Source organism: Lathyrus oleraceus, chromosome 6 (assembly GCF_024323335.1).
Source record: "Lathyrus oleraceus cultivar Zhongwan6 chromosome 6, CAAS_Psat_ZW6_1.0, whole genome shotgun sequence".
Classification (NCBI taxonomy): Eukaryota; Viridiplantae; Streptophyta; class Magnoliopsida; order Fabales; family Fabaceae; genus Lathyrus; species Lathyrus oleraceus.
The window spans coordinates 257,898,052-258,042,230 of record NC_066584.1 but is presented as its reverse complement, the minus strand read 5'-3'; the positions used below and the strand labels follow the sequence as shown (position 1 = coordinate 258,042,230).

The window sequence follows — 144,179 nt, the reverse complement described above, 5'->3', positions numbered from 1 at the left end:
TTAAGCATGTATGATGAACTTTAAGTTTTGATTTCATATATGTTTGCCTTCGATCTGGAGAATCTATGAAGAATTAGGATGAGATGATATGATATTTGGAATCCTTGTTGCATGGCGATTCGATTGATGTATGATTTGTGCAATTCTGGAAAAAAATTGCCTGAACTCGCCGGAATGTGGTCGGGGAAGACGACCGAAGACTGTAGCTCCGGCGTCTGGTTATTTTTAGGGTTTGCCTCGTTGTCTGCCATGTATGCTGCTTGCGTGTGCGTTTGATTGGTTGTTGTTTCTTTGACCATGCCATGCGTACCTTGACCAACTGACTGAGCATGGCACCGTGTTTAATGAAACAGTGAGTTTTGATATTTGAATGTGGACCGTTGATGTGGATTGCACGCCAGATCGTGCGTTTGTGGTTAATTCTGAGTTTATTCAAATATTTGAATTTCCCTCTTTATTTCCATGTATTTCCATTTATTTTAGTCACTTTGAAAAATTCATAAAAAATAGGAAAATGCTCCAAATGAACTCCAATTTTTTCCCCTAGTTTTATATGAATGTCTAGTTTTTTATGGTGCTGATTTTGTGAATTGTTGATGTCTGGTTTGTGATGTGTGAATTTTTGAATGAACATTGTGCTAAATTGATATGTTGTGTTCAATGCTTGTGAAATCTTCATCTTTGAGCCAATTGATCCAATTTTTTGCATGCTTGATATTCATATATGATGTGAATTTTTGATAATTGGTTTGGAATTTTTCTCATATGCTATCAATGTTTTTGACACATGAAGATGAATGTGACAATTTGTGTCACATTTTTGACATTGCAGTTGTGCATTTTTGTTCATCTAATTTGAACCTTTCTGGATTTGATCTTTTTCATAATGATTGTTCATGACATAAGAAGCTGGAATAAAAAAATTCAAGGTCATTGCATGCATTTCTGATTTGATTTGAATTTTCTAAGTTGGAAGTTCACTTTGTGCACATTTTGTGATCATTGCATTACATGAGCTATTTGAGATACTTGCTCTTTGAATTGATGCTGGTCCTTTTGAGGACATTTTGTGATATGTTTGAAGGTGCATTGTGTAAAAGATTGAGTTCTGTTTTGATTATTTGGTTTGGTTTTGAACTTAGTCTTTGTACTAGTGTTTTGTGTATAAACTAACTGTGCTTTGTGTTTCAGGTTTGGACATTTAGCATTGATGGTTGATTTGTTCTCACTTTGTGAGATGCAAATGATTTGAGGTCTAACTTGTGTTTGTTTTGTAGGTTCTAATTGATGTGCTTGAGCTCATGAGTTCATTTGAGTGCTTGAGCATTGTTCATTGAGTTGTATAACTGTGAATGGTTCCACTGTTTGTCTGTTGGTTTTCTGACTGAAGTATTAACTGTTTAGCTTTTGTACAGGTACCTTAGTTGCTTGCTTTTAGCTCTTGCTTGAGCTTTGGATTGTGGTTGATACACCACTTAGGTAGTTATCTTCTTACTTCATGTAGTTTGGAAGTCCTGTCACCTTTTTGGCAGGCATTTTGCTGGCAAGTCCTCCTTCAGAGGCTCTGTTTGTGTTTGTTTACAATTGTGCCAAAGACCTCCAAGATGAGGCATGTGCTATCTGATAAGTCCTCCAAGAGTTGAGGCAATTGACGGATAAAAGGGATTAGTAGCCAATCCCCCGTTATTTAGTGAGTCGTTCATTATGCTCGCACTACGTGCTGATGCTTCTGAACATGTACCCAAGATCTTTGTCCAGTGTCTGTCAAGTGGAATAGGATCTCACTTTCCGGATCCCCACACTTTCTTTGTCATGAGCTCACCCCGGCCAGGGTTAAGAGCATGAGGTCTCATCCTCATTTCCATTTTGATCAGCTTCACCCTAACTCTCAATGTTAGTGGTTAAGAGCTACATATTACCCTTGTACAGTTTGGCTTGTTTGTCGAGGTTGACATGACCCCTCTTGACTAAAGCCTACCCATTGTTTGAGCCTTTTGTATGTATATAGTGTGTGATGATTGCTTACTTGTGTTGATGTTTGATGTGTGCTCTTGAACCATGAGTTTCCATTTGAGCTTATTTGACAGATCATTATCATGTTCATCCATGTGGAAGTTACAAGATACATTGAGGATCTCTTACGAGACTTGTGTGATTGCTTATGCTTTGTGCTTGCTTATTCTAAAGGATAGGAACCACTTGGATCATCTATATGATCTCAAGAGAGGAACTCCTAGTGTGGTTTCATTTCATAACCATCATCTTTTATTCTCGTTAGGACTTACCCCTTCTTCTTCATCTCTCCACCCTAACCCCAAGCTAAAACTTTTTGTGCAAACATTTGACTTTGTTTTCAACATTAGAAATCTAAGCCTTATGCTTTTGATTTTCAAACTTTCTATTCATAATACTCATTTTGAATTGAATCTTTAAGTCAACTTTGACCATTTTGTATATACTTCTAATTGGTAAATATAACTCATTCAAATGTTTCTTTGTGGTTTCAATGTCCATTTCTTAATCAAATTTTTCATAACCTTTAGCTATTAGGTTTGAGTTATCTTTGTGGTAGATGTAATACTCACTTATGTCCTTAGTGATGGACAATGAGCCTTCCATGCTTATTATAGGTTTAACCCCTCACTAGCATGTTGAAGCTATCCTCACATGGTGGACTTGTGGTTTTTCAGGTTGAGTTTTCTCCCTTTGATAACAAAAGACCTTAAGGCTTTTGGACCAATCACAAGAGGGTACGTAGGCAATGGGTTTATCCATCCAAACACAAAATGTAAATAATTTGTATATTCTCTTCTCATCTCTTTAATCATGTTTGCACAAATAAAATTTCACAAAAACAATAACCTTTGCAACAAGCGTGAAAAGGGCTCCCTAGGAGTACCTAGGATGTTTTGGGTGCCTAACACCTTCCCATTGCATAACCAACCCCCTTACCCAGATCTCTGTTTCTTTTACTAGTTTTGTTTGTAAAACTTTTAGGTTTTTGTTTGCATTCTAACCATTCCTTTGGATAAATAGAAGTGCGGTGGCAACTCGACTTTGTATGATTTACCTTGGATTTAGTCGGTATCTCCAATGGTAACGAATACACCGCTACAACACCCAAAACATCCTAGGTACTCCTAGGGAGCCCTTTTCATACTTGTTGTAAGGTTGTTGTTTTTTGTGAAAAAAATTGTTTGTGCAAACATGATTGGAGAGATGAGGAGAGAATATACAAGTTTATTTACATTTGTGTTTGGATGGATAAACTCATTGCTTACGTACCATCTTAAAAAAGATTAGGATCAAAACCTCGTAGTTCGGGGTAAAAATATCAAAATGAATTGGTGAATTGATTGATCCAAAAGCCTTAAAGTCTTTTGTTATCCAAGGGAGAAAACTCAACCTAAAACCACAAATCCACCATGTGAGGATAGCTTCAACATGCTAGTGAGGGGTTAACCCTATAATAAGCATGCAAGACTCATTATCCATCACTAAGGATATAGGTGAGTATTACATCTACCTCAAGTATAACTCAAACCTAATAGCTAAAGGTTATGAAAAGGTTTTGATTAAGAGGGTGGCCATTGAAACCACAAAAATATTTGAATGAGTGGTATTTACCAATGAAAAGTATTTATAAAATATGGTCAAAGTTGACTTAGAGATTCAATTCAAAATAAGTGTTATGAAAAGAGAGTTTGAAAATCAAAAGCATAAGGCTTAGGTTTCTAATGTTGAAAACAAGTATTAAATGTTTGCACAAAAGCTTTGGCTTGGGTTAGAGTGGAGGGAAGAAAAAGAATGGCTAAGATCCTAAGCAATGCAAAAGGTGAGGGATAAGAAACGAAACCACAAAAAAAAGAGTTCCTCTCTTGAGATCATATGGATGATCCAAGTAGCTCCCATCCTTTGGAATAAGCAATCACATAAGCATAACCTCAAGCAATGAACAATCAAATGAACTCTTGGAAGGTTCTTCAATGTCTTGAATCTCTCTCTCTCTTAGGAGCTCATGGTAATGGTTCCTCAATTTGGCTCAAGTGGAAATCCCTAGCACAAAGAAACACACACATCAAAAGGTTCTATTAACAATCAAAGAATGGACAAAAGGGGGTTTAGAATATGGTCATTTCAATGTTCATCTTCAAGCTTTAAGCATTCTAAAGGCATGAGGCCTAGTTGCTCTTCAAACTCCATTAGCTTGGGTAAAGTCCTAAGATCTAAGTCCATTTTGTCCAATTCTTTGCATTTGGTTCACAACAAACAGACAAACACAAGCACAAAAGATATATATACACAATTATATGCTCAAGTGAGCAAAAGGAAAATGGTATTAGCATAGACATGTGCTCAAGTGAGAAAAAGAAAAAGTAAATGGATAATATGTACAAGAATAATAAATTGCATAAAAGTAAAGTGCAAAAAGTAAATGTTAATGGTTAATGATTAATGTTAATAGTTAGTGTGCCATAAGGCAAATTTAGCGCTATGTTAAGCAATCGTAATTGGACTTATGTAGAAGTCACAACTATCTGAGGCCGGTCAATAATAATGTAGGCAACAACACAAGTTAGAAGTCTTGATTAGTGAACCAAGTTCCAACAACTTGCCATGCCAAAAAGAAGAATAGAATTGATCTTGTATTGGTTTAAGTCTTTTGCATGATTTAGGAAACAACCTATCCTTAATGCAAAGCCATTCACTTGATCAATTGATCAAGATGAATTAGATTTGAATCAAGGAAGATTAAGTCTCCCTAATCAATGCTAACTTATCAACCTTTAACTCATTGATAAAAAAAAAGAAGAAGAAGAAGAAGGAGATGAATAATGGATAATGGAAAAGGAAAGAATAAAGTGCATTAAGATGAAATAAAATGTACCAATCCATGTGTGTTGACCAAATGACATTGAGAGTCAAAGTCAAATAATGAGAAACCAGAAATGAGATGAAGATTGGAGGTCAAACAATAAGCAAAATATTTTTGGCATTTTTAATATTAAAATAAACTTGAATTAAAAATAAAAGAAAGGTCAAACTTCAAAATCACTTCAAATCGACCTTGAAAGGTCCAAGTGATTTATCCCAAGTTCAACAAGGTCAAACAAGGTTTGACAAAAAATTTCAGCATTTTTAAAAGTCAGAAACTATTTTTAATCAATTAAATATGAATAAAAATAACCTAATTGAACTAAAATCTCAAATAAATCTCAAATCAGTTAAAAAATTAATGAGAATATTTTTCATAGATCCATCATCATTCAAATAGGTTAGGAAAATATTTTTGTATTTTTTGAATATCAAAAACTATTTAAAATGAATTAAAAATAACCAGAAAAGAGAAAATTCACAAAAAATATCAAATGACAAAATAAAAAATATTAAAAATCAATTTTAGAAACTAGAATTTATTTGGAGAAGAATGCAATTGGTCCCATATTTTTTGGATTTAAAATGAAGAAGTTATTAATTTTTGAAAATAAAGGAAATAAAAGAAATTAAAATAGAAATTAAGAAAATCAAAAAAACAAGGAGCATCTGATCAAGCCTCATTAATTGACGTGGCTGATCAGACGCTCCAGAAGCGCGCGCTCATGGTAGGTTTCAGTCCACGCGTAACACAAACATTAAAACAAAGTCATAACATTAGTTAATGGAGATTAAATCTGGAGATCAGATCCAAGGGCTCACAATGCATCTGGCAAAGGGACGGTGACCGGAGCCACCGTCTTCTCCTGTGAGCATGAAGATTCCGGCCAAAATTGCAGGTAATGAAAACTTAACCAAATGAAGCGATCCTCATATCATTGGAAAGCTGGGATGATGTACATCATCCCTGTACCATTGGTTTCTTCTCTAGATCCTCATAGAGAGAGAAATCAGAGAGAGAAAATCATGGTGTTCATGCTGAACTTCATGGATTTCAACAATTGAGCATTCAAAACAATTGCCTCTATGAAGAGGACTTCAGCCAACACAATATCCAAGCAAATAGATCAAGAAATAGTGAGTTTCGAAGAAAAAACCAGTTGAAGAGAACCTTTGGATTGTGGTGATCTGAGCTTGCTTCCTTGCTTCCTTTGGCCAAACAGAGCTTCAATGGATTATGAGAGAGAGGTCTAGGAACTTTAGATCTAGAAATTCAACCAGATTTAGTTGAATTTCAGATCTGAGAAATTTGAATGAAAATGAAATAGTTCCTTTGGTGAGAGGTTTGGTTTTCAGTTCAGCAGCATTTCAGGTTGATTCATGGATGATTTCAAGTGAAGCAAGCAAGTGTATTTATAGTGGAAGTTGATGCAAGAAGGTGGAAAATCCGTGTGCATGGCAAGAGGATATGCATTGCATGGGCTTGCATGATCATGTAGAAGGCCTAAATCCAATGCCAAATGCAATCTGAAGTATAATTGAGCTGAAATGGACGTGTAGTTGGCAATGCATAGGCTTGTGTAATGAGTTTCAACATGTTATGCACAATTATGCCTAAAACTTCTCCTCTTCGAAAATGTCATTTGCCAAATCCAAACATGAGCATGTGAGTAATGGTTGGAAAGGTCTTGATGTAAGGAACAAATGTTATGCTGGGCAAAAATCTATTTGAAGTGTGGAAATTAGTGAATTTTGAGTTTAAAGTGTAAGGTGCAAAACATGCAAAGGTGAGGTTTCCAAATCTGGCCAATGTTCAAGCCCCTCTGTTTTGATGATGCAAGCCTCAAATGAAAAAACCTCCAACAGCAAAGTTGTAGATATTTTCAAGGCAATCAAAATGGACTTAAACTTTTCATCATTTGGAGTTTTGATGAAAGCGTTATGGGCACTTGAAGTTGGACTTTTTTGCCTTTCAATGCATTTGGTCCAAAATGACCTATAATGTTTTGCATTATCACATGTATTTCCTTTGGGATTTGGAAATTTTGTTCAACATAACATTTAAAGTAGACATCTTAAGCTTTCCAATTCATTTGATCCCACCTAAAAATCATAAAAAATGGATGAGTTATGTTCTTGGGAAGTTGCCCTAAAATTAGGGTTTCAGTCAAAATGACCTATAATGTATTGGAATGGGAGATGACCTTCTAAGCTTCAAATCAATTTTTTATGAACATGAAAGTTGTTAATTTTGTCCTTAAGAACATATTTTCTTTTGGGATCATCTCCATTTGACCAACACATAAAAAGTTAGGTCTCAGTGTATTTCAAAATAATTAGATGAATTGACTGATCCACTTCTCAAGTCCATGACTCATATCTTGATGAATTGATGATTGAGGACACTCAAATAAGTTTAAATATGCATGAAATGATGAATTAAATAACTTCCCTTGATTGTATTTGATCATGGGCTGAGGTTGCTTCAAGAGCAAGGCATTATGGATGATCAGATGAACTAGGGTTTCCTTGGGAAACAAACCTCAAACCCTTTGACTTGCTTTGATCAAAATGAAGAATTGAGATGCTAGGGAGGCATATTTGATGTATGAGAGCTTTGGGAACCATTTCCATGTTTGCTATCATCTTCACTTGGCCATATCTCTACACAAAGGATTTCCTTGAAGCTCTTGACTTTGTGACTGCTCAAGATACAAACAAGAAATGTTAGTGACATACTTTTGTGCTTTTGGTTAATATAAAAAATGAGAAAAGCAATGATATACAATTCAAACATGCTTGGTGATCTCAAACCACTCACAAGAGGTCCCACCCAAAGGTAAGGGGAACCAAGATGCTTATGATCCTTGAGGCAATATAAATGCAATGTTATGATGCCATGAGGGATCTTAGGGACAAAATTGGGGTCTTACAAAAGGTAAAGGACCAGGGGTCATAATGGTCATAGTGGATTGATGCGGTCGCACTGGTGGTACCGGTTGCGCTACTTGCGCACTGATCTGAGCGGTCGGGTAGAAAATTGTGATAGTGGCAACGTCACAGTCATACTCAGAAATCTTATTTGTTGAAGTACAAACATCCTAAACATTGGAATCAAGTTCAACAATTACATCGAATCAACCATAATGTTTGGAATATCAACAACAACATCAGAAAAATTAATTACATCATTGGGAATTACAAAATCAGCAGGAACAACATTTGCAAATTCTTCAGCATCAATGACATCTTTAGACAAGAGAGGATCAACATCTGAATTCTCAACAACCCCTTTAACAACCCCTTCAACAGACCTTTGGGCAGATAAGTCTTCAGCTTGGAGGATACCATCGTCAAGCAAGGCCTGGATACCCTGCTGCAGCTTCACACAACCCCCACTCTGTGCAACACAACCCAAACAACCGCTCCAACAGCTGGGGAAAACATCTGCCTTTAGCAAGTATTCTTTGATTTCTAACAGCGGAGTCTTCAGCTTCAACACCTCCTTGACTAGTTTGGCTTCTCCTTCAACCATGTTAACATTTTCTCCATCATGCTGCGGCATGGGATTGTTGACAACATTAGGAGCCGGCGTAAAGTTAATGGCCTTTGAATCAATAAGGTCCTGAACTACGTGCTTAAAAGCTTTGTAGTTCTCAATAGTGTGGCCAGGTGCCCCAGAGTGGAAATTACACCTAGCATTGGCGTCATAACCCACTAGAAGCCTGCCAACGGGAGGAGCCAAAGTGCATGACTGCACAAGTTGCAAATGTTAAAGGTTGGGAAGCAACTGGGCATACGACATCGGAAGAGTGTCAAAACGCCTATCCATCATCCTCTGTCTCTGTTGATAAGCAGGTATGTTACCCTGTTGTTGTTGGTATTGATTTTGTTGACGTTGTGGTTGTTGTTGTTGCACTGGTGCTGCAGTCGGAATGGTCACAGCTGCAACATAAGGTTGTTGATGGTAATTCTGAAAGTTATTCCTCTGGTTACCCCTGTTCTGATAAGAAGATATGGCATTTGCATCCCCTTCTCTCCTCTTCTGTCCTCCTAAGAACGGCTTCTTTGACCCCGAAGATGATCCAACCCCATTTTGGATCTTACATGTCTTCAAGTAGTTCTCCACCCTCTCACCGGTAGAGACTACATCAGCAAAATTCGAGGCGTTGCAACCCACCAGACGCTCCAAATAAGATCCAGGCAGTGTGTTCATAAACATGTTGGCCATCTCTTTTTCCAACATCGGAGGCTGAACACGGGAAGCCAACTCTCTCCAGCGTTGAGCATACTCTTTGAAGCACTCGTTGCTCTTGAGAGACAGATTCTAGAGTTGATTCCTGTCAGGTTCCATATCCGCATTGTACTGATGTTGCTTCACAAAGGCCTCAGCCAAGTCTCTACAACAGCGAATATGGGCTCTGTCCAGCCTCATATACCACTCCAAGGATGCCCCAGCTAGGCTGTCCTGGCAGAAGTACATGAGCAGCTTCTTATCATCAGAATACGTGATCATCTTGTGGAAGTAAGATTGTACATGAGTCCTCGGGCAAGAGTTGCCATTGTACTTATCAAATACGAGGACTTTGAATTTTGGCGGAACTCTCACGCCTGGGACCAGCCCCAAGTCAGCAACATCCACACCAAGAGCATTCTGCCCTTCCACAACTTTCAACCTCTCTTCCAGTCTCCGAAACATAGAGTCCATACAATGGCCCATGCCAAAGTCCTCCTGAAGCAGGGGGAATTGATCCTCCTGATCATCATGGATGGGTTGTTGACCAAGGTTGCCATGTGGGATTCGGATAGGCCCCGGTCCATTGGGTCCATTAGCCTCTCCAGCGGGAGGATCAGCCACAACCTCCGGTTGAGTAGCAGGGGGATTCCCCTATACCAACAATCTAATCTCTTGTTGTCCCTGAGCCACTCCTTAGACCATTTGTAGGTGTTTAAATTGGCTGCATTATATGGTAAAACACTAATGTCTTGACTGATGTCATGACATGTATATGTGACTACATTGTAGTTACTGCAGGACTAGCTAACACAGGATTATTGAATGCTGTGACATTCATACCTGTCAACAGATACTAAGGAACAGAAGTTCTGTTAGAACTTAGTATTCATTTGCAGTCTGGTTATCAAGGAAGAACCAGACCTGGCATAAGGCCTACTGACTGAATGTCAAACTGGATGTTGTGACATTCATCATTAACAGCAGCTGGTGAAGATTAGGCAGAGTGGTGTTCTGCTATACTTCAGCATATAACTTAGTTTGTTCTTCAAAAGAATAACAGAACTAACTTAAGGCCAAATGTGTAAATGTTAAGTTGGACACTTTGACATTTACTAATGTAAGCTATTACTGTAGTATGGTCATTTTGATCATGTACAGGTCAGTAGATTATACAGTCTGTTTTCTGGAAAAACAGACTCAGCATATGGACCTTGATGTCAAGCTGAATGTCGTGACATTCGTGCCTGACAGCATATGCTAAATTGTAGGTTGTTCAGTTTTCTGTTTCAGCTTTTTCTCAGGCTATTCTTTAGGGATTCAACAGCTGAGAGAAAATCCAGGAAATCAACAACCAAGCTACATTCAATGAACCTAACAAATAGCCTATTTGTTAGCAACCTAAATGTTGAATTTGAGGGAACTTGTGTGACCTAAAATTCAGGAAAATACAGGTGCAAAAGCCCAGGTGCTGCAATATAAAAAGGAAGGCATTCCTTCATTCAGTTTCGGGGATTTTGAAGCGTGAAGAGTCAGTGTGTCCATCATACTTCACTGCTGTATTTTGTGTGTCTTGTATTAGACGTATCTTGTAAGCCAAGCCATTATCAAGTAGATGATTGCTTTGGCATAGGGTGTTCATTGAGTTGTAAGTGTTGTGTCACTCAAAGCTTTTAAGCGTGAGTGCTGTGTATCTTGATTTAAGCTGTGAAGCATAATCAAGAGTTGTTTTTGAAGTGTGACTTCAAAGTGTCTTTAATATCACTGAGGTGATTGAGGGGGAGTGAGTAGGAACTCTGATCTTAGGTTAAGATTGAAATTGCATTGGGTAGGGATTAAGTGATAAGTTGTAAACGGGTGAGTTTAGCTTTGAATTGATACTACTAATAGTGGATTTCCTCCCTGGCTTGGTAGCCCCCAGATGTAGGTCATGTTGGACTGAACTGGGTGAACAATTACTTGTGTTATTTACTGCACTTACTATTAAGTTCTGCATAATCCCTGTCTGTGCAAAATTGGATGTCATAACAACCAGTGTGACATCCAAAGTCTGATAACTAGAATTTCAATTGGCATCAGAGCAGGCACCCTGCCTGTGAAGTTCTGGGTGAGATCTAGGGAAGTTACTTTCTAGTACCATGGACAAGGATTTAGGACACTCAAACAGACCACCCATGTTGGATGGATCTAATTATGATGACTGGAAGCCTCGCATGATAGCCTTCTTAAGGTCTCTAGACAGCAAAGTCTGGAGAGCCGTCAACAAGGGATGGGAACATCCAACGAGGACTGGTGAAGATGGAGTCAGTGTGCAGATTCCCGAAGAAGATTGGGACAAGGAACAAGAGGCATTAGCTCTTGGAAACTCCAAAGCCTTGAATGCACTGTTCAATGGAATCACTAAGAACATCTTCAGGCTGGTGCACCATTGTGAACTAGCTAAGGAAGTTTGGGATACCCTCAAGGTAACTCATGAAGGTACTTCCAAGGTGAAGATGTCCAAACTTCAGATGTTGACAACCAAGTTTGAAAATCTGAGGATGAAAGAGGAGGAGACTATTCATGACTTTCACATGAATATTCTTGAAATTGCAAACACCTCTGGTGGACTAGGTGAGAAAATGACTGAAGAGAAACTTGTAAGAAAGATTCTCAGGTCCTTGCCTAAGAGGTTTGCTATGAAGGTCACTGCCATAGAGGAGGCTCAGGACATCAGCAATATGAAGGTAGATGAGCTCATTGGTTCTCTCCAAACCTTTGAAATGGGCTTAGGTGAGTATGCTGAGAAGAAGAAAAGCATAGCCTTTATAGGAGAAGGATATACTGGAGGTGATGAAAGTATATCAGAAGCCTTAGCCATGCTTGGGAGACAGTTCAACAAGCTCATAAAGAAAGTTGATCAACAGGGTAGATCTAATGTCAAGAACATCCCGTCGGACATAAAGAAAAGATCAACTCATGAAGAAAAGGCCAACCAAGGCAAGGGAATCCAGTGCCATGGATGTGAAGGATATGGTCATAGTAAGGCTGACTGCCCTATCCTTCTCATGAGGCAAAGGAAAGGGCTATCTGTCAACTGGTCAGAAGAAGACACTGAGAGTGAATCTGAAGGAGAATCGGCCAAACAAGTCACTGCTCTAACCAGTGTTTGTGCCTCAGAGGATAACTCAAGTGGAGATGAACTCACATTGGATGAGCTTGCTGCCTCATATAAAGAATTATGTGTTAAAAGTGCAGAAGTTTGCATCCAAGGAGAAAAGCATAAGAAACTCATCAAAGAACTAGAAGCTGAAAAACTAGAGCAGCTGAAAGTCATAGAGGGTCTGAAGGGTGAGATTTCGTTGCTGATCTCTAAGCTAGACCAAATGACCAAATCCATCAAGATGTTGAATAAGGGATCTGACACCTTGGAAGAAATCCTGAAGACAGGACAGAAGTCTGGAAACACATCTGGTTTAGGCTTTGGGAAAAGATCCTCAACTGAACGCAAACGCCCAAAGGCTAAAGTTCAGAAATCCAAAGGGAAGTCTCATCCAAAGTCACAACATCGAGGAACCAGAATGAACAATCATCAGAAGAAGAAATTCAAGAGATGGAAATGTCATTACTGTGGTAGATTCGGTCACATAAAACCATTCTGCTACCGGCTGCATGGTTACCCAAACCAGACCTCTCAAGGTAGGCCCAAGAAAAAGGTGTCTACTCATAATGCCCCCATTAAGAGACCAACATGGGCGGCTAAGCAGACACCTCAGGTCAATCCTAAGCAGCTGGCATCTAAGATGCACTTCTCACCTGAGAATCAAAAGTGTGTTGCTAACCTTGCTCACACCTCTTCAAGGGGACATATCAGACAAGATTGGTACCTTGATAGTGGCTGCTCAAGGCATATGACTGGGATTAACTACCTAGTGGTGAATCTACATCCCTCTAACACCAAGTCTGTGACATTAAGTGATGGAACTAAAAGAGAAGTCATGGGTGTTGGGAAGCTGGACTGTCCAGAAGCTCCAAAATTGAGTGATGTATTGTTAGTAAAAGGACTAACTGTTAACCTCATAAGCATAAGCCAGCTGTGTGACCAAGGATATAAGGTGGAATTTACCAAGGGAGGATGTGTGGTGTTGAATGGGAGCAATCAAGAAGTGATGAGAGGAGATAGATCCAAAGATAATTGCTATCTATGGAAATCTAGAGATTCTATCAACCCTCCCAAGTGTCTGTTGGCCAAGGGAGATCAGGAAGGGAAGGTGGGACAAGGAAAACTTGATGCCCCTCAGGTAAAAGGAGTGAAGAAGAGCATTTCCAAGGGAACTATGAGAAGAGTCTCATATCTGTCTTTAGATAAAAGGACAGACTATGGAAATTGTCTGCTCAAAAGTAATGAGCACTTGGTTCCCTTTGGCCATCATACAACTGATATGACAGCAAGGGATAGACAGAGGTGTGTGTTATTGACGTCTGCAGAAACTCAGTACCTTGCTTGTGGAGGCAGGTGGTCACCTCTAGTTTGGAGGAACCTGATGCAGACAGAGTACAATGTCACCCAGAATGTCATGACATTGTACAGTAAGGACAAAAAGGGAATGCGTGCGTCTGAAAAGTTATAGCAACTAATGAAGTTAGTTAGCTACTGTTTAATAAGTCAAATTATTAAACAAATGGTGAGCGCTGAGTGGTCAAAATCTAATAGACCTTACTCTTGCACAAAGTGGTTCACATTCAGTCGTTTCATTCTCCACTCGTGCAAACCCTCGTCCAAAGAAACGATTCATCTTCCCTCTCAAATATTCAGCATGGCTCGTCAATCCGACACCTCCTCGTACACCACCATGTCTGATTCTCACAGCACCGAGTCTCACCACCCTACCTGGGAGGATCCAGTTGTGGACGCAGCAACTTCGTCCCATGCAAGAAGACCTAAGGAAACGGTCACCGGGTTTTCATCAGAAATCGCTCTTGATGAACACACAAGGGAAGGGTCAAGGTATGTACATAACTCCATTGCAACTATCGTCACTCAGATACTATCTGGCAATCGAGATGTTCCTGGGGTTTCTGTTCCCTTGAACACAATCATTCCTGACATTGCTGCATGTCAAGATAAAGCTGTTGTGTTGAGGAAAAATGTCATTGACAATGTTGAGCAACCAGATGCTCATGAGGGATCAAAGGTTGAAAAACCCTCAGGCAAGGTGAGAAGTGAGAAGGCCAATGTTACTCAAAGTGTTGAGGACAATCCTAGGGCTGAGACGATTAACGTGGAAGAGCTCTCAGACAATGAACTTCTGGCTACAGTTGTCCCTAGGATAGCCAAGAGAGTCAGGACCAGAAGGGAGAAAAAGGTTGTGGAGCAGAAGTCCCCCTCCAAGGAGGTTGGTGTAACAAATCCTCAAAAGCAACCAGAGTCAGAGAGTACACACAAGAGGAAAAGCTATGGTCCTACAAAAGCTTGGAGCAAAGAGGTGCCTAAGAAGTTGAAGACCAAAGCTGTGGTGGTTGAGTCTGAATCTGATGCCCCATGTGATGTCACAGCATCCATGTCCAGGAAGAAACCCTCTTCCAGTAGGTTGGCAACCAGTGTCCCAGAAGTTCCCATTGACAATGTGTCCTTCCACTTTGCCTCCAGTGTTAACAGGTGGAAGTATGTATACCACAAGAGGCTGGCATTGGAAAGAGAACTGGCACAAAATGCATTGGACTGTAAAGAGATTGTGGATCTCATCAAGGAGGCAGGTTTGATAAGAACTGTGTCACAACTTCCTAAGTGCTATGAGACCTTAGTGAAGGAGTTTATTGTAAATCTGTCAGAGGAGTGTGCTGATGGGAGATCCAAGGAATTTCGAAAGGTCTATGTGCGTGGAAAATGTGTGACCTTTTCCCCCTCTGTGATAAATCAGTATCTGGGAAGAGCGGATGAAGAGCAACCTAAGCTTGAAGTGACTGACAATACAGTCTGTCAAGTCATCACAGTCAAGCAAGTCCGAATGTGGCCTCTCAAAGGGAAGCTGGTAGCCAGCCAACTAAGTGTCAAGTATGCAATGCTACACAAAGTTGGAGCAGCTAACTGGGTCCCCACTAACCACAAGTCAACTGTGTCTGTGGCATTAGGGAAGTTCATCTATGCAGTGGGAACCAAGGCAAGGGTGAACTATGGTGCCTACATATTTGATCAGACAATGAAGCATGCTGGGAGCTTTAGTGTGAAGGGACCCATTGCCTTTCCATCTCTCATATGTGGAATTGTGCTGAATCAATTTCCACACATCCTGACAGATAATGACTTCGTGAAAAGAAGAGAGAGTCCATTGGCCTTCAGCTACAAACTGTTCCTGGGCAAGCATGTCCCTGACATTGTCTTGACATCGGGAGAGACTTCCAAAGCTGGCAACCAACCAGACAAAGCTGATGTTATTACAGTTCTCAAAGAGACCTGCAAAGAGCTGGGAGCTAGAAAGCATGCACTGGAACAGCTCATCTTGCAGCTGGAGTCTACTGCTGAGGACACGGATGGAGCTGAAGGGCAAATGGCTGAGGAGGAGGAAGAGGCCAGCTCTGAAGAACAGGATGATGAGGAGGCTGATGATGAGGCTGAGGATTAATCACTTCTTTTGTGTTTTTTTCTGTCATGTGTGTAATTCAAATTACTATTTGTGGATCTGTAAATTAAAGTGTTGCTTTGGCAACATTTTTGACAAAAAGGGGGAGTGACAAGTGATACCCCAGGACAACAGAAGTTTACATTGTTAAACTTTATTAAAACAGGTTCCCATTCATGACAGATTGAAGTTTTCCCCTACTACAGCTGCTGTGTGATGAAGTGTGTATTTAACTTCTGTGTGTATGCTGTTGTATGCCTCTGTGTGTATGCTGATATGTGTGTGAAGTTTTTATTTAACTTCCTCCCCCCCCCCCCTGCAGCTGATGTTGAAGTTTAGGTGCAACTTCTAATATGTGTGTGCTGCTATGCGAAGTTTTTATTTAACTTCCATGTGTGTGAGTGTGCTGCCACTCTGAGTGTATTAGCTAGTATTATTCCGCTGCTATGAACTCTGTTATGAGGATCAAAGTGTTTTAGCCAAAAATTTGCCAAAGGGGGAGTTTGTAGGTGTTTAAATTGGCTGCATTATATGGTAAAACACTAATGTCTTGACTGATGTCATGACATGTATATGTGACTACATTGTAGTTACTGCAGGACTAGCTAACACAGGATTATTGAATGCTGTGACATTCATACCTGTCAACAGATACTAAGGAACAGAAGTTCTGTTAGAACTTAGTATTCATTTGCAGTCTGGTTATCAAGGAAGAACCAGACCTGGCATAAGGCCTACTGACTGAATGTCAAACTGGATGTTGTGACATTCATCATTAACAGCAGCTGGTGAAGATTAGGCAGAGTGGTGTTCTGCTATACTTCAGCATATAACTTAGTTTGTTCTTCAAAAGAATAACAGAACTAACTTAAGGCCAAATGTGTAAATGTTAAGTTGGACACTTTGACATTTACTAATGTAAGCTATTACTGTAGTATGGTCATTTTGATCATGTACAGGTCAGTAAATTATACAGTCTGTTTTCTGGAAAAACAGACTCAGCATATGGACCTTGATGTCAAGCTGAATGTCGTGACATTCGTGCCTGACAGCATATGCTAAATTGTAGGTTGTTCAGTTTTCTGTTTCAGCTTTTTCTCAGGCTATTCTTTAGGGATTCAACAGCTGAGAGAAAATCCAGGAAATCAACAACCAAGCTACATTCAATGAACCTAACAAATAGCCTATTTGTTAGCAACCTAAATGTTGAATTTGAGGGAACTTGTGTGACCTAAAATTCAGGAAAATACAGGTGCAAAAGCCCAGGTGCTGCAATATAAAAAGGAAGGCATTCCTTCATTCAGTTTCGGGGATTTTGAAGCGTGAAGAGTCAGTGTGTCCATCATACTTCACTGCTGTATTTTGTGTGTCTTGTATTAGACGTATCTTGTAAGCCAAGCCATTATCAAGTAGATGATTGCTTTGGCATAGGGTGTTCATTGAGTTGTAAGTGTTGTGTCACTCAAAGCTTTTAAGCGTGAGTGCTGTGTATCTTGATTTAAGCTGTGAAGCATAATCAAGAGTTGTTTTTGAAGTGTGACTTCAAAGTGTCTTTAATATCACTGAGGTGATTGAGGGGGAGTGAGTAGGAACTCTGATCTTAGGTTAAGATTGAAATTGCATTGGGTAGGGATTAAGTGATAAGTTGTAAACGGGTGAGTTTAGCTTTGAATTGATACTACTAATAGTGGATTTCCTCCCTGGCTTGGTAGCCCCCAGATGTAGGTCATGTTGGACTGAACTGGGTGAACAATTACTTGTGTTATTTACTGCACTTACTATTAAGTTCTGCATAATCCCTGTCTGTGCAGAATTGGATGTCATAACAACCAGTGTGACATCCAAAGTCTGATAACTAGAATTTCACCATTTCCATGAACTGATTCATGTGAATCCTCATCTCAGCGAGCTCTGCTTGTAAACCTTCCATTGCTCTCTGTTGATTCCTTCGGGTACCGTATCGGTGAATGCCTGAGTCAGCTATCCTAATTATGGAATACCAAACAAGATGAGAACACTGCGACGGTACCTGTTATGCAAGACATGCTAATGAATATGCAAATGCAATGACATGTTTATCAATTTCAAAGGGTATTCTACCCCTTGATTCCAGTCTCACATTAGATAACCAGTGTAAGAAAACCCCGACTAGAATCAAGAAGAAGATATAAACCCCTAGGAATAGATAAACATGATGCATCCAATGCTTATGATTTAATTTTTATATCATAGGAACTTTAGAGTCTTATTTGCAAATTTTGGAAATATTAAACGTTTATCACATACGGATATATCACATAAATTAATATTTGGAAATGTTTTTACGCCAAAGAAGTACAGTCTTGGTAACCAAATACAATACAAGAGAGAAGGAAAATGAACATCCTATGGATCCCTAGAAGCAATCGTCCAAATCCCTCAAGACCGAAAGATAAGCTACACGAAGCCTCTTCACCTCCCTCTCATAGGCTGCCTCCATATCTGCCTTCTCTTTGGCGAGTCGATCATACTTCCTCTTCCAAAACTTGGAAGACTGAGGAAGTAGAGAAGTCAATGCATCGTCAGGATCATCAATAACCTGGTGCTCAAGGAACTCTATCAAAGCATCCTTCTCTCTGATCTACTGAAGCAACTCCTATCGTTCACGGATCCAAGCACGCAAACGATATTCGTCTCTCAACTCCTCTACTCCTTGGCTAGGGAGGGTTGAAGGCCCAGCCACAACCAAAGGTGTGGGTCTTGGATACTCATAAGGCATGAGGTACTCGGAAGCTCTCCTCTTAACCCAAGAGGTATAGGGTTCCAAAGCGATACAGTTCTTCGGACCTAGCTCCTTCCTTCCTTTCTTATGGATCTTGCGCCAAGCGCGGACCATCCTGCCCTTCAAGCCTTGGGGATCTTTACCCTCCTGAAAGAACACACCCTCTAACAGAATGTTATTGGGTTTATCCTTTAGGGGGAACCCAAGCTGACGACGTGCCGAAATAGGGTTGTAGTTAATTCCACCGCATGTACCAAGAAGAGGTACATTGGAGAATTCACCACAAGAGTCGATAATCTGCACACCATCATATACACGGTTGTACCAAAAGATATCATCATTAGTGAGAGACATAAGTCTCGTGGACCACCGTAGACATCTTTTGTTCTCCTTGAAGGCGGGCGTCTGAGGCAAGTGCGAAATAAACCACTTGTACAACAGAGGCAAATATCATACAATGGTACCACCGCCCTTTGCATTCCTCATATGCAAAGAGAAATAAGTGTCACACAACAGAGTAGGAACGAGATTAAGAGTAGAGAAAATCCTAATGGCGTTCACATCCACAAACTTGTCGATGTTGGGGAATAACACTAGCCCATAGATTATAAGTACAAATATGGCCTCAAAGGCGTCCTCACTCATGGCCTTCCCAAACATAGTAGCTTGATCAATGAGGAAATCAGACGGGAGACCTTGAATTCCACCTTTGGTAGTCATATGAGCACCAATAATAGATTCATCTATACGCAACAGATCAACAATCTCTTTAGAAGAAGGAACTCTCTCCAAGCCACTGAACGGTAACTAGTCTAGGATAGGTATGCTCACAAGATAGGCATACTCCTCAAGCGTGGGCAAAAGCTGGAAATCCGGAAAAGTGAAGCAACGGTATAAGGGATCATAGAACTGCACCAACACACTCATTAGACCTTTATCCACTTGAGTAGCCAGAATAGACAGAAGCTTCCCATGACGAGCCTTGAATTCCAAGGGATCTAATACATAGGATGTCAAACTCCTTAACTCTTTCAAGTCGGGTTGTCTGAAACTGTACTTCTTAATATTCCTTATTTGCTTATCCATGTCTAAAAATTTGCAAATAGACCTCTTAAGTTCCTTGAAAGTTTTCTCATTGTTGATGATATGGATGTGTATGAATGCATGAATGCATGGATGCAACAATCACACTCAAGGATCAAGCAAATCACACCATACAAAGGTCATGGGATGGATCAAGTCATCCTTAATATCAATCATCCATTTTGGTGGATTATGGTTTACACCTTATCAACACCCAAGTTCCATTGATATTAAGGATACACAGGAACAGATCAACCACGAATCAAGGGTTTGTTGCGAGTCGCGAGCATGGAGTCTTGGTTAAGAACCACCCAAAGGGAGTGTACTATGGTTAAACCTGACAATCATGTTCTACAAGAGGTTCCCATAGTCATCATCCCAACTTTCAGATATTATCGGATAAACGACTACTCGTATTCCAAAAATATTCTCAAGAGAGACTTTTATGATTGTAGTATTGCGTAACAATCATATCAAATCTTACACTTGAACGATCCTCGCACTACGTCCTAAAAATAGGCCAAGATGGGCGTGGTAAACTAAGGTCCTTGGCTTCTAAGGCATATACTGGAAAGAGTAATGCCTAACCACGACTACTCGTGTGACATTATTGATCCCAACATAACCTCCACCAAGTGAATGGGCTTGCAAGTCAACTTGCTAAGGAATAACTCCACACAAGTCAACAAGACTATGCCATTCTCCTATCCTAAGTGCACTCGAGTTCGGGTATAGAACTCATCTCACGAAGATCACCAAGCATACAAGGAAATAATATTCAAACAATTCAATCATTACATACAATACAGTAATCCCAAATTGCACAAAAATATGTCACAAAGCAATATACCATACAATACAACAAATATGAAAAGTAGGCAAAACCCACTAGGCAAATGATATTCCCCAGCAGAGTCGCCACTTTTCTGTAGCGCGGTATTCGTTACCATTAGAGATATTGACTAAATCCAAGGTAAACCATGCAAGTCGAGTCGCCACCGCACTTCTATTTATCCAAAGGAATGGTTAGAAAGCGAACAAAAACCTAAAAGTTTTATCGAATAAAAAACTAGTAAAAATGTCAGAGATCTGGGTAAGGGGGTTGGTTATGCAATGGGAAGGTTTTAAGCACCCAAAACATCCTAGGTACTCCTAGGGAGCCCTTTTCATAAGTGTTGTTCTAGTCTAAAGGGTGTAGGTATATCTAAAGTACTATTTACTAAAAGGAAGGTTAAAAAAAATGACTCGCAAGGATGTCGCATCCACTGCCTACGTATCTCATCTGAGTATGAGAATCAGAGTCTTCGTAGCTCGGCTACATATGGGTTAAAGAGAAGTGTGCTCGGTAAGACGTCGCGTCTTATGCCTACGTATCTCATCTGGAATGAGAATCAGAGCAAAACATAGTTCGGCTAACTAGGGGTTAAGGATTGCCATCTGAACATGGACTTACAAAAGAGGACACCAGCTGTGTCAAAGGAGGGTGGGCAGTGTGTTCAACGTCCTAGCAGTAGGTGTCGCAGCTCGCTGAATCGAGTCTTAGGCAATTACCTCTTTGTAATATAACGGACTGACATGCCACAAGATCGGAGACGCGCGGAAGGTCTAAAAGTGGGGAAGCTCTTCTCTAGAGTTGTCATGCAATATGGACCTATGTGTTAGGATTTACAAAGGGGAACATCTACCTAATGTTAGCATGCAAAGAATAAGGGACTTCTACCTATGTTATCATACAAAGGGTTCTACCTAATGGGTGCTACCTAAACGGAACAAGAGTCGACGGATGGAGCACGGAGAGGAGTTACGGATAAGGGTAGATGGTGATGCCGGAGGCAATCGACTTACAGGTAGATGGCGATGCCTGAGGCAATCGACTTACAAGAGGATGGATGAATGCGTGATGGTTCTGTTAAGTTTTGAAAATGATTACTCGACGTTGGATCGAGCTTTTGATCTTATTTTGAAATGGTTATCGGATGTTCGTTTTAATTCTTGTATTAACAGGTGGCTAAAGAAATAAATAAATAAATATTATACACTTTATGGGAGAGAGGTACATTTGTTATGAATGAGGATTGTTCATGGCAAACAAACAATAAGAATATATGCCTCATACATCATACAAGTAGGCAACAGTTATCAATCAGATCGGATAAATAAACAATATATAATCAAACCAAAGAATAAAATAATGGAGCATTTAAACAATGCATGAGAGTATGAACATTTTAAATAATCAAGCAATAGAAAGCATGAATGAGAGAAACAAATATAAAAGATAACAGATGAATCAAACAGATGAAAATATACACACGAAGGATCCACTGAATAATTTAATCAGGAAATGAGGTAAGGACCAAATAAAATCAAGGTAAAAGGCCTCTAATACATGGAATATGAGATGAACAAGGGAGGATCAAATGATCTCTTCAATTGCCATAAGCAATCCCTAAGTCAAACATCGATCATAAAGAAGTCAACCGCAAATTCAAGTCAATTTTAAAAAAAAACAAATAAATAGCAAATTAATCAATAAAATTATGAAAAATTAAACTAAATGAGGTGGGGTCAGGACATCATCATCCCCCAAAAAGATTTTGAAAATAACAAAAATTGGTACATAAATTAATTAAAATAAAACAGAGGTCAAACCAAAAGTCAATTAATGAGACTAGGTTAGAAATAAATCAAGAATAAATAGTAAATTAATCAAGAAAATTATGAAAAATTAAACTAAATAAGGTGGGGTCAGGACATCATCATCCTCCAAAACGATTTTAAAAATAATGAAAATTGGTACGTGAATTAATTAAAATAAAATAGAAGTCAAATTAAAAGTCAACCAACCTAACTAGGTCAAAAATAAATCCAAATTAAATTGAAAATGTGAAATAAAATTCCAAGAAAAGGTCAGGTTGACCATGAGACATTGGTCAACCTTCATCCCAAAAATCAAGTGCTAACAATAATTTTAAGTCATAAAAATAAAATCAATAAAAAAAATTGTATTAAAAGGGACCATTTAGAATAAATGATTAAAATAAAATGTTAATATTAAAAAAATACGAAAATAAAATTATATAAAATTAAATAAAACGTTAAGAAAAGTGAAAAATATTTTTGGGTAATTTTATGGACGAATAAAATATTTTAATTAAGAAAAAGAAATATGAAAATGGAAGGATTAATGGTGATGAACATGGTAAGCAAGCGTAGATATATCAAAACATGGCCATGGAAGAGATGATTACCTAACAGAAAATAGAAGTGGAATGGAATCTGATATGTGATGAAGCTTTTCCTCCTTGCCACGAAATTCGAATGCTCCTTTAGGGTTAGGGTTTCAGCCTCTTAAATAGGGTGGATTAGGTGTTCTCATGGGCTTTTTAATAAGTGATTTATCCATAAGAATAAAAGTGTGAAGTGAGGTGTAAAATATTGTTATTTTGGGCCAAACTTAAGTGAATGGATGTCCAATACATGGCCAAAAGAGGTAAAAAAACATGACTGGTTTGTGCAACATGCTTAGAAAATCTGATTGGGCCAGCCAGACCCAAAATCTGCCTAGAAAATCAAGTCATGGTACCCACTTTAAATGAATGTATCTCTCAAATCATGGATCCAAATGAGATGATTCCAAAAGGATGTGAAAGAGGAAATGGCAAGGTACAATTGTTGTGAAGAAAGTATTTTCAAATAATGCCTCGAAGTGCAAGAAAACTGGCCAAGAAGTCTTGACAAATTTTGAAGATTTTGGACTTAGAAATTTTTCTAAGTGTCCTAAAAAAATGTCTCACTTTGACTAAGCATAACTTTCTCAATTCTAATCCAAATGGAGAAAACTTTATATCTCTAGAAATCTTGGAACAAGAGGAATAACTTTCATGTTGGAGAAATGTTCAAATGGAGCTTTTATCTTGATGCAAAATGGGCTTAAAGTGAGTGCAACGATCATGAAAACTTGCCCTAAATGGAAAGTCAACCATTTCCAAATTAAGTAACTTTTCCAATTCCTGATTAAATGATGAATCCATGATCCAACCTTGATCAAATTTCACATGTAGGATCCCTAGGCATGGATTTTGAGATTCTACTCTCAAAATGTCAGGAGTTGACTTTTCTGGCCCCATAGTTGACTTTTCCCAAACTGTCTGATTCCCGATTCCATTGATCAATTGAAGCACTTCTAGCTCAAATAAAGAGCTAATTTTTTGTATGTAGACCCTTGTGGAAATATGGAGGGCCATGGAAAAGATTTTCACCCAAAGAATCAGAAATAAACTGATTTTATACCAAACCCTAGTTTTAGGGCAAAATGATCAGGAACTGATTGCACTGATTGCCAATGGATCTTTCTGAGATAATTGTGAATCTTCCTAGGCCAAGATGCCTCTATAATCATGACATGGATGAACTCCTCTACTTCCAACCAAACATTGCATGTTGCAGGTAGCCATGAAACCCTAATTTCTGATTAAATCCAGATGAACACTCTGATAGTTTGCAGCCTTCACTGATGAACTGAAGACCATAATAAGATACTTGGACCCCCCTGAGACCCTTGAGACTTGTATACTTAGAAAATGAAGTCCAATTCTAAATCTTTCTTTGTGTGGGCTCCTTCTGTTAAGGAGTGATCGATCAAAACCCTATCTCCATGTCACTAATGCAGTATGCAATGAGTATGACCTAATATGATGCTAATGAAGTGTAAAACATAATCCCATGCTTCCAGGAAAAATGAAGGGTAAATTTTGGGGTATTACACATATTTATTGATTTTATCCAAGTTTGAGACCTTCTCATAATGATGTATATGTAAATGTTTTCATGTTTGTGGGTGAATAATTGAGTATTCTCCAAAAATGACCAAACCATCTTTCATTTTTTATTACTAACATCATTTACTAACATTTTACTTCTATTAACTTTTACTTCAAAGTCATTTACTTTTATGCTCTTTAATTTTTATGTCATTTACTTTATACTTTATGTTTAGCATCTCATATCATATATTTGTGATTATATCATTTGTTCTTTGTCCATCTAGACTTTTCTTTTATATCCTTGTAAAAAAATTAATAAAGAAAAAACCTAAAAAGAAACTTGGTTTTCCTGATTCATGGACTTGTGGTTACTATCCTTAGCAATGTTATGGAGTTATGGACTTAAAATAAGGATCTTGACCTTTGCTTTGGGACTTGTGATTGGATACCTTGGGATTCATCTGATACCTTTGACTTTGGACTTCCTTTGGAGACTTGGTTGAGTTATTTTGGTTTCACCTGATGCATGGATTATTATTTGCTTATTTGTCTTGCTTGAGGCTTAATCCAAAGGAGGGAATTCTTGCGTGACTTATGTCATAAAGCTTGCTATTTCTTGGTTAGATCTTTCCTCTTTAGCTTTTACTTTATGCTCTAGGATAGTCTTTTCTTCTCCTCCCTTTCTTTAATTTTCAAAATATTCTCTCTCTTTTCAAAAATCTTCTTGATTTTAAACTTGAACCACTTTCTCAATAAACCTTGACTTTTGTCAAGTGATTTTCAAAACCCTTTTTTCTAATAAATGCTAATCTATCTTAAGCATATTTAGACAAATTTCAAAATACTTAAAAAATACGTAACTCATTCAAATTGTCTTTGTGCCTTTGGTGCACTTTTCCTTTTAAAATTTTTCTCAAAGTTTAGACATTAGTCATTCCAATAGTTGAGATATAATTCTCCTACCCTCATAGTATTGATGATAATTCTTTTCCATCTAAGAGAGCTAGTGGCATACTTGTTGATCCTTATCCAAGTTGGTGCCCTTCTCTTGATGATGCAAAAATCTCATATTTGTGGGTGACTAGTTGAGTATTCTCCTTAAAATTATAAAATTTATTTTCATAAAAAATGAATCAAAACAAACACCTTTGTTATTTTTACCACGAACTACAAAGTTTCGATCCTCCATTTCACTTTGTTGGTACGTAGACATGAGACTTCAAAAGGTCTTGGCAAACACCCAAAAAAAAACATTTATTTTCCCATCTCTCCAATCTTTTTCAAACAACACCCTTTTCAAACTAAAATGTACATATTTTCAAAGAGTTCTCGTGGAGTACCATGGATGTTTAAGGTGCTAATACATTCCATTTGTATAACTAACCTCCAAACCCTTATCTCTTCTTTATTAGTTTTGTTTTAATACTTCTTTGAGTTTTGTTTGTACTTTTTCCCTTTTCCTTTGGAAATAATAAAAGCTCCATGACGACTCTTGCTTTATGAGTTAAGTTAATCAATAGCTTAATCTCAAAAAATTTACCACTACAGTTAAGAAATCGATTCAACTGGTTTGTCTGTAAAACCAAAATTTTATTCTAAGAAAAAAAAAATGAAGTTTGATGCATGAAAATTTGAAATTCCCATAAAAAATTATGGTATGACACACGGAAAAACACACAAAACCCTAATTTACTACTCATGGATTTTCCCTCACCAAAGCTATGTCTAACTAGGAATCCACCTTGAATCAAGAAGATGATGAAGGTTGGGGATGATTTTTTATTAAACAAGATGATTTTTTGTCTTTCTAAGCCTTTGTAATTTTTATTATCTTATTATCTCCTTTCTCTCTTTCTCTTCTCTTACTTTCTCTCCATACAAACTATCTCTTCTTTTATTTTGTTACTTCTAACAAGGAAGTTGGTTGGTAAGAGGAAAAGAGAGGAAAATATGTAAAAAGAGATATTTCTACTAGAGAGCAATTGAAAATTCATTAATTTTACCAAAATGTACCTTCTTTTACTTATTAATAAAGATCAACTTAATTGAGTAAGAATTAAGCTCATATGAGTTCACTAATTACTCTATTTGTGTCAACTGACAAAAATAGAGCATATAAGAGCTCAATTTGTTCTAATTGACAATGAATAAAATATTTAAGAGGATATGGGATATTATATTCTCCGTCATTAGATAAAATATGTCCTCGTATTTCCAAAAGAAAATACCTTGAAAAGATAAGAGTAAGCTTCTCGCATCTCGGACTTTATCCCCCCAAGTAGCTTCGCTCGAGTGCGATCCTTCCCAAAGAACCTTGACAAGAGGAATCTCCTTGTTCTTTAATATCTTAGTTGTACGATCCATAATTTGACTGGGTCGAGATTTTAATGAAAGGTCCATTTCTACCTCAATGGTATCTGGAAGAACATGCTGAAGAAAGTTGGGAATGAATCTCCAAAGCTGAGATACATTGAACACGTAATGCAATCTGAAGAGTGAGGGTGGTAAGGCTGAACAGTATGCCACTTTACCAATACTTATAATGATCTGATATGGTCTAACATACCTTGGGCTCAACTTCTTTGACTTAAAAGGTCCTTCAAATATCAACCTCAAGGTGACTTTCAAGAAAAAATGATCACCTTCTTCAAACTCCAACAGTCATCACCTATTATCTGTGTAACTTTATGATGATCTTGAGCTATATTCAATTTCTATTGGATCATCTTTATCTTTTAAGTAGTTTCTTGAATAAATTTTGTTCCTAAATTTTCTTTCTCGTCGAATTTTGTCTAACAAAGAGGTGTCCTACACCTTATTCCTTAGAGAGCTTCATACAAATCTATACCAATGCTCGCATGATAACTATTATTGTAAGCGAATTCAATCAAGGGTAATTTTTTTTCCAATTTCCTTTACTTTCAAGCACACATGCTCTTAGCATATCTTATAAAGTCTAAAACATCCTCTCGGTCTGACCGTCTGTCTAAGTATGATTTGACATACTCATACATAACTTCCTACCCATAGAATGTTAAAATTCTCCCCAAAATCTGGAGGTAATCTTCGGGTCTCTATCAAATATGACACTAGAGGGAATACCATGCAACCTCATAATTTTTGCAATAAATAATCTTGAAAGATGAATAGCTTTGTATGTGGCCTTCACAGCCAAAAAATGAGTTTACTTTGTTAATCTATCCACAATTACCCAAATTGAGTCACAACCACCCTGAGTACATGGTAACCCTACTACAAAGTCCATAGAAATACTATCTCATTTCCACACCAGAATTTCTAATGGTTGCAACATTCCACCTGGTATTTGATGCTCAATCTTTACTTGTTGGAATACTACACATTAAAATACATACTCGACAATACTTCTCTTCATATTAGACCACCAATAATCCTTCTTTAGGTCTTGGTACATCTTTGACGAACCTGGATGAATGGTAAACATACTTTTGTGTGATGCTTCTAGGTCCGTCCTTCTCAATTCCGAGTCGTTTGGAACATATAATCTTAAACACAAGAACTTCATCCTTAGCCTGAGAAAAACTCGGTTGGTTTGTCCTTGCTTGAACCTCATCACCCAATATATGATTTTGTTGAATCTTTGCCTCAAATATGAAGTAACATTCAAATTTCACATCATCACACCATTTTGAGTCGGCGCAAATTGAAGATCAAGATTCCTGAATTTTTGCAATAAATCATATTCTAATACCATCAACTTAGCCTTATGTATTTATTTTCGACATAATGCATCCGCCACCTTATTTGCTTTACTCGAATGGTACTTTAGTTTTAGGTTAAAATCTTTCAAGTACTCTATCCATCTTCTTTGTCGCGTGTTTAATTATTTCTGATTAAAAAGGTATTTCAAACTCTTGTGGTCACTAAATATCTCGAAATTTACTCCATACAAATAATGGTGACACGCCTTCAAGGTCATGCGTCGAATAGTTCTCTTCATGAGTTTTCAGTTATCGAGATGCATATGCCACCACTTAGTTATCTTTCATAAAAACTCCTCCCAGCCCTTTCTTTAAGGCATTACAAAACACTTCATATGGTTGTTGGTGTAAGCCCTAGAGGCCAATACTTTTGGTACTTGTATCGAATTATTTATTAATAATAAAAGGCATTTTCTTTATTATGGTTGATTAATAAAGTCCCTGGAATAGAAAGTCCGTTTAATGTATTAAGTGTGACTTAATCATGAGAACACATTAAACATAAGGACACTATTCTTAAAGTATCCGTAGTCGAGCTTTAGTGTGAAGCGGGATAACATTAAAGCATTAAGACTATTATGTTTGTAGACTGATGATCACATCTCATGGATCATGGATAAAGAGTTATCAAGTCTTAAACATAGGTATGAATATTAGGAGTAATATTTATACCGGATTGACCCGCTATGAGAATACAATATAGAAAGTTATGCAAAGTGTCATAAGTTATTCTCATGGTGATAATAGTGTATACCACTCTTCGACCTGAAACCACTATGGATCCTAGATGTAGAGTCGAGTGCTTTGTTGCTGATCCAACGTTGTCCGTAACTGGATAACCATAAAGACAGTTGATGGGTACTCCACAAAGCATGCTGAGGGACATGAGTGTCCTAGATGGAATTTTCCCATCCTGCATAACAGGATAAATGTCTATGGGCCCAATATTGAACTGGACAAGGATGACACGGTCTATACCTTGTGTTCAATACAGACATAAGGGCAAAGGGGTAATTATACACATAATTATTATCACAGGAGGTTTTGTCAGATCACATGACATTTTCGTGACTTGGGTAGCAGTGATGTGTTGCTAGATACCGCTCACTGTTTATTATGTTAAATGCGTGATTTAATATAATTGCCAACGTCGCGAAAACCTATAGGGTCACACACAAAGGACAGATTGATGAGAGATAGAGTAACTAAGGAACACCGTAAGGTACGGTGCACTTAAGTGGGAGACGAAATATGGTAAGGTACCAAATACTTAAGTGATTTTGGGCATATTATAAGATATGGGCCAAAATACACTTAAGTGGGCTTTTTAGCTTGAAGCCCACACAAGTGGTTCTATAAATAGAACCCCTTGGGTAGAAACATTGTCACTCCAATCCACTCAGACAGAAATTCAAGTAGAGACTTGGAATTTTGTTTCCCTCTTTCTCTCACTCAAAGCCTTCATTCATAACAGCTAGCACTGCGATTGAAGGAATCCGTTCGTGTGGACTGAGTAGAGACGTTGTCATTGTTCAACGTTCGTGATCGCCCCGTGGATCTGTATCAAAGGTTTTGATCATTATCAGAGATCTGCACCAAAGGTTTGAATCGCCACAAGAGGTAACGATTCTATCACTGATCATGCCCATTCGTAAGAATCACTAAATGGAGAAATTTTTAAATTCTGCTGCGCCTTGGATGGAAATTCTCCAACAATGGTTTGGTAGGATATAGAATTATTAACACACGTGTGGTAGTCAACTTTTCCTTTAACTTGGAAAAACTTTGTTCACACTTTGAATCCCATTTCAACATGGTTGCAAAGAATGCTATTGAGTTAGGTAAATATGGTATATGCCACCATCATGGTTGTCGCCTACTTATTGAAAAATTGAGGAACTGATCACCCTTAATCTCTTGTTGATAGTATACGGGATCGTGTTGAATAGAATGAATGAGTATTTCCAGTTTTGGTAGTTTGTAAAATTGATTAGTATTCTAGAAGGAGAGTAGTCAGTTACCAATTCATGCAAAGCTAATGGAATAGATTGTGATGTTGTAACACCCTATACAATACATGTCTAGAATAGTATTATATGTAGAATTACATTTTGGTACTAAAATCATACATAAGAGTAAAGATGATATCATAAGTCATATACGATAAAAAAAGATAATAATTGAGTTAGACGATTTTGACTACTCTATTCCTCAATCGCCTGTAACTAATGATTTTATCAAAGTCATAATTAGAAAGATAAATGTGATTAATGAAAAATTTGACTTCATAACCCAAAACTTCATCCCACACCAAACACAACTACCTAAAGACTTATTCTTCTATGATGATCCTGACATAGAATAGTCTCGCCTATATGTTTTAACTCATGTTGTTTCTTGATTTCGTCAATTTTAATTTAAGTAATTTTCGTTCTTGTACTTTGAATTTCAAGTAATTTCTTTGAATTAATAAAACAATGTTTTCCCTTTTCCTAAATGTTTATTTGCCTATGTTTGCATATTTATTTTTTACATTGCACACTTAACCACATTTTTTATTTTGATAAAAAGGGAGAAGTATACTCTCATGAGGAGTAGAGCATACCATCTACTTAATTGAAGGGGAGTTTGATTACTCCAAATACTTTTATTTATTTCTTTTACCACATCTCTGAGAGATGTGTTGTCATTATCAAAAAGAGGGAGAATATGAAACCTTGTTTTGCATATTACTTCTAGGTGACATGCCTTTAATAAGGATAACAAGTTTTGATAATGACAACTAATAATGACAACTAGTCCTTAATGATAAATAAAGCATAAGCGATTAAGCAGTTAAAAATGTAAACTAGGATATTAAGGTTTCATGGACTTCACTATCTGATAATGGCAACCAAATGGAATATAACTCAAGCCTCATCTCAAGTAAACTCAAGCAAGTGTCTATAAGTAAGAAAGCATCTGAAAAGTCTTGAAGAACAAGAAAGCCCAACCTCGATTAGTCTGAGTTAATACTTTGTAAAGTATATAAGCATTCTCGTAAAAGTGCATGGCTAATCACACACACACACAAAATTTTAAACTGATTTTTCTCAAGAAAAAAATTTCAAAAATTTCTTAAGTCGTGCTAGATGAGTTGAAAGCTATCTGAAAAGCTCTAGGAAATAAATTGTATTTTCCAATTGATTGACACATGGAATAAATCGATTGGTTCAATTAAAAAATGTGTCCCATGTGATTAGGACAACATCTTAATGAGGTGTAACGACTAATTATCTTTTATTTCCATTTTAACTTGGTAACGGTTAAATTGGAGGCAACCAATCAATTGATATATGTTTACAATCGACTGGCAAGTCATAAATTGGCCTTAAAATATTTTTTTGAGCCAACCTATAGGCTATAAATAGAGGTATATTCCCTCATTTCAAAACATCCAGAATCGTGTTTTCACTTTTCACTCTCTCTCTTAAAATCTCTTTTGTTTACTTTCCCTCACTAAGAATTTAGCCGAGGTGCTTTACGAGAAAGTCTTTTTGCGAGTGAGGAAGTTGTAATTCTGGAAGTAGAGATTATTTGTTTGGGTTCAAAGTTAAACCCGAAAAAAGCTTTGGTTTGTGGTTTGTGTGATCATGTGTCTTGTCTAAGTTCGAGATTAACTTGTGATAAAATATTTTAGGTTCTTCGTTAGCCCTTGATAAAACCAAGACTAGGTTAAAGCTAAGCCTGACACTTAAAAGCTTGTTTAGGTTCGAGATTAGCCCGTGGTAAAATCTCATAGATTATTGGCTAGCCCAGTATAAAAACAAAGTTTATGTTCGAAAGCTCATTCCAGTGTTGAAAGTTCTAAGGTTTATTTAGAAGCTTGAAGAATAATGGCTCCAAGATTCTTATGGAAAGGAAACTAACCACTTAGATCCGCCGTTTGGAAGGAAGACTCGCCGCTTCACTCCATAGGTTACTATTTAGTTGAAAGTTAGCGATAAGTTTGACTTTTCCCTATATAAGGGGGTTCGAGAGTTTAACTTACTAAAAGCTCTTAAGTTTACTGGATTCTCTCAAGATCAATTATTTGGGAGTGGGGTAGGTCTTTTTCTTTATTTGAACGAACCTCTATAACTTTCGGTATCTTCTCTTTTAATTCCAAAAGTTTTTTAAAACTAAGTTTTTCTGAAACACATAATTCACCCCTCTTATGTGTGAATTCACAACAACCTTGACTAAGATGGTTTGTATTGCTTCTTAAAATATCTAGTGGAGCCTTCAAGGACATCTTCCATGAGTCATATTGGTTCTTATCCATTGCACACAACTACCAATTTATTTTCGTGTTCTGTTGTTTCTTATGCAAATAAACCTAGAACTAGCTTCTTATGGCACTAACAGCTAGGTCATGCTCATTTCCCCGCTATTAAGCTTGCTTTAAAATATTGTAATATCAATGTATCGAATAAAGAAACTACTGTGTTTTTTAAATCTTGTTGTTTTGGAAAGTCTCATAGAATATGTGCTCCCTTATCATCCACTATGTATACTACTCCCTTTAAAGTAGTGAGCATTGATCTTTGGGGCTTTGCACCTCATCCATCTAGTTCTGGTTTTTATTATTATATTTCCTTTGTGGACGCTGACACCAAGTACACTTAGATTTATTTCTTACAATATAAGTCATTGACTCTACATGCCTTCAAACTTTACCTTAACTTTATCAAAACTCAGTTTAACACCACTATCAAGGCATTATAGTCAAATTATGGGGGAGAATTTAGAACATTCACTAGGTATCTCCCTGAGCTAGGCATCTCACTTAGATTGACTTTCCCTCTCACCTCTCATCAAAATGACACCGTTGAAAGAAAACATTGACATATTATGGAAATAAAGCTTACGTTGTTATTTCACTCATCCATTCCCTTCAAATATAGAGACCATAAGCTACCTTTGTTCACATAATTAATAGACTCCCAATTGTTGTCTTGACCAAGTTCCACTATCCTTATCATGCATTGTATCAAAATCTACCTATCTATAAATCTATCAAGGTATTTGGTTGTGCCTACTTTCCCTTCGCAAGACCCTATAACAAGCACAAGCTAGAATTTAGAAGTCAAGAGTGTGTGTATCTAGGAGTCTCATCTCAACATAAATGTTTCAAGTGTCTTAACAAATCTAGGAAGGTGTTCATCTCTAAAGATGTTATATTTCATGAGCATCACTTTCCTTTTTTCTGACATGTTTCGGTCCAATCATGCCTCTTAATTTTAGCCTAACTGTTAGTCTAAGTCCCTTACCTATCATTAATTGTCATCCAATCAAACACTCAATACAATTGTCACAATACCAATAAATAATGTTTCATCTCATACATTTGTGCAGAATAGCTTGTCCATTATTCACTCTTCAATTGACTAGTCAAATCCTAGTAAAAACTTTGTACATGAACATAGCTTACCTAAGAATACCTCTAACATTCCTACTCAAGTATCTCCATTTAATAATATGGTCACTCCTTCCCATATTGTTCATGACATTCAAACTTTTGACAGGACTATCTCTACACTCTCAACCATTAATCTTGGACCACAAGTTCCTGCTAATACCAACTGGTTTGAGGAGTCTCTCTCACTACCTATACATACTTCCACATGTTCAAAAGTCATGCATATCAATGACAATCCTATATTAACATGAGCTAAAACTAGTCATTCCAAGCCAAAAGCTTTCTTCGCACATGTCAAACCTCATTCTGTCAAGCATAATCTTCCTTAACCTAATTGATCAAGCTATGCAGCTAGAATATGATGCTCTTTTGGCCAATTATACATGGACTTTGACAACTCTTCCACATCATAGAAAGACTGTTAGATGCAAATAGGTATTCAAGGTCAAGGAGAATCCTGAAGGTACAATGAATAAGTACAAAGCCATACTTGTAGCTAGCCAAAGTCTATCACCAACATTTTGACTTTAGTTTGAATGGAAAATTTTCTCCAGGTGTGAAGCCTACCACAATTAGAGTGATTCTTACTCTTACTTTGACCAACAAATGGGGTCTTCAACAAATTAACACCAATAACTTTTTTCTTAATGGATATCTTCAAGAAGAGGTATATATGTCTCAACCATCTGACTTTGAAAATCAAGACTCCACCCTGATTTGCAAGTTGAATAAAGCTCTCTGTGGATTTAAGCAAGCCTTAAGGGCTTGGTATGAGAAGTCGACTCAAGCATTAGTTCAGTTTGGTTTCTTTCATTGCAGATGTGATCATTCTCTATTAATTTACTCACATAAGGCCTCACTATGTATGTTTTTGTCTATGTTAATGACATCCTTATCACATGGTCATCTTTTACCCAAATTCACAGGTTAATTGATTCTTTCCATGCTACATTTTCTCTCAAACGCTTGGTAAGCCTGAATACTTCTTCGACATTAAAGTGAAGCACATGTCCACTGGTTGTTTGTTACGTACTAAAACTAAATATATTCTAGATCTCCTAACTCGAGCCAAGATGTGCAATGTAAATGGTGTCACTAATCCTGTGTTGAGCAATTGCAAATTAGCAAGCATGGTTCTTCTATACTCTCAGATCCTCATTAGTATATATCCATGGTTGAGGCCCTACAATACGTGACTCTCACAAGACCTAACATTGCTTTTAGTGTGAATAAAGCCTACCAGTTCATGACCTCTTCCTTAGAGTCTCATTGGTCTGCTGTAAAAAGAATCTTGCACTATCTCAGTGGCATTATTACACGTGGCTTAATCCTTTCTCCATATCCATTGCCACACAAATTCTCTCTTAAGGCCTAGAGTGACTCGTACTAAGATAGTGATCCAAATGATCGCCTATCTACCTCTGGTTCCTGCATCTTCTTCGGACCTAATGTAGTGTCATTGGGCTCCAAGAAGTAACCTCTTGCTCCTCAATCTAGCACTGAGGTAGAGTATTGTGCCTTGGCTCACACCACTTCAAAACTACTCTGGTTGGAATCTCTTCTCACTAAGCTTGTTGTGTCATTCCTTCCTCCCACTCTCCTTTAAGATAATCTTAGTACAATGCTCTTTTCATACAACCCCATCCTTCATGCTAGGACAGAACATATTAAGTTAGACATCCATTTTGTTCATGAGAGAGTCATAGCCAATAAGACGAAGATCCATCAATTTTCCTAGCAGTGTGCAAGTTGCAGACACTTGCAATAAACCTCTGGCACAACCACTTTCACTGAACTTCGCAGCAAACTCAAAGTCATGACTTACATCCCACCTTAAATTTGTGAGGGAGTATTAGAAGAGTAATACAAGATAAACATGTTATGTTAAGCATGAAGTGTATTGCACCATGCATGTGTGAATAGAGAAAGCAAATGCATATCACCATGCATATGTGTATAGTAGAGATGCATGCTGACATGAACACTCCATGCATGAGAATAGCATGATAGCACTAAAACTTCTATAAATATGAGTACCATGACTTTGTAAAAGATCTAACTCACTAAGCATAATACAATGAAGTTCACATTTTATTTATTTAATATAGAGAAAAAATATATAAAATAAACTCACTTTTTATAAAACTCCTTTAGATATCCTTATTGTGCTCAAACAATAGTTAGATATATGGTATCCCATGCAACGTTTCTTTGCATTTATGCAAGAATAAGACATTTTAAGAACAGCAACAACATAAGCCGTTTTCAGCATATACATAATGAATATGAAAACTATAGTTTTGAAAGCAAAATGATTACAATATTATGTAACCTCATACAATATGAGACAGAGACAGTACATGAATCAATTAACATGATGATACCATAATAATAAACCTTGTTGTGATTGGTATAGAGTATTCAAAGATACAAATGAACTTTAACATCGGTTAAAAAAAATTGTAATATCCGCTTATAAATATTATTCAATTCAATGTTACATACCTTATGAGCGACATAGCCTAAGAAAAGTTTACAATGAATATTAAAAACTAATACATATACAGCTAGTCGTGAGAATCAAAACATTGTCTTCCAAATATATATATATCAACTCTCACCACATCACATACTTCATCTCTTAGTTTTCAGTTAATCACTGAGTTTTGTTTTTCAAAGGAAACTAAAATGTCTGGAGTTCCGTTTCCGTCGAACCTTTTACCGTCCGACGGGAGTCCCGAATGGCTAAACAAATCCGACAACGCCTGGCAACTGATGGCCGCGACGTTAGTCGGGCTACAAAGTGTTCCGGGGCTAATAATTTTATACGGCGGCGCAGTGAAAAAGAAATGGGCAGTGAATTCAGCATTCATGTCACTCTATGCATTTGCATGTGTGTTTTTCTGTTGGGTTATTTGGGGTTATAGAATGTCATTTGGTGATAGGCTTTTACCATTTTGGGGTAAACCAGGAGTTGCACTTGATGAAAAGTATCTTTTCAAACAAGCTTTTTTGGGAGCTTTTCCTGTTGCTACTATGGTTTACTTTCAGTGTGTTTTTGCTGCTATTACTTTGATTTTAATAGCTGGTGCTTTGCTTGGAAGAATGAACTTCTATGCTTGGATGTTGTTTGTTCCTTTATGGCTCACTTTTTCATATACTATTACTGCTTTTAGTATTTGGAGCCCTAATGGATTTCTTTCCAAAATGGGGATTATTGATTACTCTGGTGGTTATGTTATTCATTTGTCTTCCGGCGTCGCTGGTTTCACCGCCGCTTATTGGGTAAGCAATAATGATTTTTATAAGCTTACAAAACTAGTCAGACCAGTCTCATGTTTTTGAAGGTCCTGTGTATTAGTACGTTTTCAAAGAGCATGGCTCTAAAACTAGTATTAGTAGAGATTTTTAAAAGTCCTTGTGTTGCACGTCTTTATCTGACGATGAATGTGTATGTATTTGATGATTTGGTTAGGTTGGACCGCGACTAAACAAAGATAGGGAAAGGTTTCCACCAAACAATCTACTTCTTATGTTAGCAGGAGCTGGACTGTTATGGTTGGGATGGACAGGCTTCAATGGAGGAGATCCTTACTCAGTTGGATTAGATGCTTCCTTGGCTGTCTTGAACACACATGCTTGCACTGCTACTAGCTTGCTTACTTGGGTTTTCCTTGATGTCATTTTCTTCAGAAAGCCTTCTGTTATTGGTGCTGTTCAAGGCATGATTACTGGTTTGGTTTGCATCACTCCAGCTGCGGGTTCGTAAATATTTAATAGCGTTAAAACTCTCGAAGTAGAATTTTACTGTCCATTGTGGTTCAACTCAGTTCGAAAGATTAGTCTCTGCCGTTGTCTGCGTTGTTGTAACAGACTCTTTTTTTTTATCTATCTTACTCAGGTGTTGTACAAGGTTGGGCTGCACTTATAATGGGACTATTCTCCGGCTCGATTCCATGGTTTACCATGATGGTAATCCACAAGAGATCAAAGCTACTTCAAAAGGTCGACGACACAATGGCAGTGTTACACACTCATGCAATTGCAGGAAGTCTTGGAGGAATTCTCACTGGTCTATTTGCTGAACCAAAACTGAACTACTTGTTCTACAATGCTTATAACAAATACGTTGGTTTATTCTATGGAATACAAATGAACATAGCAAGCACTGGATTCAGACAAATAGGAATCCAATTCCTTGGAATTTTGTTTGTTATCTTTGTTAATGTTGTTAGCACGAGTTTGATATGTCTCGTCATTCGAATCTTCGTTCCGTTGAGAATGTCCGAAGAGGATATGGAGATTGGTGATGAGGCTGCTCATGGTGAAGAAGCTTATGCGATTTGGGGTCAAGGAGATAAGCTTGAGAATTCGAGTTCGAAATATGGAAGTTCTTTGTATGAAGATGTTGAAGTTGCTGCGACGAAGAAGAATAAGCGCGGTAGCGGTAGCCAGATTGAGATGATGTGAAAATGTATGTTATTTGTGTTGTTGTTGTGATGAATTTGGTGTTGTTTTGAGAAAAATAAAAGGTTTAAGTTTTATTGTTGATTGGATTCTATATTTTCTGTGTTGATTTTTAAGAACAAATGAATAAGATAAGTTATTGATATGTGATTTTGATGCATTGTGTTTTTGTTTTGGAACTATGTAGTTTTTTTGTTTTTTTTGTTTGACAGTTGTTTATGCGACATATATGTTGTTTTGTTAGTCAGGTTTTGCATAGTACGATGATTGAGTTGGAAAACACATTTGAGCATAAATACTTATACTTTGATATCAAATAACTTTAAAGAAGGAAGTATATGTACAAAAGTTAAAGTTACATCTATTGATCTACAAGTCAATTAACCCACCAATATTACCAAACGATGGAACATAGGCCAAACTACAATCAACACTATTCAATAAACCATGATAGAGACTCCAAAATAACTTTCATCTTTGTGTTTTTGAATGAGTAAATATATGGAAAAAAACACTTGATCTAATTTATAAGAAAGGAGAGTATATAAAATTGTGCAATTTATAAGAGAATTAAATTTATGAGTCACCATAAAGTCATGGGAAAAATGTGATTGAACGAAGATTATGAAAAAATATTGAGAATCGATTTAATTTTATGTTTGGGAGGTCAACTATGGAAGGATTTATCTACTACGACGTGTGGTGAAGCAATATTGGATGAACCAATAAGATTTATATTTAACTTTTATTGATTTGAAAAAGTCGTAGTGCCTAAAGAGATTTTATGAAAAATTATAAAGAAGAAATGAGTTAAGATTGCCTATATTCGAGCCATCAAATTCAAGCTGAGTGATTGAAATGTAGGAGGGTCTTATAGATTTTATGTGACATAAAAGTACCATTCAAATTGGAGGAAAATTTTATCAAACATCAATAAGACCTGCAATATTGTACGAAACAAAATGTTGAACGGTTAAGAATCAACACAAGAATAAAATAAACGTAATTGAGATGAAGATGTTGCATATGTGTGGTAAGACTAGATAAGATAAGATTATAAATGATAATATTAAAAAGAGTGTTGATAACACCTATAGTAAAAAGGATGGTGAAAAATAGATTTAGGTAGTTTGGGCATGTAGAGAGAAGAGATGTAGATTCTATTATAATGAGAGTAGATCAGATGAAAAAAGTCAAACAATTAGAGGTAGAGGAAAGCTTAGAAAAATTATAAGAGAAACTATTAAAAAATCTCAATTTACGAATTGGATATGACTTCTCTTAATGTGATAAAAATTGGTTTGTTGTTGTTCTTTATTTTTTTTATGATCAAAAATCAAGTTTTTCCCCAACCTAATAAGCTCTCAAACTCTATAGTGTTTCATCCTACTCTCCAAATCCTTAATATTAAAGTAGCATATAATCATTGATAACCAAATCCATGCTCCTAGTCACGTTTCTATGCGTAAATTCCTTTCTTCAAAACCCACACCCCTATCGACCTTGTCTTGCTCGACATTATTAAAGGTCGCCCGTAAGGTTTTTCAAATGTTTAAAATTTTCAAGAATCAATTATTTTGTTCACTGAGACCCATACTATAAATAAGAGAATCGAAACCACTGAGTACCGAGGACCAAGAGAAAGGCCTAGACATAATTGATGAGAGTTAATAAGAAAGTATCCTCCTAGACTCGAACCATGATATGTTTCCACCCACGTAAGGTTTTCCAAATGTTAAAAAATTTCGAGAATCAATTATTTTATTCACTGAGACCCCCCACTAGAAATAAGAGAATCAAAACCACTGAGTACTGAGGACCAAGAGAAAGACCTAAACATAATTGATGAGAGTTAATAAGAAAGTATCTTCCTAGACTTCAACCATGATATGTTTCCACCCCCGTAAGGTTTTCCAAATGTTTAAAATTTTCGAGAATCAATTATTTTATACACTGAGACCCCCCGCTAGAAATAAGAGAACCGAAACCACTGAGTACCGAGTACTAAGAGAAAGACCTAGACACGATTGATGAGAGTTAATAAGAAAGTACCCTCCTAGACTCGAACCATGATATGTTTCCACCCTGAGAAGTACCTGTTTAATCTGGAATTGCAGATGCTAATTGCATTAATTTTAGAATGCCAAAGGGGACTCTTCAAGACGAAGACTCACATTCTTATGTTTAATTTATTTTTTTACTGCTTCCTAGTCTTTAGCCTTTCCTCAAAACACGAGTCAAGATCAAAGTAATATGAGATATTTTCGACTTAGAGGAACTTTCTTCTCACATCAACACCATATCCACAAGCCCCACCATCCTACGAGACTAGTGAGACACTTCTGACTTGCTCCTCAATCTTGCATTAAGAAAGTTGACTAGAGGGAATATGTTCATGAAAATATGGGTCCAAAAGGTATGTCCTCAAAATGGAATTTCAGACCACCCTCCTAGGTCGAAAGTCGTGAGGCCAAGGTAAGATCCCCAAGTACCCTTCTTAACAAATAGAAGTGGGATATTGTGGCATTTATTTTGAAAACAATGGCGGTTTCAAAGCACGATTTTTAATTTAATAAATATTTTCAATAAAATTCATACAAACAACCATAACATTTACTTAAACAAGCGGTTATGTGTTCATAAATAATGACAATTTCAACAGAATAATATTTAATATTTTTGTTATAGAAAATCACGAACATTCTAATATTTTTTTTAATAGACCATAGAGAAAACTCTCCAAGTGCTCTTGGATGAACATTCTAACATTTGAAACCTCCTTAATCTACATCATAATATAAGAAAATTAAATATTATAGAAAACTCTAATTTGCACCTCTTTGGTTTTGTGCCACATCACCGTTTTGATGGAAAAATTGGTCTATTTTTTTCAAAACTCAACTATGCCATATGTTTAGTTTTGTTCCAATTACTGCTTACATTTTTCTGCATCATTCTCCAACCATGATTTTCTTCCTTCCTATTCTCTTTTAACCCTAACCAAATTGAATGTCATATAAATCACTTCTTTCCTTTCGTACTCATCATATATTTCCTCTCACCATACTCATCCAACATATGTTTCCTCTCATCATACCCATCCAACATATCTCTCCTTTTATCATACTCATCCCTATCTTCTTCAACCGCCCACAGTGCCTGAAACTTCACCAATGTTCAAATTTCTTCTTCCAAATATCTTCTTTCAATATTTCATAATATCAACTCAACATTGGATCTACTATTTAAGATAAATATGGGTTTCAAATTATTTTTTGAATTCTTCCTTCCAAGTATCTTCTTTCAACTTTATCTCTTTTCACATAAACCTTTCAATAGAGTTAAATCTTCAAACTTCCTCTCTGAGAAAATGTTCTTCTGGTTTTAGGGAACATGCTCCACAATGTTGTCTGACAAGTCAACATCACACATGAGAGCTTTATTAAGATTATCATTGCTTTTCACAATGACTTCCTCTAGCAGTCGTACAAAAGTTAAAGTTACATCTATTGATTGACAAGTCAGTTAACCCACAAACTTTACCAATCGATGGAACATATGTCAAACTATAATCAACACTATTTGATAAACCATGATAGAGACTCCAAAATAACTTTCATATTTGTGTTTTTGGATGAGTAAATATATGAAAAATGGAAAAGAAACATTTTAGTTCTAATTTATCAGAGCAAGAGGAATATATAAAATTGTGCAAATTATAAGGGGACTAAACTTATGAGTCATACTATACAGTTGTGGAAAAAATGTGATTAAACGAAGACTATGAAAAGATACTGAGAATCAATTTGATTTTATGTTTGGGAGGTCAACTATGGAAGGATATATCTACTACGACGTGTGATGAAAACATATCAGATGAACCAACAAGACTTGTACTTAACTTTTATTGACTTGAAAAAGACGTATAATAGAGTACCTATAGAGATTTTATTGAAATTCATAGAGAAGAAATGTGTTAGGATTTCCTATATTTGAGATATCCAAGATATGTATGAAAAGGTATTGACTAATGTTCGGACACATGGTGGAGTGACAAACGATTTTACCATTACAATAACATTGCACCAAGATTCGACACTAAGTCTATACCTTTGTATTTTAACTTTGAATGTACTCACAGAACACGTCCAAGTACTAGCACTGAGATATATTTCTTTTTTGCAAATGATATAATCTTACTTGAAGAGTTAAAAAGAGATTTAGTCGAGGGGTTTGAGATTTGGAGACGAAACTTAGAATTTGCATTTCGCATAAGCAGAAGTAAGACAAAGTATTTAGAATGTAAGTTCAACATAAGGAGAAGGGTTTTAACCTAGAGGTGAAAGTTGGAGCATATATTATCCCATAAGTCATTCAATTTAAATGCATTTGGTTTATACTACAAAACAATGGAGGAATAGAAGGAGATGTAAGCCATCAAATTTAAGTTGGGTGATTGAAATGGAGGAGGGCCTTAAGGATTTTATGTGACACAAAAGTACCGCTCAAGCTGAAGAAAATATTTATCAAACATCAATAACAGTTGCAATGTTGTATGAGACAAGATGTTAAGTAGTTAAAAATCAACACAAGAATAAAGTAAGAGTAGTAGAGATGAGGATGTTGTGTTGAATGTGTGATAAGACTTGATAAGATAAGATTATAAATGATAATATTAAAAAGAGTGTTGATAACACCTATAGTATAAAAGATGTTGAGAAATAGGTTTGGGTAGTTTTGGCATCTAGATATAAGAGATGTAGATTCTGTTGTAATGAGAGTAGATTAGACGAAAAAGAGTCAAACAATTAGATGTAGTTCAATTAATGTAAAGCATAATTTTTTTACTTTAATAAATCTTTTCAATAAAATTCATACAAACAAATATAACATTTATTTTAAAAAAAGAGTTATGTATTCATAAATAATGACTATTTTAACGGAATAACATTTAACATTTCTGTTATATAAAATTATGGACATTCTAATATATTTTTTTCTAATAGACCAAAGACAAAACTCTCCAAGTGCTCTTGGATGTACATCCTAACATTTACAACATATTTAATCTAAATCTATAATATAAGAAAATTAAATGTCATGGAAAACTCTAATTTACCCCTCTTTGGTTTTCTTCCACATCACCATTTTGAATTTTAAAAAATTTGGTCCAATTTTTTCAAAACTCAACTATGTCATATGTTTAGTTTTGTTCCAATTATTACTTACATTTGTCTACATCATTCTCCAGTCATGGTTTTTCTTCCTTCCTATTCTCTTCAAACCCAAACAAAATTGAATGTCCTATCAATCACTTATTTCCTTTCATGATCATCATATATATCCTCTCACCATACTCTCTAACATATGTTTTATCTCATCATACTCATCCAACATATATCTCTTTTCACCATAGTCATCCCTATCATCTTCAACCGCTTGCAGGGCCCAAAACTTCCCCATTATTAAAATTTCTTCTTCCAAATCTCTTGCCTTAACATTTCATAATATCAACTCAATATTGGATCTACTATTTAAGATAAACAAGGTAAATATGGATTTCAAACTACTTTTTGAAGTCTTCCTTCCAAGTAATTTCGTTCTATTTTATCTCTTTTCATCTAAACCTTTTAATGTAGTTAAAGCTTCAAACTTCCCCTCTGAGCGAATGTTTTTCTAGTTATAGTGTATTTGGCTTGTTTTTCTATAAATAAATTGTTCGCTTAAATTGTTGAAGTAGGTTTCTGCTTGTTTTTTTTAATGAAGTTCAATCTTTCTAATTTATCTCGTCCCTCTAATTTCATTATATTCATTTTAGAAAGTTGAAGATTATAACAAATATGATATTGCTGGCAAATTTTTGGAACCATCGGATGATGATATCTTAAACCTTGTCCCTCACATAGGATTTGACGAGGAATGATACCAGAAAATCGATAGACTGGATTTGAAGGTCTTAATAATTGGAAATAAACTCATACCGTACTTCCAAGGGCATCGTGTAATGGTCAAAACTAACTATCTCATTCACCAAATTTTGAAGAAGTTGTACCTTGCAAGAAGAATCATATCATGATCACTTGAGCTATTTGAGTATAATATCTAATACATATCTAGATGAAGTATTAAATCGAGAGTGTTATAAGACTTCTTGGTAGAATTTAGTTCGTGATTGGGTGAGGAGGCCCCCTACATATGGATACTATTAGTGGATGATGATTCCAACATGAAAAGAAGTAGCCCTGAAATAATGCCAAAGGGTCCTGTCATACCCCGATTTTGATCCTGAAATTTTTCCATTTTTTTCTTTTATTTTTGCATTTGCATACATTCATCAGTATAAAACGGATTTTAATATCTTGACTCTTTTTTATTTTTAATTTGATTTTAATTTCAAATTAAGTTTAATTCCAATTGTCAATTTAATCTTAATTGTTTATTTTTACTAATGATTAAAACTCTAATCGATTTTTATTTCCAAATGAATGTTAGAGTTGATATCCAAGTAATTTTAAATGAATTATAGATTAATTTGTTTTTAATTTGGTTTTTTTGCTGATTTGTTATTAGTAATTAAATTGATTATTCAAACTAATGTTGGATTATTCCTAAAAATCCACATCCATTTTTATAATTAAAATTCAAAATCCAAAATCCATTTTGTATCCATAATGCATCCCAAATCAAAATAATAATACATACATTTCATAACATTCAGTAATATTTAACATTCAAACATCTCCAAACTCATTTTCATACATACATTTTCACGTAACATTCAAGCATAACAATGCATCACATCCAACTCTATTTTTAAATCCATTTTTTTTCCTCAAGTTATATTCAAATCCAATATTAATTAATAGCAATTAGGAAAAGCAAACAAAACGCTACAACCACACTACTACACCAAGCCTAGCTGCCAAGGAAACAGCTACAAGATGCCAAACCAACTTCACATTCCAACGACAGCTGTAAGCTGCGGCACACCCCACTGCAGCACAATGAGACAAAAGCCACCTGCATAAGCCACACTTCCAAAAGCTATTACACGAGAAACTCTAGCGCGTATGAGCCAAGCTGCAAAGTGGCAAACGACGGTAACGCAGCTCAAGGCAAGACTGCAACCGCCAAAAATAACAAGGGGTACTGGCTGATGGTCATATGCCGTGGGCTTGTGAGGCATTTTCGAAGCATCATGCAGAAGAGTTGATCTCATCCCGAGCTCTACATTGGTGTTGGACATTATTCATGATCAAACTTTGGAATCATGGTCTTCTTAATGCCTGCACAATGAACAACTGCAGTTCAATATTAGAGCGCTCCAAAAAAAAACAAGGGATCGGATACCGTCACAAATTGAAGATAAATTGACTCAACCAAACAATACAACAGTCAGTCTATAGAAAGTGAAAGCCATTTCTTACCTTCGCGTGTACAGAATCATGTTGAACAACAAATGTATGTGAACCAGACATTTGATGAGTGGAAACGTGTGGTGAAGAAGCCGAGTACCTACACTTGCGCCTCAGGTAGACTGCAGAAGAGAAGTACAGATGGTTGCAATTTATGATGCCAATCTTGAAAAGAGAGGAATTTGATGAAGAGAAAGAACCTGATGGAATGGTTCTCTCAGGATGGACAACAACCGCAGAAATGACGACCTTCACTGATTGTGCTGGATGCCTTTTGACAGTTACAAATGACCGGTTCAATAGTGATGTGAGCCTTAATGCAATCGCACTCCTTCGTTTCTGTGCAGTCAGGCTTACGGATGGAGGACTTGTATGCAATAAGAAGAGTAGTACTGATGGCTCGTCACCATAATTTGACAAATGATGAGTATGATGATGACAATCTGCAAACGGACACATATGTTATCTCAAGAACAGAGAATCATATTGCTATGCATTTCACAGGTTACTACTGATCTATACAAAAAAACACACCAATAGCAGGTCTTACGGTGGCGGGATCTGGTGCCGGTGTTAGGCGCAGGTATCGCTTCTCAATTTCCTGGCAGGTACCCTTTACAGTAAGAGCATCCCAGTCAATATCCTCAACAGGTTTGCTGACACCATCATCAAAGCTTTTGCTAAGCAACCATAGTCCGCAACAAGATATAAGTGAATGGCCTGTAGAGGATTTCGTACCAATCCATTATTTGGCTGCAACTTGAATCCATCCTCAAAACCTGCAAATGCGGCAACAAAACCGGTAAGTCCAACAATTTACTACGGTACAAAATAAAACCAAGTTCAACGTTACCATTGCGTGTGCATGCTGCTATGACGAAATTCCGAGAAATAACATCCTTGTCCATAACATCAATTGAAGCCCCTCGGCAATCAGATTTGTTGATAGAACTAATAAAGAAATTAAAGCCTCAAGTGGTTGTGGCTGGAATTGCTATTTTTTGAGGTTGTTACTAGTTCAGATTTTGTACAGCACGAGATGTTGAATCTCATCTTTTCTTGGACATATCAGATCACTTTGAGCTATTCAGCCTTCCAGGATCAAATGGGAACTATGTTTCTTCTGCTACATTTTGAAAACTGACACAGTGACAGTTCCGACTGATGCCAGTGCAGGTTTTAAGTTCACAGAAAAGACACTAACTGAAGTTCTTCGCACTGTGAAAAAACCATGGGTGTGTCTTTCTGGACCTACAATCAATACCACTGGTTTAGTTTATAGCAACAAGGAAATATGGATAAGAAACAACATATGGACCATCTTACTCAACGGATGGAACCTCTTGCATCAGACCCATCATTGTGTATGTAATAATCTATATTTGTTTTTTTGCAACTGAAGAGGTCGACGTCCTTTGCTTCTGGACCAATAAATCCATGCTCACAACTCAAAAGCCTGATATCCTATGCAAGCGATCATAACAGGAATCTCCCTGTATTCAATACTTGAAGGCAATGCTTATATCTTCTGGGCATGTTGGAGAACCAGTTTCAGGTGACGTTTACGAATGCGCCTTCTTGAAAAAAACTCATCCACTACCCCAAATTTTCACTGCAGTAAAATGAGAAAATTAATTAGTAAAAGGTGCAAAAATCCAGAAAAATCCCCAATTTGGAATCAAGACAAAGTTCAAGAAGAAAGGTTATGTTCAGATTACCTTTCCGAGTCCAATGATCAAACAGGGCAATCATCTCTGAGCATCAAAAAGCAATCCTGGAACTTTCTCCTTTCGACCTTCTGAGCATCATTTGTAACCCTAATCAGCCTGGCATAAATAGGAGGGCGATTCAGAACGAAGGGGGGATCAAAAAAAAGAGGGAGTTAGCGGCGAAAACACAAAAAACCCTAATTTTCAAAACGAAAAAATTGAGAGGAGTTAACGGCGGCCAATCAGAAAACCCTAAATCCAAAATCAATAAAAACAAACCTGGATTAGAGAGGCGAGGAAGGAGGATTAAAGCATCGTCGGAGCTATCTTCACCGCTGAAGGTGAGATTTTCACTCGACCCCCTTTTGAACCATAGTTTCGTTAGCATCGTGAGCGATTCTGAGGAAGACGTGAGGTTTGGGAGCTTTTGACATAGGGAGTTTCGATGAGAGATGAGGGATTGAGGGTAAGTTTGAGAGCGAGAGAGAGATGCGAGCTTGAGAGGCGCGAGTGAGAGTAAGTCTTTCGTGAAGAAGACAAACGACTTTGGTGCTGTTTCACGTATCTCTACCTTTGTTTTCTTTTATTTATTTTCAAGAATAATATTTAAAGCCTAATTAAAAATCACTTACCTTTTGGTTCCCCTAGGTATTTCTTTTAATTCTGTGGACTATTGGTATTGGTGTTGATTAACGCTTCCCCACCCAACAGCCAGGCGGCTAGGGTTGCGTTTGGGATTCCCCATATAGTTTAATTAATCATCCATTATTAGATCATCCCTTTTTATTTTTATTTTAATTCATACTTTTAATTTACATTAGTTTATATATTTAAGTTAGCAATAAATTATCAGTCAGTTAGCAAGTAGCCTAGTGGAGAGAGGGTAGTGCCATAGTCTCAAGAGGAGTGGGTTCGATACTCGTAGATAGTACTTCTAGTATTTCTTTTTTTAGTATTTCATTTCTTTTTAGCATTTCATTTTTTATTTCTTTTTAGTATTTTATTATCTTTTAGCATTTTGTTTCTTTTAATAGTTTTTTATGTCCATGTTTTTTTATTAAATCCATCATGCCTGCAAAACCATTTTCAAAAAAATCATACTTTTCTCGATTTAATATCGAGCCCTTTTTCACACCCTTGTAAGTCGATCGCTTTTTAAGCATCGCCGTCAACCTCACATAGCTTACTCTTGGGCTTTCTTACAATGAGCCGGTTCTCTTGCACTTACACTCATGCATTATTTATTTGGGTCCGATTTAATTATTTCATGATTGTTTTAATCCCCATTTGACAAATGTACCCCACTCCCCCAATATGTAATAATTTTGTACTTTTTATTCCTTTTATTGTTTGGTTGTTAAATTAGCTACTAACACAAGAATAAAATCAACAAATTTCAAAAAATACAAAAAATATGACTCGATCCAACGTCGAGTATTTTTCTCAATAAACAAATCAATTCATTTCTCTCTCCTATTCTATTCCATTTCTTTCAAACTTCATCAAATGCTTGATCCAACGTCAAGCCATTTTTCATAATCAAAAACTCAAAAAATAGTAATTCATATTCAGGACCTTTTTCAATAAAGATGGAAATGGAACGTGGTGTATACCACGCACTCCTGAGACTAGGATTCGAGATGTATATCTCGCCAATCCTAGCTCTCGCCATCATCCAAGTTTATCCACTTTGTTCTCTCGAACACTCATTCAAATTTCTCAAACGTCCATCAATACTTGATCTAGGTCAAGTCATTTTCACAACAAAACTCAAAACACCTAATTCTTACTTAAACACTTTTTCAATAAAGGTGGAAATGGAACATGGTGTATACCATGCACTCCTGAGGTTAAGATTCGAGACGTATGCCTCGCCAATCTTAACTCTCGCCATCGTCTAAAATTGCCAACGCGGTTTCGTCAAACCCTTTCTCAATCAAATTCCAAAATACTTAATTCTTATCTTAAACTCTTTCAATAAAGATGGAAATGGAACATGGTGTATACCATGCACTCCTGAGGCTAGGATTCGAGATGTATATCTCGCTCATCCAAGTTCTCGCCATCGTCTAAAATTGTCAATGCGGTTTCTTCAAACCCTTTCTCAATCAAATTCCAAAATGCTTAATTCCTATCTTAACCTCTTTCAATAAAGATGGAAATGGAACATGGTGTATACCGTGCACTCCTGAGGCTGGGATTCGAGATGTATATCTCGCTCATCCAAGTTCTCGCCATCACTCAAAATACATCCAACTAATCAGACTCTTTTCTCGCCGCCGTGCGACTAATCAAAAACCTTTTTCATAAATGAAAGATATATTGTCTTAAGAGATACAAAACAATGTTTCGGCCACGATTGTTGAGTAGAGATAAACGGCGCTTTTCCGAATGTAGATTTATAAATCCGTTCGATGTGTGGTACGCGTCCACTCCTCATCTGTTTTGGGTAAAACGATGTTTTTGTCGATTAATACAACATAGCTTTCGCTAAAATCGACCAACAAACAAACATTTTTCTACCCAGAACTACGTAAGCCTTGATTTCTCTTTTGAGATACGTAGGAGCAGGATTTGTAAATCTTGTCAGGCCCACTAATAAAAAACTTAGGTTTAGTCCTTCGTTAAAAAATCCAAAAACATTTCCTCTCTCTTATATTCTTTCTTTCCCATCTAATAACTTGAAAAGCCTAACATTTCAACTAACATTAACGCACACAACTAACCTAATGGTTCCCGTTGAGTACAACGGACGTGAGGGGTGCTAATATCTTCCCCTTGCGTAATCGACTCCCGAACCCTGATATTGGTTGCGATGACCATATCTTATCCTTTCTTTTGTCTTGGGTTTTATCGATATTTCCCCTTTCCTTTTTAGGAATAAATAAAGTTCGGTGGCGACTCTGTTCAGTCCATCATTGCGAGCGTGCGATCGCGCTTCGCTTTGAAGTCGTATCCCCATTTTTTTCGAGGTGCGACAGATGGCGACTCTGCTGGGGACAACAAATCCCTAAGTGAGTCAAGCCTAGTTAGGACGTCTGTGTGCCTTTGTTTGTTTAATTGTGTGGCTTTTCTTTATTGTTTTTACTATCTTTATTGTTATATCTGTTGAATATTGGTTCTATTGTGATTGTTGGTACTTGGATCTTGATTGCAAACCATGTGGGAAAGACTCTACACCCGAGTCTAGAGTGAAAAAAACATAAGATAGGACGATGGTTGAGTAGTACGGACTCCCGAGGTGTATACTTCGTAAGAGTCTGTACGAGAACCTCACTTAGAGTAGATCCTTTTGCAAATATTGTCGCCCGAGGTGTATACCTCGTAAGCGGCGATGTTTCAAAGGGGTCCATGACTCTAAGGACCTTTTAGAACATTAAACCTTTGGCCAACTAGAAATGATGGTTGCGTAGTATGGATTCCCGAGGTGTATACTTCGTAAGAATCGATACGAGAACCTCGCTCAGAATAGATTCCCTAGATGGAGTTGATGACCGGAAAGTATTTTCCGTAAGCGTCAAACAGTCTTTCGAATCCATGACTCTGAGTACCCTGTCTAGAACCCAGTCGATGGTTGCGTAGTACGGACTCGCGAGGTGTATACTTCGTAAGAGTCGGTACGAGAACCTCACCCAGAATAGATTCCCTTGATGGAGTTGACGACCGGGAAGTATTTCCCGTAAGCGTCAAACATTCTTGTGAATCAATGACTCTGGGGATCCTTTGTAACAAAGCCTTAGATCTTACCCGGTGAGAACCTATTCTTGGAAAACAATCAGATTTATCAGTACCTCGGACTTTTGAACCCGTGTATTGAAGAAAAAACACAAATATGCATGGCTTGCATTGCATTCATTCATTGCATTTGCATCGCATCATAATGCATGTCATTCTCCAGACAAAATACCAAAAAAAAACTCATCCATCTTTTGTCCGTGAAGCAAAGTGATTCTCAACACGCGTTAGAACAAAGAACCATGTCTCAGGAGATGATGGAAGAGCTAAGAAATGGCCAAGAAGCACTGAAGGGGGAACTTAATCTTTTGAAGAGCCAAATGAGATGGGTCTTGGAAACCCTGCAAGTCTTGTTGAGAAAAGAGGGTCACCCAATATACACTGCTGCAACAAAGAGAGCTACTACGCCACATCCATCTGGTGTTACCCCAAGTCAAGGGAAATGTTATGTGGCAACTCCTCATTTACCAGTATATGGACCTCCCTCAAGGCGTCATCATCAACATCCTCTGGCTATTGCTCCTCAAAGTCACCAAAACCAGGTTCAGAACAAAAATCAGAATCAGAACAAGAGGAACAAGGATCATAATGACTCGATTCCGGTGCCATATAGCAAGCTCTACCCGCTACTGATCCAGAATGCTTTGGTGACCCCTCGAGCTCTCACGCCTGTGTCACCATACCTACCATGGTACAATCCAAATGCAACGTGTGAGTTCCATAAAGGGGCATTGGGACATAACCTAGATTCTTGCTGTGCGCTAAAAGCCTTGGTACGAGGACTGATTAACAAGAAGAGTTTAGTCTTTGAAGAAGATCACCCGAAGATCAAGTGCGAATACCATACTGGAACAATGGGGCACTCCATCGAGGAATGCATGAGTTTTAAGCTCAAGTTGCAAGGATTAATTGACATAAGGTCACCAACACTCAAGGAGGAAGGCTCAGGTACATATACCTTGATTTCTGGGCCAGATAATGAGAAAGGGAAAGGACCCTTGAGACCCCTCAAGGTTTTGTACCACAAGGAAGATGTCAGGGATGTGGCTAGTGAGCTATCATTGTTTCCTGGTAAGAGCATTGAGATACCGCCTTGGATTTCCAATGTCACGACCTATACCAATGAAAGAAAAGGAGAAGTGAGTAGTGGATCCAAGAGGGTTGCGTTCAACGATGAGATTGAAAGAAAAGAATTTGAAGATCATCATGTCAAAAAGCTGGTTGATCCCAATCTTCAAGTTTGAAGAAATCAATTCCCTAAAGCTGGCAATCATTTGGTTGTTTCAACACTTCTTTTGTAGTTTCTTTGCATGTTGGTTGTTATTTGCTTTTAAACATTGTTGTTTTATTTGAATTGGTAAGATTAATGAAATGTTTATGCATCTTTTGAATTGATCCATTCGTATTCACTCGTTTTTCATTTATGTTAAAAAACAAAAATACTCCTCTCATTCACTTTTGTTTGTCAAACCGTTGTGTTAACAAAGATTGGAGGGAGGATGATGAAAACAAAACACCTGAAATTGTTGTGGTATGCTTTTGAGTAAAACCTTGTCGATGATGTAAGGCATTGTTTCAAATCCCCAAACACTGGAGTGATAAGGATGTTAATCCCTAGACAACCACTTTGAGCCTAGAAGTTGGTGTTTATTTCGGATCTAAAACCCTTAATCTTAACCTGGGGCAGGGTAGTTGTGTTCAGATAGTTTGATCGTGCATTCGATCTTTCAAAAAGATCGTCCATATGTATACCCTCCAATTGGGTTCAACCACATGTTATCCTCCGTGCACATGTTGAAATGTCGAAGAAGTTAAGAAAAGCTAAAATTAGTGTTGGTTGATCCTCATCCACCAATAATGTGGCAGTCAACAACTTTAAAAATATAAAAAAGCTCGCTAAGTCAAATACCACAAGATGACTTAGGCAAAAGTTAGGGCATCCCGATGGACCAAAAGCTTCAGAGAAGCGGTCCAGGCAAAATTAGGGATAAAATAAATCAATCAAAAGAGGTCACCAAAATCCTCAACAAAAAAAAATAATAAGGTGACTGCCATTTCAAGAAAATTCGTCTTGAATCCTCATCACACCTTCGAACCCTCTTGGAAGTCGAATGCGTGTATTGAATTGACTGAATATAGGAACTGGAGATCATCAAGAAGAAGGGGTGGGTAAAAATAAATTTTGAGCCTTATATCCTTTTGTTTCAAGAAACCGCGAACCAGACCACGTTACAACCCTTAAAAGACCTAATTGAGGCAGGGTTTATTTTGAAAGCATACTATAACAAGGTTGTGTTAACTTGACTCCAAACGATTTTTGTTAATCATTTGATAGCACCAACTTGTATACTGTGAATGACTTGATCACCATTGTGTTCTTATCAACGACTCGTTCACTGTATTTCACCCGTTCATATCAATAAATTTTGATTTCAAATTTTTGCATAAACACTGCATTAAAATTACCATTTTTGAATGCACAATCTTATTTGCAAGTCAACGCTTAGCATCAAGGAAATTCCAACAATTTACAGTTGAAGAACTTGATGGAGTGAAAGAAGTCTAGTCAGGGGCAAATCACTTTGAGCATCAGTTAATTTGAGCTAATCACTCTAAGGGTCCTCAAGGCAAGAGTAATCTGCTTCAAGAGTCAGACCGGGGCAAGCCACCTCAGAGCTCAGTAAGTCCAATCACTCCATGGTTCAGTTAGCCAAGGGTAATTTGCTTCAAGACTTAGACTGGGGCAAACCACCTCAGAGCTCGGTAAGTCCAACTGTCCAAAGGACAATCAATCAAGAGTCTACCATTCCAACATTTGGTTAGTCAAGTTCGGACCACTGCAAGTTTCAAACACTTGGGGCAAGCCATCTCGAGGTAGTCTCATGGCAATTTGTTTCCAAACCCACTTTCAAGGTGAACATTTCCAAAGACCCAACAAATTGGGGCAAGATGAGCCACAGAGGGGCAAAACCTCTTTCTTCATGCTTCCAAATTGATCAAACAAATTCTGCCATACGTCAACAACTATTGAGTTTAAGACGAGTGCCCGAAAACTATGCTAGCACGATTCGTTGATCCTTAAAAAGGATCTCATTGGCTAAGTTGTGGCTATCAAGCTGGATAGAATTCTCCTTTGACAACATCTATCACAAATATTTGGTTGAGTTCTCGGTGTTGAGGAATCATGAGCTTCCATAAAAAGCCTTTACAAACTCCCAGTCTGCCCAGTGTCAGCATTCTCATAATCATGATCATTCATATATCATGCATTCAAATCATGCATAGCCGAAATGTACTTCATGCTCATTTTGCATTGACCTAGGTCTTGTTGTTGATCCTTTGTCCTTTGACCTCTAATTCCAGCTTGTCTTTGGTATCCCTAAACCAACATCCGGTTTTCCCGGTCATTTTCAAGTCCAATTGTTGTTGGCAAAATCCGTTAAAGGGTGGTTGTAGTCCATTGCTTACGGTCAAAGTCCAATTGTTGCTATTCCGGGGTCGGGTCATACTTGAACCTGCTCTGAAGATTCTTTGTTCAATCCTATTCAGGTCATGTATGAACCTGTTGTTGAACCTTTTTATTCCGGGGTCCGGTCATACTTGAACCTGCTCTGAAGATTCTTTGTTCAATCTTATTCAGGTCATGTATGAACCTGTTGTTGAGCTTTTATTCCGGTGTCAGGTCATACTTGAACCTGCTCTGAAGATTTTTTTTCTGTTTTGTTCAATACCATTCAGGTCATGTATGAACCTGTTGTTGAACCTTTTTATTCCGGGGTCCGGTCATACTTGAACCTGCTCTGAAGATTCTTTGTTCAATCCTATTCAGGTCATGTATGAACCTGTTGTTGAGCTTTTATTCCGGTGTCAGGTCATACTTGAACCTGCTCTGAAGATTTTTTTTCTGTTTTGTTCAATACCATTCAGGTCATGTATGAACCTGTTGTTGAACCTTTTTATTCCGGGATTAGGTCATACTTGAACCTGCTCTGAAGAGTTTTTCCAGTTTTGTTCAATACTATTCAGGTCATGTATGAACCTGTCGTTGAACCCTTATTCCGGTGTCAGGTCGTACTTCAACCTGCTCTGAAGATTCTTTGTTCAATCCTATTCAGGTCATGTATGAACCTGTTGTTGAGCTTTTATTCCGGTGTCAGGTCATACTTGAACCTGCTCTGAAGATTTTTTTTCTGTTTTGTTCAATACCATTCAGGTCATGTATGAACCTGTTGTTGAACCTTTTTATTCCGGGGTCCGGTCATACTTGAACCTGCTCTGAAGATTCTTTGTTCAATCCTATTCAGGTCATGTATGAACCTGTTGTTGAGCTTTTATTCCGGTGTCAGGTCATACTTGAACCTGCTCTGAAGATTTTTTTTCTGTTTTGTTCAATACCATTCAGGTCATGTATGAACCTGTTGTTGAACCTTTTTATTCCGGGGTCCGGTCATACTTGAACCTGCTCTGAAGATTCTTTGTTCAATCCTATTCAGGTCATGTATGAACCTGTTGTTGAGCTTTTATTCCGGTGTCAGGTCATACTTGAACCTGCTCTGAAGATTTTTTTTTCTGTTTTGTTCAATACCATTCAGGTCATGTATGAACCTGTTGTTGAACCCTTATTCCGGTGTCAGGTCATACATGAACCTGTTCTGAAGAGTTTTTCTCCATGATTATTCCCCAGCGTTGTCAGGTCATATATGAACCTGTTGTAGCATCTTTTCCTTTATTCGGTTTCGGTAAGTCATGTGTGAACTTACTATCGAAATCCCTTGTATTCTAAGTGTCGTTCATCAAACCTCACTTTGAATACTCCCCAGTGTGTGTCTGATTCTCCAGCAGGACTGTCTCCCCAGCAAGTTGTTTTCTTACCATTTGTCTGTCTCCCTGTGGATCATCAGTATTCCCCACATATTGGTCTGTCTAGTAGCATCTCCTGTCAAGGGTCCATCATATCCCTAGCAGATAAAATTACAAAAAAAAAGAATCATGCATCCATGCATGTCCATGCATATCATGGCATATCATGGCATATCATATCATATCGCATCATGTCATGAGGATTCAGGATCAAAATCCGGGTCTTCTTAGTATTTAACCATCTCCCACTATGATCATATGAAGAGTGTCCTGCTTCATATTCTCTAGTTGAAGACGCTTAAATAGGGGCAACTGTCATACCCCGATTTTGATCCTGAAATTTTTCCATTTTTTTCTTTTATTTTTGCATTTGCATACATTCATCAGTATAAAACGGATTTTAATATCTTGACTCTTTTTTATTTTTAATTTGATTTTAATTTCAAATTAAGTTTAATTCCAATTGTCAATTTAATCTTAATTGTTTATTTTTACTAATGATTAAAACTCTAATCGATTTTTATTTCCAAATGAATGTTAGAGTTGATATCCAAGTAATTTTAAATGAATTATAGATTAATTTGTTTTTAATTTGGTTTTTTTGCTGATTTGTTATTAGTAATTAAATTGATTATTCAAACTAATGTTGGATTATTCCTAAAAATCCACATCCATTTTTATAATTAAAATTCAAAATCCAAAATCCATTTTGTATCCATAATGCATCCCAAATCAAAATAATAATACATACATTTCATAACATTCAGTAATATTTAACATTCAAACATCTCCAAACTCATTTTCATACATACATTTTCACGTAACATTCAAGCATAACAATGCATCACATCCAACTCTATTTTTAAATCCATTTTTTTTCCTCAAGTTATATTCAAATCCAATATTAATTAATAGCAATTAGGAAAAGCAAACAAAACGCTACAACCACACTACTACACCAAGCCTAGCTGCCAAGGAAACAGCTACAAGATGCCAAACCAACTTCACATTCCAACGACAGCTGTAAGCTGCGGCACACCCCACTGCAGCACAATGAGACAAAAGCCACCTGCATAAGCCACACTTCCAAAAGCTATTACACGAGAAACTCTAGCGCATATGAGCCAAGCTGCAAAGTGGCAAACGACGGTAACGCAGCTCAAGGCAAGACTGCAACCGCCAAAAATAACAAGGGGTACTGGCTGATGGTCATATGCCGTGGGCTTGTGAGGCATTTTCGAAGCATCATGCAGAAGAGTTGATCTCATCCCGAGCTCTACATTGGTGTTGGACATTATTCATGATCAAACTTTGGAATCATGGTCTTCTTAATGCCTGCACAATGAACAACTGCAGTTCAATATTAGAGCGCTCCAAAAAAAAACAAGGGATCGGATACCGTCACAAATTGAAGATAAATTGACTCAACCAAACAATACAACAGTCAGTCTATAGAAAGTGAAAGCCATTTCTTACCTTCGCGTGTACAGAATCATGTTGAACAACAAATGTATGTGAACCAGACATTTGATGAGTGGAAACGTGTGGTGAAGAAGCCGAGTACCTACACTTGCGCCTCAGGTAGACTGCAGAAGAGAAGTACAGATGGTTGCAATTTATGATGCCAATCTTGAAAAGAGAGGAATTTGATGAAGAGAAAGAACCTGATGGAATGGTTCTCTCAGGATGGACAACAACCGCAGAAATGACGACCTTCACTGATTGTGCTGGATGCCTTTTGACAGTTACAAATGACCGGTTCAATAGTGATGTGAGCCTTAATGCAATCGCACTCCTTCGTTTCTGTGCAGTCAGGCTTACGGATGGAGGACTTGTATGCAATAAGAAGAGTAGTACTGATGGCTCGTCACCATAATTTGACAAATGATGAGTATGATGATGACAATCTGCAAACGGACACATATGTTATCTCAAGAACAGAGAATCATATTGCTATGCATTTCACAGGTTACTACTGATCTATACAAAAAAACACACCAATAGCAGGTCTTACGGTGGCGGGATCTGGTGCCGGTGTTAGGCGCAGGTATCGCTTCTCAATTTCCTGGCAGGTACCCTTTACAGTAAGAGCATCCCAGTCAATATCCTCAACAGGTTTGCTGACACCATCATCAAAGCTTTTGCTAAGCAACCATAGTCCGCAACAAGATATAAGTGAATGGCCTGTAGAGGATTTCGTACCAATCCATTATTTGGCTGCAACTTGAATCCATCCTCAAAACCTGCAAATGCGGCAACAAAACCGGTAAGTCCAACAATTTACTACGGTACAAAATAAAACCAAGTTCAACGTTACCATTGCGTGTGCATGCTGCTATGACGAAATTCCGAGAAATAACATCCTTGTCCATAACATCAATTGAAGCCCCTCGGCAATCAGATTTGTTGATAGAACTAATAAAGAAATTAAAGCCTCAAGTGGTTGTGGCTGGAATTGCTATTTTTTGAGGTTGTTACTAGTTCAGATTTTGTACAGCACGAGATGTTGAATCTCATCTTTTCTTGGACATATCAGATCACTTTGAGCTATTCAGCCTTCCAGGATCAAATGGGAACTATGTTTCTTCTGCTACATTTTGAAAACTGACACAGTGACAGTTCCGACTGATGCCAGTGCAGGTTTTAAGTTCACAGAAAAGACACTAACTGAAGTTCTTCGCACTGTGAAAAAACCATGGGTGTGTCTTTCTGGACCTACAATCAATACCACTGGTTTAGTTTATAGCAACAAGGAAATATGGATAAGAAACAACATATGGACCATCTTACTCAACGGATGGAACCTCTTGCATCAGACCCATCATTGTGTATGTAATAATCTATATTTGTTTTTTTGCAACTGAAGAGGTCGACGTCCTTTGCTTCTGGACCAATAAATCCATGCTCACAACTCAAAAGCCTGATATCCTATGCAAGCGATCATAACAGGAATCTCCCTGTATTCAATACTTGAAGGCAATGCTTATATCTTCTGGGCATGTTGGAGAACCAGTTTCAGGTGACGTTTACGAATGCGCCTTCTTGAAAAAAACTCATCCACTACCCCAAATTTTCACTGCAGTAAAATGAGAAAATTAATTAGTAAAAGGTGCAAAAATCCAGAAAAATCCCCAATTTGGAATCAAGACAAAGTTCAAGAAGAAAGGTTATGTTCAGATTACCTTTCCGAGTCCAATGATCAAACAGGGCAATCATCTCTGAGCATCAAAAAGCAATCCTGGAACTTTCTCCTTTCGACCTTCTGAGCATCATTTGTAACCCTAATCAGCCTGGCATAAATAGGAGGGCGATTCAGAACGAAGGGGGGATCAAAAAAAAGAGGGAGTTAGCGGCGAAAACACAAAAAACCCTAATTTTCAAAACGAAAAAATTGAGAGGAGTTAACGGCGGCCAATCAGAAAACCCTAAATCCAAAATCAATAAAAACAAACCTGGATTAGAGAGGCGAGGAAGGAGGATTAAAGCATCGTCGGAGCTATCTTCACCGCTGAAGGTGAGATTTTCACTCGACCCCCTTTTGAACCATAGTTTCGTTAGCATCGTGAGCGATTCTGAGGAAGACGTGAGGTTTGGGAGCTTTTGACATAGGGAGTTTCGATGAGAGATGAGGGATTGAGGGTAAGTTTGAGAGCGAGAGAGAGATGCGAGCTTGAGAGGCGCGAGTGAGAGTAAGTCTTTCGTGAAGAAGACAAACGACTTTGGTGCTGTTTCACGTATCTCTACCTTTGTTTTCTTTTATTTATTTTCAAGAATAATATTTAAAGCCTAATTAAAAATCACTTACCTTTTGGTTCCCCTAGGTATTTCTTTTAATTCTGTGGACTATTGGTATTGGTGTTGATTAACGCTTCCCCACCCAACAGCCAGGCGGCTAGGGTTGCGTTTGGGATTCCCCATTTAGTTTAATTAATCATCCATTATTAGATCATCCCTTTTTATTTTTATTTTAATTCATACTTTTAATTTACATTAGTTTATATATTTAAGTTAGCAATAAATTATCAGTCAGTTAGCAAGTAGCCTAGTGGAGAGAGGGTAGTGCCATAGTCTCAAGAGGAGTGGGTTCGATACTCGTAGATAGTACTTCTAGTATTTCTTTTTTAGTATTTCATTTCTTTTTAGCATTTCATTTTTTATTTCTTTTTAGTATTTTATTATCTTTTAGCATTTTGTTTCTTTTAATAGTTTTTTATGTCCATGTTTTTTTTATTAAATCCATCATGCCTGCAAAACCATTTTCAAAAAAATCATACTTTTCTCGATTTAATATCGAGCCCTTTTTCACACCCTTGTAAGTCGATCGCTTTTTAAGCATCGCCGTCAACCTCACATAGCTTACTCTTGGGCTTTCTTACAATGAGCCGGTTCTCTTGCACTTACACTCATGCATTATTTATTTGGGTCCGATTTAATTATTTCATGATTGTTTTAATCCCCATTTGACAAATGTACCCCACTCCCCCAATATGTAATAATTTTGTACTTTTTATTCCTTTTATTGTTTGGTTGTTAAATTAGCTACTAACACAAGAATAAAATCAACAAATTTCAAAAAATACAAAAAATATGACTCGATCCAACGTCGAGTATTTTTCTCAATAAACAAATCAATTCATTTCTCTCTCCTATTCTATTCCATTTCTTTCAAACTTCATCAAATGCTTGATCCAACGTCAAGCCATTTTTCATAATCAAAAACTCAAAAAATAGTAATTCATATTCAGGACCTTTTTCAATAAAGATGGAAATGGAACGTGGTGTATACCACGCACTCCTGAGACTAGGATTCGAGATGTATATCTCGCCAATCCTAGCTCTCGCCATCATCCAAGTTTATCCACTTTGTTCTCTCGAACACTCATTCAAATTTCTCAAACGTCCATCAATACTTGATCTAGGTCAAGTCATTTTCACAACAAAACTCAAAACACCTAATTCTTACTTAAACACTTTTTCAATAAAGGTGGAAATGGAACATGGTGTATACCATGCACTCCTGAGGTTAAGATTCGAGACGTATGCCTCGCCAATCTTAACTCTCGCCATCGTCTAAAATTGCCAACGCGGTTTCGTCAAACCCTTTCTCAATCAAATTCCAAAATACTTAATTCTTATCTTAAACTCTTTCAATAAAGATGGAAATGGAACATGGTGTATACCATGCACTCCTGAGGCTAGGATTCGAGATGTATATCTCGCTCATCCAAGTTCTCGCCATCGTCTAAAATTGTCAATGCGGTTTCTTCAAACCCTTTCTCAATCAAATTCCAAAATGCTTAATTCCTATCTTAACCTCTTTCAATAAAGATGGAAATGGAACATGGTGTATACCGTGCACTCCTGAGGCTGGGATTCGAGATGTATATCTCGCTCATCCAAGTTCTCGCCATCACTCAAAATACATCCAACTAATCAGACTCTTTTCTCGCCGCCGTGCGACTAATCAAAAACCTTTTTCATAAATGAAAGATATATTGTCTTAAGAGATACAAAACAATGTTTCGGCCACGATTGTTGAGTAGAGATAAACGGCGCTTTTCCGAATGTAGATTTATAAATCCGTTCGATGTGTGGTACGCGTCCACTCCTCATCTGTTTTGGGTAAAACGATGTTTTTGTCGATTAATACAACATAGCTTTCGCTAAAATCGACCAACAAACAAACATTTTTCTACCCAGAACTACGTAAGCCTTGATTTCTCTTTTGAGATACGTAGGAGCAGGATTTGTAAATCTTGTCAGGCCCACTAATAAAAAACTTAGGTTTAGTCCTTCGTTAAAAAATCCAAAAACATTTCCTCTCTCTTATATTCTTTCTTTCCCATCTAATAACTTGAAAAGCCTAACATTTCAACTAACATTAACGCACACAACTAACCTAATGGTTCCCGTTGAGTACAACGGACGTGAGGGGTGCTAATATCTTCCCCTTGCGTAATCGACTCCCGAACCCTGATATTGGTTGCGATGACCATATCTTATCCTTTCTTTTGTCTTGGGTTTTATCGATATTTCCCCTTTCCTTTTTAGGAATAAATAAAGTTCGGTGGCGACTCTGTTCAGTCCATCATTGCGAGCGTGCGATCGCGCTTCGCTTTGAAGTCGTATCCCCATTTTTTTCGAGGTGCGACAGATGGCGACTCTGCTGGGGACAACAAATCCCTAAGTGAGTCAAGCCTAGTTAGGACGTCTGTGTGCCTTTGTTTGTTTAATTGTGTGGCTTTTCTTTATTGTTTTTACTATCTTTATTGTTATATCTGTTGAATATTGGTTCTATTGTGATTGTTGGTACTTGGATCTTGATTGCAAACCATGTGGGAAAGACTCTACACCCGAGTCTAGAGTGAAAAAAACATAAGATAGGACGATGGTTGAGTAGTACGGACTCCCGAGGTGTATACTTCGTAAGAGTCTGTACGAGAACCTCACTTAGAGTAGATCCTTTTGCAAATATTGTCGCCCGAGGTGTATACCTCGTAAGCGGCGATGTTTCAAAGGGGTCCATGACTCTAAGGACCTTTTAGAACATTAAACCTTTGGCCAACTAGAAATGATGGTTGCGTAGTATGGATTCCCGAGGTGTATACTTCGTAAGAATCGATACGAGAACCTCGCTCAGAATAGATTCCCTAGATGGAGTTGATGACCGGAAAGTATTTTCCGTAAGCGTCAAACAGTCTTTCGAATCCATGACTCTGAGTACCCTGTCTAGAACCCAGTCGATGGTTGCGTAGTACGGACTCGCGAGGTGTATACTTCGTAAGAGTCGGTACGAGAACCTCACCCAGAATAGATTCCCTTGATGGAGTTGACGACCGGGAAGTATTTCCCGTAAGCGTCAAACATTCTTGTGAATCAATGACTCTGGGGATCCTTTGTAACAAAGCCTTAGATCTTACCCGGTGAGAACCTATTCTTGGAAAACAATCAGATTTATCAGTACCTCGGACTTTTGAACCCGTGTATTGAAGAAAAAACACAAATATGCATGGCTTGCATTGCATTCATTCATTGCATTTGCATCGCATCATAATGCATGTCATTCTCCAGACAAAATACCAAAAAAAAACTCATCCATCTTTTGTCTGTGAAGCAAAGTGATTCTCAACACGCGTTAGAACAAAGAACCATGTCTCAGGAGATGATGGAAGAGCTAAGAAATGGCCAAGAAGCACTGAAGGGGGAACTTAATCTTTTGAAGAGCCAAATGAGATGGGTCTTGGAAACCCTGCAAGTCTTGTTGAGAAAAGAGGGTCACCCAATATACACTGCTGCAACAAAGAGAGCTACTACGCCACATCCATCTGGTGTTACCCCAAGTCAAGGGAAATGTTATGTGGCAACTCCTCATTTACCAGTATATGGACCTCCCTCAAGGCGTCATCATCAACATCCTCTGGCTATTGCTCCTCAAAGTCACCAAAACCAGGTTCAGAACAAAAATCAGAATCAGAACAAGAGGAACAAGGATCATAATGACTCGATTACGGTGCCATATAGCAAGCTCTACCCGCTACTGATCCAGAATGCTTTGGTGACCCCTCGAGCTCTCACGCCTGTGTCACCATACCTACCATGGTACAATCCAAATGCAACGTGTGAGTTCCATAAAGGGGCATTGGGACATAACCTAGATTCTTGTTGTGCGCTAAAAGCCTTGGTACGAGGACTGATTAACAAGAAGAGTTTAGTCTTTGAAGAAGATCACCCGAAGATCAAGTGCGAATACCATACTGGAACAATGGGGCACTCCATCGAGGAATGCATGAGTTTTAAGCTCAAGTTGCAAGGATTAATTGACATAAGGTCACCAACACTCAAGGAGGAAGGCTCAGGTACATATACCTTGATTTCTGGGCCAGATAATGAGAAAGGGAAAGGACCCTTGAGACCCCTCAAGGTTTTGTACCACAAGGAAGATGTCAGGGATGTGGCTAGTGAGCTATCATTGTTTCCTGGTAAGAGCATTGAGATACCGCCTTGGATTTCCAATGTCACGACCTATACCAATGAAAGAAAAGGAGAAGTGAGTAGTGGATCCAAGAGGGTTGCGTTCAACGATGAGATTGAAAGAAAAGAATTTGAAGATCATCATGTCAAAAAGCTGGTTGATCCCAATCTTCAAGTTTGAAGAAATCAATTCCCTAAAGCTGGCAATCATTTGGTTGTTTCAACACTTCTTTTGTAGTTTCTTTGCATGTTGGTTGTTATTTGCTTTTAAACATTGTTGTTTTATTTGAATTGGTAAGATTAATGAAATGTTTATGCATCTTTTGAATTGATCCATTCGTATTCACTCGTTTTTCATTTATGTTAAAAAACAAAAATACTCCTCTCATTCACTTTTGTTTGTCAAACCGTTGTGTTAACAAAGATTGGAGGGAGGATGATGAAAACAAAACACCTGAAATTGTTGTGGTATGCTTTTGAGTAAAACCTTGTCGATGATGTAAGGCATTGTTTCAAATCCCCAAACACTGGAGTGATAAGGATGTTAATCCCTAGACAACCACTTTGAGCCTAGAAGTTGGTGTTTATTTCGGATCTAAAACCCTTAATCTTAACCTGGGGCAGGGTAGTTGTGTTCAGATAGTTTGATCGTGCATTCGATCTTTCAAAAAGATCGTCCATATGTATACCCTCCAATTGGGTTCAACCACATGTTATCCTCCGTGCACATGTTGAAATGTCGAAGAAGTTAAGAAAAGCTAAAATTAGTGTTGGTTGATCCTCATCCACCAATAATGTGGCAGTCAACAACTTTAAAAATATAAAAAAGCTCGCTAAGTCAAATACCACAAGATGACTTAGGCAAAAGTTAGGGCATCCCGATGGACCAAAAGCTTCAGAGAAGCGGTCCAGGCAAAATTAGGGATAAAATAAATCAATCAAAAGAGGTCACCAAAATCCTCAACAAAAAAAAATAATAAGGTGACTGCCATTTCAAGAAAATTCGTCTTGAATCCTCATCACACCTTCGAACCCTCTTGGAAGTCGAATGCGTGTATTGAATTGACTGAATATAGGAACTGGAGATCATCAAGAAGAAGGGGTGGGTAAAAATAAATTTTGAGCCTTATATCCTTTTGTTTCAAGAAACCGCGAACCAGACCACGTTACAACCCTTAAAAGACCTAATTGAGGCAGGGTTTATTTTGAAAGCATACTATAACAAGGTTGTGTTAACTTGACTCCAAACGATTTTTGTTAATCATTTGATAGCACCAACTTGTATACTGCGAATGACTTGATCACCATTGTGTTCTTATCAACGACTCGTTCACTGTATTTCACCCGTTCATATCAATAAATTTTGATTTCAAATTTTTGCATAAACACTGCATTAAAATTACCATTTTTGAATGCACAATCTTATTTGCAAGTCAACGCTTAGCATCAAGGAAATTCCAACAATTTACAGTTGAAGAACTTGATGGAGTGAAAGAAGTCTAGTCAGGGGCAAATCACTTTGAGCATCAGTTAATTTGAGCTAATCACTCTAAGGGTCCTCAAGGCAAGAGTAATCTGCTTCAAGAGTCAGACCGGGGCAAGCCACCTCAGAGCTCAGTAAGTCCAATCACTCCATGGTTCAGTTAGCCAAGGGTAATTTGCTTCAAGACTTAGACTGGGGCAAACCACCTCAGAGCTCGGTAAGTCCAACTGTCCAAAGGACAATCAATCAAGAGTCTACCATTCCAACATTTGGTTAGTCAAGTTCGGACCACTGCAAGTTTCAAACACTTGGGGCAAGCCATCTCGAGGTAGTCTCATGGCAATTTGTTTCCAAACCCACTTTCAAGGTGAACATTTCCAAAGACCCAACAAATTGGGGCAAGATGAGCCACAGAGGGGCAAAACCTCTTTCTTCATGCTTCCAAATTGATCAAACAAATTCTGCCATACGTCAACAACTATTGAGTTTAAGACGAGTGCCCGAAAACTATGCTAGCACGATTCGTTGATCCTTAAAAAGGATCTCATTGGCTAAGTTGTGGCTATCAAGCTGGATAGAATTCTCCTTTGACAACATCTATCACAAATATTTGGTTGAGTTCTCGGTGTTGAGGAATCATGAGCTTCCATAAAAAGCCTTTACAAACTCCCAGTCTGCCCAGTGTCAGCATTCTCATAATCATGATCATTCATATATCATGCATTCAAATCATGCATAGCCGAAATGTACTTCATGCTCATTTTGCATTGACCTAGGTCTTGTTGTTGATCCTTTGTCCTTTGACCTCTAATTCCAGCTTGTCTTTGGTATCCCTAAACCAACATCCGGTTTTCCCGGTCATTTTCAAGTCCAATTGTTGTTGGCAAAATCCGTTAAAGGGTGGTTGTAGTCCATTGCTTACGGTCAAAGTCCAATTGTTGCTATTCCGGGGTCGGGTCATACTTGAACCTGCTCTGAAGATTCTTTGTTCAATCCTATTCAGGTCATGTATGAACCTGTTGTTGAACCTTTTTATTCCGGGGTCCGGTCATACTTGAACCTGCTCTGAAGATTCTTTGTTCAATCTTATTCAGGTCATGTATGAACCTGTTGTTGAGCTTTTATTCCGGTGTCAGGTCATACTTGAACCTGCTCTGAAGATTTTTTTTCTGTTTTGTTCAATACCATTCAGGTCATGTATGAACCTGTTGTTGAACCTTTTTATTCCGGGGTCCGGTCATACTTGAACCTGCTCTGAAGATTCTTTGTTCAATCCTATTCAGGTCATGTATGAACCTGTTGTTGAGCTTTTATTCCGGTGTCAGGTCATACTTGAACCTGCTCTGAAGATTTTTTTTCTGTTTTGTTCAATACCATTCAGGTCATGTATGAACCTGTTGTTGAACCTTTTTATTCCGGGATTAGGTCATACTTGAACCTGCTCTGAAGAGTTTTTCCAGTTTTGTTCAATACTATTCAGGTCATGTATGAACCTGTCGTTGAACCCTTATTCCGGTGTCAGGTCGTACTTCAACCTGCTCTGAAGATTCTTTGTTCAATCCTATTCAGGTCATGTATGAACCTGTTGTTGAGCTTTTATTCCGGTGTCAGGTCATACTTGAACCTGCTCTGAAGATTTTTTTTCTGTTTTGTTCAATACCATTCAGGTCATGTATGAACCTGTTGTTGAACCTTTTTATTCCGGGGTCCGGTCATACTTGAACCTGCTCTGAAGATTCTTTGTTCAATCCTATTCAGGTCATGTATGAACCTGTTGTTGAGCTTTTATTCCGGTGTCAGGTCATACTTGAACCTGCTCTGAAGATTTTTTTTCTGTTTTGTTCAATACCATTCAGGTCATGTATGAACCTGTTGTTGAACCTTTTTATTCCGGGGTCCGGTCATACTTGAACCTGCTCTGAAGATTCTTTGTTCAATCCTATTCAGGTCATGTATGAACCTGTTGTTGAGCTTTTATTCCGGTGTCAGGTCATACTTGAACCTGCTCTGAAGATTTTTTTTTCTGTTTTGTTCAATACCATTCAGGTCATGTATGAACCTGTTGTTGAACCCTTATTCCGGTGTCAGGTCATACATGAACCTGTTCTGAAGAGTTTTTCTCCATGATTATTCCCCAGCGTTGTCAGGTCATATATGAACCTGTTGTAGCATCTTTTCCTTTATTCGGTTTCGGTAAGTCATGTGTGAACTTACTATCGAAATCCCTTGTATTCTAAGTGTCGTTCATCAAACCTCACTTTGAATACTCCCCAGTGTGTGTCTGATTCTCCAGCAGGACTGTCTCCCCAGCAAGTTGTTTTCTTACCATTTGTCTGTCTCCCTGTGGATCATCAGTATTCCCCACATATTGGTCTGTCTAGTAGCATCTCCTGTCAAGGGTCCATCATATCCCTAGCAGATAAAATTACAAAAAAAAAGAATCATGCATCCATGCATGTCCATGCATATCATGGCATATCATATCATATCGCATCATGTCATGAGGATTCAGGATCAAAATCCGGGTCTTCTTAGTATTTAACCATCTCCCACTATGATCATATGAAGAGTGTCCTGCTTCATATTCTCTAGTTGAAGACGCTTAAATAGGGGCAACTGTCATACCCCGATTTTGATCCTGAAATTTTTCCATTTTTTTCTTTTATTTTTGCATTTGCATACATTCATCAGTATAAAACGGATTTTAATATCTTGACTCTTTTTTATTTTTAATTTGATTTTAATTTCAAATTAAGTTTAATTCCAATTGTCAATTTAATCTTAATTGTTTATTTTTACTAATGATTAAAACTCTAATCGATTTTTATTTCCAAATGAATGTTAGAGTTGATATCCAAGTAATTTTAAATGAATTATAGATTAATTTGTTTTTAATTTGGTTTTTTTGCTGATTTGTTATTAGTAATTAAATTGATTATTCAAACTAATGTTGGATTATTCCTAAAAATCCACATCCATTTTTATAATTAAAATTCAAAATCCAAAATCCATTTTGTATCCATAATGCATCCCAAATCAAAATAATAATACATACATTTCATAACATTCAGTAATATTTAACATTCAAACATCTCCAAACTCATTTTCATACATACATTTTCACGTAACATTCAAGCATAACAATGCATCACATCCAACTCTATTTTTAAATCCATTTTTTTTCCTCAAGTTATATTCAAATCCAATATTAATTAATAGCAATTAGGAAAAGCAAACAAAACGCTACAACCACACTACTACACCAAGCCTAGCTGCCAAGGAAACAGCTACAAGATGCCAAACCAACTTCACATTCCAACGACAGCTGTAAGCTGCGGCACACCCCACTGCAGCACAATGAGACAAAAGCCACCTGCATAAGCCACACTTCCAAAAGCTATTACACGAGAAACTCTAGCGCATATGAGCCAAGCTGCAAAGTGGCAAACGACGGTAACGCAGCTCAAGGCAAGACTGCAACCGCCAAAAATAACAAGGGGTACTGGCTGATGGTCATATGCCGTGGGCTTGTGAGGCATTTTCGAAGCATCATGCAGAAGAGTTGATCTCATCCCGAGCTCTACATTGGTGTTGGACATTATTCATGATCAAACTTTGGAATCATGGTCTTCTTAATGCCTGCACAATGAACAACTGCAGTTCAATATTAGAGCGCTCCAAAAAAAAACAAGGGATCGGATACCGTCACAAATTGAAGATAAATTGACTCAACCAAACAATACAACAGTCAGTCTATAGAAAGTGAAAGCCATTTCTTACCTTCGCGTGTACAGAATCATGTTGAACAACAAATGTATGTGAACCAGACATTTGATGAGTGGAAACGTGTGGTGAAGAAGCCGAGTACCTACACTTGCGCCTCAGGTAGACTGCAGAAGAGAAGTACAGATGGTTGCAATTTATGATGCCAATCTTGAAAAGAGAGGAATTTGATGAAGAGAAAGAACCTGATGGAATGGTTCTCTCAGGATGGACAACAACCGCAGAAATGACGACCTTCACTGATTGTGCTGGATGCCTTTTGACAGTTACAAATGACCGGTTCAATAGTGATGTGAGCCTTAATGCAATCGCACTCCTTCGTTTCTGTGCAGTCAGGCTTACGGATGGAGGACTTGTATGCAATAAGAAGAGTAGTACTGATGGCTCGTCACCATAATTTGACAAATGATGAGTATGATGATGACAATCTGCAAACGGACACATATGTTATCTCAAGAACAGAGAATCATATTGCTATGCATTTCACAGGTTACTACTGATCTATACAAAAAAAACACACCAATAGCAAGTCTTACGGTGGCGGGATCTGGTGCCGGTGTTAGGCGCAGGTATCGCTTCTCAATTTCCTGGCAGGTACCCTTTACAGTAAGAGCATCCCAGTCAATATCCTCAACAGGTTTGCTGACACCATCATCAAAGCTTTTGCTAAGCAACCATAGTCCGCAACAAGATATAAGTGAATGGCCTGTAGAGGATTTCGTACCAATCCATTATTTGGCTGCAACTTGAATCCATCCTCAAAACCTGCAAATGCGGCAACAAAACCGGTAAGTCCAACAATTTACTACGGTACAAAATAAAACCAAGTTCAACGTTACCATTGCGTGTGCATGCTGCTATGACGAAATTCCGAGAAATAACATCCTTGTCCATAACATCAATTGAAGCCCCTCGGCAATCAGATTTGTTGATAGAACTAATAAAGAAATTAAAGCCTCAAGTGGTTGTGGCTGGAATTGCTATTTTTTGAGGTTGTTACTAGTTCAGATTTTGTACAGCACGAGATGTTGAATCTCATCTTTTCTTGGACATATCAGATCACTTTGAGCTATTCAGCCTTCCAGGATCAAATGGGAACTATGTTTCTTCTGCTACATTTTGAAAACTGACACAGTGACAGTTCCGACTGATGCCAGTGCAGGTTTTAAGTTCACAGAAAAGACACTAACTGAAGTTCTTCGCACTGTGAAAAAACCATGGGTGTGTCTTTCTGGACCTACAATCAATACCACTGGTTTAGTTTATAGCAACAAGGAAATATGGATAAGAAACAACATATGGACCATCTTACTCAACGGATGGAACCTCTTGCATCAGACCCATCATTGTGTATGTAATAATCTATATTTGTTTTTTTGCAACTGAAGAGGTCGACGTCCTTTGCTTCTGGACCAATAAATCCATGCTCACAACTCAAAAGCCTGATATCCTATGCAAGCGATCATAACAGGAATCTCCCTGTATTCAATACTTGAAGGCAATGCTTATATCTTCTGGGCATGTTGGAGAACCAGTTTCAGGTGACGTTTACGAATGCGCCTTCTTGAAAAAAACTCATCCACTACCCCAAATTTTCACTGCAGTAAAATGAGAAAATTAATTAGTAAAAGGTGCAAAAATCCAGAAAAATCCCCAATTTGGAATCAAGACAAAGTTCAAGAAGAAAGGTTATGTTCAGATTACCTTTCCGAGTCCAATGATCAAACAGGGCAATCATCTCTGAGCATCAAAAAGCAATCCTGGAACTTTCTCCTTTCGACCTTCTGAGCATCATTTGTAACCCTAATCAGCCTGGCATAAATAGGAGGGCGATTCAGAACGAAGGGGGGATCAAAAAAAAGAGGGAGTTAGCGGCGAAAACACAAAAAACCCTAATTTTCAAAACGAAAAAATTGAGAGGAGTTAACGGCGGCCAATCAGAAAACCCTAAATCCAAAATCAATAAAAACAAACCTGGATTAGAGAGGCGAGGAAGGAGGATTAAAGCATCGTCGGAGCTATCTTCACCGCTGAAGGTGAGATTTTCACTCGACCCCCTTTTGAACCATAGTTTCGTTAGCATCGTGAGCGATTCTGAGGAAGACGTGAGGTTTGGGAGCTTTTGACATAGGGAGTTTCGATGAGAGATGAGGGATTGAGGGTAAGTTTGAGAGCGAGAGAGAGATGCGAGCTTGAGAGGCGCGAGTGAGAGTAAGTCTTTCGTGAAGAAGACAAACGACTTTGGTGCTGTTTCACGTATCTCTACCTTTGTTTTCTTTTATTTATTTTCAAGAATAATATTTAAAGCCTAATTAAAAATCACTTACCTTTTGGTTCCCCTAGGTATTTCTTTTAATTCTGTGGACTATTGGTATTGGTGTTGATTAACGCTTCCCCACCCAACAGCCAGGCGGCTAGGGTTGCGTTTGGGATTCCCCATTTAGTTTAATTAATCATCCATTATTAGATCATCCCTTTTTATTTTTATTTTAATTCATACTTTTAATTTACATTAGTTTATATATTTAAGTTAGCAATAAATTATCAGTCAGTTAGCAAGTAGCCTAGTGGAGAGAGGGTAGTGCCATAGTCTCAAGAGGAGTGGGTTCGATACTCGTAGATAGTACTTCTAGTATTTCTTTTTTTAGTATTTCATTTCTTTTTAGCATTTCATTTTTTATTTCTTTTTAGTATTTTATTATCTTTTAGCATTTTGTTTCTTTTAATAGTTTTTTATGTCCATGTTTTTTTTATTAAATCCATCATGCCTGCAAAACCATTTTCAAAAAAATCATACTTTTCTCGATTTAATATCGAGCCCTTTTTCACACCCTTGTAAGTCGATCGCTTTTTAAGCATCGCCGTCAACCTCACATAGCTTACTCTTGGGCTTTCTTACAATGAGCCGGTTCTCTTGCACTTACACTCATGCATTATTTATTTGGGTCCGATTTAATTATTTCATGATTGTTTTAATCCCCATTTGACAAATGTACCCCACTCCCCCAATATGTAATAATTTTGTACTTTTTATTCCTTTTATTGTTTGGTTGTTAAATTAGCTACTAACACAAGAATAAAATCAACAAATTTCAAAAAATACAAAAAATATGACTCGATCCAACGTCGAGTATTTTTCTCAATAAACAAATCAATTCATTTCTCTCTCCTATTCTATTCCATTTCTTTCAAACTTCATCAAATGCTTGATCCAACGTCAAGCCATTTTTCATAATCAAAAACTCAAAAAATAGTAATTCATATTCAGGACCTTTTTCAATAAAGATGGAAATGGAACGTGGTGTATACCACGCACTCCTGAGACTAGGATTCGAGATGTATATCTCGCCAATCCTAGCTCTCGCCATCATCCAAGTTTATCCACTTTGTTCTCTCGAACACTCATTCAAATTTCTCAAACGTCCATCAATACTTGATCTAGGTCAAGTCATTTTCACAACAAAACTCAAAACACCTAATTCTTACTTAAACACTTTTTCAATAAAGGTGGAAATGGAACATGGTGTATACCATGCACTCCTGAGGTTAAGATTCGAGACGTATGCCTCGCCAATCTTAACTCTCGCCATCGTCTAAAATTGCCAACGCGGTTTCGTCAAACCCTTTCTCAATCAAATTCCAAAATACTTAATTCTTATCTTAAACTCTTTCAATAAAGATGGAAATGGAACATGGTGTATACCATGCACTCCTGAGGCTAGGATTCGAGATGTATATCTCGCTCATCCAAGTTCTCGCCATCGTCTAAAATTGTCAATGCGGTTTCTTCAAACCCTTTCTCAATCAAATTCCAAAATGCTTAATTCCTATCTTAACCTCTTTCAATAAAGATGGAAATGGAACATGGTGTATACCGTGCACTCCTGAGGCTGGGATTCGAGATGTATATCTCGCTCATCCAAGTTCTCGCCATCACTCAAAATACATCCAACTAATCAGACTCTTTTCTCGCCGCCGTGCGACTAATCAAAAACCTTTTTCATAAATGAAAGATATATTGTCTTAAGAGATACAAAACAATGTTTCGGCCACGATTGTTGAGTAGAGATAAACGGCGCTTTTCCGAATGTAGATTTATAAATTCGTTCGATGTGTGGTACGCGTCCACTCCTCATCTGTTTTGGGTAAAACGATGTTTTTGTCGATTAATACAACATAGCTTTCGCTAAAATCGACCAACAAACAAACATTTTTCTACCCAGAACTACGTAAGCCTTGATTTCTCTTTTGAGATACGTAGGAGCAGGATTTGTAAATCTTGTCAGGCCCACTAATAAAAAACTTAGGTTTAGTCCTTCGTTAAAAAATCCAAAAACATTTCCTCTCTCTTATATTCTTTCTTTCCCATCTAATAACTTGAAAAGCCTAACATTTCAACTAACATTAACGCACACAACTAACCTAATGGTTCCCGTTGAGTACAACGGACGTGAGGGATGCTAATATCTTCCCCTTGCGTAATCGACTCCCGAACCCTGATATTGGTTGCGATGACCATATCTTATCCTTTCTTTTGTCTTGGGTTTTATCGATATTTCCCCTTTCCTTTTTAGGAATAAATAAAGTTCGGTGGCGACTCTGTTCAGTCCATCATTGCGAGCGTGCGATCGCGCTTCGCTTTGAAGTCGTATCCCCATTTTTTTCGAGGTGCGACAGGTCCATACAACATTCTCATAGAGGAGTCCTTGAGGTTCGAGTTTAAAGCTAATAACAACCAAATTAAGTATGAAGCCATCATTGTTGGTATTAATCTTGCCATCGAAATGGGCACTTTGAGTCTTAAAGCTAAGACTAAATCGTAGTTAACTGTGAATCTAGTCGCTAGGGAGTATCAGGTGCAGTAAAAACCCATATGATCAAGTATCTTACAAACGTACATAAATTATATGAACATTTTAAAGCCTATGGGATAACATATGCGCCTAGAGAACAAAACTGTCAAGCAGGTCTCCTCTTATAGGTCTCCACTACCAAGAAATCATGACATAACTACATTATAATACAAGAAACTTTAGGCTCTCATAACATTTAGACAAAAATAAATCAATAGGATTGAATTCGTCGAACCCACAAGTTAGATGGCACCTATAATGAGACACCAGATGATGAACAAGTTCCCTTCAGACGAGTAGAAGGCGGAGAAGGTCTCAAAGCATGCAGAAAATACACCATAGTGTCCAATAAGCTCTATATTTGCACATAAACTATTGTGGGTGTGCTATTATTGACCTACTATTATGCAAGATAGTACATATATAATTCGTTAGAAAATGTGATAAGTTACAAAGACATTCCAACCTACATCATACGCCAACTAAAACTCTTCAAGGTGTCACATTGTTATGGTTATTTTATCAGTGGGATATGGATATATTAGGTCCTTTCCCACTAGCGTCGAGGAAACTGAAGTTCCTAATCTTAGGGTAGAATACTTCATGAAGTGGATAAAGGAGGAAGCCGTCTCCAAGAACACAACAAAAAGGTTTTGGCGCTTCTATTGGCAACACATCATATGCAAGTTTGGTCTACCGAGATTCATCATCTCAGACAGTGGCACAAAATTTTCCAACTCAATTGTGGTGTATTTATTCCATCACTTGGGAATAAAAATGAAGTTCTTCTAGGTATTTCACATCCAGGAGAACAAGTAAGTAAAGTCAGCAAACAAAGTGATATTACGTGGGATAAAGAAATAACTAGACGACACAAAAGGTCTTTCAACTGACAATTCCACGAGGTATTGTGGTCGTATCACACCACCCCCATTCAACCATCAAAGAGACTTTGTTTACAATGATATATGATACGGATGCCATGCTACAGGTTAAAATTGAGATGCTTACATAGAAGCATGCTCTGTTCAAGAAAGAGGAAAATGAGACATAATTTAGATGTGCAACTAACCTAATTGACTAGACCCGTGATGTTGCCCATACGAGAGAATCTACTAAGGGCCTCCAAAAAATACAACTCTAAAGTGGTCCCATGGGAAATTTAAGAAGGTGACCTCATGCTTAGGCAACTAGTCGTTCTAGCCCGCTTGGAGAATCTGTAGCCAAACAGAAAAGTCCCATATAGTGTATGCTAGAAACTACCTCATGACGCCTACAAAATTGAAGAGTTAGATAGAAGACTCACCCTAAGAACTTAGAGTTCATTTAACTTGAGATATTAATATGTTAGTAATTTACTATTTCTATATCAATAAGGTGAAAGGATTTGGCCCACCAATATATGAACCCTCTTAACATTTTGATTTTTTCAATAGTAGGGACAAGGTATCACATTTTTCCTCCACAAGGTTGGGGTTGTTTTAAATGAGGTACCATATCTTAAGAAAATTATAAATGATGAGTTTTGATTTATTGAATGATTGAACTTTAATGAAGTGTCCTTGCCGCCTACGAAGCAATCATATAGTGTAACTTCAATGAATAATATTTTTCGTCCATGAGGCCATTGAATGTTGGAACTCCAATGAAGTATCGTTGTCTCCCTACAAGAAAATCATATGATAGAACATCAATGAAGGATCCTTGCTATTTCATGAGGCTATTGAATGCTAGAACTCCAATGAATTATTCTTGTCTCCTGTGAGACTATTAAATGCTAGAACTTCAATGAAGTATCCCTGTCACTCTATGACTATGAGGCAATCATATGTTGAAACTTCAATGAAGTATATTTACCCCTCATGCTACTATGAATGTTAGAAGTTGAATGAAGTATCCTTGGCGCCCTACGAGACAATCATATGTTGAAACTAAAATAAAGGATATTTGCCACCCTATGTGGCATATTGTCACGAGACTGCCACTACAAGATCCTCTCCTAGGGAAAATCTAAGAAATGCTTGAGCAATTCTCCCTAAGGAGATATTGAGGAAATTGTCCCAAACAATAAATTTGTGCAACCAAAGCAATATAAAGTTCAAAAGTAAGGGGCAAACTATTATAAAATTCAAATATCCTAAAGGGAATCTCCATAAAATCTAAACGTTTTTGTTAATAAACACCAAAGGGTCCACGTTCAAAGAAATGTTTATTCCTTATTTTCTTAACTAGCCCCAAGCTTACTTAAGGGACTCTCTCCAATATTACTTGAGGGACTCTCCCCATGCTTCCTTGAGGGACTCACATCAAGTTTCGCTTGAGAAAGTCACCCCATGTTTTGCTTAAGGGACTTACATAATCTTTAAAATAATATATATGCTCGGGGTAAATCACTTATCCCTTTCCAAGGCCTTATGCTTTAGGGACTATGGAGTGGGGTAATTCTATTAGGCCTTGATAGAAGTATCCCGTGAGAAAGTAATAAAGAACCATATACATTGATGTTGGACGAGCTCTTGCACAGGGGCAGTAGCCGCCAGAAATAGACATATGGGTCACCCAATTGGGATGGCCTGCCCAAGGTGATTCACGTGATATGGCCTGAGTCAAAACCCATAATCTTTAGCACCCACCACATGTGGCTACAGGGTGTCAGAGGAATTATAGTCCCAAGAATTAGTCAAGGGGAAATAAACTACTTCCTCTATGATGGAAAGAGAATCCGCCAACTCTATTCCTTGTTTTGGGGGTTAGGGAAACCACTTTTAACTCTTCAACCCAAAGGGTGTTGTCACAAATGCTCCAAGTGCATAGTTAAAGACAAAGACTAGAAGGTGGAAATTACAAGCTAACACCCTCTTGGTAGCTAGCCATTCTAGAGGCTGAAATGAGTCCCAACCACGTCAACCTTGAACCATGTTTTCACTTGGAGCCAGGGAAGGGGCATTGACCCTTGGCCAAGTATGATCCTAGAAACATTCGATAAAACTTTGAGCATAATATCGAAAAATAAGTTATCTCCCAGAGAAACAAACTCGCGACTTAAAGCAATGACATATAAATATTTATTGATAATGGTAAGTAACCAAAACTCGAAAACACATTGCAAATGATGAATCATGAAGTTTATTTATTCATTAAGACAAAAGCACATCAAGATAGGGAAAAAAACTCATCCAGCTAATCCCCTAGGGGGACCGTTTTTTCATCCTCTATATGGAGGTCGATTCCCCCACATCTCCTCTAGATACCGATCTCTTTTGACGAATATGGCGCTGATGCATTATTGAAACACCTCTTTAAACCTTTGAAGATGATCAAGCAAGAAGGCTTCTCCCCACTAGTAATCATGAAAGGCCAAGATGGCTGAGAATTGACGCGTATAATATGTGAAGAAAATTTCTTCTAGACCTTGGTTACAATTTTTATGAAGACAAACACATCAACAAAAAGAAGACAAAAGCTTGTCTAAGAAGAAAAAGATTGAAGGCTAACACAAATCAAAGAAAAAAATCAAGATGATTAAAGTATGCATTACAGTTCATGTTATATATCTTAATGGCTCATAATATTATGCATAATTCATCTCAAATCATCTTTCAAAATCATTTGGAACCAAACCATCATATTATAAGCTGTATTTGAACATTTTCAAACAATTGTAACCGGTTAAACAAAACATGTAACCGGTACCAGGCACAATTTTTTTTAACAACTATATTTTATTTTTTAACAGCTACAACTGTAACCGGTTAACCAAAATATGTATCCGATTACAACCACGAAATTTTCAAAAAAAATTTAACAGCTACAGTTGTAACCAGTTACATCATTATGCTAAACGGTTACCACTGAAGCAACAACTCATTTCATAAATCTATTTCATTCCTAAAGATTTCATTGCTACATGGAACCATTCCAAATGTTTGTATTCATTCAAAGGGTTTCCTATTGATGTATATAAGGTGTATACATCAGCAAAATGAAAAATCAATTGTTTCAAAATATAGTTTTCAAATTAATTCAAACAAAGTTGTTAAGTGTTCATATATTTTCGAAATGGAAGTTTGTGCATAAAATTTCATATCAATTAAACAAGTTTCATCCATACCATTACTGAGCACTTAAGTGTATATGTTTGAATCGTGATCAAAGAGAAAGAAAAAAGCCAAAACTTTCATATATCTTGTAATGAAAGCAAGTCAAAAGTGATACAAACTCAAGTGTTAAATTTGTATTATTGTGATCATCGAGTTGTTAGTGATTGTTGTAAAAAGGTCCTTTGAATTGGTTTGATTCAAAGTACACCATGGTTGTTGGTGTTTGGAAATCAAGGAATTGATGTGCTTCTTTGTTATTATTAGTAGGGGGCCAATGGTCAGAACCCCTAAAGTGGCAGGAATGTTGGTAGCATCAGCTAAAAGGGGAATCACCTAGGGAGTTCTCTTCATTTGCTGCTTTATTTTCTCAAATTTCATTCATCTTATCTACAAAATAAGAACAAATCGGTTACAAAAAAAATCACCAAAGCATATTAGGAAAAAAGTAGTTTCCCTAGATTACTCACAAAAAATAACCTCCATGGCCTCTTCCAAGCCGACATCCACCAATAGGTGCTTCTCTATGAACCACTTTAGTTGCTTCTTCGATGATACATCAGAAGGAAGAACACCCCTGATGTAACTTACAACCTCGAAGATGAAGGTGAGAAAAACACAAGAAGGGGGTTGAATTATGTTGGTTTTTCTCAAAGTTTTTCTTCTTTTACTTATGATTGTCTTAATCAGATTCTGAACACTTAGTTTAGAGTCTGAATAAAGGTCACTCAAAGTCTGAGCTCTTGAATATCTTTACCAGATTTTGCAACAGAATATGATTCAGAGGTAAGCAAATGATAACATGAAATTATAGTTTAGAAACAGGTAAAGTAAAGCAAGAGATACAAGCAGTTATCATTGTTCCTCTCACAACTTGAGAGTAGTCCAGTCCCCTTGTACTTACAAGGGATTTACACTATAACCAAACTGATTATAAATGCTCAAGCTTACAAGCAAAAGACTTCTTTGCTTATACACAAAAGTATAAGACTTCCTTGCTCAAACACACGAGTCTGATACTTCCTTACTGAAGCACACAAGCTCAAGACTTCCTTGCTCTAGCACACAAGCAAAAGACTTTCTTTGATCAAACACACAAGTAAGAGACTTCGAATGCTCAAGCATTAAATTAAGAGACTTCTGACTTTATAACAAACTGTTAAGAGATTCGGGTAACAACTACACTTGATATACAATCAGAGGTGTAGACATAATACAACTTATAAAGACTCTAAGACTTAAGAACTTCTAAAAATATACAAGTGTTAAGATGTTCTAAGTTTAGTAAATTTGACAGAGTAACTTATTTTTTATTGCCAAGGTTCAGAGTCTATAGTAGTGTGTTGTATTGTAGCTTGGCATTCTTCTTCTTCTTCTTCTTCTTCTTCTTCTTCTTCTTATATAGAGAGGAAGAAAAGAGACGTTGAAGACTTTCACCAAAATGTTGGGCTAACTTTGTACTTGATTAGACACATCAACAAAGCATATTTTTGCAAGAGGAGTTATCCGTTAAAGCCCAAGCACCCATGAATAGATTTTTCCTTAAGTCTTCGCGTGATAAAAAAAGTATATGAGCCTGACAAAGTTGCCTCGATTGAAGATACTCTACTTCAGATATTGACTTTCTTTAGATTTCATTCTTCAGAGGTTGATCACATCAGAGTCTACTTATTGGCTTATGAAGCTTCAGAGTCTGGATCACCAAAGGCTGACTTTCTTCAGAGTCGACTTCTTCAGAGCCTGGATCTTCCACCAAAGCCAAAGTCTTTAAAAATGATCTTTAGAGCCAGAGTCTGATCTTCATATGCAAATTCCTAAAGCTTCTTTTCACCTGTTCTTAATCATGTAATCATGCATACTTGAACATATGTTAGACTGCCCAATTGTTTTTTAAATACTTTGTCATCATCAAAACTCAAGGGACATGGTATCAACTAATTTTGTTCCAACAGAAGAAATACACTAGCCGCCTCTTTAGGAAAACGTCTTCTTGAGACAAATTATCCATACTATAAACATAAGACTCGAAGTATTACAAGAAGTGGCTTTGCCGCTAGAACTTAGAGAATGCGTTCGAGCATTGGTAAGATGGCCCATGGTCTATTGAGCATATTTTAACATAAGCTTATTTTTTAAGAAGAGTGTGCAGGAAAAATTGATCCTTGAAGTGCTTCACACTGTCCAAATAAACATCAAACATATTGGTGCACTACCGAAGAGATATCAAGCTCCGACCTTTTGCAAAAGCAGTCACGCTACATTGAGCTTTGAAAAGATGGTAGAAGAGTATCAAGGTTGACACACTCTTATAATATTTTCACCAATGTTGGAAGAATTTAAGTAAGCCTAAGTCACCGTGTGTAATTGTGAGGGGGAGATTAACAAGTGGTTAAGAACGCCAATCTCAAAGTTGTTGAAGGAGACGAAAACCTATCAAAGAAAATAAACACTCGTGAAGAGGAATGATGCCCCTGTCATAACTGATACATACCCTTTTATCTTCATCGGGAACAAGCACTCCCTAGTCAAACGAAGGTCCCACTTTGTTTAAAGCTCGATCTAACCCACACTTAGAGACGAAAGTAGAGACGGTGTCCAATGTCTATAGATCTACCCACACTAACGAGTTGTCCCATCTTGCCTTACGGTTCTGAAGACTAATGTCAACACAAAAAGGAAAATATGAAGAAATGAAACAATACTCAGGAAATGGTAAAGATTCAGCGCTCCGTTAAAACATGCCAATAATCAAAGTTCTAACATCGAGACCCCAAAAACCTACTCTCCAAAAGCCCTAATAATGAAGGTAACGAAAGTAGGAAGAAAGATACAGGCCTTACCTTAAAAGATATGAGTTGACATCACATGTGTCACAGGTACCACCAAACAAAATGTCACAGATAAACCTAATTAAAAAATCAATGTAGAAGAGCTCGCAAGGAAAATGGTAGTTGATGATACAAAAGAAGAAGAACATTCATAGTTCACCAATGACAAAAAAGAAAAGAACAATACTTCAGGATCTCTTTATACGTGCCTCAATCATAGGGGACCGCACGATCCACTCTATGGGAAATTCAAAACCACACCCTCAATAATCCAAATCTTCTCGCGAGTTGTTTGAGGCACTCAAGTGTCCTAAGGTTAAAGAAATATCATTACTGACTAGTGTAGGGACACATGTCAGAAATTTCGTGCAAAACGTTACACATTATAAGAAAATTATTTAATGCGTTTGTTTATAACGAAAGTGACGTCCCATCAAAGCTCTTTTGCTGCTCTTGTCAAGTAGTCAACTTAGGGCGTGTGCGACAAACCTTCGTCCTGCAAAGCCCAAAACGACATACTCAAGAGCATTGTCAGACAGTAAATCACATGGAATCTGTGATCCCTCATACATTCAGGAATCAACTGTCTGATTAGATCCTATAGCTACCCACACATCGTGACTAACCCCACACATCGTGACTCCCCCTTTGTGTACAATTTTAGTCGCTCGTACTATAAGAAAAAAAGGGTTATAATAATCTTTGAAGTCCTACAAAGTGATAAATTCATTTAATAATCATTTGCTAAATAAATAAATGGAACTAAGAAAAGAAATAAACAAATTATAATAAACCCAGATAAACAAGCACACACACGCATTCTCCAAGTTTGAATTTCGAAGCCAAATCGATACTCTCATGGTTATGGCTTCTTCTTCTTCTTCTTCGCCCGAGGTTGGTTCCACCTATCACTTCTATTTTCTCATCATTTCAATTTTCGTTTTTCATTTCTTAGGTCTTAGATTCTCTTACTTTTTTCCTCGATCATTATCGTTTTTCCCGATCAATTATTATTTCAATCTTATCAACCCTAGTGCTATCATCAAATCCTTTAAATTTTGGGTAAAACTATGATTCAGTTAGGAAAATTCAATAGTTTGTTGCAAATACAGGGTTGAGGTTGACTTGGTGATATAAGCTTCCTTACCCTGTTTGTATCAATTTATATTTGGGGTAAAGAGAGGTTTTTGTATGGCATCTTTGTTAGGAAGAGCTTTTAGGGAAAATGATTATTTTCCTAGAAAAGCTGAAACTGATATGCAACACGGGTGTTTGTTTGTTTTGCATAATTTGAAAATTAATTAAGTACATGGAATAAAAATATCAATGCTGTGTACATTTCATACCGAAATGATAATTATCGACTCCCCCTGATCAGCTATTACTATTCCCGTACCGCTTTAACATTGGTTCTTCTAAGTTTCCTAAAACTATATGAATGCGGAGGAAGTTGACAGATGAATATAACCCTTTGATTTAAATACTATGTCATACTTATAATCGATGATTTGAACATGTAGAGAGGAGACCGGTAGATGTTGTTGTAAGGAGAGTAGATCAGATGGAGAGAAGTTAAACAATTAGAGAAAGAGGAAGACCTAGAAAGATTATAAGAGAAGTTATTAAGAAAGATCTCGAGATTAACGATTTGAATAGAAACATGGTCCTAAATAGAACGTTATGGCGAAAGTTGATCTGTGTAGCAGACGCAAGTGGGATAAGGCTTGGTTGTTGTTGTTGTACTTATAAATTATAATCGATCAACTAAATGAAGTGTACTTTGTAATTTGTTATAAATGTGAAGAAAATATCAGAAACTATAGGAATTTGTGCCACTTTTGTATGTGTAGTTGTTCCTTAAAGATCTTGTGCTCGAATTCTTAATGTTTTTTTAATTAAAAATGAAATTTGGATTTAACTTAGGAAAAAAGAATAATGCACAAGTTAGTTTTTTTTCTTCTATACTTCATCTACATGTAATTGTTTTGTGTGTAAGAGAAGTTATTAGAGAAAGAGGAAGACCTAGAAAGATTATAAGAGAAGTTATTAAGAAAGATCTCGAGATTAACGATTTGAATAGAAACATGGTCCTAAATAGAACGTTATGGCGAAAGTTGATCTGTGTAGCAGACGCAAGTGGGATAAGGCTTGGTTGTTGTTGTACTTATAAATTATAATCGATCAACTAAATGAAGCGTACTTTGTAATTTGTTATAAATGTGAAGAAAATATCAGAAACTATAGGAATTTGTGCCACTTTTGTATGTGTAGTTGTTCCTTAAAGATCTTGTGCTCGAATTCTTAATGTTTTTTTTTTATTAAAAATGAAATTTGGATTTAACTTAGGAAAAAAGAATAATACACAAGTTAGTTTTTTTTCTTCTATACTTCATCTACATGTAATTGTTTTGTGTGTAAAGTAAATCATCAAATTATGGATGACAGTATTGTATTACTTAGTCCTTAACATTTCTCAGTCTCAGTCATTACTTCATGGCTGTTATTGCTTGCCTTTTTTCTACAGTTTGAAAATTTTGTAGCTTCCTTGGTTGCTCATGTGATCACATATAGGAGCAATGTGGAGCTGAGGTTTCTGATAATTATGAGACGACATGCTGGGGTTGTGGACTGCGCGTTATGCTTCCATCATGTGCGTCCATTTTCAAATGTGGTTGGTGTGGGGCCATTACAGATCAAAACAAAAAGAAACGTGACGAAAAGTGCCTTGGATGGAGACTACTGCGTGATCGATGCTTTCTTTCTGCTGTCCTCGTATTTATGTTCTTTGTAATATGTAAGTCTCTTTTGTTTCTTCTATTCCTACTTTTATTTGTTGTCATCCTTCTTGACCAAAATTGTTTTTATTTTAATATGGGTCTAGGTCTCATTTCAAGTTCTCCCCCATTTCCATTTAATTTGTCTAGTTTCTGAGGTTGAATTTATACATTCAAATTGGGAGTTGATGTGTAAAAATCTTCATTTGGTAATATTAGTTTAGATGATTTCCCTTACAAATATATATTCAAATTAAAAGGTTTTAAGAGCTATGCAAATTGAAAAGAAAACTCAACCAACATAATTCAGAAAGGCAAGGGAAAATGAGAAAGACACATCGGCTAAACAGATGTAACATTGCTACTGAAGAAATCCCTTAAAAAATGGATCAGTTAAAAGAAGCCATGATGATCACTTTAGCCCATGTGAGATGCAATAGGATGAAAAATTCTAAAACTCTTCCGATATACAGGTCATGTTACATTTTCCTTTTTCTTCATTTCTGCAATACAAATATCACTCTTGTGAATTGTGATACTTATCATGCTCTATGACTAAACACAACCTGGCTCAGTCAGTTCACAAGAATGAACACGCTGTAAGCCACAAGCCCCTTATATCACACAAGGGGACACTACCCGACTAAGTCTTAAACTAGGGAACTTGGACTTGGACTCATTGTACATGCTATATGTGATAAGAATAGCCAGGATACAGTAGGAATGCTGCCAAAGTCTTGATAATGCTTTAGTTGTCTATCTATAGTTATAGTTTAAGTGCCAATTTCCTTTGTATGGATTTCTTTGCAGTAAGGTTTATTGAGCATGTTCCATTTCGTCTTTAGGTCAGTCTTCGATTCAGCCTAAAGGGAATGCTGGTATAAGAACCCCAGTCTAGTTCAGCTACAAGCATCATACACTGCCAGTGTTGTGATAATTATGTCCAATGATATCTTGTTTAAGTTTAATTCCTTAATGATTTGTTTGATATTTTCCTCGCCCCCTCTCTACATCTGCTTATTTGGTTCTTCATACTAGGGTTTCTTGTTTGCTCTTTATAATCCTTACTCCTTTCTGTCTCCTACAACTACAACACTGAAATCTTATTGTCTTGGGGTAAAATTTTCCTATAAACCTGGTTGGTCAAAGTATTCTTTCTTTTCACCTGCCTTGAAATCCTATGGTTTGCATCTCTCTCTAGTCTCGGTTTGCCACCATTTTCACCTTGTGATAAAATGTACTGACGATGCTTAAACAATGAGACCCGTAATACGATATGGTCTCCAAATTTCACCTCTTTGTAGAAAATAGTATGTTTCCAACTAAACTTATGTTTCATAATATCTATTTTTCTCGTGCTTAGACAAAAGCCATACATTTCCAAAGCTTTGCAATCCCAGAAGAAACTTTTAGAAACTTTGGCTATTAATCTTAACACATTGCAATCGAAGTTATGTTCAATTACTAAGAGCTGTCAAGCACATCATGACAGGTCTCCTTTCTTTAAATAACTCCTCTTTATGACATTCTACTTTCTGTCAATTGAATTTTGGCATCATAATACAACACTTTAGTAGGTACTGTTTAGTGTTGTCAAATTGCGGCCATGGCGGCGCCATGGCAGATTGCGGTTGTGGATTTTAAACATAGTGCTATGGAAAAGCCATGGCGTTGCGGATTTTGCATTGCGGAAATTGCGTCTTTTTTATAAAATTTTAAAATTCTTGTCTAGGTATTTTTTTAGCGACCAGTAAACAGGCCCAAAAGAATTATAAATTTGGTTAAATACTAAGAACCGCCATTAAATACTCTAATTAAATATTTATAGAACCAAAACCCTACAACCTTCCCATTCTCCAGACTTTTCTTCTCCCTCGGTCTGTCTTATCTTCTCCTGTTTCTCCAGACTTTCCTTCTCCATCTGTTTCTCTTATCTTCTTACACAACTATCAGGTTCTCTTCTTCTTCAGTTTTTTTTCTCTTTTATTTTTTATTTTTTATATTTTTTATATTTTTTATTACTTCCCACCACTCTCTTTTTTGTTCTACTTTGTTGGTTCTTCCTTTTTTTTTCTCCTGCTCTGTTTTTTTAGTGCTGTATTTATCTCTTTTTAAGTGCTCTGTTTTTTATTTTATTTTCTACTTTGTGTAGTTTTAGACAATGCCTGAAAATCAGGAAACCTTCTTAACCTCTAGGATTGGGAAACCTCCCTAACTTCTAGGGCTGCTGGTTCAGAGAGAAGTGACCCTAGATAAAAATATAAAGATATAGTTAACGAAGATACAAACTCTACTCGTTGTATTTTTTTTGCACAAAATTGATTAATGGAGGAATAACAAGAGACAAAGACCATTTAATGGAAAGAAGTGCAACGTTCAAGCTTGCACCAAATGTTCATACCAAATAACTGTAAAGACGATTATGTTGAGTTAGAGAAGAAGATTAGAGATTTAATAATGTTTTATAGTTCTGTTTTATAATGTCTTTTATGAATGGAATGTTTTGAGGTACTTAAGACATGCCACATCTATTTTATTTACTTTACATTTGAATTCTAGTTTCATTCATATATAGTTAGGTTATCTAATTTTTCTAACTTATGATTTTTGAGTTTTTGGTGCTATTACTGTTTTTTGTGAGTATAAATAATGTTTTTTGTTTGTCCGTCATGCTTCCGCAATTTCCGTTCTGCCATCCGCCATATTTTTATGGCAGATTTTTGGCTCGCCACAATTTTCCGCAATCCACCACAGACAACACTGGTACTGTTAGCATCTTGATATCTGTCAGGTCTCCTTTCTTGTGGCTAATAATGTTGCTGCGGAACTTTAACTTTTGCGACTATGATGTGTTACTCAAAACTTGAGTATGATCATCACTTTATGGATTAATCACATGTTAAGTGTGGTTTGGCAATGAAAAAGGGAATGAATAAAATGTTGATAGTTTCAGTTTGTGATTCAGTGTTCGTGTTATCACGGTTCTTCATTATATTTATATTTGTAAAATATATTCCATTATTCTATATTTTTGTCATACATTTAATTTGTTTGTGCAGTTGGTGGGGTGTGGGCAATGTACCCTGTAGTCTTCTCTGTCAGTATTCTTTGGGGAATTTTTCACTCAATCATTACAACTATTTTGTCCATAGCTACAATTTCCTTTTTCAGCCTTGCAGCATTCAGATGTGCCGGAATACCACCAAATATATTATGGGGAAGCTACCCAACAGTAGGGAAAGGTGACCTTGAAAATTATACATTCTGTCACTACTGCTTGAAGCCAAAGTCACCTAGAGCACATCATTGTCGTTCATGTGGAAAATGTATACTGGACATGGATCATCACTGCCCATTTGTAAGTTTCCTTTACCTTCTTACTACCGAAATATCAAATCTCAGTGTTGTAATCTCCACCTGAAATGCATCACAATGCTATTGTTTCCTTGTAATCTCATAATCAAAATTTTTATTTGCATACCTTTTCTTCAATAATAAAACTATACCTTAACACAACTCTTTATCTAGGATCGTCTTAGATGTCGACGATAAACAAAAAATGATGAAGTTCATAGTTAGCTGCTAATGCTAGAGAACTTCAGGAGCCTTCTGTTAGAATTCTGATTAAGGAATATTATAGGAGATGGGCAGAGAGGACCAAAACCGACTTCGGTTTAGAATCTGTAAGTTATGTTTTATTAATTAATTCTGGGTCAGTTATGTTAGCTGTTAGTAAGAATAAATCGAAAGACAGCAGGGTATAGCTGGTTATCTAGAGAAGTTATTGAGTGGTTATTAGGAGGGAGAGACCAAGCTATCAAAAACTTGGAGAGGAACCCAACTCTAGGCCTTATTTCAAATGTGATTTTTTTAATCCTTTTTATTGTGTGTATATGTAACATTCTGATTGTGATTAATTCCCCAGAATCGTTAACATAAATTTATTGTATTGTTCTAGGAAATTCTATTTGTTACCCGTTTCTATCACCTTCCTTGTGTAACGTGTGTATTTGCTATATACTTATGGGGTTATGGTCCCTCAGGGGCTTAAATGTTTCATTATTATGATGTTTGAATTGAACAGTTGGGAATGTGTTTCTTTTTGTTTTTGGAGATTTTTTTATTCGTGTCCAGACCTCACATATTACTTGGTATACCCTCTTGTTCTGTTATTTAATACCTTTCCCCAAAAAACTTGATTTTTTATATACTTAAGTTTTATGTTGAACTAGCACTTAATAGTGACAAAATAGAGAAGCTGAAAGATGGATTTGATAAGGGGATGGAGATACCAGGAAGGATAATTTGGTTAGTTGGACTTGGAATTATATTTTAGATGCAGTGGTTAGTTAGTTGAACTCCTGTGGGGTTAGTGAAACATCAATGCTTACCGTGATACCTTGATTAAATATGTAAATTAATATTACAAAAGAGCAAGCTTTGGGGATTGGAAATTTGGTTTTGAAAACATTTTCTTAGCTAGCAAATGTTTATAGTATTTTTTTCTTTCTAAATTTGGTTTTGAAAACATTGCCCTGTCTTAATGCTAGTTTGTCTTTGGCAGATTGGGAATTGTGTTGGTGCAGCTAATCACTACAGCTTCATTTGCTTCCTCATTTCAGCAGTGTTGAGCACGATCTATGTCTCTATAATGTCTGCATATACTAGCTTGCATATTTGGCCACCATCGTCATACTCACTCAGCCGCTTAAAGGGGATTACTGGCCGAGATCTAGCATGGAGACTTGTGAATGAAATTTTTATTGCTTTCCTGAGATCTGCGTTGTTTCTATCGGCTAGAGGACTTCTTCTTGTGTATCTGTTTATCGCGAGTGTTTCATTGCAGATAGGATTGAGTGTTCTTTTATGGCAGCAGCTCTCTTTTATATATCAGGGGAAAACTTTTCTGAGTAATTTAAGTTCACAGGCAGATAATGACGAAGAAGAAAAGAAAGATTGCCAAAATCTTGTTAGATTTTTCGGTTTTCAACATCCTGTATCAAGATTTTTGTCAAACTTTCGTGTTACTAGGAAGAGGCACGATACATAAGGTGAAGCTGTCATATTTTGTAGTCAATGGCTTCTGACTCTTGACATTTGTATCAAAGTGTTTTTGTATCTTTTCTATAGGTAAGCTTGAATTTTTCAGAAAAAACCACTGCAAAGTATGGATACATGTTAGCATAAATTTACTTGTTTATAAGAGGTGTTAGCGTGTGATTGGTTTTTGACCGATAAAAATTGATTGAGTAAATTAACTAAAAATTGATTTTGAGTAAATTAAGTATGTAAAATTAATTTTTTAGAATCAGTTGTCTCACCCAAAACTGGAACCAAACATACACTTTGAAGTGTAAGTTTCTTGGTTTGCTTTGGCTGGTGAGCGAAGTTAGAGGGGAATAGCATTAGACTAGATGAGATGTGATTACGTGCATCTATGAGATTATGTGCATCTATAGATGCATATAATCACATCACATCTCTACAGCTGATTTATGTGCTCTTCTAAGCACGTCTAGTGTCACGATATGATGTGACATCATATAGAACCATGTCATGTAGTTGTTGGCATATGTCCAATGTATTTGAGCTAGTACTATGCAATACTCCACTAATACTAGATGATTCTCAAAATCATCAAGTATCACAATGAGATCTATATGACGGTTGGTGGGAGGAGCGAACTTTGAGGGATGTTTCAGAATAATATGCAAATAGTCAAACCAACACATCACTTGCTCGGAAAAATAAGGATACATCAGAGTTGACTCACATGCCAATCATTCAGAGTATAAGAAAATAATATCCAAATGATGCATCTCGCAGTGACCATTGTATGGGCAAAAGGCAATGTCATCTGCTAGAGTACGATCAAGATACATCTGAAATGGCTCAATCACATTATTCCCTTTGTACAACGCAAAGGTAGCAACACGTGGCTAATCCCCAGTTTCGATAGTCATAATTTCCCATCCGGTGATGCGAGGAAAGTTGGAGATGATCCATCCCTGAAATATAGTTCAAATTAAATGTTAATAACAAGTGTAAAATATAATTATGAAAATATTAATATCAGTAAATTACCATAAGCAACATGTATCTCCTTGTCATCTGCTTTGTCTTTCAAAGATAACCCTCGATCAATTTCGAATACATATAGAACAAACAGGCGACCATCCAGTTGTACTCGTGAATTGCCATCAAGTCAATGAAGTACTTAAGGTAGATAACATCGATGTAAGTTGCACTTTTGTCCATAAAAGTGGACGTGCAAACCAAGAACAAGAGGTAATACTTCAATGCACAAGTCTGATGGTAGTCAACCTGCATATCATTGTAAGACCCCAATTTTGATCCTAAGATCCATCATGCTATCTCATCATATGCATTAGCATTGGGATCATACCTTGACATCCTCCTTACCCCTCACTCATTGGGTTTGCATTGGGAAAGATAATCAAGCACCATGTGATTGTATCATACTTTGTATTTTATCATCTTTACTAACCAAAATACCAAAAAATATGTATTTGCATTTGTCTAACTCTTTTGTAGGAAGGGCACATGATCATCTTTGATCTATCAAGTTTATATCTAGGGTTTAAGACCCTCATTGCTAAGAGCACAATCAAGATTGGTCTATAATGGTTTTAGACATCATATATGAGTCCATATGATCTTTACATGTTATTTTGGTCAAGAAGTCATCAAGAGTTTAGAATTGGCTTGCCATGGAAACCCTAGTTTATCTGGGTATATTGTGTAACTTCTTCACCAATCTTCTTCAACAATTGATCAAATATTTCAAGGTATACTTAAGATTTCATCATCTTATGCATATATGATCTCCCATGAGTCCCAAAAGTAAATAAAATTTAATTTAATTTGGTCAAAACCTAAAATCTCTTCAAAACACCAAATAAACGACCAAGAGATTTATCCTAGGTCAAACAAGGTCAAAGGACCTTAGACAAAAAATTTCAACAATTTTGAAAAGTCAAAAGTATTTTTAAACAATTAAAAACATGTACAAAAATATTTAATTCATGAAAAATATCACAATTAATCCAAAAAATAATTTTAATTCAAAAAATGAAAGAGAAAAATATTTAAAGATTTTTTTGTGAAAGTCCCATATTTTTTGGATTAAAAATGAAATTAATATGAATTAAACAAAATAAAGTAATTAAATGAAAAATCAGAAAATACAAAAAAACAAGGGCCATCAGATCTCCCTCATTAGTTGAGGTGGCAGATCTGATGGAAACGCACGCACTATCCATGGTGGACTTGAGTCAAAGCGCCACACGCGTAGTAATCAAAACCAAGGGCCAAGATTAGAACGTTGGACCAAGATCAGATGGTTGAAACTTTGCCAAGACACCACCGGAGCCCTAGCTCCGGTCATCTTCTCCGGTGAGGACCACCGGACTGGTCCAACCTAAACTTCATGAAAAATGAAAAACAAGGACACTATTTTGTAGAGAAAATGCTCATGATTACGAATCTGACCTCAATTTTCTCCAATTCCAAGTATATTGAAAGATACAGGGATTTGAAGTTTGAGGATCATGAACTCAGTTGCTTCGATTTGACCTCAAAGCAACTCAATCTTGTTGCCTACATTGGTAGGACTTCACCCAACCAAAAATCACAAAGAATAGTGAAGAATTGAGAGAGAATCGAAGAGATGAAGTTTCTGAATTTTAACCTTCGAGTAGCTTTAAATCAGTTTGATCTTGATCTGAATTTGCTTGATTCTTTCTCCTCTTGCTTGCAGTGATCAATTGAGATGGAAAGGGAAATGAATTCTTGGAGTTTGAACTTCAAAACAGAAGGTGAAATTCAAACTCGATTTCAATGAAATCCTCAAGAAATTCTATGAAGTGAGGGGTTTAAGTTCTCTTGGCAAGGCTTGGGCAAGGTGTTGATGCATTTCTGAGCTCAAGGCACTTGCATTTATAGGCTTACTCAATGCTTTTTGCACACATCAATTCAAAATCCAAAAAATAGCAATGATCTCATGCATGCTTGCATGGGCATGTACAAAGCCCAATCAATGATTTAAAAGGGTCCAAAATTAATTCCAAATGATGCTCAAACGAAATCAAGGGACCATGCAATGTTGAAATGAAAATTGGTCACAAATCTTTCCAAATGGGGCCATGCATTACACCCATGTGCAAGTCCCTCAATTTTGATCCAAATGAGATGATTTTGGACTTTTTGGAAAGGTGAGATCAAGGGGAACAACGTTCATGTTGAACACTTTTCCATTTGAAGCTTGGATCATGATGAACTTTGAGGTGGAAATTTGGAAAATCAAACATATTTGAAAATTTTCTAAGTACCAAGTCAAATGTTCACTTCTCCCACCTTGAATAACTTTTTCTATGGACTTCAAATGGAAAAAGGTTCTTCATCAAAGTTTTAGCTCTTTAAAACCTTAAATTTTTTCACCAATTTGACCTCATTTGTATTTGGCATGAAGGCGTTATGCATTTTAGAAGTTGAGGAAAATCACTTGTTCAATGGTGATGGCCCAAAATGACCTATAATGTTTCCTCTTGGCACATACATTCGCAAGTTGAACTTGAAATTCCTCCAAACATAAAAGTTTAAAAGGACATCTTGAATTTGATCATGGAACTTGAATTCCTTTCATCTCATAAAAATTGAGCAAGTTATGTTCCTTGGAATTTGACCTCCTAACTAGGATTCACACAAAATGACCTATAATCTTTCCCCATAAAAATAACTTTCCAAGCAAAACTAGCTCTTGACTTCAACATGAAAGTTGTTTAGAATGTCATTAGGAGTAATGTTTCTCTTGTAATGATTTTCATATGACAAAAATTGTAGGAGATACGGTCTAGAGGACCCCATCTTTGACCAATTGACTTTCTGTAGTCAACCACCATGAACCACCTTGCTAACTTGACATTCTCTTGATCTTTCAGACTCGTGGAGGATCATATATGTGTAAGATGATGTAATATGAAGTACACCTTTAAATATTTGATCAAATTTTGAAGAAACTTGTTGAAGAAACTTGTTGAAGAAATCACACAAGATACCCATATGAATTAGGGCTTCCATGTCAAACAAGCCTCAAAATCTTGATGATTTATTGATCAAAATGATATGTGAAGACCATGGGGATCCATATATGATGTCTAGAGTCATTTTGAACCATCTCTTGATTTAAATCCTTGCATTGAGGGTCTCAAACCCTAAATATGAGCTTGATGGAGCATAGGTGAGCACACACACTACCTACAATAGAGTTAAACTATACAATTGACATATTTTTGGTATTTTGGTTAGTAAACAATGAAAAACAAAGTATGATACAATCAAATATGCTTGGTGACCTCTCCCAATGCAAACCCAGTGAATAAGGGGTAAGGAGGATGCCAAGGTGTGATCCTAAAGCCAATGCATATGATGAAATAACATGAGGAATATTAGTGTCAAATTGGGGTCTTACAGGGTTTCAAACAAAGCCCAAAGTTCCACAGGCAACATCTTAAACCATTGACCTACAACTAGTGTTCAGAAGTCATGTTTATTACACAGAAGGTCAAACACAAAATCCCATAGGAACAAAGTCAGGAATTAGGGTTGGGATGTACAAATGAATGTCAAGATGTAGGCCATAAGAGTCAAGGTCCCATAGAATCCATAAATTAGGGTTTCTCTCCACATGATGAGCAATACCATAATCCTTAAGCCAAAACTATGATTTTCATTAGCCACAAACCCTGAATCTATGATGCCTGTTAGCAAGTGTTAATCACAAATGAACGATGCACATGAATGAAATATGAATGCGTCTCAAGCCATAAGTCAGATGAGAAGCGAAAAGGGAGGGCAAATTTTGGGGTACAACAGTTGCCCTTATTTAATCATCTTGAACCTGAATACAAGAATTACGAAAGATTTTCAGGTATTCAAGGTAGAAGAGGATTAAATACTAACATATCCAAAAAATTCCCCGTTGGGGATGGATGTAATGTGATGAGAGCCAAGCTAAAGTTAGGATTTGGGTTAGTCAATAAGACTGTATTTTTAGCTTTTCTCGTTTGCACGGTTTCATGTTATGCTTTATGAATGATATGTATGAGTGAAACGACGTGACTTATGCATGATGATGATTTATGCAATGGTTCATCCAAATGCTCACATAGAGGGAGGTGGGAATTTTGGGCTAGAATCGTTCAAATTTGATTCTCTGACATCTACTTCAAGTTGAACAATTATTGTCATACCTATGGACTTGATCTGAAACATAGAGAGAGCTCGTACCTGTGTAGCCTTCCTCTGCCCCAATGTACTGGGTATCTACACCGGCTTCCCCAGTTACAAATTAAGGAGTAGTCTTATCATCTGAAGATCTCAAACTGGCTTTCCCTAGCGTCTTGAAATTGTATTCTCTTGATTAGCCACCTTGAAGGTGATTTACTTCTCATGCTCTTGGGATGGCTCTTCGCTATATGAGCCTTGAAGTAAGTTTGCCCCTATTCGGCTAATTTAGATAGATTTGTAGAATCTTGACGTGGTTTCCCCATATTGACATACTCTTGAAGAGATTTGAGCTATGGGATATCAGGAATTTGTTCAATCTTCCCATTGTGTAACCTTCCTTGATGTCAAATGATTTTTCGAATGTAAAATGCTCATTTTGAAAATGATAATTGTAATGTCATGCTCATGCAAGTTTTAAAACTCAAGTGTGTTCACTAAGATTATGACATCTAGTGAACGAATCACTGATTAGAATGTCATATCAGTATTAATATGAATGACAAGCAAATCTTTAGGAGTCAGCTTAACGTGATCTTACCATAATATGCTTTTGAAATAAACCATGCTTCAATTAGGTCTTTTGAGGGTTGTAACGTGGCCTAGTTCACAGTTTAAGAAAGAAAAGATGTAAGGCTCAAAACCTATTCTAACCCGCCCATTCTCGGTAATGTTCTCCAGTCCTACGTTCAGTTAGCTTGAAACACACGTCAATCTTTGAGAACATGATTTTGAATATTAGCAATGATGGTTAAGAAACCCACGGGGATTTGGAGCGATAGCCATTCACCTTCTTCTTTTGTTCGTAGTCACAAATATTTGCTCTTGCTGAGGATTTTGATATTGATCCTCTGATTTTTTGTTTTTTTTGCTTTCCCTTGATTTTTGCCTGGGCTGATCCTTTGGGTCGGTCGCTCACCGGGATGCCCTAATTTTTGCCTAAGTCAATCTTGTTTTCAAGTTCCTGACTTAGCGGCTTTTCATCTGCTTTTGATTTTTTATTCTTTTCTTTTTGTAATAGAGCAAATTATGTGATACTCTGCTTTCTTGATTGTTTGCAAGGTTCATGACTATCTCACTCTTTTTGTGGGTAAGGGTTAACCATCATGGATTTTTGATTCCATCCTCTTTGGAGGGATATGATATGATTGATCACTTGATGGGATATTCTCCTTCTGAAATTTGAATTCAAGTTCAAACTACCTGAAGACTACCTTGCCCCTAGTTAAACTGAGGGTTTTATGTGTTGAAGAAAGAAACTCCTATTACAAGGCCCAAAGGGTTTGACTAGGGATTATCTTCCTTATATCTCCGATGTTTAGGGATTTGAAGAATGCCTTACATCATCAGCACAATCTTATTTAAAAGCATACAGATAACGATCTTGCGTATTTTGATTGCATCATTCTCTTTTGTTTTTATTTGACAAACAGTTTGATACTGATAAGTAAAATATGAGTGAACACGAATGGATTTAATCAAAACATGCACATTTATTTCATTATTATTATCATTTGAAAACCAGACAAGTTTTACAAATGAACTACATATGAAAAACAAGAAAATATTACAAATGAGACATGATTGAATCAATATGATATTGCTAGCCTTGATACTCCTTTGAAGAAGCAACTGAATCTAAGCAATCCTAACCACCAACCGGATTCGCAATCTGTCAGCAGTAGTCTGGCAACAGGTTGGTTATGACATTAGGTCCCGCCTCAGAGAATGACAAAATTTTCTGATCAATAAGCTCTTGCACTCTAACTTTGAATCTCCAACAATCCTCGGTAGAATTCCCCTTATGCCTAACATGATAAGCACATAAGGCATTAGGATCGTGCTTTGCATGATTCGAGATAGTGGTAGGTTGAATATCCACTGGCACGATTTCCCCTTGCTGGACAAGATATGGCAGTAACTAAGTATATGATACATGGATATGGCTGTGCTGAGGACACTTCTTGTTACAATGCCTGGTCTGTCTCTTCCTTTGATGGTACGTGGCACAATTTGTTAACTTTTTCAGAGTTTAAGTTCATGGAGGCTGCTAATACCGGGATGTAACACCATGTGGGTATGAGTAGCATGGCATAGGCACCAAAGGTATCTGCAACTGAGAATGAATTTGAGGAATATTCATTGGTTGGAACATTTGAGTAGAGTGTACCAAGCTGAGACTGATTGTCTGATGAGAAGTCTAATCATGATGAACTCTGTAGCGGGGTTTTCGATACCTTTAGGTTTATTGATTAAACCAAAAGTCAACATACAATTCGAGTCGCCACCGCACTTTTATTTGTCCAAAGGAAAGGCTAAAAAGCGAACAAAATCCAAGGTAAGAAGTTTTTCAAATCAAAAACTAATAAAAATGTTAGAGATCTAGGTAAGGGGGTTGGTTATGAAATAGGAAGGTTTTGCGCACCCAAAACATCCTTAGTACTCTAAGGGAACCCTTTTTGCAAATATGTGTTGTAGGTTGGTATTTGTGAAAAGATTTTTACAAAAAAAGATTGGAGGGATGAGAAGAGAATAGATTATATTTACAAGTTTTGTTGTTTGAATGGATGAACCCATTGCCTACGTACCATCACAAAGGAGGATCAAAACCTCGTAGTTCGGGGTAAAAATCTCAAAGATTGGTGAATTGATTTGATCAAAAGCCTTAAGGTCTTTTGTTATCAAAGGGAGAAAACTCAACCTAAACCAACAATCCATCATGTGAGGAAGGCTTCAACATACTAGTGAGGGGTTAACCCTATAATAAGCATGGAAGACTCATAATCCAATCACTAAGGATGAGGTGAGATTTACATCAACCACTATGATAACTCAAACCTATGACTAATGTTTATGAAATTTTTTAACAAGTGGCCATTGGAACCACAAAACAACTTGAAATGAGTTATATTTACAAGTTAATTTATTTACAAAAATGAAGTCAAAGTGGGATTAAAGTTTATTCACAATGAGTATTTATGAAAAGAGTTTGAAAAATCAAAGGCTTAAGGCCTAGGTTTCTAATTTGAAACAAAGTCAAAGTTTGAAGAAAAATATTTTTGGCTTGGTTAGAGTGGGGAGAAAAAGAGAAGGGCTATTCCTAAAGCATACAAAGATAAGAGGGGAGAGATAAACCATTGGAGTTCCTTTTCTTGAAGTCATAGAGATGACTCAAGATGCTCCTTTCCTTTGGACTTAGCACACAAACGAGCAATCAAATAATTTGAATTCAAGCTCCTAGGATCTCCATTTAGCTTGGCTCTTAACTTGGCTACTTGTGACAATGGTCCTCTTTTCACAATCTTAAGGTGGGATCCCTATCACACAAAAGCAAACATCAAAAAATTCACAACACAATAAGGGGAATGGACAAAGAGTAAGTTTGGAGGAGAAGTCCTTTGAGATCAACTTTGAATTTTAGTATTCTAAAGGCATGAGGCCTAGTTGCTCTTCAACAAGTTTTGCATTCTAAAGGCATGAGACCTAGTTGCTCTTGAACTCCTTTAAGCATAGGTAAGTCCTAATTCTAAGTCCTTTCTCCTTTTGCATTTGGTTCACACAAAGCAACCACAAAGCAAACACAGGATAGCAATATATTTACACACAATAATGGGCTCAAATGAGCAAAAAAAGAATGACATAAACATAAAATATGTGCTCAAGTGAGCAAAGTGAAAATCAATATGAATAATGAGTAAGAAATAAATGACATTAAAAGTAAATGACAAGAAATTAAATGCTCAAATTAAAGTTAGTAGTTAGTAAAGTTATGTTAGCTTGTCATAAGACAATGTAGCGCTATGTTAAGAAATCGTAAGTGAACTAATGTAGTAGTCACACCTATCTGAGGCCGGTCAATAAAAATATAGGCAAAGAACACAAGTTAGAGATCATGACTAGTAAGCCAAGCTCCATAAACTTGCCATGCCAAACAAAAGGGGAAGGACCTTGTATTGACTTTAGGTTATTTGCTTGACCAAGAAGCAACCTATCTTGACACAAAATAACTCACTTGATCATGGATCAAGTTAAGTTTGATTTGGATCAAAGAATGTTAAACTTCTCATTTGTCAAGACCAACCATAATACTTTAACTCATTGGCCATTGATGGAAAGAAAGGGATGAAGATGAAAGGGAGGGAAAAAAGAAGACCACAACCAAATTCAATTAATCAAAAGTGAATCAAATCATCATCAATCAACACCAAACAGAAGAGAAATGAAAATAACAAGTCAAAGAGTCAATGGTATTTTTTTGGTATTATTTGAACTAAAATAAAATGCAAATAAGGTCAAACCTCAAATTCAATTCAAATCAACTTCAAAAAGTCCAATTAAATTCTCATAGGTTCAACATAGTCAAACAAGCTTTGACTAATTTTCTAATCAAATTTTGAAATCAGAAAGCAATTAAAAAACAATTAAAAACAATTAAAAATAGCACAATATGAATTAAAATCTCAAATAAATCTCAAATCAAATAAGAAATTGATGAGACTATTTTTCATTGACTTATCATGATCAATAGATGCTAGGGAAATATTTTTGGATTTTTCAAAAGTCAGAAAGTATTTTAAAATGAATTGAAACTATTTTAAAATCAAATAATCCATGAAAAATATCAAATGAAGTCACAAAAATAATTAAAAATCAAAATATGAAACTAGATTTTTCAAGAATTTTTTTGGAGTTGGTCTCATATGAATTTATAATGAATTTTTGAAAATCAAATGAATTAGCTGAAAATAAAAGAAAATAGAATAAATAGAAAAAACCACAGCCACGTGATGGAGCTCATTAATTGACGTGGCATCAAGGGACGATATGGATCTGAGGGAACATGCTACATCCAAGTCAAACGCGCCACATAAGGTATTAAATGAAGTAAATACATTGGATGCACACGATTAGATCCTGAATACAAGATCCAAAGGCCATGAAGGTGCACACGTGGTGATGGTGGTGGAAACCACCATCTTCTCCGACGAGACAACCACTTCCGGTCACCAGTTGCAGAGAAAAAAGCTTTAATGAAAATGGAAAACAAGGACATGGAAATGAAGCTCGTGTGATGGAGATCATCACTATACCATTGGATCTTCCTCACTCTTCCTATATTGAGATAAACATGAAGAAGAAGATCATGGTGTTCCAACTCTAAGCTCATGAAATGGTGAACTTAAAGCACCAATGGTTTGCCTCAAGTGTGAGGACTTCAGTAAACCGCACAAACACAAAAATGCTACATTGAATTGAGAGTTCTAGATCCAAAAAGTTTGAATGTGTACCTCTGAATTGAAGCACTTCAGGCCACGAATCCTTCAATATCCTTGCTACTCTTTGGTCTATGGATGTAGGGGAAATGAGAGGCTAAGGAATTAGGCTTTGAAGTTCAGCTAAGGATGCTGAATTTCAAGCTCGAAAGTAAGAACAAAATTTGAACAATTCCTTTGGTATGACTATGGTTTCAATGCTGCAGCAATTCAGATCTCCAAAAGGTTACCAAATGAATGAGAGGGAAGCTCTATTTATAGCTGAAGGTATCAGATCACACGCTTCTTTCATGTGCATGGCAAATTGAAAATGCATTGCATGGGCCTGTACAGGCGTGTGGAAGGCCCAATGATGGCTGTAAAAGCTAGCTGAGATCATGTAGAGAGCAATTGGACGTTTACATGAAATGGAAACAGCTTGTGTACCAAGTTATAACATGAAATATCCAAAATGCACAAACATGGAAAGGATTTCAAAACTCACAAATGGTAATTCCAAATGAGTACTGTGAGTATTGGTTGGAAAGCCCTTGAAATAAGGAACAAAAGTCATGTTGGGTAAAAAATCATTTGGCATTTGCAAATTAATGAAAACTGGCCTGGAAAATCCAAGTACAAAACATATTCAAAACACTTTGAAAAATTTCACCAAAAGCAAGCTTAATCAAACCCCTCTGTCTTTATGATGCAAGCTTCAAATGAAAACACCTCAAACATCAAAGTTGTATATATTTTCAATATGATCAATTTAGAATCAAAGTTTGCATCATTTGGATTTTCTATGACAAAGCTATGGGCATTTGAAGTTGGGTATTTTTTCAAATTCAATGAATTAGGTCCAAAATGACCTATAATGTTTTGTATTATCACATGTATTTATTTTAGGGTTATGAAATTTTGTTTAACATAACATTTTAAGTAGACACCTAAAGCTTTCCAATGCATTTGATCTCACCTTAAAATCATAAAAATTAAGGAATTTATGTCCTTGGTAAGTTGTCCTAAAATTAGGGTTTCAGTCAAAATGACCTATAATGTTTTGAAATGAATGATGACCTTCAAAGTTTCAAATGGATTTTTGATGAACATGAAAGTTATTCATATGGTTATTAAGAACATTTTGGATCTTGGGTTCATCTTCATTTGACAAACACATCAAAGGTTATATCTTATTGGTGCTCAGCTTAGTAAGATGACTTGACTAGTCAACCTTTCAAGGCCAAACTTCCAATCTTGATGAATGAATGATTGAGGAGCCTAAAATAGGATCATATATGCATAAAATGATAAATGAAAGAACTTCATTGATTAAATTTGATCATAGGTTGAGATTGCTTCATGGGCAAGGCACAGTCAAAGCACAATTGAATTAGGGTTTCCTTGGGAAACAATCCTCAGGCCCCTTGGATTATCTTGATCAAATTAGAAAATTGAGATACTTGGGACACATATATGATGATTAGGAGTTTTGTAGACCATTGTCATGATTTTTCTCATCTTCATCTAGCCATTTCGTTGGGCTTAGGAGCCTCCTAGGAGCATTGGAGCACATGATCACTTGAGCTTCAAAACAAAAAGAGTTAGTGACATATTTTTGTGCTTTTGGTTAGTAATCAAATAAGAAAAGAAATAACATACAAGACAAGCATGCTTGGTGGCCTCAAAACACTTACACAAGTCCCAGCCCTAGGGTTAAGGAGCCAAACATGCTGTGATCCTTGAGGCAATGCACTTGTATAATAACATGATACCATGAGGGATCTTAGGGTCAAAATCAGGGTCTTACAGATGCCCCTATTTAAGGTTATTCTAGCCGGAGATATGAAGGTCAAAATCTTCGTCTCGACGAGATATAATGGGCTTAAATAATAACAAAGAGACGAATTTTGGTCCCTAAGAGACCTCATGATGCAAATGTATGTATGAAAAAATAAAATCTTCATGGTGAATAATTGCCACAAAAAGAAAGAAATTGGGAGGCACTGAAGACCCATAGGAGTAACACACTCACTAGGGAGACAGAGACTCTGGGGGGCACAAGGTAAAATGCGTGAGTAGGTCACGACTTGAAAACCTGCTGGGAGACACGAATGGATTCAACGAAAATAAATCGATGGAAAGACTCGAGCTGACGCAAAGTTGCATGTACTGGGGAATATGCCAATACAGCAGAAATATCCACAAAGGATACATCGGATAACAAAATCCGGACTCAAACGTGGACGTCCACAAAGGACTTCAGCTGAGGAAGCATCACCGAGATATTACCGGTTACTGGGTAATAAACTCAAAAAGAGACATGTCATCAAAACACCAGTTACTGGGTGAGAGAACAACATGCTCAAGGAGAAAGAATATCTAAGACCGGTATAAGGGTGAGAGATATCAATCGTCCGAAACATCTGAGGAGGACCCAAAAGGCACATCTTAACTCAGGAAAATTTGACTCCACAAGGGACAAAAAGTCATAATAGGGAGCAGAAGGAAGGAACACTAGGGATACCGGTTACTGGGCATATAATAGGTGACCAACCAGGTATGAATTGGGAATAAGTCCAAGACACTCATCATCCGAAAGGAGGGCTGAAAAAGCAAACCCGACTTACAGGATGGACATTCGATTCCACGAGGAAATACGAATCTTACTCAACTGAGGAAGAAAAAGACTTCAACTGAAGTGCGCATGAGACATATTATCTATTACCATCATAACGTAGATAGCATACTCGCATGGAAGATTATCCACATCCGATTACTAGGTTAATAAAGGATAAATCGACTTAAAAGAAAGGACATCGGGATACCGGTTACTGGGTATAAAATGATGACCAATCAGAAGGAGAAACAATCATCACCAAACAAGGGTAAATGAAAGATGACTCGCAATGGATAAATTGCCTGACAAAAGCAATTATCCAAGAGATATATCACCAGTTACTGGGTGGTATACTAAAAAACGAAGGAATATCAATACCGGTTACTGGGTAGAGATAACCAACAAAGAGGGGGTTACATCTACCGGTTACTGGGTAGAAAACCACAGAAATAGGACTTACAACTACCGGTTACTGGATAGAAGGCCACAAAATCCGCTGGGGAAAAAAATGAACAATTACTGGTCGCTGAGCAATTGAACAACTAAATCACAGGGAACTGCAGGGGATAACAAGAAAGGAGTCAGTCTAGGAACAAACTAGAAAGATACAATCAAACAAGACTCAACCCAATGAGGATATAACTCAGGGGAGTAATTCCATCCCGATACACACTTGGGGAGGAAACTGAAATAATAACCATCCACGAGGACATAACTCGGTGGGGGATAAAGAAGGAAAGATAGACACTTTCTGCCTATGGGGCTGACTCTATATGGAGAGATCAGACACAAGCACCCTCTTGGGGAAGAACATTTCACCAATAGCAGGAGATAACAATCCAAGATATATGGCAAAGAATGCAATCATGATTATCTGAATGCTATGATTATGTATGTATATGCATGATTTGTGTATGATTAGTGCTGACAAACAGACATATCTAACACAAACAAGTCCAAGAATCACGAGCAGACACCCGACACAACATCTTAACAAGAAGGGCAAAACCTACTGGAGAGCTCAGTTTGGGAACAACCCGAGCAGGATGAAAACAAATCATCAGGGATATCAAACCCTATCCCAGAACTACACTCGTTGAGGATATAAAGGAGATGTATTCAGGAGCAGAGAACTCAACTCTGATGGGGATAGGTGGTTAATAACAATAAGATCTGCCGGAGAAGAAACTCTACTGGGGGAAGCTTAATCAAGGATAGATATGGAACCCTGTGGGGAACAACCACCAACCAAATGTACACTAATAAAAACATTCCCTTCTATCTGCTGGAGCGGAAACTATGCAAAGGGGAAAAATAACATTTTGCTCCACTAGGGAAGGAAATAAACATCTTCTTCACCAGCTCTGAATGCTAGAAGAAATCTTCAGACTTGGTGGAGATACCAACATCAAACTCGAATCAGGCAACCTTACTGGGGACAAGCTGCAAAGGTTCTCGACGGAACTACCCTGCTGAGGAAATTGGAAATGAATCGTTTGTCAACAAGCGACATACTAGGGATGAAAATGGAAACAAGCCCTTCATCAATTGCTCTAGGAAACTTCCTGCTGAGGAGACAATTATCTGGAAAGATAGCTCTGCAGGGAACACATGCTTACTCCGCTGGGGACTTCTACTCATGCTGGGGAAAGACAAACTTCCTCGTGAGCAGATAACATATCAACTTTCATCAATCTATAAGGGATTTTAGGTCAGTCCACACAAGGAATGACAACCATATAATTGATAAAACACAAATGCTAGTGCCTGATATAGAGGGATACACGTCTCTAAAAGATCAAAGCAAGAACTGGAACAGAAGGGATCACCCACAGATCAACCATACAACCAATCATGGATTTTAAGACTCCGCAGGGGAAACAAGCATGTATGCATAAATAAACTATCCGGGAATGCGTTGGATGAACATCCACAAATTCTGCTAGGGGAAAGCAATCCAATAAAATTGATCAATCCATTGTCATCAAAGAGAACCTCTCGTACCAGACTCTAGGAAGCTGATGATGTATCATTCCTTCTACGCTCGTCGGGGAGACAACTTGAAAGTTGATGAAGAGGTTATCGGAATGCCAAAATATGAGCAGATGTCTTACCCTTTGGGGATCATACTATCCTTGGGAAAGCACTGAGGACACTCCTCTCATCCTTTCAGTCATTGTGAATGTTCATTTTGTTTAAAACAATTTATTTATGAAAACTTTATTTGTTTAAAACAATGATATTCGTCAATTAAAACATACAAACATTTGTTAAACAGAAACAAATAAGAGTGCAAAGAATTGGATAAAGGCTCAAATATATTTAATAGAATGGTCGTCCGCAAATGGCGAGACTCCATGGATCTTTACAAATTTGAAATTGGTGATATACATGGAAAAGGGCTACATTGAACATAATGACCATTTCTCTACCAACTCCGAATCCACTGTATTCGAAACTTCAGTTGATGATGACTGAGCAAGAATCTTAGGCAAACAACAGTTGTAGAACAAAGTCTTGTCTGGATGCAGTTACTTGCCAAATCCCTAATTTTTGCCTAGATTGCCCCAGGGTGAGGTACTCAATCTAGTGGGATATATATTCATTTTTCATGTCTCTAACTTTTGCCTGGATCGCCCTTTCGGGTTTTCAATCCACTGAGACGCTCATTTTTGCCTAAGCCGCCCTTTCGGATTTTCAACTTAGCGAGCTATTCTGTTTTTATTTTTAGGCGAAGTATTTCTTGACTACATCTGAATTCACAGGACGAGTGAAATCTTCCCCATCCATAGTTGTAATCATCAAAGCACCACCTGAAAAGGCTCTCTTAACAACGTATAGACCTTCATAGTTTGGAGTCCACTTGCCCCTGGAATCGGGCGCGAAAGACAAGACTTTCTTGAGTAAGAGGTCACCTTCTCGGAACACACGAGGCTTGACCTTCTTATAAAAGGCTTTCTCCATCCTTTGTTGATATAACTGACCATGGCACATGGCAGTTAATCTCTTCTCTTCAATCAAATTTAATTGGTCATAATGACTTCGAACCCATTCAGCCTCAGTCAACTTGGCTTCCATTAATACTCTCATTGATGGGATCTCGACCTCTACGGGAAGCACAACCTCCATGCCATATACAAGAGAGAAAGGGGTTACCCCTGTCGAAGTGCGGACGAATGTACGATAGCCATACAAAGCAAATGGCAACATCTCATGCCAATCTTTGTACGTGAGAACCATCTTTTGAATAATCTTCTTGATGTTTTTGTTAGCAACTTCAACAACCCCATTCATCTTGGGTCTATAGGGAGAATAATTATGATGTGCAATCTTGAACTTGCTACACAACTCTTTCATCATCTTATTGTTCAAGTTAGATCCATTATCAGTAATGATCTTGTCTGACACACCATATCGGCATATGAGTTGGTTCTTGATAAACTTCACAACCACCTGCCTAGTCACATTTGCATATGATGCCGCTTCAACCCACTTGGTGAAGTAATCAATGGCTACGAAAATAAAACGGTGACCGTTCGATGCCTTAGGTTCAATCATGCCAATCATGTCAATTCCCTACATGGAGAAATTCCATGGTGAGGAAATAACACTCAGAAGTGTTGGGGGAATATGAATCTTGTCCGCATAAATCTGACACTTGTGGCATTTCTTCACATACTTGCAGCAGTCAGACTCCATTGTCAGCCAATAGTAGCCTGCTCTCAACATCTTTTTAGCCATAGCATGTCCATCGGAATGAGTACCAAATGAACCTTCATGGACTTCAGTCATCAACAGGTCTGCTTCGTGTCTATGCACGCATCTGAGAAAAACCATGTCAAAATTCCTCTTGTAAAGCACATCCCCATTAAGGTAGAAACTGCCAGATAATCTCCTCAAAGTCTTCTTATCTTTGACAGATGCCCCAGGAGGGTAAGTCTGACTTTGGAGAAAACACTTGATATCATAATACCACGGCTTATCATCTTTCACTTCCTCAACTGCAAACACATGAGCTGGTCTATCCAAGCGCATCACAGTAATATTTGGAACTTCATTCCAATAATTGATAGCAATCATTGAAGCAAGCGTAGCGAGAGCATCCACCATCCGATTCTCATCTCGAGGAATATGATGAAAGTCAACTTTAGTAAAGAAAGTTGAAATCCTCCTCGCATAATCGGTATATGGGATGAGGCCAGGCTGATTCGTCTCCCATTCACCCTTAATCTGATTAACAACAAGGGCCGAATCGCCATAAACATCAAGATGTTTGATCCTAAGATCAATACATTCTTCCAAACCCATAATACAAGCCTCATACTCCGCCCTATTATTCATGCATTTGAAAGTTAGCCTTGCTGTAAAAGGAAAATGTATGCCTTGAGGAGTAATAATCACTGCCCCAATACCATTTCCATACTAATTGACAGCACCATCGAACAACATACCCCATCGAGAACCAGGCTCTAGCCCTTCATCGAGCGTAGGCTCATCACAATCTTTCATCTTCAAATACAGAATCTCCTCATCAGGGAAGTCGTATTGTACGGACTGATAATCTTCAATCGGTTGATGTGCCAGATGGTCAGCCAAGATACTACCTTTAATAGGTTTTTGAGCTCGATACTCAATATCATACTCAGATAACAACATCTGCCAACAAGCAATTCTCCCAGTTAAAGCAGGCTTCTCAAAGATATACTTGATCGGATCCATTTTGGATATCAACCAAGTTGTATGATTCAACATATACTGGCGTAAACGCTTAGCAGCCCAAGCCAAAACACAACATGTCTTCTCAAGCATTGAGTACCGAGACTCACAGTCAGTGAACTTCTTACTCAAGTAGTATATTGCATATTCTTTCTTTCCTAATTCATCTTGCTGACCAAGGACACAACCCATGGAATCATCAAGCACAGTCAAGTACATAATCAATGGTCTCTCTTCAATAGGCGGAGACAGAATCGAAGGCTCGTACAGATACTCTTTGATAATGTCAAAGGCTTTCTGGCAATCCTCGGTCCAATCATGGCGCTGATCTTTCTGGAGGAGCTTGAATATAGGCGCACATGTGGCAGTCATGTGGGATATAAATCTCGAAATGTAATTCAAGCGGCCAAGAAAACCTCGGACTTGCTTCTTAGTTTTGGGCGCAGGTATCTCTTGTATTGCTTTGACCTTGGCAGGATCAACCTCAATACCTCTCTCGCTGACAATAAAGCCCAATAACTTGCCAGAACGGACTCCCAATGTACACTTGTTCGGATTCAAGCGGGGTTTGTACTTCCTCAAACGCTGGAAAAGCTTCAACAAGTGTTTTACATGCTCAACTTCCGTTTTCGATTTTGCAATCATATCATCAACATACACCTCAATCTCCTTGTGCATCATATCATGAAACAAGGTAGTCATATCACGTCGATACATGGCTCCGGCGTTCTTCAAACCGAAGGGCATCACTCGATAACAGAATGTTCCCCAAGGTGTGATGAATGTTGTCTTCTCCATATCCTCGGGTGCCATTTTAATCTGATTATAACCGGAAAATCCGTCCATAAACGAAAAGACATTGAATTTAGCTGTATTATCTACCAACATATCAATGCGTGGTAGAGGAAAATCATGTTTTCGACTAACTTTATTCATGTCATGGTAATCCACACACATTCAGACTTTTCCATCTTTCTTAGGCACAGGCACAATATTGGCCACCCATTGAGGATATGTAGAAGTCACCAGAAACCCCGCATCAATTTGCTTCTAAACTTCTTCTTTAATCTTCACTTCCATATCAGGATGAGTTCTTTTGAGCTTCTGCTTCACAGGCACACACTCAGGCTTCAACGACAAGAAATGTTGCACGATATCAATATCTAGACCAGGCATGTCTTCATACGACTAGGCAAAGACGTCGACATATTCTCGTAGCAACTCAATCAACCGCTTCTTAATAGACCCTGCAAGGAGTTCCCCAATCTTCACTTCACGAACGCAATCTTCAGACCCCAAGTTGACTGTTTCCAAATTCTCAAGATGTGGCTGAATGATCTTCTCCTCGTGCTCAAGCAGACGGGTAATCTCATCGGGAATCTCTTCAACATCATCTTCTTCTGCCTTAAATACAGGGAACTCAAAGTTGGGAGATGGTGTTGGATCATTATGTTCAATGGGTTTGATTAACCTGCATAATGATTTTGAGTATAAAAGAGATTTCAGAATTCAAACAAGGCAAATCATTATGCAGATGGAAAGATTGATTTTATTCTCTTTTTTAGGGTTTTATGGTGATCACCAATTTCATGCAAAAAGCAAAAATGAAAAATAATTTGAAAAACAAACATTTAACATGCGATTATTGAATGAAGATCATTGTATTAATCAATTATGCCAACAATGTCTTCACTTCTCCTTTTGGCACGGAAGAAGGATTTTTAAACAAAATGAACACATTACGTTGACTTATGGATAATTGTTGTAACATCAATAACGACCCAATTATTGCAGATTCCTCCAGGTATGACAAAGTTGCCAAGGTCTTCCTCTTCATCTTCTTCAACGATAGCAACAACTTCATGATCTTCAACAGCGTGGATGAAACCTCCACTTTGAAACAACCCAAGATCATTAGAAAAACCAGAAGAGTACCCTATACCAGCCCGAGACTTATTATCTTCCAACTTGATCATTTTCCCCAAACCAGTAATTGCACCATGCTTAATGGCCAACTTCACATCATTATAGGAGACAAATGAAGAAAGTCCTTTCCTAGAAGGCTCGGAAATAGATAAGGCTTGGAATGGAGTCCCAACCTCATCCTCAACATCAATGTAGGAAAAGGATGATAAATGGCTGACCAAGAGAGCCTTCTCTCCCCCTATCACCACCAACTTTTTGTTCTTAACGAACTTCAACTTTTGGTGTAGGGTGGACGTCACGACACCTGCCTCGTGAATCCATGGTCTACCGAGCAAACAACTGTATGACAGATGTATATCCATGACCTGGAAAGTGATCTGGAAATCACTAGGTTCAATCCTGATCGGGAGGTCTAATTCACCGATCACAGTTTTACGTGATCCATCAAAAGCTTTCACTACCACTCCACTCTGCCTCATGGGAGGCCCCTGGTATGAAAGTTTGGCAAGAGTGGACTTTGGCAATACATTAAGTGATGACCCTGTGTCCACCAACACATTGGACAAGGCATCGTCTTTACAATTCATAGAGATATGTAAATCCAAGTTGTGGTGTTTTCCCTCCTCGGGAAGATCATCATCACAGAAGCTCAAATTGTTGCAGGCAGTTATATTTGCAACAATGTTGTCAAACTGCTCAATCGTGACATTGTGATCTACGTATGCCACGTCCAACACCCTTTGCAACGCTTCACGGTGTGGCTCTGAATTCATCAGCAAAGATAGGACAAATATCTTTGATGGAGTTTGAAGCAACTGCTCCACAACATTGTACTCAGTCCTCTTGATGAGCCTCAACATTTTATCACCATCCTCTTTCAACATGCCAGACTGGCCAATTAGGATAGGAGTTTTATTGGATTTGTCAACAACAGGGTCAACACCCTTCACAACAGGAACAAACTGGGTTGAAGAAGAAGTCCGCACAGGACCGGCGGGACTAACACCATCTTTCTTCACAACGTCTTCGTGGGATTTTGGCTGAGCTGAGAAAACACGACCACTACGGGTCACTCCACTAACGTCAGAAATGCTTACCACAGAGGTTGAGGGCAACGGAACCTCCTTGCCATCCTCCATCATAACAAAGTTATAACGGTACGGGACCTCTTTATTTGATACATACGGGACAGGGCCCACTGGCTTGATCACAAGAGTTGGCGACACTTTCTTCTTGCTGCCATCATACTTGATAACAACACGATTAGGAATTTTAAACACAGGAGTGATAACATCGACTTCATCCTTATTACGATTCTGAAGTATCTCAATCATCCATTGGTCTATCATCTCTTGGATGTCCTTCCTCACCTGACGATATCCTCTTTCATTGATAGTGCACACATGGCACCTATCATGATCATGCTCATAATGGTTGTGTTCACACAACAGCTTATACATCTCTACCAAGGATTGCCTTATGTCATTCACATAAAGGACTTTATATTTGCCAGGGCACCCTTGAACCATATTGACAGTTGCCTTCCCATCCTTAGGCAATGGGTTCTTCTTCACATTAGGGCCTACGTCCTCAAAGAACAGTATCCCACTTTTGACAAGGTCTTGCACCTTGGTCTTCAAAGGAAAACAGTTCTCCATGTCATGTTCAGGAGCACCAGAATGATACACACAATGAAGTTTGGGCTTGTACCACCATTGAGGATTGGCTGGCACAGCAGGAGGATCACGAGGAGTTATCAACTTCCTATCGATTAAGGAAGGATATAATTCAGCATAGGTCATAGGAATCGGATCAAAAGCCACCCTCTTCCTCTCATAATTACTGGTGTTGTTATTGTTATTGCGAGGCTGGTAAGCCTATTGTTGTTGACGAGATTGTTGTTGTGGTTGTTGAGCTTCTCTGAAAGCAGGTGCTATATGAGCCACCTGGTGTTGATTAACAGTTGGTCAGACCTCTTTCCTCCTCACAGAGGATCTTCTTTTGACATGGGAAGAAACAACATGAGTCTCCCCTTCCTTCTTCCTAGAAAATCCTCCATATTTCTTTGCCGAATTGTCATCACGGGATAACCGTCCTTCGCGGACTCCTTCTTCTAGCCTCATCCCCATATTTACCATTTCGGTAAAGTCCGAGGGAGCACTGGCAATCATGCGCTCATAGTAGAAAGAGCTCAAAGTCTTCAGGAAGATCTTTGTCATCTCCTTTTCCTCTAAGGGTGGCATTATCTGAGCTGCCAATTCTCGCCACCTCTGGGCATATTCCTTGAAGGTCTCCTTATCCTTCTGGGATATTGCCCTCAGCTGATCTCCTTCTGGAGCCATGTCCACAGTATACTTATACTATTTCACAAACGCCTCTCCCAGATCATTGAAAGTGCGGATGCTTGCACTCTCCAGCCCCATATACCAACGGAGTGCAGCACCTGTCAGGCTATCCTGAAAATGGTGAACCAGCAATTGATCATTGTCTATTTGGGTTGACATCTTGTGAGCATACATCACAAGATGGCTGAGTGGACATGTGTTTCCCTTGTACTTGTCAAATTCAGGCACTTTGAGTTTAACTAGGATTTTTACGTTGGGTACCAAGCACAATTCAGCAGCACTCTTTCCAAAAAGGTCCTTACCTCTCAAAGTCTTCAGTTCCTTGCGCAACTCAAGGAACTGATCTTTCATCTCATCCATTTTCTCATATACGTCCAGACCCTCAGATGGCTCGGAATGATAAATGGTGTCTTCTACACGAGGTAAGGTATGCACTACAGGTGGCGCTACAGACAGGACCGGGCTAGATGCCAGCATAGAAGCAAGGGTGGGAGCGAAACCCTCTGGTACAAAGTTGGATGGAATTCCCCAAGGGAATCCAGCAGGCATACTAGGAGCAAAGTGGGCGGTGGCAGCAGACACTGTTGAGGTTACCACTTCGGAGACGACAGTCCTCGCGGGAGGAGTTGCAGGAGTTGGTGAAGCTTGACTGTACGCAACAAGAACTGACTCCATCATGGCAGTCAGTTTAGCAATCTCTTCCTTCAGGTCTCTGTTCTCTTGTTCGAGGTGTTCCATGATCTTCAGATGATTTGCTCGGGTGTTATACCGATGTGTTAGCTTGTCTTCAAAATAAATGAAGAGCAAAGAGTTAGACCACTGTATCAGAGCTTGGAACCAAAACCTGCTTATGCATATGATGCATGCAATGCTTGTGCATATGATTTATTTTTTTATCAGAGGAACCTTATAGAGATCTTTTTGCAAATATTTGAAAATATTGAACTTTTTAAGACATATATGGAATACTCATAACAATATAATATTTGGAAACCTTTTACACCAAAGAAGTAGTACAGTCTTGGTAACCAAATACAATACAAGAGAAAAGGAGAATAAACATCATATAGAGCCCTAGAAGCAATCGTCCAAAGCCTTCAAGATCGGAAGATAAGTCGCACGAAGCCTCTTCACCTCTCTCTCATAAGATGCTTCCATATCGGCCTTCTCTTTGGCGAGCTAATCATACTTCCTCTTCTAAAACCTAGACGAGTGAGGAAGGAGAGAAGTAACCACATCATCAGGCTCATCAATAACCTGATGCTCTAGAAACTCTATCATTGTATCCTTATCCTTGAGCTGCTGAAGAAGTTCCTCACGCTCACGAACCCATGCACGCGACCGGTCTTCGTCTCTCAACTCCTCTACTCCTTGATTAGGGAGGGTTAAAGGCCCAACCATAACCATAGGGATAGGTCTCGGATACTCGTACGACATGTGGTACTCGAGAGCTCTCTTCCTCACCCAAGAGGTGTAAGGTTCCAAAGCAACACAATTTTTCGGACCAAGCTCATTCCTCCCTTTCCTATGAACCTTGCGCCATGCGCGGACCATCCTATCCTTCAATTTTTGGGGATCTTTACCCTCTTGAAAGAATAAGCCTTCCAACGAAATATTGTTAGGTTTATCCTTTAAGGGGATCCCAAACTAACGGCAAGCCAAAATAAGGTTGTAGTTAATTCCACCACATGTACCAAGAAGAGGTACATTGGAGAACTCACCACAAGAGTCAATAATCTGAATGCCATCATAAACACGATTATACCAAGAGATATCATCATTAGTGAGAGACATAAGTCTCGTGGACCACCGTAGACATCCCTTGTTCTCCTTGAAGGCAAATGTCTGAGGCAAGTGCGAAATAAACCACTGGTACAACAGAGGTAGACATCACACGATGGAACCACCACCCTTTGCATTCCTCATATGCAAAGAGAAATAAGTGTCACCCAACAGAGTCGGAACGGGATTAAGAGAAGAGAAAATCCTAATAGCGTTCACATCCACGAAGTTGTCGATATTGGGAAATAACACTAGCCCATAGATGAGGAGTACAAATATGGCTTCAAAAGCTTCCTTACTCATGGCCTTCCCAAACAAAGTAGCTTTGGCAATCAGAAGATCAGACGGGAGACCTTGAATTCCACCTTTGGTAGTCATATTGGTAACAATATCAGATACATCCATATGAAGCATGTCAGCAATATCCTGAGAAGACGGAATATTATCCCAACCACTGAACGGTAACTGGTCCAAAATAGGTATACCCACATGATAAGCATACTCCTCAAGTGTAGGCAAAAGTTGGAAATCCGGAAAAGTGAAGCACCGATACAGAGGATCGTAGAACTGCACCAACACACTCATCAGACCCTCATCCACCTTGGTATAAAGAATAGACAGAAGCTTCCCATGGCGAGCTTTGAACTCCAAAGGCTCTAATACATAAGATGCCAAACTTCTTAACTCTTTCAAGTCGGGTTGTCTGAAACTGTACTTCTTCGTATTCCTTCTTTGCTTATCCATGTCTGAAAATTTGCAAATAGACCTCTTAAGTTCCTTGAAAAATCTTTATTGTTGATGATATGAATGCAGATGAATGCATGAATGCATGGATGCAACATACTCACTCGAGGATCAAGCAAGTCACACCACACAAAGGTCACAGGATGGCTCAAGTCATCATCGATTTCAATCATCCATTTTGGTGGATTATGGTTTACACCTTATCAACTCCCAAGTTCCATTGATATTGAGGATATACGAGAACGGATCAACCGCGAATCACGGGTTTGTTGTAAGTCACGAGCATGGAGTCTCGGTTAAGAACCACCCAACGGGAGTGTATTATGGTTAAACCTGACAATCATGTTCTAAAAGGTCCCCATAGTCATCATCCCATCTTTCGGATATTATCGGATAAAACGACTACTCGTCTTCCAAAAATATTCTCAAGAGAGACTCTTATGAGTGTAGTATCACGTAACAATCGCCTCAAGTCTTACACTTGAACGACCTTCGCACTACGTCCTAAAATAGGCCAAGATGGGCTAGGTATATAAGGTCATTGGCTTCTAGGGTTCCTATTGGAAAGAGTAATGCCTAACCACGACTACTCGTGTGACATTATTGATCCCAACAAGACCTCCACCAAGTGAATGGGCTTGCAAGTTAACTTGTTAAGGAATAACTCCATACAAGTCAACAAGACTATGCCATTCTCCTATCATAAGTGCACTGGAGTTCGGGTATAGAACTCATCTCACAAGAAACCACCAAGCATACAAGAAATTAATATATCAAACAATTCATACATTACAAACAATACATTCATCCCAAATTTTCACAAAAAATATGCCACAAATAAATACAAACATACAACACATAAAAGCAAAAAGTAGGCTACACCCACTAGGAAACGAGCTGTGTCCCCAGCAGAGTCGCCACTTTTCTGTAGCGGGGTTTTCGTTACCTTTAGGTTTATTGATTAAATCAAAAGTCAACATACAATTCGAGTCGCCACCGCACTTTTATTTGTCCAAAGGAAAGGCTAAAAAGAGAACAAAAGTCAAGGTAAGAAGTTTTTCAAATCAAAAACTAATAAAAATTTCAGAGATCTACGTAAGGGGGTTGGTTATGAAATGGGAAGGTTTTACGCACCCAAAACATCCTTAGTACTCTAAGGGAACCCTTTTTGCAAATATGTGTTGTAGGTTGGTATTTGTGAAAAGATTTTTACAAAAAAAGATTGGAGGGATGAGAAGAGAATAGATTATATTTACAAGTTTTGTTGTTTGAATGGATGAACCCATTGCCTACGCACCATCACAAAGGAGGATCAAAACCTCGTAGTTCGGTGTAAAAATCTCAAAGATTGGTGAATTGATTTGATCAAAAGCCTTAAGGTCTTTTGTTATCAAAGGGAGAAAACTCAACCTAAACCAACAATCCACCATGTGAGGAAGGCTTCAACATACTAGTGAGGGGTTAACCCTATAATAAACATGGAAGACTCATAATCCAATCATTAAGGATGAGGTGAGATTTACATCAACCACTATGATAACTCAAACCTATGACTAATGTTTATGAAATTTTTTAACAAGTGGCCTTTGGAACCACAAAACAACTTGAAATGAGTTATATTTACAAGTTAATTTATTTACAAAAATGAAGTCAAAGTGGGATTAAAGTTTATTCACAATGAGTATTTATGAAAAGAGTTTGAAAACTCAAAGGCTTAAGGCCTAGGTTTCTAATTTGAAACAAAGTCAAAGTTTGAAGAAAAAGATTTTTCGCTTGGTTAGAATGGGGAGAAGAAGAGAAGGGCTATTCCTAAAGCATACAAAGATAAGAGGGCAGAGATAAACCCTTGGAGTTCCTTTTCTTGAAGTCATAGAGATGACTCAAGATGCTCCTTTCATTTGCACTTAGCACACAAACAAGCAATCAAATAATTTGAATTCAAGCTCCTAGGATCTCCATTTGGCTTGGCTCCTAACTTGGCTACTTGTGACAATGGTCCTCTTTTCACAATCTCAAGGTGGGATCCCTATCACACAAAAGCAAACATCAAAAAGTTCACAACACAATAAGGGGAATGGACAAAGAATAAGTTTGGAGGAGAAGTCCTTTGAGATCAACTTTGAATTTTAGCATTCTAAAGGCATGAGGCATAGTTGCTCTTCAACAAGTTTTGCATTCTAAAGGCATGAGGCCTAGTTGCTCTTGAACTCCTTTAAGCATAGGTAAGTCCTAATTCTAAGTCTTTTCTCCTTTTGCATTTGGTTCACATAAAACAAACACAAAGCAACCACAAAGCAAACACAAGATAACAATATATTTACACACAATAATGGGCTCAAATGAGCAAAAGAAGAATGACATAAACATAAAATATGTGCTCAAGTGAGCAAAGTGAAAATCAATATGAATAATGAGTAAGAAATAAATGACATTAAAAGTAAATGACAAGAAATTAAATGCTCAAATTAAAGTTAGTAGTTAGTAAAGTTATGTTAGCTTGTCATAAGACAATGTAGCGTTATGTTAAGCAATCGTAAGTGGACTAATGTTGTAGTCACACCTATCTGAGGCCGGTCATAAAAATATAGGCAAAGAACACAAGTTAGAGATCATGACTAATAAACCAAACTCCATAAACTTGCCATGCCAAACAAAAGGGGAAGGACCTTGTATTGACTTTAGGTTATTTGCTTGACCAAGAAGCAACCTATCTTAGACACAAAACAACTCACTTGATCATGGATCAAGTTGAGTTTGGTTTGGATCAAAGAAGGTTAAACTTCTCATTTGTCAAGACCAACCATAAGACTTTAACTCATTGGCCATTGATGGAAAGAAAGGGATGAAGATGAAAGGGAGGGAAAAAAGAAGACCACAACCAAATTCAATTGATCAAAAGTGAATCAAATCATCATCAATCAACACCAAACATAAGAGAAATCAAAATAACAAGTCAAAGAGTTAATGCTATTTTTTTGGTATTTTTGGAATTAAAATAAAATGCAAATAAAAAATAAACAAATAAGGTCAAACCTCAAATTCAATTCAAATTAACTTCAAAAACTCCAATTAAATTCTCATAGGTTCAACATAGTCAAACAAGCTTTGACTAATTTTCTCATCAATTTTTGAAATCAGAAAGCAATTAAAAAACAATTAAAAACAATTAAAAATAGCACAATATGAATTAAAATCTCAAATAAATCTCAAATCAAATAAGAAATTGATGAGACTATTTTTCATTGACTTATCATGATCCATAGATGCTAGGAAAATATTTTTGGATTTTTCATAAGTCAGAAAGTATTTTAAAATGAATTAAAACTATTTAAAAATCAAATAATCCATGAAAAATATCAAATGGAGTCACAAAAATAATTAAAAATAAAAATATGAAACTAGATTTTTCAAAAATTCTTTTGGAGTTGGTCTCATATTTTTATGACTTCAAAAGAAATTTTAATGAATTTTTGAAAATCAAATGAATTAACTGAAAATAAAAGAAAATAGAATAAATGGAAAAAACCACAGGCACGTGATGGAGCTCATTAATTGACGTGACATCAAGGGACGGTATGGATCTGAGGGAACATGCTACATCCAAGTCAAACGCGCCACATAAGGTATTAAATGAAGTAAACATAATGGATGCACACGATTAGATCCTGAATACAAGATCCAAAGGCCATGAAGGTGCACACATGGTGATGGTGGTGGAAACCACCATCTTCTCCGGCGAGACAACCACTTCCGGCCACCAGTTGCAGAGAAAAAAGTTTTAATGAAAATGGGTAACAAGGACATGGAAATGAAGCTCGTGTGATGGAGATCATCACTATACCATTGGATCTTCCCCACTCTTCCTATATTGAGAGAAACGTGAAGAAGAAGATCATGGTGTTCCAACTGTAAGCTCATGAAATGGTGAATTGAAAGCACCAATGGCTTGCCTCAAGTGTGAGGACTTCAGAAAACCGCACAAACACAAGAATGCTACATTGAATTGAGAGTTCTAGATCCAAAAAGTTTGAATGTATACCTCTAAATTGAAGCACTTCTGGCCACGAATCCTTCAATATCCTTTCTACTCTTTGGTCTATGGATGTAGGGGAAATGAGAGGCTAAGGAATTAGGCTTTGAAGCCCAGCTAAGGATGCTGAATTTCAAGCTCGAAAGTAAGAACAAAATTTGAACAATTCCTTTGGTATGGCTATGGTTTCAATGCTGCAACAATTCAAATCTCCAAAAGGTTACCAAATGAATGAGAGGGAACCTCTATTTATAGCTGAAGGTATCGGATCACACGCTTCTTTCATGTGCATGGTAAATTGAAAATGCATTGCATGGGCCTGTACAGGCGTTGTGAAGGCCCAATGTTGGCTGCAAAAGCTAGCTAAGATCATGTAGAGAGCAATTGGACGTGTACATGAAATGGAAACAACTTGCATACCAAGTTATAACATGAAATATCCAAAATGCACATACATGGAAAGGATTTCGAAACTCACAAATGGTAAGTCCAAATGAGAATTATGAGTAATGGTTGGAAATCCCTTGAAATAAGGAACAAAAGTCATGTTGGGCAAAAAATCATTTGGCATGTGCAAATTAATGAAAACTGGCCTGGAAAATCCAAGTACAAAACATATTCGAAACACTTTGAAATATTTCACCAAAAGCAAGCTTAGTCAAACCCCTCGTTTTTTATGATGCAAGCTTCAAATGAAAAACCATCCAACATAAAGGTTGTATAACTTTTCAAGATGATAAATTTAGACTCAAATTTTGAATCATTTGGATTTTCTATGAGAAAGTTATGGGCATTTGAAGTTGGGTATTTTTTCAAATTCAATGAATTAGGTCCAAAATGACCTATAATGTTTTGTATTATCATATGTATTCCTTTTAGGATTATGAAATTTTGTTCAACATAAAATTTTAAGTAGGCATCTCAAGCTTTCCAATGCATTTTGTATCACCTTAAAATCATACAAAGTAAGGAAGTTATGTCCTTGGTAAGTTGTCCCAAAATTAGGGTTTCAGTCAAAATGACCTATAATGTTTTGAAATTAATGATGACCTTCCAAGTTTCAAATGGATTTTTGATGAACATGAAAGTTATTCATATGGTTATTAATAACATTTTTTCTCTTGGAGTAATATTCATTTGACAAACACATCAAAAGCTATATCTTATTGGTGCTCACCTTAGTCAGATGACTTGACTGGTCAACTTTTCAAGGCTAAACTTCCAATCTTGATGAATGAATGATTGAGGGGCCTCAAATAGGCTAATATATGCATAAAATGATTAATGAAAGAACTTCCTTTGATTAAATTTGATTAGAGGTTGAGATTGCTTCATGGACAAGGCATAGTGAAAACACAGTTGAATTAGGGTTTCCTTGGGAAGCAATCCTCTGGCCCATTGGGTTATCTTGATCAAATTGGCAAATTGAGATACTTGGGATACATATATGATGATTAAGAGTTTTATGGACCATTTTCATGCTTTTTCTCATCTTCATCTTGCCATTTCATTGGGCTTAGGAGCCTCCTAGGAGCATTGGAGCACATGATCACTTGAGCTTCAAAACAAAAAGAGTTAGTGACATATTTTTGTGCTTTTGGTTAGTAATAAAATAAGAAAAGCAATAATATACAATACAAGCATGCTTGGTGGTCTCAAAACACCCACACAAGTTCCAACCCTAGGGTTAAGGAGCCAAACATGTTGTGATCCTTAAGGCAATCCACTTGTGTAATAACATGATGCCATGAGGGATCTTAGGGTCAAAATTAGGATCTTACAAACTCCAAATGGGACATAGGGTGCCTGAGCATGGACATACTGAGACGCAAAAGTAGTAGAAGATGATGCCCTAGGATAAGCTAGTGGCATTCCAGGATGGTATCCTTGATTCGGGTACTGCATAGCAGGTTGAACCACAGGTGGAGGAACTTGCACATAAATCGGAGGACCCTTGTATTCGAACTCCTTCTCAATAAGCACCTTAGTAGTCAGGGGTGTAAAGCACAACAAATTTCGATCGTTGAGTTCTTGAACTTTGGTCTTGAGAACATGACAAACTTCTATAGAGTGCCCTACATATCTAGCATGGTATCCACACGTGGCATGAGGGTCGTGCTTACAGCGGTAGGGAAACTTAGCAAGCTCGATTTGTTTAGGCACAATTTCCCCGACATTAACCAATATGGGTAGAATATGTGCATAACTCACAGGAATCGGATCATAGCAAGGACGTCTCCTTTCTTGATCATTATTCTCCTGACTTATTTGCTTCTTCTTCAACTTCTGATCGCTTTGAGTAGGCCTCTGATGTGGTAGTAAACACTTCTCTTGAGGAAGAAATGGAAGAATGCTTGCAGCCACCTTCTGTTTGTTATCTTTCTTCATACAATCCTAAACTTGCTCATCAATCACAACCCGATTTGGGAAGTTCGTTGTCATGCTATCCAAGAATAGCCCCAAAACCATGTCAGCTCTGTCAATTCTCTTAGTCTCTTCCATGATCCTTGGATGACCGGTGTCGGTGAATAATTATCTTTCTGACGGAGGAATGGATATGGTAAGTTTTCGAGTTAACATGCATGAAATACGAACGAATGAATGCATATATTGGGGATGAAATGCAAATAATTATGCGGCACCCATAGATTCAAAGCATTGATAATAAAATAAAACTTTAGCATATGTACATCAATGCAATAACAATAGGTTAACAACACCAATAACCTGGATAATCTGTGTATACTACTAGATGCAAGATCAAAGGTTCGACGTCCATGAGAATAAAGGTATGTAGAGGCTATGGTTTCCTGCAGAAAAATCCCATATCCCCCTCAAAGGTAGGTTCTAGTCTTCAAAGGGTAATCCTAAAAAGGTCCCTAGAGTCAATGACCCATTTCGAGATACCATTGCCTTAGACGAATGACTCGTCGAACAATTATGCTCTCAAAAGGATCTACTCTAAGTGTGACATCTTATTTCAACCATAATCGCGGAATAACATCACAGAGGTCAAACACGACTCTAGTCACGCTGCTATCCTGTGTATTTACTCAAGCTCCGGTATGGAGCTTCTCTCTTATGTAATCTATCCCAACCCAACAGGGGGTATAATAGATAATATCCATAATATATATAAAAAATGAATATAATGATAAATGAGTAAAACGCACAGATAAACACCCTAAGAAAACTAAAAAAGCAATCAAAACTAGGCTCGACTCCTTTTAGTGACTAGGAAATGCTCCAATAAGCAAATTCCCCAGCAGAGTCGCCAGCTGAAGCTAGCGGAAATATACCCGAACATATCGCACTCTCGAACATATAATAGAGTCACCATCAAACTTTATTTATTCCCAAAGTAAAGGGAAAACATCGATAAAACCCGGGGGGAAGAGATATGCTGGGTAAGGAAGTCGGTTATACAAGGGGAAGGTATTAGCACCCCAAACATCCTTGGTACTCCATGGGAACCGTTTTGATTGTTCTCGCTTGAATGGGTGTTATGTCTAAAGATTGCTCGAAAAATAAAGGGAGAAGGAAAAGAAATAGATAAAGTGCTCGGTGAGGATTGGGGCCATCATGCCTACGTATCCTCATGGTGCAATGAGGAATTCAAAGATCCGTAGTTCAAAGAACTAGTGGTGGGAAATGAAAAGAATTGTGATAACAATATGGTATGAACCAAAGGATGATGTTGTTTGAACTCCAACAAGGGGTAAAAACATGAACCCAAGAGTAAACATGAAGAAATAAGTGTCTAGGGATGGTCCAAACAGCTCTTGGTTCACAAAGTGGCGCAAGAAGGAGCACAAAGAAGTGGTGTATTTGGATCAAAGATAACTGGTATATCACATGGAGTGAATGAAGGTATAATACGAATGTATCATGGAAATGAATGGAATGAAGTGACCAAAGTCACATAATTGAAGATTTGGGTAACAAGTGATTGAAGAAGTATAATTTGAAACCAAAAGGTGAAGGTATATTGGAATCCATAGGAGAAATTAAATTAGTACCATAGAGGGAATTAAATGTCTGGGTACGAGCCAAACAACTTTAGGGACAAATGCGGACTTTTTGCTAGGCGTCCTAAAAGGGTGTATATGGAATTCCAAAGAAAGTGTGTTTAGATGTCAAAGGAATAATATGTCACTGGACGAACGATTTATGATCAGAGGTAGATAATGGATTGTGAAAGATATGAGTGATGCCCTAAGGCGAAGGAGGAATAATTAGAAGTATGCTCGCCAAGGATTCGTATCCTCGTGCCTACATATTCTCATCGTGCAATGAGAAAGTCAGAGCAATCGTAGTTCGTAGAACCACGAGAACAAAGAGAGAGATAAGGGTGATAAAAAGTATAACTGGTACCAACAGAATGGTATCAAGGGAACCTACAAATGGATGGAACTTGGAATCAAAGAGTAAACAAGAATCTTAGCCTAAAGGTATGAATTAAATGCCTGGGTACCGTCCAAACAACTCTTGATTCACAAGACGCATTGCCGCTATATCGTCCTAAAAGGGTATAAACGGGGCCCAAGAGAAAGTATTATTATGTACAAGGAACAATATATCACTGGATGGGGAACAAATAGTTCGAGATCAAAGAAGCATAGTATCTTGGATCCAAGAAGGAGATAGACTATGAATCGAAGAGCAAGATAGGCATTTACCGATACGTGGGCTAGCAACGTTGTCGCTATATGGTAAAGCCAAAAACGAAGACCGCATTAAATATTTAGGGGTATGACCCAAACAACTCTCGTTTGATGAGGTGGGTTGCCGCTAAATCGTCCTAAAAGGATGTACAAGGAGTCCAAGGAGAAGTATGGTTGATCTCAAAAAGATGGTATTAATTGAAAGAATGGAGAATAATTGATTGATAAATAGGGTAACTCTCGAAGAAATTGGGTTCTTCTGCCTACGTATCCTTATAGTGCAATAAGGAAATTAGAGCTTTCATAGTTCATCCCATTAGGGCTGAAAGCAAGGCGATTAAGGAGGCAAGAAAAGATTGAAATAATTGACTGAGGGAATGGAATATACTTTATAGTTATTTGATAAGAATCACATTAAAGTCTATGATTAAAGGTGGATACGATAAGCAACGAGCCAAACGTCTCGCACCCAAAGATATCCAGAATGAATGTAGGAAAGCTCCAGTCTCGTTCCTTCTTTACCACTTAAGGCTCATGGCATATGATCCTCATCCTAACTTTCAAGTTGGTGGAGAAGAGAATTTGTTGTTGTTTCTTGTAATGATGAGGAGAGAAAGACTTGACAGTTGAATGACGAGGATCACACTAAAGTCTATGAATAAGGGAAAACACTTTGAATAGCTAGGGCATATGCCCTGTACGCAAAGTCTCTCTAGACAAGGATATGAGAAGCTTCGTCTCATCATTCCCTATTACTTAAGACTTGTGGCGTATGATACTTCTTATCACTGACAAGTTGTTGGCGAAGGATCTTCATTGTTGATCCTTGTGTTAATGTTAATTTTGTATGAAGACTTGGTAGTTTAATCAATTTGTATTGTACTAAAGTCTATGAATGAGGGCGAACGCTTTGAATAGTTTGGGATTACAACCCGTACGCAAAGTCGCTCAAGACAAGGATAGGAGAAACTCCGTCTCATCATTCCTTATTACTTAAGGCTTGTTTCTTACAATTTGAATCGCATTTACCAAGTGTTAACCTTTGATTTGTCTTGTATAATCCACTGCTTGATGTGACTGAGGATGCCTTGATTGAAGATCTGACTTGAGGCTTCAAGCTCCACAGCTTAGAGAAAAAGTCTTATTAAGTGACCAAGGGTCTTTTGGTCACACAATTTAGACTGCGGGATTATACAATATCAAAGGATTTAATTGATTAAAATTACTTTTGATCAATTTGAATTGTGGGTTAAGATTTAGTTTGAAAACTAGGTTAGAACCTAATCTAATGGTTAGAATTAATCAAACTAATCTAAGGGATCATGTTATAGTTATTCATGGTTTGGTTAAAAAGTAATGTCAAAAATCCCTAAGGGAACATCCAATTATGTGGTTAAAATAACAAAATAACCCCTAAGGGGTAAAATGGTCAACTCACAAAAATATTGACATTGAATTAAATTTATTTCTAATTAAAGTCTAATTAGAACCTACAAATTGATTAAATCCTAAAATTTATTTTAACCTAATGTTCAAGAATTAACTAAAATCTAATTATTTTCTAATTTCTAATCTAATTAAAACTATATCAAAAACCAATTAAAAAATTACACAAAAATATAATAAAGTCCTAAATTATAATTAAGATCTAAAGCCTAATTAAAATGCTAAAAAAACAATTACCAAAAATGTCAACACAAAATAAATTGGAATTAAATGTAATTAAAATGATAATTAGAAAGTTGGGCCAAGGGGGTGCATGCCCTGAATATAAAGTGCAAAATTCAGAAATATGGGCTATGGGCCCCACAGAATAAGCCCAAATACCAAGAAGTGTAGTTGGATTCAGCAAGTATGTTGCTAAGCAAAACAGGAGTGTGGAAAGCAAACTATTGGGATTAATGGTTAAGCCCAATAGAAATTGCAAAGGGAAGTGCAAAGATTCAGCAAACTCATTTTGTCTTCTCTACACATCAACTTACAATTTTCATGTAAAAAAGAAACCACCACCGGAGCTCTGACACCACCGCGCCGGAGGAGGCGGAGTTGGCCAGAATCAAGATAAGGCACCATTTTCTTACTCCTCTCAACCTCTTCTATCCTAATCTCTCATCTATTCTAACTAGAAATTAATAAATTCTGAAAATTGAGCCATTAAAGTCAAGAATCCTAAGCACAAAATTTGAAATTAAATGGAGACGGAGAAGAATCAAACCAACAAATCTTGGGGTTTTGATTCTCCACTACATAAGCTACATTATGGTATCAAATATTCAGCAAACAAGCAAAGATGAAAATTCACCGACCTGTAAGATGGAGGATTGTCTTGGAACTTGTTGAAATTTGAAGGTGATGAAGATGAAGAAGAAGTGAAAACCAGAGGTATGCTACTTGGACTCTTTAATCTTCTACTTCTACTATGAACTCCTCCTCTTCAAGAATCAACTTTAAATAGTTCTGAATTGAATTGTTGTTGTTGATGTTGATTATATGAATGTAGGGAGGATTGTTGAAGGCAAGAAGTTTAGCTCAATTGATAACAAACTTCAATGTGAAGCTTGTTCCAATGGTGGTTTGAGATTTGGTGTAGGGAGAGGAATTGGAGAAGATGAAGTAAGAGGAGAAAAATTGATATTGCAATGAGTAATTAGAGAGAATTCTGATTTTGCTCATTGTCCTCGATTTGATGAGAGTGATGAGTTTATATAGATTATAGGTTTGGATCAAATGGATGTTAGGAGTTAGTTTTGATGTAGCTTGGAATTAGTTAAATGAGGCTTGGAGTTAGTTAAAATGGTTTGGAATTAGTTTGAAGAGGTTTGGAGTTAGTTTGAATTGGTTTGAAGTTAGCTTGGGAAGTTTGGTGAATTGAAGTGTTAAGAGCTTGGTTCAATGCATGGATGATATGGTTGGTTGCTGCATAATTATGTAAAGATTTCAATGTGTATTGATGCAAGCATTGGTATTGGTTTGGAGTGCATTGGATACTGCATTACTGCTAAAAAATGCAGTATTTTTGCTACTGCCAGCAGGTGTAATCGATTACCCTAGACATGGTAATCGATTACCATCAAAAAATGGGTTTTTTAGGCTACTGGAAGCAGTTTAATCAATTACCCAAACATGGTAATTGATTACCATCATGAAAAAATGATTTTTTGGGCTACTCGGAGCAGAGTAATCGATTACCCAAGCATGGTAATTGTTAGATACCCAAAAGTGCTTATTTGAGCTATCAAATATGGGCATATTTCACTCCATTTCCTTGCTAAAGTGTTCGAAACCACCTTTGTTTTAGATGAATTGCAATACAATGATAAACGATCTTGGTACCTTTGATTTGTGTGTTATTGTGCAGGAATTAGGCATGAAATAATAGAAAATGAAGGCACAAGAAAGTTGGCAAAGGGACCAAAAAAAGGATGCATTCATCAGCTTGCTCGCTAGGCGAGGGCTGTGGCGAAGAGCTCGCTAGGCGAGCATCCAACGAGCACCCAACGAACAGCTCCAGTATTTTACAGTAGCAAACATCAACAAACTCGCTAGGCGAGCAGCCATCGAAGGTGGTAGCGAATACGTCCAGACTTGGTCAAAAGCGTAGCCAGCACTCACTATCTAGGCGAGCCATTAGCGAGCTCCCAGCGAGCAATTCCAATAGCAAAACCTCCTAAGCTCGCTGGAGCAAAGGTTGAAGCATGGGCTTCGCCTAGCGAAGGTTTTGTTCGCCTAGCGAACATGCAAATCTGGCAAAGGATATTTCTTTGGGTGCAGGTGCCTCAGGTGCCTCATTTTGGGGCTCGCTAGGCGAGCCATTCTGCTCGCCTAGCGAGCATGACAGCTCAGTAGCAACACTATAAGTAGCAGGGGCTACTTTTTGGAGCCATACCTTACACTTCCATACTTTTGTACTTTTTAGATATTTTTCTAGCATTGCTCTAGAGATACTTTGTGACCTAGAAATCATTTCTCTTCATCTCTTAACAATCTTTCACAAAAAGAAGGTGGATTCCCATCCAATCTCGATTATTCGACTCGGATGTTGATCAACCTTCTTCCGAAACTTGTTGACCAAACTACCATGAAAATGAGTAGCTAAGTTCTTCATTTTGTCAAGGTTAGATGTAAATGGTCATAAGCTTTGTGTGTATATGAGATGATCTTCATTTGTAAACTCTTTAATGATGAATATATGGTGAAAACTTTGTTTTATTGAAAACTCTTTGTGTTGGTTTATGATCGAGAGATGTTTACCAACTCTTTACCTAGGTTTTCATCCAATCTTGTTTGTTAGCTAGAGATAGTAATGAATGATTTTGTTCACCATAAGGTTGAACCAAAAAGTTGTCATTTTGATAGATTGTGTTAGAGATAAACAATGGATCAAAATGGGAAAACTCATAATGTGTGTTAGAGATAAACACATTGGGAGGACTTTGTGAAATAGTTTATCATCTAAAGGAGTTTATAAGTTTTGTTGATCGAACATATACATGCAAAGTGATCGTCGAACCCTAACTTTGGCAATATTTCTCAAATATTAAAACCAAATCTTTTACCGCATTTTCTCACACTTTTATGCAAGATACCGTGACTAAAACCAAAACCCCCTTGTTACTACGAGTTAAGAATTGAAACAACTGTCGAACGGCGGCGATATCTCACAATCCCTGTGGAGACGATAACAAAAACCCGACACTTAAAAACACAATCAACAAAATGGCGCCGTTACCGGGGATTGTGAATTGATATTGCAAGCATCGCAATAGTTGCTTAATTTTTAGATTTCGAATTTTTGACCTGTGCTTGTAATTTATTTGGTTTAGTGTGCAACTTTCGTTTTATGCGAGGGCAGATTCCTGTGGACGAACTTCTTTTTGATCCCGAGATCGAAAGAACCGCAAGGAGGCTGAATAGCAGGACGAGACGAAGGAGGCAACAAGCTAGACAACGACAAGAACAAGGAGAAAGTTATTCTACCACACATCCACCACCGTTCATACCTATCATGGAACCACCACAACCACCGCCCATTTCCACTCCATGTGTAAACAGTCCAAGGAATACTGCTCAGTTTTCCAACCACACTGGAAGGCAAGCCGAGATGAAGACGGGAACTCTTAATTTACTATATGGAAGTCCATTCACTGGAATGGACCATGAAGATCCCTTTGCTTTTCTCACCAAATTTTACGAGATAGCATTGGCGGCCGGAGTTGATCAAGCTCAAGAGCTACCGTTGTTCAAAAGATTATTTCCCCACGCTTTGCTTGGCAAAGCAAAAGATTGGTACTTAGATCAAACACCTGTTGTCATGACAGATTGGAACGTGTTGGAAGAGAAGTTCATCGAAAGATTTTTCTCCCACAACCGGTTCATGGAATCCAAGACGGCCATCTCAGTGTTTTCACAAGGAACCAACGAATCATTAAATGAGGCGTGGGAAAGATTCAAATCCATGCTTCGGAAATGTAAAGGGCATGGTTTTGATGAATTGACTCAAATCCATATTTTCAAAAATGGACTTCAACCAAATTGCAAGACTTTGTTGGATGCTACCTCGGGTGGTTCTTTATTGTCTAAAAACGCCGAAGAAGCTACAAATATCATAAATCGAATGGCTCTAAATGATCTCCAAAGTCAAAGTAGAGGCAACTCTTTGAAGAAGCCGGGAGTACTTGAACTTGGGACGAACGATGCCATTCTTGCCCAAAACAAACTCATTTCACAACAAGTGGAACTCTTAACGCAGCAAATAAAAGAGTTGAGAGAACCTTCAAAAGCTAAACAAATAGCTTGTTGTGAGCTTTGCAAAGGTGAGCATGACACCGGATTTTGTCCACCTCCCGGGTTCGAAGAAGTAAACTACATGGCGAACCAACGAGACTACCAACCGAGACAACAACAACAACAACAACCTTATCAACCACATCCTCAAAATCAACAACAACACTTCCAAGGGAATCAAGGGTTCCAACCTAGGAGTAACTATTACCATAACCAAGGTTATGGGGGTGGTTCTTCTAGCCGTCAAAACCCTCCCCAAAATCCTTATCAACCTCAACAACCGCCGGTCGTAACTTCAAAGTTAGAAGAGACATTGACACAATTTATGCAAATGTCAATGGCTAATCAAAAGAGCAACGATGCGGCAATCAAAAATCTCGAGACTCAAGTTGGACAACTTGCTAAGCAACTAGCGGAACAACAACCCGGTCCATCTTTTTCGATGAACACGCAAACAAATCCTAAAGAGCATTGTAAAACGATCACGACGAGAAGTGGAAGGGAGTTGATTAGTGAGAATAAAAAAAGAGATGAGAGTGAACAAAGAGAGGAAAAGAAAAAAAATGAGGAGGAAATATTGGAGGATAATATTGATGGTGAAGTAGGGGAGTGGAGTGAGGAAGAAGTTGAAAAGAACAAAAAGAATGATGAAGTTGAAAAGAAAGAAAGTGTGGAAATTGAGAAAAATAAGAGTGATGAAGTAATGGTGGAGAAAGTGACAAAGAAAAGAGAGAGAAGTTCTAGATTTGCTAAAGGAAAGGAGGTAGTGAGCGCTACTCCAATCCAAAACCTTCCTTATCCACATGCTCCATCTAAAAGGGAGAATGAACGGCATTACGCCCGGTTCATGGATATTTTCAAACAACTACAAATCAACATTCCGTTTGCCGAAGCATTGGAGCAAATGCCCAAGTATGCCAAATTCATGAAAGACGGAGGTATACGGAACCGGAGACCATTGTCCTAGATGCGAGCTGTAGTGCAATCATTCAAAGGACGCTTCCAAAAAAAGAGGTTGATCCGGGACGAGTTACTTTTCCGGTTAAAATTGGTGATATCTATGTCGGAAAAGGACTAATTGATTTGGGGTCAAGCATTAATCTTATACCATTGTCTATTGTAAAGAGGCTTGGCAACATTGAAATTAAGTCCATCCGGATGACTTTGCAATTGGCCGATAAGTCGACTACCCATCCTCATGGCGTAGCCCAAGATGTTTTGGTTAAAGTCGACAAATTCTTTTTCCCGGTCGATTTTATTGTTATTGATATGGAAGAGGATGATGCTCCGCTCATTCTGGGCCGACCGTTCATGAAAACCGCGCGCATGATGGTAGACGTTGACGACGGTTTGATGAAGGTGAGAGTCCAAAATAAAGAAGTTACTTTCGATCTATTCGAAGCAATGAAGCATTCAAAAGATAGAAGTGATAGCTTTCGCATCGATGTGATCGAAGAGGCAATTTTGGAGGTTTCTAAGCATATTCATGAGATATCTCCTATGGAGTTAGCTCTTGATGACTCATTTGAAGTTTTCACAGTTGAAGAAGAGCAAGCTCTTGATGAATGCTTAAGGGAACTTGATAGTGTAAACGAACTACAACCGTGGGAAGTTGAGGAGGAAGACTTGAAGAAGGAGGTTAATGACGAAAAAGTGCCTATTGAATTGAAAATGTTACCTTCTACTTTGAAGTATGTATTCCTAGATGAGACCGAAGCAAAGCCGGTCATCATAAGCAACCTTTTGTCAAATGATGAAGAAGCCCGTTTGATCAATGTGCTGAAAAAAAATCAAGAAGCCATGGGTTGGACTCTTTCCGATCTCAAAGCAATTAGTCCTTCCTATTGCATGCACAAGATCTTAATGGAAGAGGATTTTAAGCCGGTAGCTCAACCACAACGCCGCTTAAATCCTACTATGAAGGAGGTTGTTAGAAAGGAAGTTGTCAAGTTGTTGGATGCGGGAAAGATTTACCCGATTTCGGATAGTCCATGGGTTAGTCCTGTGCATGTGGTTCCGAAGAAAGGTGGAATTACCGTGATCCGAAATGACAAGGATGAGTTGATCCCTACTAAAGTTGCAACGGGGTGGCGAATGTGTATTGATTATAGACGGTTGAATACCGCAACTCGAAAAGATCATTTTCCACTCCCGTTCATGGATCAAATGCTCGAAAGACTCTCAGGGCAACAATACTATTGTTTCTTGGATGGCTATTCCGGGTATAACCAAATTGCGGTTGACCCGGCCGATCATGAAAAGACGGCTTTCACATGTCCGTTTGGAGTTTTCGCATACCGAAAAACGCCCTTTGGGTTGTGCAATGCACCGACGACTTTCCAAAGATGTGTGCAAGCCATTTTTGCCGACCTTATTGAGAAAACAATGGAAGTCTTCATGGATGACTTCTCGGTATTTGGTGGTTCCTTTAGTTTATGCTTGGCAAACTTGAAAACGGTGCTTGAAAGATGTGTGAAGACTAATCTTGTGCTCAATTGGGAGAAGTGCCACTTCATGGTGACCGAGGGGATAATGCTTGGCCATAAAGTCTCTTCAAGAGGGCTTGAAGTTGATCGTGCTAAGGTTGAAGTGATTGAAAAGTTACCTCCTCCGGTGAATGTGAAGGGAATCCGAAGCTTTTTGGGGCACGCTGGGTTCTATCGGCGCTTTATCAAAGACTTCTCAAAGGTAGCTATTGTTGGTGTAATCCCTAGAGGCCAATACTTTTGGTACTTGTATCGAATAATAAAAAGGCATTTCTTTATTATGGTTGATTAATAAAGTCCCTGGAATAGATAGTCCGTTTAATGTATTAAGTGTGACTTAATCATGAGAACACATTAAACATAAGGACACTATTCTTAAAGTATCCGTAGTCGAGCTTTAGTGTGAAGTGTGATAACATTAAAGCATTAAGACTATTATGTTTATAGACTGATGATCACATCTCATGGATCATGGATAAAGAGTTATCAAGTCTTAAACATAGGTATGAATATTAGGAGTAATATTTATACCGGATTGACCCGCTATGAGAATACTATATAGAAAGTTATGCAAAGTGTCATAAGTTATTCTCATGGTGATAATAGTGTATACCACTCTTTGACCTGAAACCACTATGGATCCTAGATGTAGAGTCGAGTGCTTTATTGCTGATCCAACGTTGTCCGTAACTGGATAACCATAAAGACAGTTGATGGGTACTCCACGAAGCATGCTGAGGGACATGAGTGTCCTAGATGGAATTTGCCAATCCTGCGTAACAAGATAAATGTCTATGGGCCCAGTATTGAACTGGACAAGGATGACACGGTCTATACCTTGTGTTCAATATAGACATAAGGGCAAAGGGGTAATTATACACATAATTATTATCACAGGAGGTTTTGTCAGATCACATGACATTTTCGTGACTTGGGTAGCAGTGATGTGTTGCTAGATACCGCTCACTGTTTATTATGTTAAATGCGTGATTTAATATAATTGCCAACGCCGCGAAAACCTATAGGGTCACACACAAAGGACGGATTGATGAGAGATAGAGTAACTAAGGAACACCGTAAGGTACGGTGCACTTAAGTGGGAGACGAAATATGGTAAGGTACCAAATACTTAAGTGATTTTGGGCATATTATAAGATATGGGCCAAAATACACTTAAGTGGGCTTTTTAGCTTGAAGCCTACACAAGTGGTTCTATAAATAGAACCCCTTGGGTAGAAGCATTGTCACTCCACTCCACTCAGACTGAAATTCAAGTAGAGACTTGGAATTTTGTTTCCCTCTTTCTCTCACTCAAAGCCTTCATTCATAACAGCTAGCACTGCGATTGAAGGAATCCGTTCGTGTGGACTGAGTAGAGACGTTGTCATCGTTCAATGTTCGTGATCGCCCCGTGGATCTGTATCAAAGGTTTTGATCATTATCAGAGATCTGCACCAAAGGTTTGAATCGCCACAAGAGGTAACGATTCTATCACTGATCATGCCCATTCGTAAGGATCACTAAATGGAGAAATTTTTAAATTCCGCTGCGCCTTGGATGACAATTCTCCAACAGCTAAGCCTTTGAGTAATTTGCTAGCTAAGGACCAGTTATTTCTCTTAACCGATGAATGTTTGCAAGCTTTTGAGACTTTGAAAGAAAAATTGGTTACCGCTCCAATTATAGTCGCTCCAAATTGGAATTTAAATTTTGAGCTAATGTGTGATGCGAGCGACTATGCAATCGGAGCGGTATTAGGCCAAAGAAAAGAGAAAAATTTTCATGCGATACATTACGCAAGTAAAGTTCTTAATGAGGCTCAAATTAACTATGCCACCACTGAAAAAGAATTACTTGAGATAGTGTATGCGCTTGAAAAGTTTAGGTCTTATCTTATAGGGTCTAAAGTCGTAGTGTATACCGACCACTCGGCGATTAAAGATTTTCTCACCAAACCGGATTCGAAGCAAAGGCTCATCCGTTGGATCCTCTTGTTGCTAGAATTTGATGTTGAAATCAAAGACAAGAAAGGATCGGAAAATTTGGTGGCGGATCATTTATCTCGCTTAGTTAATGTGGAGGTTACCGCTTCAGAGAAGGAAATCCGGGAAGAGTTTCCTGATGAAAAACTTTTCAAAATTCAAGTTAGGTCATGGTTTGCAGACTTTGCGAACCACAAGGCTAGTGGTTTTGTGCCTCCCGACCTAACTTCGAACCAAAAAAGAAAGTTTCTTTCGGATGCCAAGTATTACGTATGGGATGACCCGTACTTGTTTAAGTTGGGTAGTGATAACCTTTTAAGGAGATGCGTTACTGGCGATGAAGCGCAGAGCATCCTTTGGCATTGTCACAACTCGCCTTACGGCGGACACTATAATGGGGTGAGAACGGCCACTAAAATCCTTCAATCAGGATTTTATTGGCCCACTATTTTCAAAGACGCATATACCTATGCGCAAAGTTGTGATAGTTGCCAGAGAAGTGGTGGGATTGGTAAGAGAGACGAGATGCCTCTCCAAAACATCCAAGAGGTCGAAGTATTTGATTGTTGGGGCATCGATTTTGTAGGACCATTCCCACCCTTTTATGGTAAATAGTATATGCTTGTCGCAGTTGATTACGTTTCTAAGTGGGTTGAGGCGATTGCCTCACCTCGGGCGGATGCGAAAACGGTAATAATTTTTTTGAAGAAAAACATATTTTCCCGTTTCGGAACCCCCCGAGTGTTGATAAGCGACGGAGGGTCACACTTTTGTAATGCATCGTTGGAAAGCATTTTAAAACATTACGGTGTATCACGCAGAGTGGCAACTCCGTATTACCCATAGGCTAATAGTCAAGCCGAGGTCTCTAATCGTGAGATTAAGAGAATTCTCGAAAAAACTGTGTCAAATTCGAAAAAAGAGTGGTCACAAAAATTGGATGAAGCGTTATGGGCATACCGTACCGCCTTTAAAGCTCCAATTGGGCTCACTCCTTTTCAATTGGTGTTTGGTAAAACTTGCCATTTGCCGGTCGAATTGGAGCACAAAGCCTTGTGGGCTCTGAAATTTTTAAATTTTGAAAAGGATTTGGCCGGTGAGAAAAGGAAGGTGCAACTGCTCGAGTTGGAAGAGATGCGCAATGCCGCATATCACTCAAGTTGGTTGTACAAAGAGAAGGTAAAAAAATATCATGACAAAAAGCTTCGAAAGAAAGAATTTGTGCCCGGACAGTTGGTCCTATTGTTCAATTCCAGGTTGAAGTTATTCCCCGGAAAGTTGAAATCAAAATGGTCCGGGCCATTTCGGGTCAAAGAAGTTAAGGAGTACGGAGCTATTGTCATTGAGGACATGGAAAAGAAGGAGAGTTGGACCGTTAATGGCCAACGTTTGAAGGTTTATCTCGGCGGTCATATGGATCGCGAGAGCTGTGCTATTTCTTTGGATGCTCCTCTGTGAGCATCGAACCGTCGAGCTTATCCGACGTTAAACAAGCGCTTGTTGGGAGGCACCCCAACATTGTAAGTATTTACAGTTTTTCTGTGGTGTCGTATTGGGATTCCAATTGTTAAACCTTGCTGAATGTACCAGGAATGCTATTTTGAAAAAAGCAAATGGTGTCATGCTCGCTAGATGCTCGCTAGGCGAAGCAGTAGCGAGCGGATTCGCTAGCTGCTCGCTAGGCGAAGCAGCAGCGAGCGCTGCGTGGCAGAATCATTTAATTCTCAGCAGACCACTCTTTTGGGCCCAAGTACCATTTTTCTTTTTATAACTCTGAACTCCAGAACTCACACACACTCTCTCACTTTGCATCTCACTCACAACCCCACCTGTTACATTGCAACCATCATTGTGCATTCTAACTTCTACAGATCTCAAACCAGGTTTGCCCCTTCTCATTACTTTATGCTTTTTCACATTGTAAATTTCTGAAGTATACGTCATTTAGGGTGACTTTGGGGGAATGAGTGCATTAGGTTTTGCATGTGGGTGTAGATTTGCATGTACCTTAGAACGATGCCTTTCATGATAAATTATTTTGTTCTGAAATAGATACCATGAGACCTTGAGTTTTTCTGAAATTTCAGTGTAAACATTGCAGAACCCAAAAACCCGTAAGATTCGTTAGCAACTCGCTAGGCGAATCAGTGGCGAGCATTCGCTGCCACTTTGCTAGGCGAACCTGTAGCGAAGCTTCGCTAGGTTCTCGCTAGGCGAAGCAGCAGCGACCATGACAGTAGTTGGAATTTTGTTTTGCTTTCTAATCTGTTTTGTGTTTGTGTTGTTTCCTCTCTATGTCTTTGCAGATGGAATCCAGGTCCGGCGCTTTGAAAAAGAGAAAGGGCGGGAACACTTCCCGTCCCGTGCCCATACAATTCGACACCGACAAATTTGTCGGGCCAAAGCAAGCAACTAGATATGTTGCTTTGGAAAAGCGAAAGATTTTGCCGGAAAAGAGATTTATAATCAACCCTGAAGGCACGTACCGTACATTCGCCGGGTTGATTAACAGCAAAAAGTGGGACCGGTTGATATCTCCCTTGAAGCATTATGACATCGCAACAGTGCGTGAGTTCTACGCGAACGCACTGTCGAACGACGACGAGCCATTCACATGGACGTCTAGAGTGTCCGACCGTCCTGTTGCGTTCGATCGGGATGCAATTAATCGTGTCCTGGGTGAACCGCTTCATCTGGGAGCCAATGAGAGAGACACTTACCATAGAGATTTAAGGCTTCACCGGGATACCGATTCAATTTCTGCTGCCCTGCTTTTGGAAGGGAAATCAGTTGAGCTGAACCCATCTGGGGTTTCGATGAGATAGCAAAGGGAGGACATGATTCCCTTGGCTCAACTGATCCTTTTGTTGGTTCTTACAAACATTAAACCCAATCTCATACTTCTACCGTGCCGATCCCAGTGGCACACTTGGTTCACTGTATCCTCACGAATATCCAGATTGATGTGGCGAGGATTATTGCTTTGGAGTTGAAGTCCGTGATTGAAAGCGGGCTAAAGTCGGGGGCACGAGTGAATTGTCCCCTTGCTTTCCCGTGTCTAATCATGGCTTTGTGCCAACAAGCGAGGGTGAGGCTACCCTCCAAGGGTCAAGTAAGGATCCCGCCGGCCATTGATGACAGATACGTGGCCAAGTACTGCAAACCGAAGAATTTAAGAAGTAGTTCAGCTGCTGAGGTTACCGGGGCTTCTGATGGTCCTGATACTTTTACTCTAGGATCTGATCCTTTCCAGCAGGCTGTCTGCAACTACAACTGGGATTGGATGGCGGCAACTCAGCGCGCCATGCTCGATATGCACGATTCTATGCAGCTGTTACAGTTGCAGATGCACGGCCCCTCCAGTGAGTATTCTATGATGGCACGTGAGCAGTTTCTGCAGCACGCTAGCTGGCCTGTGGACAGGCCTGTGTTTGGAGAGGGGGCGGGTGCTGGTGCTTCTTCTGGTGATGCTGAAGATGATGATGATGATGATGATGATGCTACCGGTTCTGAAGCCGGTAGTGATGAGGGTTATGAGTCCTTGGAGGGCTAAGTTTATTTTATTTTTCATATTATGTTTTATTTCTATTGTATTTTCAGATTTGTGTATTTTGATTTTGGTTATGTACTTTTGGGGTGTTTTGTTCCCCATGCACAATTTTAAATTTTGAAGTAATGTTATTATTTATGTTTTAAATTTCTTTTGTTTTAATAAATTTTTGGTTGGTTGAGTGTCAAACCTTCTAGATTGGTTGCTCCTCAAAGAAGTATCCAATGAAGGTGCATCCGAGCTTGGATGGCAATGATAAAAATAAACAAGTGAATAATGCTAAGGTACATGGTTACATCCGGCTAAAATTTTAGAATGCATTAAGAACTTTACTCTTTTTTGTAATTGAATATTGTCTTTTTGCAACATAATTGAATGAATGTTTCATCTAGGACTTAAAACCACAAATTGTGAGGAAACCTCCATTGTACACTTAAATGCTGGATTCTAATAAGCTTTGTTGATTCATTTGATTCATGCTTTGTCTTTTATTATTGTGAATATGTGGAAGCAATTAGAAATGATCAAGGCACTTGTTTTCTATCGAGCACAACCAGTTCCAAATACAACTTACCTGTGAGCAGAGAGAGTATTCGTTAACCCCTTTGAGCTTAAACAGTTGAATCTCAGCTTGAAATAAAGCGAGATTTCAAAAAAAAAAATTTTCTTGAAACCCGGAAAATTTTGATAATTGTTCTTTTGCCGTAAAAAGTCAAGAACATTCACTTAGGGTGAGTAAGAAATAAGTTGGGGAGAACGAAAATGAGAATCGGTAAGTGCCACAACTCTTGAAAAACCGAGCAAACATAAAAAAAAAAAATATATAAAATATAGAAAAGAGAAACATCTGTTTTGTAAATATGATGTGAAAGAAAAGAAAAAATAGAGAAAATGAAAATGAATGCTTGCTTGGAAGAAAAATAGTGAAAAACAAAAATTGATTTGTGAAATAAGAGTTGTGAAGGTTTCAAATGAGAAACAAATGGAACGAAGTTGAGATGTGTGAATAATGTACAGTGAATGTCTCTTTTGCATCGGCAATTTCGTTTTCAATGGCCTTAGAAATGACCCTTGTTTGTTAACCTAACCAAGCTTCAACCGAAAAGTCCTTAGTGATCTTCGTGCTTCCATATTACCAATTATAATTGTTAGACATTATATGAATTGAATTGATTTCTTCATTGTTTGTTGGAGAGTGAGATTATTCCCGCGGTTGCAAACGCGTAATTTCTTCAATCCTTATTCGAAGAGGAGAGATAGGGTGATTCATTCAAGATAATATTGTTGTGGATAGATACATATTTCGCATTGCTATTAAGTTTAGTTCTTGTGTATTATGCTATTCTAACCGTTGGAAATTTGTATCTGCTGATTCGCTTGTGTTTGAGCCGTTTTATCCGACTTCGGAGAAACCTTTTTCTTAAAGCAAATCCTCTTGTCCTTCAAGAGGCATACTTTGCTTGAGGACAAGCAAGAATTTAGTTAGGGAGAGTTGTTAGATACCCAAAAGTGCTTATTTGAGCTATCAAATATGGGCATCTTTCATTCCATTTCCTTGCTAAAGTGTTCGAAACCACCTTTGTTTTAGATGAATTGCAATACAATGATAAACGATCTTGGTACCTTTGATTTGTGTGTTATTGTGCAGGAATTAGGCATGAAATAATAGAAAATGAAGGCACAAGAAAGTTGGCAAAGGGACCAAAAAAAGGATGCATTCATCAGCTTGCTCGCTAGGCGAGGGTTGTGGCGAAGAGCTCGCTAGGCGAGCACCCAGCGAACAGCTCCAGTATTTTACAGTAGCAAACATCAACAAACTCGCTAGGCGAGCAGCCAGCAAAGGTGGTAGCGAATACGTCCAGACTTGGTCAAAAGCGCAGCTAGCACTCACTCGCTAGGCGAGCCATTAGCGAGCTCCCAGCGAGCAATTCCAGTAGCAAAACCTCCTAAGCTCGCTGGAGCGAAGGTTGAAGCGTGGGCTTCGCCTAGCGAAGGTTTTGTTCGCCTAGCGAACATGCAAATCTGGCAAAGGATATTTCTTTGGGCGCAGGTGCCTCAGGTGCCTCATTTTGGGGCTCGCTAGGCGAGCCATTCTGCTCGCCTAGCGAGCATGACAGCTCAGTAGCAGCACTATAAGTAGCAGGGGTTACTTTTTGGAGTCATACCTTACACTTCCATACTTTTGTACTTTTTAGATATTTTTCCAGCATTGCTCTAGAGATACTTTGTGACCTAGAAATCATTTCTCTTCATCTCTTAACAATCTTTCACAAAAAGAAGGTGGATTCCCATCCAATCTCGATTATTCGACTCAGATGTTGATCAACCTTCTTCCGAAACTTGTTGACCAAGCTACCATGAAAATGAGTAGCTAAGTTCTTCATTTTGTCAAGGTTAGATGTAGATGGTCATAAGCTTTGTGTGTATATGAGATGATCTTCATTTGTAAACTCTTTAATGATGAATATATGGTGAAAACTTTGTTTTATTGAAAACTCTTTGTGTTGGTTTATGATCGAGAGATGTTTACCAACTCTTTACCTAGGTTTTCATCCAATCTTGTTTGTTAGCTAGAGATAGTAATGAATGATTTTGTTCACCATAAGGTTGAACCAAAAAGTTGTCATTTTGATAGATTGTGTTAGAGATAAACAATGGATCAAAATGGAAAAACTCATAATGTGTGTTAGAGATAAACAATGTAAAATTCATATTGATTTCATCCTTTAATCCAATGTTATACACCATTAATCCATTGATATATACAACATGAATCCATTTATATACAACATTAATCCTCCATATATACAACATTAATATATTGATATTCATGCATGTACAACAACATTCCATACATATATGTACAACAACTACAACCTATATGATTCTATGATCAATAATGAATTGACACAATTCATCCTTCATTTCATCCAAATGAGCTCTTGAGTAAGATTTGTATTCGTCAAAGTACTACAATTAAGAGAATAAAACATATTCATGATTTAGTAACAAATTAGATGAAATATATGATAATATTAAAATAAACCCTAAGTTATTATTCCATACCATTTTTGGGATGTCTATACGATTCAACGCAATGATATCTCTCATAAATCTCAATACAAAAAATCCGCAATCGATCGAATTGTTTTGCTGAGGACACTACACAGAAAAACAAACAATATATATATATATATATATATATATATATATATATAAGAAACTTAATATATACCTGAACTCTGACCCAGGTAATGTCCTTCCTATTACGATAATTCTTTTTCGATCTAAATTTTAGTATTGCCCTAACAAAATAAAAACGTATATTGAGATCAATCTGACAGACATAATTAAATATACAAATACACACGAATATTTAGGGGAATTTCACTTACGCGTCAACCGTCTTCTTCATACTCGGATATTTACTCTAATTACCCGGTAACGAATCGAGATAATACACCATTAGTCTCGAAAGATCCATAGCAACCAACACCCAGTGACCACTGTAAAATAAAACAAAAATTTAGATGCATGAAAATTTTTTACGTAAAAGATATACATAGATTAGAATGAAATTATTAGAAAGAAAATCTAACCCGTTGCCAGAATTAAACGGTAAAAAATACAAACTGGGTGTAGTATTATCGCCGGCCACCATGAATCTATCGACTAGTTCATTCATTACGGATGTTGGATTTTTCGTTATAAACGTTGTGTTGATACGGGAAGAAGCAATAAAATAAACGTTGAATTGAAATGTGAATACTAAATATTCATAATCATTTAGAACATATATACCTCGGCATCTGGGAAAATTAGATCTGACGGCCATCCAACAAAGGATTCGACTGCATCTCGCATCAACGTTGTCTCTGAAACAACGTCAGGTAATGGTAGAAGCGCGTCCGTATCTAATACAAGGTCAACCGAAACTTTCATATATCCCACCGGGAGGGGATTATGGTGAAGTAATTCACCCGAAGTGTTGTGCACTTTTCCCTTGCCAACTATGCGATAAGTTGGTGACGATAGATACAGCTGACAAGGTGTAATGCCCTAAACCAATAATAAATATGTTATTGTTAACGTGTATATGTGTCAAGTAAAAAAGTGCTATTTTAATTTCATAATAACATATATAATTACCTCGGGAAATTTCGGTTGACAATTGATACTAGCTCGGTCACTAGTATCTTTTGCCTCGGAACCGCGCCTTTCCTCTCTATACCTTGCATTCTCCTTTTGCAGTTCGAGTACTTGTGCCCTTAACTCCGCCAAGGTCTCCATCACCTCTTTGTTGGTAGGATTTTTTGTTTTTGGTTTTTTATAAAATGACGACGGAGTCACACCAAAACCCTTACCCCTCACACGACCGGAATACTCAGGAACATTTAGTACTCGACTAAGTAGGCTTCTGCAATCCTGGACCTCGGTTGAAGGTAAGGTTTGGGATAAAGTCTCCTGAAATATTATTAGAGGAGATTAAAAATGAATTATATGCCTAACAAAATTTTCGATATAATTAAAGAAATAATGTTATATATACTTACACATTCGTCATAAACATTTTGAACCGCTTCAACGACAGCCCCATCCTTCCCAACCCGAGCAGCCTTCCACAATACGTGCTCCGGAAGAGATGTTGCGTCACTTTTCTCCTCGGCTAGCTACACATTGAATCAGATTATAAGATCATCAATTATAACATATTGTGACAATGTATAAGCTCATAGCATTTGAATATACTCACAATTCTTTGTTGTAACCGTGCATATCCCGTACGCCCTTTTTTGTACGGATACGCGGGTTTTGATGCCCTTTTCCGATTTTTGTCGCTTACTTCCTGGATAAAAAAGTTTAAGGCATATCAGAACCAAGTAACTTAACAATTGTATAATACCATAATTAATAGACATTACATGGAATTTTTTGTTTCTTCGTTTGGCGACAAAGTTATCCCATTCTTCGGCTGAAATAATCTCCGCATACTTCATTGGCCGTTCTGCTTCAACAAATTTTCCTTCCTCATCCTTGAGAAATTTGTTGGACATAAAGGATCGAAATCCTCGGAGTCTTTTTCCGGCCAATTGAATACAATATTTTTTCCGGCTTTCATCGATGTGAAAGGATCTCTAAAAAACATACACATGGAGTGTGTTATTATAAGTAATATTATAACAATATATGGTCAACAAATAGTCAACAAAAAAAACATATAACAATATATGGTAAGTACCTGTATCTCGGACCATATTTTTTCTTTGCCAACCTTCAATTCCGGACTTCTCCAATTATCACATGTAATCGGAATATGTTGTCGAACAAGGAAACTAATGTAACTTGCCAACATTGAATCGTTAGGCTCAATTAGTTGGTCTTCAGCACTCCAATGTACTTCGAATTTTTCACCCTTGTCTCTTGCACGAATGATTGACTTCATAACAGTCAATCCTCGTTTGATTTCATTTTCAACATTGTTACGTGATCCACTCGCGTCATGGGTATCGTCTTGGTTACTAGCCATTTTATCTGTAATATAGAAATGATTCAATAAGACCCAAGTAAGACAATGACCATATTCGTGAAGCTACACAAAAAACACATTCATATACCTTCCATTTCTCTCATGTTACAACAATCTAAACTCTCTCTTTTTTTCATCATTATTGAATACAAACTCACACACACCTACTGCATACAAAAGACCAATACAAACTTATGGTGTTTGGAACATGAACAAACTTGCATCCATAATCATCAAACTTCCAAGCACAAGCTCAAACACACTCCAAATGACATCAGTTTTCAATCAGAAATAAAAAACCTTACATAACCATACAACATACAACATTCAATGATCAAAACCATACACAAAAAAATAACAAAAAATGATTTTCAACAAGGTGCTCATGAACACCATATAGTGCTCGTTTGCCCTAAACAACATTAATCAACATAATGCACAAAATGTAAAACTCAGTTTAGAAAATGCCCTAATCAAACACCTGAAAATACAAACTATTGAGAGAAATACCTTCAAGGTGACGGTAGCGATGGAGAAGAAAGTGAACAACGACGGTGGACGCAGATAACTCAGTGAACATGAACGCAGCAGCAGAAAAAGGCGACGGCGACGACGACGGTGAGGGAGGGAGAACGAACGGAGGACGAGAGTAATCGCAGTAGAGAGTAATCGCAGTAGAGAGAAAACCCAGTTACGTAAACGAAATAGCCTATAGCGAGGGAAAATAAAGAGACATGCAGTATATGTTATAATTTTAATGTTTACTAAAGCGGACCTTAGAGGGCGCTTGTGTAAAAAAAGCGCCCTCTAAAGGGGGCCTAAGAGGGCGCTTCTAAAAGCGCTCTCTAAGGCTTTCCAAAAGCGCCTTATAAACTGGAAATGTACATGGACTTAGAGAGCGTTTTTTTAAAAGCGCCCTCTAACCCTTAGAGGGCGCTTTCATAAACGCGCCCTCTATTGGTGTCCCTCCATTTCCTCATTATTTTTTCGCTTCACTTTAGAGGGCGCTTTGTTACAAAAGCGCCCTCTAAAGTGCGCTGTCTATTCCAGTTGTTCGCTCCTTATTTTTTCTCTTCACTTTAGAGTGCGCTTTTGTAATAAAGCGCCCTCTAAGGTGCGCTGTCTATTCCAGTTTTTGGCGTAGTGTCTAAAGGAGTTTATAAGTTTTGTTGATCGAACATATACTTGCAAAGTGATCGTCGAACCCTAACTTTGGCAATATTTCTCAAATATTAAAACCAAATCTTTTATCGCATTTTCTCACACTTTTATGCAAGATACCGTGACTAAAACCAAAACCCCCTTGTTACTACGAGTTAAGAATTGAAACAACTGTCGAACGGCGGCGATATCTAACAATCCCTGTGGAGACGATAACAAAAACCCGACACTTAAAAACACAATCAACAGTAATCGATTACCATCTGTCGCAACCTGAAAAATACAGTGCGCAAAAAAAAACAACCGGAGAAAGAAAAAGACAGAAGAGTCGCCACCGTGCGTTATTCATCCCAAATGAGGGAAATGAAACGCTCGAAGTAAACCTGAAAAAGGAAAGGACAAGACGGGGTCTCGCAACCAAATCTTGGGTTCGGGAGTCGGTTATGCGAAGGGAAGGTATTAGCACCCCTACGCATCCATAGTACTCTACGGGATCCACTTTTGTGGTTTTTGTCTAAAGGGTGTGAGTTTACCTAATGTGTTTATTTACTAAAAAAGTTAAGAGAAATGACTCGCGCGGATGTCGCATCCACTGCATACGTATCTCATCTGAATATGAGAATCAGAGTCTTCGTAGCTCGGCTGACCTATGGGTTGGGGGATGTGTGCTCGCTAAGACATCGCGTCTTATGCCTACGTATCTCATCTGGAATGAGAATCAGAGCAAGCCGTAGTTCGGCTAACTACGGGGTTATGGATTGGGTTTTGGACGAACAACGTTACTACGCAATCTACCGGATGCTCGACCTTTGGAGACTTACTCGCCTGTAGTAGAAGGAGTAAACGTGTGTTATGGAGAAGAAAAATCAATGAAGGGTTTGTTTGCATTGTAGGAACGCGCATGCAAAAGGGTAATGAGGATAAGACCTCATAGCTCTTAACCCTGGACAAAGGAACCTGCATAAAGTAAACACAAAAACATTGCCTCCTATCGAGGTCTTCCAGCTAGGAAAGCAGTAAAATGCGGGAAAAATGTAAAAGTACCACGCGGATAAAGATCCAAAGTAACAACAATTAGAGGAATGGGAAACCCTGAGATCCTTCCAAGCTAACATCATCAAAGAAAGTGGGTCAGTACAGGTAATCGGAATGAACCTCCAGGGGTTATCCCACAAATAAAGTGGGAAACCACGCAAGTTATCCCTGCAAAAGTCATGTGCCTTCACAAAAACTCAACAAAAGGGTTAGTGAAACAAGATAGGGTAACCAAGAGTTGCCCCCAAATCAAAATGTAACCACATGAATAATTCCATCAAAATTCACAAAAAGCTCACAAAAAGCAACCAAGGGTAGGAGGCCTAAACCTCTTGTCAAACACATGCATCAAAAGGGTATCAAATTCACCCATAATACCTCATACATTTAGAGCATTCAAATTAAAGGCATAAAGATGATGGATATAGGGCAAACCTGATTGGAGAGCTTGATTGAAATTGAGTTGCACCCGTGAGGTTTACAAAACAATCTTTAGGGTTTATGTGAGGCAGAGGTGATTCTGTGCAGTTGAGTTCCCTTCAGGGTTTGGAGGCTGCTCTGAACTCTGTTAGTTCTTCTCTCACTATCTTTTTCCTCAGGGTTTTGTTCCAAGGAAACCTCAGAGTATTTTTGCTTCTCCTTTTTCTCCCTCTTTCTCCAGTGAATCTCCCAGTGTAACTCCAAGTGTTTTCCTCTACTGAAACTTCAGTATTTATAGACTGATTTTCGTGGGTAGTGGGCTCAAACGAGGGAGACCCAAGTCCAAAAAAATTTGTTATATTTTATTTATTTATTTAATT

The 144,179-nt window shown here is 37.8% G+C and overlaps 2 protein-coding genes and 4 long non-coding RNA genes across 8 annotated transcripts; 2 read left to right on the top strand and 4 right to left on the bottom strand.

The window, feature by feature from the left end:
• Positions 1-36,186: 36,186 nt before the first annotated feature.
• Positions 36,187-37,968, top strand: LOC127095024 (ammonium transporter 2 member 5). The gene is made up of 3 exons (XM_051033776.1): positions 36,187-36,783; positions 36,974-37,259; positions 37,400-37,968. The coding sequence occupies exons 1-3, from the start codon at positions 36,187-36,189 to the stop codon at positions 37,966-37,968; spliced, it is 1,452 nt and encodes a 483-aa protein (XP_050889733.1).
• A 6,900-nt stretch (positions 37,969-44,868) lies between these two features.
• LOC127093408 (uncharacterized) lies at positions 44,869-46,709 on the bottom strand. Its single transcript, XR_007792540.1, has 3 exons — positions 45,931-46,709; positions 45,393-45,823; positions 44,869-45,251 (listed from the first exon to the last, which is right to left on the bottom strand). It is a non-coding gene; the product is annotated as an uncharacterized LOC127093408 (long non-coding RNA).
• A 20-nt stretch (positions 46,710-46,729) lies between these two features.
• On the bottom strand, positions 46,730-47,594 carry LOC127093411 (uncharacterized). Its single transcript, XR_007792542.1, has 3 exons — positions 47,369-47,594; positions 47,099-47,206; positions 46,730-46,992 (listed from the first exon to the last, which is right to left on the bottom strand). It is a non-coding gene; the product is annotated as an uncharacterized LOC127093411 (long non-coding RNA).
• Positions 47,595-56,646: 9,052 nt separating this feature from the next.
• Positions 56,647-70,236, bottom strand: LOC127093407 (uncharacterized). 2 transcript variants are annotated; one of them, XR_007792539.1, is made up of 3 exons: positions 69,458-70,236; positions 57,161-57,591; positions 56,647-57,019 (listed from the first exon to the last, which is right to left on the bottom strand). It is a non-coding gene; the product is annotated as an uncharacterized LOC127093407 (long non-coding RNA). The 2 variants fall into 2 exon arrangements; XR_007792538.1 differs by lacking the exon at positions 69,458-70,236 and adding an exon at positions 57,699-58,477.
• On the bottom strand, positions 58,498-59,368 carry LOC127093410 (uncharacterized). Its single transcript, XR_007792541.1, has 3 exons — positions 59,137-59,368; positions 58,867-58,974; positions 58,498-58,760 (listed from the first exon to the last, which is right to left on the bottom strand). It is a non-coding gene; the product is annotated as an uncharacterized LOC127093410 (long non-coding RNA).
• Positions 70,237-81,328: 11,092 nt separating the features above from the next.
• LOC127092624 (protein S-acyltransferase 11) lies at positions 81,329-88,676 on the top strand. Of its 2 annotated transcripts, none has more exons than XM_051031510.1 (4): positions 81,329-81,593; positions 83,271-83,493; positions 86,533-86,831; positions 88,038-88,676. In XM_051031510.1, exons 1-4 carry the CDS (start codon positions 81,558-81,560, stop codon positions 88,521-88,523), a joined length of 1,044 nt encoding a protein of 347 aa, XP_050887467.1. In that variant the 5' UTR covers positions 81,329-81,557; the 3' UTR covers positions 88,524-88,676. The 2 variants fall into 2 exon arrangements, with proteins under 2 accessions (XP_050887467.1, XP_050887468.1); XM_051031511.1 differs by having other exon boundaries at positions 81,439-81,593; positions 83,224-83,493.
• Positions 88,677-144,179: the final 55,503 nt, after the last annotated feature.

Excerpts from the sequence above, each read along its gene's own strand:
- LOC127095024 (XM_051033776.1), top strand. The coding sequence starts at position 36,187 with ATGTCTGGAGTTCCGTTTCCGTCGAACCTTTTACCGTCCGACGGGAGT. Across the intron at positions 36,784-36,973 it reads GTTTCACCGCCGCTTATTGG|GTTGGACCGCGACTAAACAA; the intron begins GTAAGCAATAAT and ends TGATTTGGTTAG. Across the intron at positions 37,260-37,399 it reads TTGCATCACTCCAGCTGCGG|GTGTTGTACAAGGTTGGGCT; the intron begins GTTCGTAAATAT and ends TATCTTACTCAG.
- LOC127092624 (XM_051031510.1), top strand. The coding sequence starts at position 81,558 with ATGGTTATGGCTTCTTCTTCTTCTTCTTCGCCCGAG. Across the intron at positions 81,594-83,270 it reads CTTCTTCTTCTTCGCCCGAG|GAGCAATGTGGAGCTGAGGT; the intron begins GTTGGTTCCACC and ends GATCACATATAG. Across the intron at positions 86,832-88,037 it reads TGGATCATCACTGCCCATTT|ATTGGGAATTGTGTTGGTGC; the intron begins GTAAGTTTCCTT and ends TGTCTTTGGCAG.